Raw genomic sequence first — 144179 nt, forward strand, 5'->3', positions numbered from 1 at the left:
AGGGATTAAACTGATGAGAAGAGAGAACTACAGAAAATACCACTCATATCGGGTGGGACAGTAAATTGCACGGCACAGACGCAGTGACCGTGGCGTAAATTCAAACAAAGGGGAGGGAGCCAGCGTTTTTTTAACCATTTCCCCGTTCGAAAAATCAATTTAATAAATGGACCCCAGATTGGGGACGTAACAGGGATTAAACTGATGAGAATAGTACTACAGAAAATACCACTCATATCGGGTGTGACAGTAAATTGCACGGTGCAGACGCAGTGACCGTGGCGTAAATTTAAACAAAGGGGAGGGAGCCAGCGTTTTTTTAACCATCTCCCCGTTCGAAAAATCTATTTAATAAATGGACCCCAGATTGGGGACGTAACAGGGATTAAACTGATGAGAAGAGAGAACTACAGAAAATACCACTCATATCGGGTGGGGCAGTAAATTGCACGGCACAGACGCAGTGACCGTGGATTCAAACAAAGGGGAGGGAGCCAGCGTTTTTTTAACCATCTCCCCGTTCGAAAAATCAATTCAATTCACCTTTCCGGGACCCTTGGTGTTGTACGTGGCTGGGTGGAGGAAGAAACCTTCAATGACATCAACAGGACATGGCTAGCTTGGTATCCAACCTTGTACAAATGGTGAGTTTGCGGTTGGGCAAATGGACTGTTTGCGGTTGTTTGCGGTGCATTAAAAGGGGAGTTTGGTCTGTCAATGTCTGTGAAGCGGGCGTAACCCTTACACTACCTGATTGATACAACATCATACCTGATCGTATACACACACTGGATGTTTTAAACCACGTTGTTCAAAAAACAAATTGGATTGTTAGGTGATTTATGCCCTTTATGGATTAAAATCCAACTCTGCGTCAACTATGTAATTTTCCATGGGAGTTTTGCCATGAATCCCCCTCCGGCATGCCACAGTCCAGGTGTTAGTCCCCTTGAAACAACTTTTCCATCACTACTGTTGCTAGAAAGAGTCCCTGTGGGTTTTAAAATTCGCCTGCCTATTGAAGTCTATGGCGGTTCGCCCAGTTCGCCCGTTCGCGAACATTTGCAGAAATTCGCGTTCGCCGTTCGCGAACGGAAAATTTTATGTTCGCGACATCTCTAATAGGCAGGCCATGGCCGTCACTCATTGTGGTGGGCAACCATGGTATGTGTCATTAGGTGATTCCATGTACACCTGCGGTATGCATTTATCTACATGTTATTTTGGGTGAATCTACATCTCACCCACTATAGTTCGGCTTAGCACCTTGTGTTTCTGGCACGTTCCCTTGTCAGTACGGTATATGTGAGCGTGGGGATTTATGGCTCCGATACAGGGGGCGTCCCATCCCCCCATTGCCTTGTGCCTTTGTCATTGTATGTTTACTTTAAGTCTTAATAAACTACATATATTTGATATGAGTGTTTTCCTAATTTTTTGTGGGGTTATTGGTTTGGTTCTTTTTGGTTATACTACTCACAGATATGTGCCACCTCACAGTAGATATGCCAAGATATGTGCCCCCTCACAGTAGATATGCCAAGATGTGCGCCCCCTTCACAGTAGATATGCCAAGGTATGTGCCCTCTTACGGTGGATATGCCAAGATATGTGCCCAGTGCCCCCTTCACAGTGGTTATGCCCAGATGTGCCCTCTTCACAGGAAGTGAAAAAAACAAACAATAAATAATCCTCGCCTCAGTCACCTGGCTCCTCCCATGATCTGCGCTCCCCATCAGCAGCAGCAGGATACTGTGACACATTGCGCTGCTGTGTAGGAGGAGCAGAGGCTGATTCCCAGCCTGCCCCGCTCCTCCTCCTACACAGATCAGCAGGACGATATGTGAGGACATTGTGCTGCTGCTGCTGTGGAGCGCTGGCAGCTCAATGGTGGAGCGGGGAGCGAATAGTTCCCTGCTTCAGTGGCATTCCTAGGGTGTTTGGCACCCGGGGTGGGTCCTTTCTCTGGCACTCCCCCCCAATACTTAAAAAAATATTGTACCCCCTCACAGTAGTATTGACCTTATTGTAAAACATTCACAGTAGTTTTGTACAGATGTGTGCTCCCTCACAGTAGTTATGCCCTCTCTGTGCCCCTTTCACAGTTGTAATGCCCTATCTGTGCCCCTTCCCAGTAATAATCCCCATTGTGCCCCCTTCATAGTAATAATCCCCATTGTGTCCTCTTCATAGTAATAATTCCCATTGTGCCCCCTTTATAGTAATAATGCCCACTGTGCCCCCTTCATAGTGATAATGCCCATTGTTCCCCCTTCACAGTAATAATGACCATTGTGCCCTTAATTGTAGTATTGCCCTCTGTGCCCCCTTCACAGTAATAATGCCCATTGTGCCCCTCTCATAGTAGTAGTGCCCATTGTGCCCCCTTAATAGTAGTAATGCCCTCTGTGCCCCCTTAATAGTAGTAATGCCCTCTGTGCCCCCTCCATAGTAGAAATCCCCATTGTGCCCCCTTCACAGTAATAATGCCCACTGTGCCCCCTTCATAGTAATAATGCACACTGTGCCCCCTTCATTGTAGTAATGCCCTCTGGCTCTCTGCCCCCTCCATAGTAGAAATGTCCTCTGTGCCCCTCCATAGTAATAAAGTCCTTTGTGCCCCATCCACTGTAATAAAGCCCTCTGTGCCCCTGCCATAGTAATAAAGTCCTCTGTGCCCCCTCTGTATTAAAAAAAAAAAACACGGGCGGAGCTTATGCCCCCAGCCTGAAGGGGGGAGGAGCGCGGGGAGCTGAGTGGTGTGACAGGACCCAGCTCCCTGCGTTCCAGCAATGAGCGCTTCCATCTGTATTGATGGAAGCGCTCATTGCTATTGGCAGCTGTGCAGTGGGCCCCCGCAGGAGCTGTGGGCCCCAGCACATGCCCGGGTATGCCCAGTGCTGACGCCGGCCTTGCCAATATCAGATCTCAAATTAGACCCCCATATCAGATCTTTAGATCAGACCTCCATATAAGATCAGACCCCCATATCAGACCTCAAATCATAACCACATATTAGACTTTAAATCAGACTCTTTACAGCAGATCCTCAGATCAGACCCCCATATCACACCTCAGACCAGACCCCATATCAGATCCTCAAATCAGAGCTCCATATCAGACCTCAAATCGGACCCCAATATTAGATCCTCACATTAGACCCCATATCAGATCCTCAGACCATTATATCAGATCCTCAGACCCCCTGTGTTGCTGCTTTCTGGAAAGGATGTTAAGGCGTGGTGCACCCCAAGGGGAAATAAGTCCAGAGAGTCAGTGTCTGCAGTAAACCATTGTGCTTCTGTCGACAGGACTTTTTTTTTCCATCAACCATTATTTGTCCCCCTAGACATGTACTAGGACTGTCACGAGGGTGTCAAGAGCCACGCCTGACTCCGTTATACCCGGGGTCAGGAAGTCGCAGCGGGTGGCTGCGCGCTCTATGTATAAAGATAGTGCTGTTTCTTAATGGTAGCTTTCTGGGTTTGCCTTGCAACCCTTTTTGGCTCACTCAGGGATCCGTAGCTTCTTCTCCTCAGCTGTTTCTTGTCCAGCACTCCCAACCTCCTTATATTCCCCTCTCCCACTTCTCTGGTTGCCAGATATAGAGCTTCCTGCCTGGACTTCTATACTGACTCACCGGAGCTGAGTAGCTGAGATTCCTGGTTGTTGTTCCAGAGCGTTACCCTCCGGATCCCTGTTGGGCTATTGTCGCCCACCTGGGATTATATGTTTGTCTGTATTGTCTGTCTTCTCCTTAGTGTTTTCCTTTAGTGTTAGTGGTGCGGACTAGTGTTCCCACCGCCCTGTTCACTACGTAGGGCTCATCTTAGGGAAAGTCAGGGTTTAGGCACGTGATCGGCGTACGGGTGAGGAACCCGTCTAGGGACGTCAGGGCAGTCAGGTGCCAGCCTCAAGGTGAGTTAGGGGTCACCACCTTTCCCTCTCCCTTGGACAGGGCCTTCCCTTTTCCCTCCCCTTGCGTCACGTATGTGATCGGCACGCCGGTCATGACAAGGACAGAGCAAAACGGAATGCCTCTTAAAGGGTTCAGTTTTGCATTCCTTCCTCAAATTCCGTTCCATTCCATTATAACTCTGTTATAACAGAACCCTATAACCGAATTTATAACGCAAATGTAAACCTGCCCTAAGTCACACAGTTATATTTTGCCTCCATTTCACAGCAATTTTGTGGTAAATCCACAGCAAATATCAATTCAGGCAATAGTTAAAGGGGCATTCCCATCTCTGGACTGTAGAAACAGACATTTATGATATAATCATAGGATAATAATGGGAATAACACGTTAGGATAACCTATAATGATGTTACCGTTTGCGAATCCGCCTGTGTGTAAATGCCTGGAGGCATTTGCTGCCAAAAAGTGAAAATGTTTGGATTAATAAAAATAAAAACTGCAATGCAGTTTATTTTCAAAGAGCCTCTTAGCTACCGCCAGCTTCCGTGGGGGTCATTGACGATCAGACATAAGCCTATATTAGGCTACTTTCACACTTGCGGTAGGACGGATCCGACAGGCTGTTCACCCTGTCGGATCCATCCTTCCGCTATTTCGCCGTGCCACCGGACCGCCGCTCCGTCCCCATTGACTATAATGGGGACGGGGGCGGAGCTCCGGCACAGCACGGCAGTGCACGGCGAAAGGCCGCCGGACTAAAAGTCCTGCATGTCCGACTTTTTAGTCCGCGAACTGCCGTACTGCGTCGGAGCTCCACCCCGTCCCCATAATAGTCAATGGGGACGGAGCGACGGTCCGGTGGCACGGAGAAATAGCGGAAGGACGGATCCGACAGGGTGAACAGCCTGTCAGATCCGTCCTGCCGCAAGTGTGAAAGTAGCCTTAGGCAGAATGTATCACAAAGGTTATTTGCGCTGCAATCTGCTACTTTCCCCCCCTCACACCAGGTCTAAAAAAGTGGGCGGGGAAGGGGGCAGGCTGTCTCATTTATCATTTTCTACTCCTGTTTTAGGCGTAGAAAATGGTCTAAATGTAAGATAGCTAGGAAGCTGTCTTACATTTAGATCGGCACTGGATAAACTGAAGTTATGTAGCGGCTGGTGCCAGGCGCTTATTATATTATAATAAATGACCCCCATGTGTTTACCCATAGTAATATATGTCGCTGTCATTTTTGCATTACTAATGACATCTTGGCGTTAAGGAGCTTGAAAGGTGTTGGGTATAGTCCTAGGACACCCGAGAATGTCAAAAAACAACCCAAATTCAGCTCACCCTTGTATCCAATCCACTCCTTTTGTGCCGCGGAATCTCACAGAGTTCCGGTCCAATTCCACACGAATAGATGATCCAGTGCGGAGACTTTTGAAATAAAATCCATGGCTTTATTATATCATATTGTTTAAAACATGCCAACATGGAGCACAGCAAAATTATCCTGTACATTTCAGCACACCATCTTAATCACAGTTCGAAACGTGTAGGCAATTTTGCTGTGCTCCATGTTGGCATTTTTTTAAACATGATTAGAGATAAGCATATCTTCCAAGATTTGATTACTTTCAGATTCGACAAATTTTTCTAAAAGTTTGGTTCGGGTCCAAATCTATTCATTCCAAACCAAAGTTGCTCCAATTGCCCTGGAAATTAGTACATAACCCCCTCTAGTCTTCTAAAACACTTTTTTTTTTTCATGAAAAGCTCCTATGCCGTTTCGTAAAATTTTTCATTTTCCCTCACCCGTCCCCTCGGTCTAATAGAGCGTCAGGTGTAACTATCTACTTTTATCGTTGCCGCCGCAACTGACTGCAATTACCTCCTGCCTGGCTGGACGCTATTTTAGATTTAGAAAAGATTCGGGTTCGATTCGGTGCCTAAAAAAAAATCAGATAGTCGTAACGAATCTCCAAATCTGCGAGTAGATTCACTCATCTCTAAACATGATATAATACATCTATGGATTTTATTTGAAAAGTTTTAGTGCCGTATCATCTATTTATTTGTGTGGAATTGGACCTCAGAATGTCATCCACAACTCATCTGGGCACTTTTGATTCAGGTAGAATTTATTCAGACCCGAATTGAATTTCAGGAAATTTGCTCACTAATCACTAATAACAAACAGCAAATTTTACTTTGCAGTACTTAATATCTATACAAGCTCTTCGCTATAACCGACTTCTTCATATCTTCATCCAGAGATGGTCGTCCCACAAATGACATTTATTGCCTTCACATAGTTGGTCAGATTCTGGCAGCCGGGTGTCTAGTGTCCGTCATTGCTTATTAGAAGCCAGCGGAGAAGGGGGAGGAGAAGGCAGGAGGCACATGCATATGACTTTCTCTATTTTATTCTGTAGGAAGGAATGGAAACAGCTCAGGAAGTATTCTTGGCTGTTTCGACATATCCCATCAATTTGGAAATGAAATACAGAAACAACCTAAAGCTCGATTAACGTTTTTTTATTTAATTGGAAAAATGTAGAAACAATTCTGCCCTGCCTTTTTTCTATATGACGCCATCCCCAATTTTTATTTTTGGCGACCAGTAATTGGTAAACATATGACGCTACATGAATCACTCAACAATATTTCCTGATCATCTGATGTCTGACAGAAGATCTCAAAGGTATTCTTATCGTTCACAGAAACACGAGGCTGCAAAAACTCATCGGGTGCAAAGAAGACCAGCCGTCTATGGCAAATATCGGAAGGAATAAAATTTGGGAAGTCGGATGTGAACTGCCTCACCCTTTTGTTCTTGGGGTGATAACTCTAAGCTGCTGAGAAGAATGCATCTATTTTCACACCCTCTTCCTACTAAGACCTCTTGCACACCAACGTGTGTCCCCCATGGCCGTATTGCGGCCCGCAAACGGCGGGTCCGCAATACCCGGGCACTGGCCGTGTGCATTCTGCATCACGGATTCGGACCCATTCACTCGAATGGGTCCGCAAATCCGGAGATGCGGTGCGGAACAGAATGTAACCACGGAACAGAAGCACTACCCAGTGCTTTCGTGGGGTTCCGTTCCATGCTTCCGTAGAAGATAGAACTTGTCCTATCTTTTTGCGGAATGGACGGATCGTGGACCCTATTCAATTGAATGGGGTCACGATCCGCATGCGGCTGGCCCACGGTCGGTGCCCGTGCATTGCAGATATCAATTTGCATTACACAGCACAGGCAGCACACGTTCATGTGCTAGAGGCCTAAGACACATGCTTGTTCGGCTGACCTGAGTGTGTATGTGTACAAGGCGATCAGTGATATTATGTGTGCAGCCAGTCTAAGGCCTCTTTCACACGGGCGTCGCGTGTGAGGGCCGTATAAGATGCGGGTGCGTCGCGGGAAAATGCGTGATTTTCCAGCGCGAGTGCAAAGTGTTTTAATGCGTTTTGCACGCGCGTGAGAAAAATCGGCATGTTTGGTACCCAGACCCGAACTTCTTCACAGAAGTTGGGGTTTGGGTTAAGTGTGTAAATTTTATTATTTTCCCTTATAACATGGTTATAAGGGAAAATAATAGCATTCTTAATACAGAATGCTTAGTAAAATAGGGATGGAGGGGTTAATTTTTTTTTAAAATAATTCAACTCACCTCATCCACTTGTTCGTGCAGCCCGACTTCTCTTCTGTTTTTTTCTTTGATGCCCAGGAGGAAAAAGACCTGTGGTGACGTCACTGCGCTCATCACATGGTCCATCACATGATCCATCACCATAGTGATGGATCATGTGACGGACCATGTGATGAGCACAGTGACATCACCACAGGTCCTTTTCCTCCTGGGCATCAAAGAAGAAGACAGAAGAGAAGCTGGGCTGCGCGAACAATTGGATGAGGTGAGTTTAAAAAAAAAAGCTTATTTTTAACTCCTCCATCCCTATTTTACTAAGCATTCTGTATTAAGAATTCTATTATTTTCCCTTATAACCATGTATTGTATGTCTTTTCTTTTTTTTTTTCCGCAACTTTCCTTTACATAGGAAACCTATGGAGACCCTTCATTGCTAAAGGGTTAATATACCAAGTTTACTACTAAAAGATTCAATGCTGTGTTTCACACTATAAAAGCTGTTGAAATGTTTACTGTGATGATCTGTGCATTATGTTTAGAGCCTAACCCGGATATATCCCAATTTTCACCCAGGCAGGCCCTGTTGATATGAGCATGAAATGCTCCGATGCTCTCCTTTGCCATGCGCTGAATTGCGCATGGCAAAGGCTTTTTTAGGAGACCCAGTGAAGTACCGGGTTCTCCATAGGGACTGCTAGGTGGAGGCTTCCACCCAGAAGTGAGCCCGAAGATGTCACCGGCACTGATGGGCAGGCTTTAGCGCTGCCCTAGCTTGTGAAATGGCTAGGGCAGCACTAAAGTCTGCCCATCAGTGCTGGTGACATCAACGAATACACTGCTTGGCGGAAGCCTCCGCCATGCAGTGTAAAAACATAAACAAAAAAGCCCTTGCCCTGCGGGAGAGCATCGTAGCATGGCATGCAATAAAGCTAATATCAGGTGGCTGGCTGGGTGAAAATGTGAGTATGTCCGGTTCAGCTCTGAACCCGGACAACCCCTTTAAGGCTGTGCTGGACTGAGTCAGTAAGGTAAATGCATGTTTATGGCAATAGACTTTACTGCCCGTAGCCTAGGTTTATTGCTTCTTAGACAGGCTGGCCATCAGATTTAGGACAGCACCCTCCAACTGGGCATTGCAGAAAGTACATTGAGAGTGATTGTAGGCCTGTTATTATTTAAGTAAACTGCAAAGTGTATCTAGAGAGAGGTTCAGGGAGTATTACTACTATCACTGTCACCTTCTATATACAGCCTTTTGGGAAAAACCTACTCTGTGAAATACTTCAAGACTGCACCTGCTGCATGTATTTACCGTATACTGTGACTCCTATTATCTACTCAGTAAAAGAAAGACTCTATTTATTCCAACCAAGCAGGCCTGGTCATTTGCTGCCACCATCTGCTCACCCAGCACTGGTTCTCACGCCTTACACCCCGCTGCTCATTCTGACATCAAGGACGCCCCAGCCACCACCAGGGAGGAGGCCCCAAAATTCAGACGATGAAGGGTTGTGCCCCTCAACTAACTGCCCACACAGACTAGAGATTATTGGAGCCGGATTACTAACTGTGAGGATTATGACAACCCTCATTTTTGCAGCTACCATTCCTATCCTTTCCTCTCTGAAGGCACCAGCAGTCACAGCAATGCTGTGATTTTACTGCAAACCTTTGATCGAACCATGTGTTGCTGTAAAGCCCTAGCCTAGGTATTGCTTTTCTAAAGTATTGTCACAAGTAAAGTTAATCAGGATATTAGAGGCAGAAGCTCTTTAACATGTCAGTATTGGTGTCAAATGATCCAGATATTTCCCCTAACAAGTTCATTATGTTACGAGGGGCATTTTATTCTGACCGCAGAAGAACTCTTGGCCATGCTTTGCTTTCAATGCTGGTTTTATCTTTCAGAAAGTTCACGCTATCAACACTCTGTTCTGTATCATTTCAGTTATCTTGTAAGTTGCTGTTATCATTCACGCTGTTCATTTTCCATGGGTCACTTAGATATTTTTGGACTTCAATCGCAGGGCTTCGCGTCATAGCGTTTATTGTTAACATCTTCTGAAACATGTCTAGCGCACGCCATGTAAATTGCTTCCATTGAGAAGGGATTTTCTGGTAATTTCCTGTAGTTTGCCAGAGAACAAATTTTTCGTACTGCTCATCTTGACATAATGCGGTATCCCAAGGGAAGTATCCGGTGGAAATGCAAAACAGAACAATACCAAAGGCCCACACATCGAGGCTGGAGTCAAGTTCAAGAGTTTCATTTTCTCCTAAGTTACATAGTTCAGGAGCCGAATAAGGAACGGTTCCTTTCAATGGAGAGATGTGGAAACCTTCAAGCCTTGTTAATCCAAAATCAGCAAGTTTGATGTAGTGACAGTCGCTGTCAAAAAGCAGAACATTATCCAGTTTGACATCTCTGTGAACAAGGGCTTTGCTGTGCATAAAGTCCAGAGCTTCCGCTAACTGCATGGCACATCGCTTCACCATTATATCAGGTAGACCAACCTAAAAAGATAAAAACACAGATGGTGGTTGGTGCTATCAACTGTTTAAGAGAGTACTCAGATCAAATGTTCTGATTATTTATTAAAGGGGTATACCAATCTGTTGTATTTATAGCATATCGATAGGATATGCTATAAACGCCAGATAGCTCTGGGAAGAGTCCCTATCTAAAGAACATAGTAGAGAACACTGAACAGCTAGACCATAAAAGGCAGATGCAGATAAGACATCTATTGTCACAATGATCCAATCATTGGGTGGGTGAAGAACTTTCTTTATTGGTAAAACTTCAGTTAGACAATGCATTTTGAAGCTCTAGGGCTCCTCTTTCAAGCCTGGTTCACGATGAACATGCAAGTTCTATCCATCTGTGGACCATCTCTGCACACCATTAGAGTAGTCCTTCCCAATGGACTGTGGCTGGATAGAACTTGCATCTTCATTGCAAACCAGAATTGAAAAAGGAGCCCTAGAGCTTCGAAACGCATTGTCTAACTGAATTTTTAACAATAAAGAAATTTCTTCACCCACGTGAGGGGATTTTTTGAAGACACCAGCTGCACTGACCAACCAACTGTAGGCACTGTGGTGCCTACTTGCACAACTCAAACAGGTGAACAGCTTTTATCCCACGGGGGATCAATACACTTGAGGCACTTACCCTATCAGCTCCTCTCTTTCCTTTGCCACTTTTGCTATCTAAAGAACAAGACTTGGAAGTGAAAGGGGAACACCTGCACATGCATGTCCACCTCTCGATTCACCGCTATAGGACTTCTGAAAATAGGCTAATAGCAGTGAATGGAGAGGATGTGTAGGATGCTTTTCATTCATGTCAGGGCCCCTTTCTTAGACAGGATTGGGTTCTAGTGGTGGGACCCACGCCTATTGGAAATTTATGGAATATCCTGTCAATATGCCATAAATGCCCTAGATTGGAATTCCCGTTGAATGGGCATCTGTCAGCAGTTTTGTACCTATGAAACTGGCTGACCTGTTACATGTGATCTTGGCAGATGAAGACATCTGTGTTGGTCCCATGTTCATATGTGTCCGCATTGCTGAGAAAAATGATGTTTCACTATATGAAAATGAGTCTTAGGAGCAACGAGGGTGTTGTCATTACACCTAGAGGCTCTGCTCTCTCCGCAACTGCTGCATCTGCTACACTTTGATTGGCAGGACAAGGCATGTGTGATGATGTTTACACTGTCTGGTCCTGTCAATCAAAGTGGAGAGGATGTGGCAGTTGAAGAAAGAGCAGAGCCTCTAGGTGTAAAGGCAACACCCCCGTTGCACCTAGAGGCTCATTTGCATATAATAAAACATAATTTTTCCCAGCAATGAGGACACATATGAACATGGGACCAACACAGATGCCTTCAGCTGCCAACATCACATGTAACAGGTCAGACAGTGCCATAGGTACAAAACTGTTTACTGATGTCCTTTAAGATGCATGGCACAATTATTTGCATACTATAGACAAAAAAGACCAACATTTCTGGGGAAATGTATTTAAGACCACCGTTTCATACTTCAGTCTTAGTACAAAGTCTGCTGATGTATGATGCGTCCAATTTATAAAGAGGAGCATTCCTCTTAACCGTTTTGGTGCATCTTGGGATGCCCATGTACCAGAAATAGGCTTAGAGTTTAGGTTTAATTCTGACCAGTTTTCTGGAGTAAGTGATATTTACGTTGTCAGGTTGTGTAGGTCCCATTTCCTCAAACCCACAACATGGACACTTTTAGAAGCATAATTAAGTCGCAAATGGGGTCTTGTGCAAAAATTTGCAACTATTCTGTGTTCTGACATAGAAATCTTCATAAATTCCCCTCATAAGCAAAACGCCCACCATCCCCTTAGGCTACATTCACACCCGGTTTGACATTGTTTCAAGCAGTCCTGTCAACTGTATGGACCAGGCACTTATAATTCTGTTCTTTTTGAAAGATTATGAATGACCTTGTAGAGGGATGATGTTGGAAAATCTCATTATTTGCAGACGATACAAAACTGTGTAATGAATACAGAAGAGGGGACAGTTTTTTGTTTTTTTTACAGAAGGAGTTGGAGAAATTGGACTTGGAAATAGAAACGGCAAACGAAGATTAACACTTCATTACATTTAAGGTTATGAACTCTGGACAGGAAAACAAAAGTCTTTATTACATGCTAAAGGGTAAAACGATAAGAGAAAACTGATATAGAAAAGGACTTTAGGGATATTAGTGGATATTAACCTGAACCGTAGCAGGCCCGTGCCAGGCAGCTGCCACCAAAGCAAGTAATAAGGGACAGGGTGGGTCATAAGGAACACAGATGCACAAGATGAAAAACTTTTTTTCAATGTAAGTTTTTCTTCACAACTATTTTTTATATTTTTTTATGCTTGCAAAAACAATTTCATTTTTCATTTTGTGGGGTTTTAAATTTTTTTTTCTATTACCTAGCATTTTTCTAACAGTTAAAAGTATATAGCGACAAATATCCTTTTTTATAATTTATTTTTATTTTTTGATGACTCTGTTTCCTGAACATAATTATACATTATATTAGTTATATGCTTATAGCAGCCATTATGGACCATAGACGCATTAGTCTGGAAAGGACTTATTCTGCGGGAGAGTTTTCTAGGCATGCTGTGTGACCTGGTCACTGTACAAGGGAGGAGTACATAAGCTTTGCCAACCATGTACTGTGAATAATGGACGCTGCACTATCTATATGTAGGTAATATCTGTCATTGCAATCCTGCCTTTGATGATAATTAGATGACTGCTGAAAAGTTATTCGTGACCCTACGAAGTGGTGCCTATTATTAGGCTTAGTGGCCAGAGTGAAAACTGCAGGATTTAAAGTTTTTTCTTCTTCTAAATATAGGTTGTGACATGGAAAATTAAATGTATAGCATCACCAAAAATTCTGTAAAATTCTGTAAAACATAAAAACTTTAAACAATAGGTCATTTTCTGATGACATATTCCATTTTTTTCAAGTCCTGTAGCTAAGTCTATAAGAAAAAAGACGCCATATCTGCATTTTAGAAAAAGAAGGGGGTCACTTATCAATAAATTTACACCACTTTGTGGCGTATTAAAGGGGAATATTTTGTTGCAAAGTGGTTTTGCGGCAAAATGTGTGACTTTTACCCACTCATGTCACTTTTCCAAGGTGGTGGAAAAAGGAAGGGGGGCCTTGGGCGGGGAAGATGGTGGGCTTGCAGGCCCATCTTATTTATAAGCAAGGGAGCTGGCCATGCCGCATAGCCGTCGGCACCAAGCGCCAAAGTTATGTAGAGGCCTGCGCATCTGCTGACAGAGAATGGGGATTAAGACAGGCGTATAGATTGCCGGTCTTAATAAATGACCCCGGAAATGTCTAAAGTGTTAAAATGCAATGCAGAATGCCTCCAAAGTTGCTTTTCATGTAGTATGTTTTACAATGCACTATGGACTTTAAAGTGGCATCATAAAAAAGGCTTTGAAAACAACAAAATGCTCATTAAAAAAATGTAATACCGCCCTAGAAATCACCAGTTGGATCGTAAATGGGGCATGGCGTTCAGTTGTGGGGGCCATTCTACTAAGAACAATGCACTGTAGTGGAGCTGCAGAAGAAAACCAAAGAAATTAAAAGAAGTGGTAGACTACAGTGCTATGATTAAAACTCGGTAGCGAGTCGAAACGCGTCAGTGCGGTGCATTCTTTTCACTGTGTTCTATTTTGGCATTTATCCATTTTCCAAATAAAATGTGTGTGTTTTTTTTTTTAATTAAGACCTTAGATCATCTCTTCCTGCAAGGTAGACTACAATATCCAGAAACATTATGAAGGCCAGGAATATTTAGTTTCCAGATAACTATGTATAAATATATCAGAGGTCATTGGGTCAGTACAGAAGTGTTTCTACTGATGTTTTCACACCAGCTTGTAACTATAGCAGGAGGCCACCAGCTACGGGTATTTGCAGTGGAATGAAGTTTTACCATCTGCATGCAGTATATCCCTAAGACTGCATGCCTGTATAGATCTGCGGACAGCTGCCATTGTCTTCTATGTACTGTATACTTTAAAGCAAAAGTTCAATATTGTAGCATTCATTTGTCTAAAAAAGTCTTTAAGTGTGTAGCAAAAACATTTTTAATGTCGGAATACGTGATGTGAACAGCACTTTAGGTTACATTCCCCCTTCCACATGAAAATACGTGTGCATTTTATCGGTTTTTGTTCTGTTCTGTATTGTGTTTTGAGTTATCCATCTTTGTAGCCATAATTTTTCCTTTTGTTTAGGGATGAGCATCTCTGTACAGCATTAAAATGTATGGCCTCCGACGAGGCGAAGATCGCCGCTAGCATGTTAACAATATACCTGTCACATATCTCTGAGTGGTAAAAAATTATTTTATATATATGTAAATCAGCCTGGTAAGGAGCCCAAGGGGCTGTACTAACCGTTCTGGAGCCCAGCCGCGCCCCCCTGTGAAGGAGCCCAGCACCGCCTGTATCCACGAATCTTCTCCTTGCTCACAAAGTCAGATCGCCATAATCTCGCGGTGCGTGAGCTTGCGCATGCGCAGTTGCTTCCCTGAGGCTGATGCCAGCACAGGGAAGGAACACAATGCCGGCACTGCGCATGCGCAAGCTCGCGCATCGCGAGATTACGGCGTTCTGACTTTGTGAGCAAGGAGGAGATTCGTGGATACAGGCGGTGCTCTTTAATAACAATCTGTAATGCACAAGTGTGAATGAGCCCTTGGAGTAATGTTTTAACTTGGAGAAGGATGGAACAAGTAGTGTTGAGTGCGAATATTTGAATTACGAATATTTATCTCGAATATCACAACTTCGAGAATTCGCGAATATTTCGAATATAGTGCTATATATTCTCTATATCGAATATTCGTCATTTTTTTCCATCTGAACACATGATTCCTCCCTGCTTCTTGCTTGTGGGCCAATGAGTCATTGGCCCACAAGCAAGAAGCAGGGAGGAATCATGACTTTAGATGGGAAAAATGACGAATATTCTAAAAAACTAATATATAGCATTATATTGAATATATTAGTTTTTTAGAATATTCTTCTTTTTTTTTTTTAAATCTGTACAGTTGTTCCACTTTGGCATACTCCTCCCCGACAAGCGTCCCCATCACCATGGGAACGCCTGGGGGGTTAGAATATACCATCGGATCTGAGTTTTCACGATCTCAGTGAGATCGTGAAAACTCAGATCCGATGGTATATTCAAACCCCCAGGCATTCCCATGGTGACGGGAACGCTTGTCGGGGAGGAGTATGCCAAAGTGGATCAACTGTACAGATTTTTTTTAAAAATGCAGAATATTTAAAAAAAAAATAATATATTTGTTTTTTAGAATATTCGTAATATTCTAAAACAAGAATATATAGCAATATATAGCAATATAGCGAATATTCGGGGGGAAAAACGAATATAGAGCAATTTAGCTAATATAGTGCTATAATCTTTTTTTTTATAGTTGTAATTTTTTTCTCATCTGTAGTTCAGATTGGAAAAAAATTACAACTATAAAAAAAAAGATTATAGCACTATATTAGCTAAATTGCTCTATATTCGTTTTATTTCGAATATTCGCTATATTGCTATATATTGCTATATATTCTTGTTTTAGAATATTACGAATATTCTAAAAAACAAATATATATATATATTTTTTTAAATATTCTGCATTTTTAAAAAAAATCTGTACAGTTGATCCACTTTGGCATACTCCTCCCCGACAAGCGTTCCCGTCACCATGGGAATGCCTGGGGGTTTGAATATACCATCGGATCTGAGTTTTCATGATCTCACTGAGAAAAAAATTACAACTATTAAAAAAAAAGATTAAAGCACTATATTAGCTGAATTGCTCTATATTAGTTTTTTTTTCTCGAATATTCGCTATATTGCTAAATATTCTTGCTTTAGAATATTACGAATATTCTAAAAACAAATATATATTTGTTTTTTTGCATATTTGTAATATTTAAAAACAAGAATGTATAGCAATATAGCGAATATTCAAAAAAAAAAGAATGTAGAGCAATTTAGCTAATATTGTAAAAAAAATTACAACTATTAAAAAAAAAGATTATAGCACTATATTAGCTAAATTACTCTATATTGTTTTTTTTTCAAATATTCGCTATATTGCTATATATTCTTGTTTTAGAATATTACGAATATTCTAAAAACGCAACCATTAGGAACGTTGCCTATACACAGAACTAAGTTGGATTTGCAATGCGAGAATATTACTTTGCCTATTTTTTGCAATAAATTGAATAATGACTCAGTATTCTATTTATTGCAACAAATAGGCAAAGTAATATTCTCGCATTGCGAATCCAACTTAGAGCTGTCCATAGGCAACTTTCCTATTAGCTTGCTAGAATTAATGAATATAGAGAATATAGCGCTATATTCGTTATCTTCGTTAATTCTAGATAGCCAACCAATAGGAAAGTTGGCTTATACAGTTAAACTCGCAATACGCAAATAAATTAAATTAATATTATTCGCGATAAATAGAATAATCACGAATATTTGATTTTGGCGAATATAAGACGAATATTCAATCGAATATTCGTGAAATATTGCGAAATCGAATATGGCACCTCCCGCTCATCACTACTCATAAGCAATTTTTTTTTAATGCTTTCTAAATGCTGTTAAAAGGGGTTGTCCGGGTTCAGAGTTGAACCCGGACATCCCTCCATTTTCACCCCGGCAACCTCCCCTGACATGAGCATCGGAGCAGTTCATGCTCCGATGCTCTCCTTTGCCCTGCGCTAAATTGCGCAGGGCAAAGGCATTTTTAGGAGTTCCGGTGACGTACCGGGGCTCTCCATGGGGCTGACAGGAACCCCGGTGACGTCACCGGCACTGATGGGCGGGATTTAGCTCTGCCCTAGCCAGTAAAACGGCTAGGGCAGAGCTAAAGCCCGACCCTCTGGTGACGTCACCGAACACACTGCCGGGCGGAAGTTACCGCCCGGCAGTGTGTTATTGTAAACAAAAGAGCCCGTGGCCTGTGCGATTTAGCGCAGGGCACGGGAGCGCATCGGAGCATGAGATGCTCCGATGCTAGCCTCAGGGATGCTGCCGGGGTGAAAATAAGGGTATGTCCGGGTTCAGCTCTGAACCCAGACAACCCCTTTAAGAACAGCTCAGGCAAGATGGCTGCCCCCATAATATTCAGAAAATGGAATAAAAAAGAATCTGTAATCAAAAAATAAAAACAGATTAGGAAAAAAAAGTATATGTGTCACTATCTGGTATTAACTAGCAGAAAAAAATATGTCAATGACTTTATATATTATGTTCTCTCTTTCTTATTAATGTTAGGCATGCTATATGTTAATGATATAAACCTAAAGTCTATATCCCCAACACCTACAGGTGGAGCATATAAGTAAAGCTGGGAGCATGACTCAGCTTCCCCAAATGTAGAGCAGAATAAAACTATTTTGATATCTTAATACAATGCCCAAGAAGGCAGGAAAGGATCGTTTTGTCACTTGCTGGTACATGCATGAGAATAATCTACCTGCCACCTGATTTTTACTAATTTTGGATAGATATGAATTCCTTGGTAAAGTCAAGATTTTTTTCTCCATGCCCTTTTCTAGCAAACTCCATTACCCAGTACCCTCCTTGTCTATGATGGTGGAATTTGTGGTATAGTGTTGTCTTGGTTAACTTTCTGTTGCTTCTTTTGTTTTTTGTGATCTTCATGATTTTACTTTTAAATAAATCTACATAACTTAAGGCCCCTTGCAGACGAGCGTGTCCGGATTAGGTCTGGATGCATCCCGGTGCATTGCGGCAAACCCGCGCGAGTAGGTACGCAATTGCAGTCAGTTTTGATGTTCAGTTTTTATCGCGCGGGTGCAATGTGTTTTGCACGCGCGTGATAAAAAACCGACTGTGGTACCCAGACCCGAACTTCTTCACAGAAGTTCAGGTTTGGGTTAGTTGTAGTGTAGATTGTATTATTTCCCCTTATAACATGGTTATAAGGGAAAATAATAGCATTCTGAATACAGAATGTATAGTACAATAGCGCTGGAGGGGTTAAAAAAATAAAATAAAATTTAACTCACCTTAATCCACTTGTTCGCGCAGCCGGCATCTCTTCTGTCTTCATCTGTGAGCAATAGGACCTTTAATGACGTCACTGCGTTCATCACATGGCCCATCACATGATCCATCACCATGGTGATGGATCATGTGATGAGGGTAGTGAAAACATCAACCAGAAGAGAAGCCGGGCTGCGCGAACAAGTGGATTAAGGTGAGTTAAATTATTTTTCTTTTTTTTTTAACCCCTCCAGCCCTATTTTACTATGCATTCTGTATTCAGAATGCTATTATTTTCCCTTATAACCATGTTATAAGGGGAAATAATAATGATCAGGTCCCCATCCCGATCATCACCTAGCAACCGTGCGTGAAAATCGCACCGCATCCGCACTTGCTTGCGGATGCTTGCGATTTTCACGCAACCCCATTCATTTCTATGGGGCCTGCGTTTATGTGAAAATGCACCAAGAGGAACATGCTGCGATTTTCACGCAACCCACAAGTGATGCGTGAAAATCACCGCTCGTGTGCACAGCCCCATAGAAATGAATGGGTCAGGATTCAGTGCGGGTGCAATGCGTTCAACTCACGCATTGCACCCGCGCGGAATACTCGCCCGTGTGAAAGGGGCCTTAAGGTTATGAACACTTTCGACTTGACAAAAATTACATTTGTTAGTAAGTACCTTGATTGAGACGGTTGCACTAAGTTTCAGTCTGCAATCTTCATTCGCGTCTCTCCCAGTAATGCTTAATGGATCTGTTTGTCCAGGATGCTGCTGCCAACCTCTGCAAACTGTCTTAAGATACCGATGTAGTAGAGTTAACACTCATGCTTTCTGAGATTTCTGAGTTGTGTTACCTAATCTAAGCAAACACCTTCAATTGCTTCTGTTTCAAGATAACACGATGATTTAAGAAATTTGAGTTAAAAGTTTGAGTGCTAACCCTGCTACATCTGTACATGCACACGACCGCACCGTGTTTTGCAGTCTGCAAATTGTGGATCTGAAAAACACAGATGCCACCCATGTGCGTTCCACAATCTGTGGAACGGAACAGGCCATCCATAATACAAAACGGACAAGAATAGGACGTATTCAATTTTTTTTTTTTTTTGTGGGGCCACAGAACGGAGCAATGGATGCGGACAGCACACGGAGTGCTGTCCGCATCTTTTGCGGCACCATTGAAGTGAATGGGTCCGCATCAGAGCCGCAGTTTCTACATTTGTGAGGCCTAATGTGTACTTTCCTCCCTATCTATAGTCTAGGTGAGCTGCCATCCTTCCTAGATTCTTTCCCCCCTTTCCAGACACATCTGCTATGTACAGCATCCTCTCCCTCACTGCTGCTATCTATAACACTGAGAGAAGGGAGAGGTGCAGCGTCCCACTGCTATGGCAGTGGTCCACTGGTAAAAGAGTTAAAAATGTGTATTATGCAGTATCTGTATGCAGTTAACAGGCCTTAGTAACTGTAGCTAATTGAAGCCGTTCAACCCTGTGGCTTAGATTGGCTGATGCAGAAGCAGAGAATGTCCCTGTCAGAGAAGCAAAGGAGTAGAGCAAAATATAGATTTGTGCAGCATACCAGAGGGAAGAGGAGGTGCGTGCAAGACAGCCTGTGGAGATAGCTTGTGTAACAGACTTATTGACTCTGCACCTAACTAATCCAAGAGATGAAAGACTTTGGGATCCTGGACATATTTTGGAGGCAGATTGTGGATCTGCTAGGGACTACATGCTGAAGAGGAAACCTGTAGTACTTTTTATTGTGAGTACAGCAACTTGAAAAAGGGACAGAGCTTAGTCTGTCAGAAAGGGCGAGCCACCCCCCATGGTTGTACAGAACAAGAGTGTTCCGGCAGAAAACTTCAAGAGATATTGCACCCCTAATTTCTCGATGCTAAAGCTAGAAAATAAAGTGCAGTGTGAGGGAGATTTCTTCAGAGAAAGTCCTTTGCAGCTGTAAGGTTCCTTAAGGGGCAGCTGTCTGCAGGATGAACTCTATTAAAGCAGTCAAAATGCCTAATAGGTCTAACCCTGTGGAACAAATTGCTTCTTTCTCCTAATCTGTTGCTTCATGTAACAGAAATAAGTGGGGGGGGGGGGGGGGGTTAATATTCAAATTAGGGCTTAACTGCACTGAGTGTGGGCCTTAACCACTTTGTGCACCTCATCTCCTTCACTTTGCTTCCCTGGACACTACCCCTCCACTTTATTGACAGGTTCAGGCATCCAGGTGGAGATGGGAGTGTCCAGGGAAGGAGAGCCGTGCAGCTAAGGTGCCTAGTGCCTGCCTTTGGTGCACTTAAGCCCTAATTTGCATTTTTATGAATTCGAAACGAAGCAATGGGCCAGGTGAAGAAAGGTATATTTTTAATCTAGCAAGGTCAGCCCTACCAGTCGTTATGGCTTCTTTGATAGAGTTGATGCTGCTCATAGATGACTGTTAAATTTGCATATAGGCAGAAAATAAATAATACTAATAAAATCAATTCAAAGGTGTCCATAGTTGTAACCTTACACTACTTCTAGAACTGCTTTTTTTTTTTTAGGCCAATAGGTGACATATTTAAAAATATTACTGTATTTCCCCCCCAAAAAGCATGGGGGGGGGGTTAAATGGCAGTGTGTCTTATGGAATGACTACTAGTGACTACTTCTATTATAGAAGTATACACGAGACGACGAGTGCAGTAAGTGTAGCGCTGCGCTGGATGTCCTCACAGCTCCCTAGTCTTCTTCCTCTTTTTCCAGACACTGCACTGCATGTGTCCTGACTGTGTATAGCATCAGGATGTATTACACGTAGACACACAATATAACCTGATGCTACATCATCTCACAGTGGAGCACTAGACCGGCAGAAGACCAGGCAGCGGTGATTGTCAGTGCAGTCTGGAGCAGGAGAGGTAAGTTCCTTTTTTTTGGTCTGGTGAAGCTTGTGGTCTTATCTGAGGAGGAATGGGGTATGATGCGGGTCTGATCTAGAGATCTGATGTAGTTCGGGGGTCTGATCTGAAGCCTGAGGAGGAATGGGGGTATGATGGGGTCAGATTGAGGTCTGAGGAGGAATGATGGTCTGATACAGAAGTCTGATGGAGCTTAGGGGTCTGAGGGGCTCTGATCTGAGGTCTGAGGAGGAATGGGGGTCTGATCTAGAGTTTGAGGAGGAATGGGGGTTTGATCTGAGGTCTAAGGAGGAATAGGAGTCTGATGCAGATGTCTGATGGAGCTTGGGGGTCCGATCTAAGGTCTGAGGAAAAATATTTTTTTCTTATTTTCCTCCTCTATATCCAAGATGCAGCTTATGGTCCATTGTGTCTTATGGAGTGAAAAAATATGGTAAATATCACTTAAGTTTGAATCTGGCTACCACGTATTATACATTTATGGTGCTGGCAGCTAAACCTGTCACGGTCATATTGGTGTTTGACCGTGACGCGGTTGCCATGCAGACTGGTTGCCGGTGGCAACATGGTGTTGGCAGTTTGCATGTGCACTTCCCCTTTAAGGTTTGCCTTCCTGCTGTTTGGTGAGCAAGGGATTAATCTTCTTGCTAGTGGGGATTTAGGTGTGTCCTGGGTGTGGCCACTAGATTGACTTTATCTGTGGCTTCCTGGCCGGGGGCAGTTGTACTACAGCCTTGCTTGGTGTTGGAGCTTTGCTCCTTGCCTGGGTGTTTCTGCCCAGTCCTTGAGGGCCACCTTATGGAATATACTGTCACAATGTTAAAGGGATAAGGGGTAGCAGCTAGACCAGGCTGCCAAAAAAAGGGAGTTGGTCACCTCCTATTGCATCCCTAAATCTGGACCTGTTCTCAGAACTGTATGAGCCAACCCTTAAGGTAGGAGGGCCCATACACTGGAACCTCAGAACCCTGAAATCCCTGAATATTCCTGAGGTTAGGAGACACGGACAAGTGCTGCCAACAATAATGAAAGTATATGTGCCTGAACATGGCACTTATGATCATTCATGCACATACAGTGCCGATGATTACTTTATGTAAATGGAGTTAAACAAGTGCCGACCAACCTGCTAAATGGTTGATCAGTGATCATTTTGGGCAAAAGATCTGCCTTTATAAAAGAACCCTTGAAATTGCTGGGACTGATGGATTTTGTTGAACAAGCATACACAGTTGGTCAAACGATCTTTTGACCAATGGGTATCTCTACCAATTCCCCCATACATATTTGGCTCTGCCGAGTGTATTTGAGTTGTCATTGAGCCGAGAGCCTGTGTTTATTTTTAGTGGTTATTTCCCTTTAATTATTACCTTTAAATATTACCTTTATTTACTACCCTTTTAATGTAGTGATATTCATTGTAATGTAGTTAGTGAGGATATACAGGCCCTTATTGTTCTACAGTTATGAGGACTAGTACCTGGTACCAGGCCACATTTCTAAGGGCTGAGGTAACTGTGCTTGCGTACTGCACACTAAAGACCTTTAGGAGGGACCTTGAAGCTAGAAGTATAAACTTCCATGTAACAAAGTAACAAAGAGCTCAGTTCATCTGATGACATTGATAGGGTAAGATGTCTTGTAACTATCTCTCTTTGTATCATTTATTACTTATTTATTTTATGCTATATTCCACAGCGCTTTACAGACATTAGCATCAAGCTGTCCCCAATGGGGCTCACAATCTAAGGTTCTATCATGGGCGTCGGCTAGATTCCATGTTGGGAATTGTTTGATGGGGTTTGTGTAGTAATTTGCTTGAACGCTAGGTGATTTGTTACTTTACTTTACTCTGTTTGTATATGTATCTTTTATTTATTTATAACTGTCTGGTAAACTTTTTATGCACCTATGCCTTGTTAAGCCAACTTTATTTCTAGATCTCAGAATTCACAGGAAAACAGAGCTGCTACCAGAACAAAAGGATTGGGTGGAAAATTCAGTTTCACTGATCCTTCTACCCCCTGTATCATCTGTTGGGGAAGTCGTAGACTTCCCATAAACATTAGATTGTTGGAAGTCCATAGGGCTCTTATGTGATTAGATTGCCTATGTAGTAACTTACGTGAGGCACAATGATGGAGTGCAGATCACCAGCGGTGGCCAGCTCCTGAGCAAATGAAAAATATTTGCTGGTTTCAAAGGCTACTGCAAAAGTTTTAATAATATTAGGATGTGATGCCAGGCACAAGGACACACAGTACTCCATGAGAAAATTCTCCTTCTTTGTTGACTTTTTCTTCATTAACTTTAGAGCCATAACAGTACCTATAAATTATTAAATAAAAAAGAACTTTACTATACAGGGAAAATAGGCAATGTGACTTGAAATATAATTTATGTAGTTACTGTATGTATGTATATGCAATAAAAATTCATATGAAGCCACCATACCCATATTTTTTTTTTTTTTTACTTAGACCCTTAGCACATTGTTGAAATGCCACCTTTGTGAAATTCTTTTGTTTCATTTAGTTTAGTTTTGCATAAAAATGCCTAAAAATTCTTATTTGTGGCTCAAGGTATGACCTAAGAAGAAATTACACACATCTACTAAAAATAAAAGTTCACGATGTGCAAATATCCATTTATGCCTATGTCTGCATGCATACATCTTCAAAAATTCAACTTTGCAACAAAAAATTTACACAAGGCCTTATGCTAGCAAAATGTGTATGGCAAAAACGAAGATGTGAGGAGTTAATGAATATAAAGTGCCCCAAAGGAAACTGCAAAGGGCTAATTATTGCTAAAAGGGTTTATTTAAAGCTGCTGAGTTAAATGTTGTGATTTCCTTTTAAACTACTTATTTCTTTCTGCACTATGCATACCTACCCCTGAAGGAAAGAGACCAGCCATCTTAGAATGTCTAGAACCACTATCAAGGTTCTTCAAGTTAACGTCAGTAAGGTAATGCTCGTTTATGGCAAAAGACTTTCTTGCTGTGTAAAGGGTTAATTGCCTCCAGCACCCACCACACTTTGAGATGGATAGGTCATCTGGATTTTAATTTTGCACCCCTTAGGTTGGGAACTCCAGAAGGAGTTAGCAAGTACAGAATAGCCAACTGTGGTTATTTTGGAAAGTTTAAAATTGTATTTATTTTGAAACTCAGGGACTACTACTACCATCATCACAGCTGCCCATACACAGCCATTGGGGAGAAGCACGCTTTGTGATATACCTCAGGGATGGAACCAATTGCTGCTATCTGAAATGCAACTCTCATCCTCCTCAGTAAAAAGACTGGCCTGGTTTTTCTCATTCACCGGTGCTCACTCTACCTGACCTCCTGCCTCCTTGCACCCTGCCACCCTTTCACTAACAAGGCACCCCAACTAACACCAGGAAGGAGCCTCAGAAATGTAGAGAGTGCTCTAAGGGGAAGAAAGGGTGTGCCCTCTATTCACTGTGCACGGCCCAGGGTGAGGACTGCTACCATGAAATGTGAGTACTACTACCACCATCATAGCCATTACCACTCATCCCATCCTCCTCTCCAGGTCACTTCACATACAACATGTCTACATTCACTTTTGAGTGCGTTAAAGAAATTCCAAAACTGTTATACAGGGCAGTGGCCATTCTATATACTCCCTTACTTGCACATCAGAGCGCAGGAATGCATTAAAGAGGTTGTCTGGCCTTTTATATTTATTTTAAAAAGGCTCCGCATGCTGTAAAGTAATGAAATAAATCAATATTAACTTTTCCATTCCCATACTACCTGCTTTCTGAGGTTTCATAGTCCCCCATCTGCCTCTTCTTCCTATTCCCTCTATACAATCAGAAAAAGTATTGACTTATTTTATTATTTTAGACCATGCTGAACCTTTTGCCTGGAAAACCACTCTAAGATAAATGACCCTCCTAGGTTCTGTGGCTTCTGTCTTTTAAGAATCTGTCTGCAGTTTCAGTAGCCATATTTTAACAGGCGAAGTGGATTTGGCATAGGACTAAACTAGGGTGTGGAGTCTAAAGGATTGGGAGATCTTAATCCTTCCCTTTGGGAATCCTTAAACTGGTACTCCCCAGCACAGTAGTCTCCTGTGGAAGTGGTTGCAACATAGAAAGACAGAAGTCACCAACTTAAGGTGCCAAGGCAGTGAGCAGAGATCATAGACAGTGTATGGGTCAAGGCAGGAGACAATGCAGTCATTAGAGGCAGACAGACAGAGGCAAAGACGGGATGTTCCAAATGTTTTCTTGGGTTTATACAATATTAGAAGAATGTCCACACACAAAGGGGAAATTAATTATGAGGGGAATTTTTTAACGTCTATTTTTCTTGAGTCTGCATTGTTGTCATTTCAGCCAAATTTATGAACTTTGTACATTGCTCCATAAATCTGGAGCATCTTTCCATAACATAACACCTTTATCCAGAGATGTTATTCCAGTTGCTCCAGTTATATTATGCCACCCCCATCCCCACTGGAGTAAGTTTGTACTTTTGTTTGCACCTAAAATCACAGTTAACAAATCTAGCATACACCTGATGAATAAACCTAAGCGTGCCCACTTTCCCATCCACTTTTTAAAAGTGCAGAAGTTGCACAAAATGGCTTGAGCAAATTTTTCCTTCAGAATTCTGGCACAAAGGGACATTTTCCCCCAAAATGTTTAGAGATTTTGTTCAAAACACAGCGTACTGAAAGTATTTTGAACATGGTATTCTAAATTATCCATAAAGATCATCTTGTTAAGATTTTTACCCAAGTAGGAGACCCATATACTGAGACCATGATCAAAATCAGTTCACAATATTTTTCAAAATTGCACCATTTTTTTTTCTGGTATTGATTGTGTGATAACATTCCTTACAATTAAATCTCCAAACATTACTACTGCCACAAGAAATAACAGATCTGTTGACACCCTAGGATCCAGAAAGAGCTTCCATCCCAGACACATAGGGAATTATATCTGTCATACAAACAAAAGCTGTGTCCCAGCAACAGCCAAAAGAAAAAGCACAGAAGCATTTATTATGACTAAGATGAAACTTACACCATCAAATTAAAACAGATCTTTCGACAGATGCCACATATGCCTCTAATGAGCTAAGTCACGTCCTAATGTATTGAGTCATTGACCTACAGAGTGGACTTGGAAGTTTAGAGAAAGTTTTTCCCAGGAAGCCATACCCAGTGTAGGTATATTCATGTTAGTTCCTACCGGTATTAGGTATAAATAATCCAAATGTCTATTGAATGTGATCTGATTGTTAGCTAAACTAATAATACATAAACACTTGTACCATTCCTGTTCTTTATTGAATATATTGAGTAAATATCCACAGTTCAGGGAAATACGTAAGAGAATCCTTGAATTTAATAACCTGTACATCCCCCTATAGCAACAGTCTAGCAGCAAAATAAGGATTTTTCACAACGTTGAGGAGGATTTTTGGCCCATTGCTCCTAGTAAACGTGTTTCAGTTCATCAATATTTAGGGATGCCTTTCTTGCACAGCCCTCTTCAGGTCTTGTCACAGCATCTCAATAGTGTTAAGATCACGATCCCGGCCTTTCGAAAACACAACGTTTTTTCAACCATTCTTTAGTGTGTTTACAGTACTTTCTTGCTTTGGGTCATTGTCTTGTTGCATCTCCCAATGTCTCTGCAGCTTCAGGTCATGGACTGCTCACCTTACATTCTTTTGTAAATGTTTTCATAAACCTTAAAATTTACTGTTACTCCAATGATCGCAAGGCGTTCAGGTCCTGTGGCAGCAAAACAGCTCCAACCATGCTTTACAGTTCAGATGAGGTTTTGGTGCAGTGTTCTTTTTCATTGAAACTTAGCAATGTGCATTTCTGCTAAAAAGTTCCACTTTTGTCTCATATGTCCATAGAACATTTTCCCAGAAGCATTTTTTTTTTTTTTGGACAGCAGCAACCTTCATGGTTTCCTTCCATGAACACCATTCTTATCACTATTAGAGAACACATAAACAGACATGTTTGCAATATACACCCATGCCTTCAGCAATGCTTTTGCAGCCTTTTCCATAATCATGTGTCTCCACAACACGTCTCCTGCCGTGTTCTGAAAGACATGGCTCACACTAACTGATATTTTTTGAGTAAAAAGATTTGTCAGTAACCAGGCTTTGTGTGCCTTTATTTAATGAGAAAGAATAAACCCACACTTCCAATCTCATCTTCTTAAATGAAACACATGTTGCTAATTAGCTCTTGGAGAAGACATTCACTCAGAGATTCCCTTTTTTCCATTTACTGTGGATGTTTTACTCAATGTGTTCATTAAAAGACATGGACGCCACAGCTGTTTGTGTGCCATTAGTTTAGTTAAATTGTGATAACAATCAGATCACATTTTATTAATAATCAGTGCTGAAACCCTGGTAATTCCAAAGCACTTACTTACATTTTCTTGTAACAGTATGCTACAACCCTTTAAAACAATTTGCAAAGCAGAATTTTTTTATTGGGGTGCTATCTCTCCTTATGTGATACTCTGGATGTTTGGAATGAAGGTATGCAAATGAGTCTTTAGCAAGCTCTGCCTCTTATTCCAGCAGATTTAAGGTAGTTGTCATATAAGTCAAATTTTAAATAGGCCCTGAGACATGACATGGATAATAAATAAGCCAGCACCTCATCTGCAGAGAGTTGTTTCGGAGTGATTGCCCCTCATCAGTGCAGAGCAGAGAATACTGGCTTAACTGGGTGAGAAGCCAAGTCGGATTTGGGGGTTCATATATGGCCTATAAGTCTCCTCACACAATTAAGGCGCTCTCCATAAGAAGAGATAGTACCCCCCAAATCCTGACATAGGCCTCTTACCCAGTTAAACCAGTATTCTCTGCTCTGCAATGAAGAGGGGCAATTACCCCAAAACAGCTGTCTGCAGATGAGATGCTGGCTTAGTTATTATCTAAGTCATGTCTCAGGGCCTATTTAAAGGGCCGAACATTGACTTATAGCATAGCTGCCTTACATCTGGTGGCATTAGAAGCCACGCTTGTTAAGAGCTCATTTACATCCCTTCTTCCAAGGCTGAACATGTAAGTATATAGATTTTTTTATGTATTGCAAAAAAAGAATGTTCGATTTGGGCTATTGTTTCAGATGTTTGCTTTTGACTTACAGTATAAGGGTTAGGATTGATTATCCTCCATACACCTCATGGATAATTGTGTTGTACTTATCTATAGTATGTCATTTCTAATAACTACCATTCATGGTTTTTTTTTTAGATTGAGTAGGATTTTTTAACTGATATTGAATCAATCTGATACTTTTTACAATCAGTGAAGATTGACTTTGTTGATATTTTCAGTATCTTGCGTTGGTTTATTAAGAGGTTGTAGGTTTATTATATAAACATTTAGTCAACATTAATTGTGTATGTACAAATCTCTTTGTGGTTGCAACGATGACTTGAACAACCTTTTCTTAATTTCTAAGTATATCTTACCTTGTAATTTATGTTCAGCAAGTAGAACAGATCCATAAGTACCAGCACCCAGTCTCTTGATAATATTGTATTGGTCTTTTAGTTTTATATGTGGCATCCTTTTAGAAGTTAGATTCATCATTTCTTTCAGGATCTCCTCATTTTCGTTTTCATCCATTTCATCTATGTTATGGTCTCGGGACTGAGTCTTGTGTGTTGACACGTTGGTTTTGTCTATTAAAAAAGGTTGAGATTTCAGTGAGTAATAGTTTTATAAGTTTGATAGATTTCTAATTCCAAAGTGACATTTTATGATTGTAGCATACGGTAATTGTATGGCAGACATAAAGAGTGTTTAATACTGATGACCTGTCCTCAGGATACGTCATCAGTATATAATCGGTGGGAGTCCAACTTCCGACACCCCTGCCAATCAGCTGTTTGAAGAGGCAGCGGCACTCCGATGAGCTCCACCGCCTCCTCGTGAGTAACCAGACACAGCACCGTCCAGTTGGTATTGCAGGTCAGTCCCATTCACTTGAATGGGACTGAGCTGTGCCTAGGCCATGTGACTGATTACTATGGCATCACTGGCCTAGGAAGAGGCCACGACCACAAATCTTTAAACAGTTGATTGTTGGGGTCCCGAGAGATAGACTCCCATTGATAATTGAAGATAGGTTCACCATCAATAGAAATGGCTATGGACCAGAATAGGACATGTTCTTTAATTTGTGGAACGGCCACACGGATCCGCAAAAAAATTTGAGGTGTGCATTGCTCCATAGAAATTAATGGATCAGTGTGCTAACCGCAAACAGATAGCACATGGTTGTGTGCATACACTTCTAAAGCCAGTGATTGGCTGCAGCAGTCATGTGGGTAAATGGGCACGTCAAGGCTGGCTGAGTAAACAAATGCCAATGGGGAGCTGCGGCATTTTATTTCACTTCCTCTACCTAACACTGAAAATCTCATTAATGTTAAGTAAAGAATAAGATGTTGCAATCTGGAGAGGACTTGGGAGCATGTGTTAATTTGATAATAAGACCTCATCCAAAATGACCTTTAATCCTTTTCTGAACTCCTCTGTGGAATCAATGAGATTGTATGATGACATCTCTCATTATTATAGTGCTGAAGCGGTATGAGACCTGATTGTAGGGGCATCCTTAATCTGTAAGTTACCTATGTTTTGTTGGAGCAAGACCTAATCAAAGTTAAACAATTTATAAGAAGAAATTGAATTTACACAATGGAGATCAGAACAGGGAGGTGTATCACAGACTGTTAAATGAGAAACCAATGTGGTCTATAAAGGTGAGCAGTATCTCATATCACGTTTTAGACCAGGTATAGCAATATTCTGTACATTAGGACATCCTTAAGAAAGCTGTCCTTAGCACAATATCTGTGTGAAAACCATGAATCCTCAGCCTAAGGAGAGCCAGTGCCCCCAGTACAGATGGCACTAGAGAGACAGTTCTCCGTTACTCTGTTCTCTGTATCACTTTGCATATTATTTTCCCATAGAGCATTTTCACGAAGTCTCCATACACAGCTGTTTTCCTCAAGGAGAGCCAGTGCCCCCCCCCCCCCTCCAAGCTGCATCCAAGGCATCTCAGCCAACATCCTACTCTGTACTAATGAAGGTCCCCCGTAACAGCTGTCTGTGGATGGATACTTGGCCATTTTCCCTTGTCTTGTCCCAAGGCTTGTTAAAAAGTCGGGCAAGCCACTTCCAAAAGATGGCCTTAGCGAGACAGTTCTCTTCTCCTTGGAGATACCTCTTTGCACAATATCAGCTTATAAACACAAGATTTTAGTGAGGATAAATATACAATAGTTAACAAGATTTCTATTGGGCTGCTATACATATCCTCGCTTCCATGCAAATGAGGTAGGAGGTAGGCTGTTGAATTATTTTGGAAGAAACTGGCTGAAATAACTTGAGACCACGTGAGACCAGAACAAGATCACACAAGGCCATGTCTGTCAGATATTGTGGGTCATGCCATTGACTGCACAACCATGGAAATATATGGGGAAACATTAGGATATATTATATGTGATAAAATCAAGTAGAAATCTGGTATTTTAACAGATTTTTCTGCAAGGGTAACCAGGTGACTCCCTCCCTCTTATAGTAGTACAGAAATACTTATATTACATAGGGATAGTTTGATATTCAGACCCTGCTTACAGTTGGCCATAAAGGGAAGTTTATGTTGGGAGGGAAAGATCCCTTGTCTGTAAGAAAATGTAAGCATGGAGAGGAAGAGAGACACACAGAGATGTTGCTTCATTCTGGATTCACAGCTACACTGCTCAGTACTACTGTATAATGTCCTCCTTGCTGCTGTTGTTGTTTCCAAGGTTATACCACAGAGAGATAAGGCAGCAGAACCTTGTGTTCTCTGTGTGCTGTGTATGGTAGACATCATAGCAGCTAGTTTCTGCCAATTAGCTCAATAATAACTGACAACTAGAGGGAGAGCCTGCAGAAGAGAAAACTGGTGAAAAATGCAGGATACAAGTCATATAATGGGAAGATATAGTGTTATTCCTCATGCATTCACATGCAGATATGTCTACCTTTACCTTAGCTCTAACTTGGATAAGAAATCCAATTTCTCATGAAACCAACTCTAAACAATCTTGCGACTATATACAATATTGTGACGCAAGTGAACGCTAAAATGGCTGCAATTCACATCACAACCACTGAGTGGCCTCATATAGACACCTACAGTGCCTTGCAAAAGTATTCACCCCCCCTTGACTTTTTTCGTATTTTGTTACATTACAGCCTTAAGTTCAATGATTTGTTAATCTGAATTTTATGTGATGGATCAGAACACAATAGTCTAAGTTGGTGAAGTGAAATGAGAAAAATATATAAATAAAACTATTGTTTAGAAATAGAAAACAGAAAATTGGCATGTGTTTACGGAAAGGCCTGTGGGAGACTCCCAAAATGTATGGAGGAAGGTGCTCTGGTCTGATGAGACTAAAATTGAATTTTCGGCCATCAAAGAAAACGCTATGCCTGGCACAAACCCAACACATCACATCACCCAAAGAACACCATCCCGGGACTGGGAAACTGGTCAGAGTTGAGGGAAAGATGGATTGTTCTAAATACAGGGATATTCTTGAGCAAAACCTGTACCACTCTGTGTGCGATCTGAGGCCAGGACAGAGGTTCACCTTCTAGCAGGACAATGACTCCAAACACTCTGCTAAAGCAACACTTGAGTGGTTTAAGGGGAAACATGTAAATGTGTTGGAATGGCCTAGTCAAAGCCCAGATCTCAATCCAATAGAAAATCTGTGAGCAGATTGCTGTTCACAAGTGCAAACCATCCAACTTGAAGGAGCTGGAGCAGTTTTCCAAGGAGGAATGAGCAAAAATCCCAGTGGTAAGATGTAGCAAGCTCATAAAGACTGATCCAAAGTGACTTGGAGCTGTGATTGCCGCAAAAGGTGGCTCTACAAAGTATTGACTTTAGGGGGGTGAATAGTTATGCCCATTGACTTTTTCTGTTATTTTGTCCTATTTGTTGTTTGCTTCACAATTACTAAAAAAAAACTTTTTCAAAGTCAATGGGGATGAATACTTTTGCAAGGCATTGTATCAGACAGAGATCTCGTGACACAATATCTCAAACATGTTTTGAAAAATTGGACATCTAGTGACATGGGATATGTTCAGCCACGAGTAAAGTTAAGGATAGACAGATCTGTGGGTGTATGAGGATGTTTGATGCCTATGACCCTGACTCAGTACCCCACTCAAGGATAGTGTAGCCATTGAGACAAATACAGTAGAGTTCAAAGTAACAGAACTTTTTTCTCCTGTTGGGGACAAAAAGTATAGCTTGGAGGTTACTGTCACAATTGCGCACAGATCTTGGTGTTTGCAAGTAATGGCATACAACTTAACAGTCCTGTTTGGTGGTTACAAGTAATGGCACACAACTGATGGCTACAGTCTCGAATGGGAAAACAATCTGTCAGTACCTCTCTGTTACACTCCCACAGCAACTCATGGTACAAGTTTATGCAGGAACTCCTTGGCCTGGCAGTGCCTCAGTCTCTGGTCATAGTGTTACTCTGGGGTGCATGGTTACCTCCCTGCCTTGATTCAGGAACACCCGGGAAGTTTTCTGCAACCACTTGCAGGGACTTCTTCTCGTTGCTTTTGTAGCAACAAATGCTAGCAGGCAAAACTGTTCAGAGGTCTCCTCTGGTTTATGGCAGTAGGATCAGTCCCAATGCTCATGCACCTGATGGGATCTCCCCATGCACACATCACTACACTTAGCTCCACTTAGGTACAAATCCAAAGTGGGGCAACACATCTGTGAAGACCCACATGACCAGAGGCCATTTCCAGGCCACCATGCCCACAATTAGAGTGTGAAACATAAAATATTTAACAGCCACATTAACAACAAGGAACAGAACATAACTTTGGAACACAACTTAAGTGTCAAGTTAATTTCACTGGCATTTCAAAAGTTCAATTGCAAACACAAAGGGTCAGTTCAAGTGCACTATTTTATAAGAGGTGCTACTCAGAATCACTCCTCTTACAGTAGGAATGCACCAAAACCACAAGAGAGCTAGGCAGCTGAGCTAGCTAGATCCCCAGAGATAGCTTGGCAGACTTCAGAAATAACTCTACTCTGGTTGCTGCCACTTCCCCTCACCACCTTTCCATACATGAAATTTTGCTGCAATACTATGTTGCTCCTTATCAGCTAGGAGGAGACAAGTGGCCCACTGACTCTTCACTTCCTTCTTTAACGATATCAAGAGAGACAACTATGGGTGTACATACAAATCTTTTTAAAGTCACAGAAAAGGCCATACTTATTTTAACATTTATCAGTAGGTCAGACTCTTTTCTGTGATTTTAAGGGTGTACCATGTACTGTAAACAGAGGCCGTGTTTTTACTTGTTTTATTTTTTTTGCTATATATATCATGGTATGTTGAAACCATTGAAACTTGAGTAATTGGTTCCAAAGTCACCAAAATGTCATCCAAGGTAAAAGAAAATGAAAATTTAAGAAAAATAAGCGGATAACTAAGACAGATAAAACAAGTCCGATGGCTGCTAACTAATACAGCTATTTTATGATGGGTCAGAAAAGACCATCGTATGTTGAAAATATTATATCTGGAGGCCATTGTATCTTGAGGGACCATATATATATATTTTAAAAAAAAATTCATTTATATGATTTTTTTTTCATGCTGAAATGTATGTAAAAGCATTTCGAGCGCAGTGGTTTTTTTTTTTTTTTTTTTTTTTGCACCATTTACCTTAAAGAGCTTTTCCTGGATTACAGTACTAAGGTTTTAACAGATCTGCTCATGTAGTTGCTTACCTCATGTACGTCTTCCCCCTTTTTCTTCAATTTGGACCCTTCTGACTTATTTTTCCCATGTAAACCAGTCCCTCCGGTTTCTTTCCATCCTGTATGTAGCACTTCCTGTTCCTGTATCCAGCCAAACCCATGATGCACTTCTCCCTTCTCTGCCACACCTTCAGCCCCTAACAACTCCTAGCTAGTTTATAGCTCCTCCCACCCAGTTAGTTACATAGACACTCCCCTATCACTCCCCCTAACAACACCCAGCTAGTTTATAGCTCCTCCCACCAGCTAGTTACATAGACACTCCCCTATCACTGCCCTGCCCATGGGCATAAAATCACAGGAAATAAGAGAGAGCTGCATAGACATGGTCATGTGACCACAGACCAGAACAGAAGATAGGAGCAATAAAGGTAAAAGATATACATAACAGACAAAATACATATAAAATTACAGCTTACTTCATAAAGGATTATTTTAAAGGTTGTAGATGCCAACTGGAAAACCCCTTTAAACAACTTGATCATTATGTTTTTTGTGCAGGTATTTTTCTTGCATGAAGGTACCAAATGTGTTTAAACTGTCTATTAATTTTGAGGACTTTTAATTAATAGAAATTATTTACAAATTGTTTGTTTATTTTTTGTTATTGTTTATTATTGTTTATCTACATACATTTTATTTATGTGCTTTAATTTCTTAATGTAGCAATTACATTTTTTCTATAGTCTTATTACGGGATTTGGATTTGTTGCACCATGATATAATGTCATACTGCTGCACGATGTTACATTACTGCCTGTCCATAGACAATGGGAATTCCTAGGTATGCTCTACCATAAGGCTTCTAAAATTTCTTTTTACCCGGTCTCATCCTTGAAGATGTTGAAGCCTCTCCAGCAAACAACCACTACCAAGCAACAGCCATATTACCTCCATATCACAGTGTAGTGCCCATATTGCCCCAGCAGCACTAACCAGATACCACCATGCGGTACCTCTTTCTCCTACCAGCACCAAATACCACTGTGCAGCACAACATATCTCCACCACTGCAGCCACCCACAACATTTTAAGAATTATATATACTCCTCATATGGACGGCTGCTTTGTAATACTATATTTCCCTGTAGGGGAATCTCTGTGTTGATGTAGCTTGCTGAGCACAATCAGCTGCTCCAGTTTGCATTGTCTATGGCTAGACATCCCCTTTCATTTACGTATCATTTCTCCCAGCTGGAGGATGTAAGCATAAGGATATACCGGCAAGTGTTGCTAGAATACATAATACTAGCACCCTACACGTATAACGCCGTCGTTCTACCAGGTGGCCAATATACAACTCCAATGGAGTGTGAATTGAGTCTAATGTGTAACAGCACTCTCCATGAGACTCAATTCATGTATAAGTCAGAGAACGCAGAGGGTTTATTGTAATAGAAACACTATATAGCATAGCGATTCAACATGTGGGTTTACTCACGGTCCTTGCTCACTGATCTGCGCTGCATGGTAAGCTCCACACGTCTCTTATTATTAGCTTATCACGCCGAAGCCCTCATTTTAATAAGTCTGTCATAGTGTCAGGTTCTCTTTAAGCAGATATCAGTGCCCTGAGTTCTACCCAAATCCATTACTTAACTAATTAGCCAGCCTCCCTCTCAAACCTGGCTCCCGAGCACATACGGCTGTGATCGGCTCAGTATGTGGAGATAGTGTCAACTCTATTTTTAACGTTGCATTATCTTCATTTAAAATTGGAAGATCACCATGACTTCTCAGATCTTCTTGCAATAATGAAGATTTGTCATCATTTCGGCCCCAAAAACCTAAAAGTGAAAATATTATATAGAGTAAAGAAGTGACTAAAATCTCTACATATTTAATACTCCATGACTTTTTTCATTAGAACTGGGATTCATGATGTAGGGAGAGTTTTGTTAACTAGGTCACTAAATTGCTCAACCAATATTTCAATACTATATCTGTTTATGCTTAATACAGCAGTTTTTGATTTAAAAAAAAAAAAATCATTATAATTGTGTAGAGCGTGAAGAGGTTTGCATAGTTGGGAATGTTATTACTAGTGGTCATTTCTAGAGGCTAACTAGAGTGGATTGGGGAGGTTGACAATGATTAAGTTAAAATCCTGGGCACCATTCTTGCTGTTTTTGGGTTATGTTCAACTCAGTTATCCTTTCCTGTCTATATTCAGTTATTTGCATGCTCATACCACTTGCACTGCAACATTTCCATAAACCATCTTTTATACTGTAGAAAAAACTCCTATTGTTGCTCTGATTCAACCTTTTTATTAATCAGTTTCTCCAAACTATTGCGACTGCAAACATTACTGTCCCATTGCTACTCTGATGCCACCAGGGCCATTTTAAAACATTGGTAGGCCCAGTGCAGTACCTACTCACAGTAGTTATGCTCTCTTAGTGCCCCCAAACATTAGCTATGCCCCCTCACAGTAGTTATGCTCGTTTCGTGCCCCTTACAGTAAATTTGCTCTCTTAGTGCCTCCTCACTGTAGATATGCTCCCTTAGTGTCCCTTCATCATAGATATGTCAACTTATATGCCCCCTTAATGCTCCCTCACAGTAGTTATGCCCTCTTACAGTAGGTATGCCCCCTAATTGCCCCTTCACAGCAGATATGCCCCCTCCAAGTAGAAATGACCCCTTAGTGCCCCTCAGTTTTCCATGTGGAAGACAATCAGTTTTCCATGTGGAAGGTTGGGATTGCTTTTTAAAAGCAAGACATAGAAAATTGATCCTTTAGGTTCACACCGATGAATCTGTCATTTGTAAAAAGAAGCTAACATTTTTACACATATATTACACCCCATAGTATTTGGGCTTAGATTATGCTGTATCTGAGGGATCTCCATCTTCATTTAAAAAAAACTGAAGCAGAAATTGAAAATTCCCTTAAAAATATTAAGAGCAGAAATGATTCACTTATTACCTCTGTGGATATAATTGTTTCCGATGACAAAGAATAGGTACAGGAAGAAGTTGATTCTGAGGAGGATTTGATCACTGATTAAGATATGATAGGTAAGAAGAAAGAAGAGGAAATGAACAATCAAAGATGTGGGACAGCCCTTGTACAAGCCCTCATACTACATAGTTACATAGATGATCAGGTTAAAAAACACACAGGTCCATCAAGTCTCCTTGCTGTTAGAGGAAAAAAAATTATGATCGTGAAATTCCAGAAATAAGGGACCTCAAAAAATGACATTACCCCCAGGTGGATTGTTGACTAACCAGGTTCCTTCAAACTTGATAAAACTTTGAAAAACATATGTGAATTCTTAGAATTATAAGTTGGGGTATCATCTGGAGTTTAGTTCTTCTCCTCCAAACAGGTTTCTTGCAGAAAGAATTCAACTAAATCTTTTGAAACAACAGGCTCAGAAATAACACAATTTTTACAGAGTTTTAATTTACATTCTTAACTGTAAATTATCATGCAGCCATGTGTCTGTCTTCCCAACAGTTCTTTAGGGTAGCAATTCATTCAGCTCAGACGGCTACCATTTGGTGTTGACAAGCTGCATAAGTCTCCCCCAAATTAATCTCAGCAAATGGTCATTAATATACAGTTGGTTGCTTATTTGGATGGCTTTCTGGAGTAATCAGAATTTCTAATTTCTATCTGAGGGTGTCCTTTTTAATTCTCCCTACTCTATGCTGGAATATAAATTGAAAGCAACAGATAGAAGCAGCAATACGTCTGGAGATTTACTGTGCTCTCGGTCAGTGGACAGGCCTGTCTTAATTTGTCATTCATGGTTATTTATGTCTATATTTTTTCTTTTAGGCTTCATGCACACAGACATATCCACATTTTGGTCTGCAGACAACGAATCTGCATAATATAGATGTCTTCCATGTGAATTTTTCTCACTCCCATAAATAGAAAGGGCTATTCTTGTCAATATGTACAAGCATAGTTACATTGGCGGTCTGTAACTGCCTTCATCTCACTTCCCAGCAGGTACGGCTGCCAGAACTCTTGCCTATCCTGTTGTTCCAGTCCCCTGGTAGGCCAATGTCCCTCTGCTTCCTACCTGCAGACACAGCCACTGGGAAGTTCCACATCAGCTAGTCAATGCAGGCTAAGGCCTGTGTCTCATCTGCCTCTAACTCTCTCTGCCCATAAGGGAGTTTCTACGGCTCTTAGAGAGGCAGTGCATGCCCACCTAAGTCTTTCCCAGCCTATTAGAGGATCCTGAGCAATAGGTTCTCTAGTTTCCTGCATAAGTGCCCCTACTTGTCTTGCTTGACTCTCCAGTGTACTGACTACTGCCTGACACTGGATTTGATCCTTCATTGCCTGGCCTGACCTCTGCCTGATCTCTGTACTGACTCTGAGCTGAGCTGACCCTCGGACTGATTTTGGATTGCAGAAACTTTGCATGCCTGACCTCGGCTTACTACGGTTCACCACCCATTCACTTCAGTGGGGCTGAGTTGCACCTAGGCCACTTGACCTATGATCATGACATGCCTGGCTAACAGGCAGTGAGAAGACTGTGGCACTACTGCGAGCGCCGCTGCCTTCTCAAACAGCTGATTATCAGTGATTCCAGGTGTCGGACCCCCACAGATAATGATGACCTATCCAAATGATAGATCATCAGTCTGAAAAAGGCAGATAACCCCTTTAAGCAAGCATATTAAGCGGATATCCTGAAAAGGAATATTAAGAACAGCAGGGGGAACTATATGATGTTTTTAACAGCAGTACAGAGATGCAGCAGCATTTATTTTAATGATTACAATTGAAAAATTGTGATGTTTGATGTGATCTAACAAAAATGTAGTAATTCCTTGTGGGACAACCCCTTCAACTTTCTGTGGGACCTTCTGTGGAGTGAAGACAGGCTAGTCTTCTCTCCACATGTGTATCATTGAGCCTCAGGAGCCCATAACCTTGTTGCCAGTCCACCAGTGGTCCTTCCTTGTACAACATTTGATAGGCACTAACAATTGCATGTTAGGAATACCTTTTGACTCATCTAGCCATCACAATTTTTGCCCTTGTTCGGATTCTCACGCGTGCCCATATTTCTTGCTTCCAACAAATCAAGAACTGATTGTTCACCTTTTGCCTAAGACACGGATAAAGCTGAAAACAGGTGCACTAGGGAAATAGCTTAAACTGCCGTGGTGCACTGCTCTATTGACTGTCAGGTTTGCAGCTTCTACATCTGTATACAGTATTACCAACTGAGAGGTGTGATGGTAATGAGATAATCAGTATTACTCTTTACACCTGTCACTGGCTGATCTGTGCATAGTTTATGTATTTTTTTGGTTTTATGACTTTAGGACTCCAAAGTCAACTCACGTGTCAATTGCCACATTACATCAGGGGAATGTGAATATTAAGAGCAATTGTTACAATTTCCCCAAAAGGGTAAAGACCACAGATAACTACCGGTAACATCTATTTCACACGAGCGATACGGAATGAGTCAGGGTCTGTTTAGGGAAAAAAAATGATGGTTTTGCATGCAGGTTTAATCAGTTTTGTCTGAAACTGCATTCAGTGTTTAAAGGCTATGTAAACCTTTGGAGGATTTTTTTTTTTATGATTGCATTGTACTTATTTTGAGCTAAAAATAATTTTTTCAATTGGTCTTTATTAATAATATGGAAAAAAAAATACAGAGCTGAGATGCTCTACTAGCTGCCTGTGGATGTTCTGTCCTTTCCGTCATCTGGAGAGCAGACTGACTCCTTATCTCTGCTCTCTAACATTATAAACCCTCATTATCGCACAGTTCTTATCTTACTGATACAAATGTGGCTTAAATAAGTGTTTATGACCTCTCAGTAGTTTAGAGATCAGGTTTATTAGATGACTGGCACAAAGTAGAAGTGAAAATACCAGTCACACAGCAAATCACTGAAATGTATTAATTTCCCCTTAACCTTTATTTGTTCTATTAAAAATCTCCCACATACAAATATATCAGATTACAACAAAGATTATTCCACCTTGGGACTTCCTAAACATAGAAATGTAAATATTGATGCTTTGCCACCATGTGGCTACTCACGGTACAGTTGACCACGGAACAATTGATGATTGATCATGAAGAGTTGGACCAAATGAATGGCTTGCAGCAGTTTTATATCTGTCAAGGCTGGGTTTAAATACTCCTCCTTACCTCCAAAGCACCAATCAGAGTCGGCGTCTACCAAACATCAATGCGCCTGCGCCCATGTAATTTGGCAGGCATCACAGTGTATGACGTCACTGCACCTCACACATAACCCAGAGGCGCCGGCCACGTCATTCCCCTAATGCGTGCACGCGCCCAATGTTGTGGGCGATTCCAGTAGTAATTCACAGGATTTGACGTCAATGCACGCCGCATGTACTACGCAGGCACTGGTGATGTCAGTACTTAAATGCGCGCATGCGCCCAGGGAATATAGGCTTTATAAAAAGAAAGATGAAAAGGATTAGGTTCTGTATATAACATGAAGGAATAATAAATATCTCCACTGTAGTTGTCTCTGATTGTCTTTAACTTCAAGACTAATGTCAAAGATTTTTGGTAAGCTAGTGTATATTATATCTGCCCATCAAAAACTTAACTTGTATAGCAGTGTCAACTGACTAATGACTCAAAACTGCAGATATGTCCCACCTAGATAATGGATTTAGTGTTAAACTAATTATGGTCAAATACACAGCTCTCAAAAAGACTGACCAAATTATGATCTAAACTAAGGTTAGAAGAGTCCCTAGTAATTATTCATAAAAAAATGACAAAAGGCAAGGTCTCATTTAAGCCCAATTTTAGTCTGTAAATCCAGTCTGTAAAGCACTGGGATCGCCTGAATGTTTCTCTTGAACATGTCGTGCAATGGGGGTGTCCCTCTTATGTCTTATGTCACCTAAGTGGTCCCCTATGCATCTCCGTATTTCCCTAATAGTTTTCCCCACATATTGTAGTGGGCAGGTACAGGTGCATAGGTAAACTACCCCCATGCTTTTACAATTGGCATATTCCCGGATGTCATATGTTTTTTTGTGTAACTGTGCTCATAAAGCTCTTCGTGGGTTGAATATATGGGCAAGCAATACAGCCCCCACATCTGTACATACCACAGGGTTTACTCGATAGCCACGTACCCTGTTTGGTGGCAGGTTCATAATGACTGCGTACGAAACGATCTTTAAGGGATCTCCCCCTTCTAAAAGTAGTTGCCGGGTGATCTGCTATAACATCTCTTATATCTGGGTCCATTTTTGAAAGATCCCAGTATCTAGATAAGATACTCTTACTTTTTTGTGTCAATTATTAAAAGTACCTACAATCCGAGCAAATTGATTTGACTCTTTATGTGCAGATATACCATCTCTCTGCATGTTAGGTTGGGGGTCCAGTATATCTGACCCAACCCTAGTGATGGCATTTTTAAAGGCATCCTGAAGTTTTTTCGGTGGATACCCCCTTCTCAAAAATCTACCCTGTAACTGCCTGGCCTGACGGTGGAAGTCATTCACATTAGAGCAATTCCTGCGAATGTGCAAATATTGTCCTTTGGTTATACCACATCTGAGATTTGGTGGGTGGTGAGACCTTTAAATGAGACCTTGCCTTTTGTCAGTTTTTTATGAATAATTACTAGGGACTCTTCTAACCTTGGTTTAGATCATAATTTGGTCAGTCTTTTTGAGAGCTGTGTATTTGACCATGATTGGTTTAACACTAAATCCATTATCTAGGTGGGACATATCTGGGGTTTTGAGTCATTAGTCAGTTGACACTGCTCCCCCCTCCCCCTTTCGTTCCCCCAATTAATTAAACCCACAATCTTTGGTGCCAGTTTTGGGGATGGTAGGTGAGATATATTCTTTTTAATTCCACCTACTATTACATATACCCCTAGTCACCTCCAAATATTATACAAGTTTAGCTTTTGATGGGCAGATATAATATACACTAGTTTACCAAAATTCTTTGACATTAGTCTTGAAGTTAAAGACAATCAGAGACAACTACAGTGGAGATATTTATTATTCCTTCATATTATATACAGAACCTAATCCTTTTCATCTTGGGAATTTGGTTCTAATTCATAATAGCGGCACTGATGTCATCTACTCAAATGCAGCAATGGCACAAGCGCACTGGTATATATATATATCTCTTTTTTTAAAGGGCTTCTGTCACCCCACTAAAGTCTTCTTTTTTTTTTTGGGCTAGTTAAATTACTTATATTGCGATATATGAAAATATAATGGTCTTACTTACTTTGATTCAGCAGTTTCTTCTAAAAACGAAGTTTTATAATATGTAAATTAGGTCTCTACCAGCAAGTAGGGCGGCTACTTGCTGGTAGCAGCTGCAGAAAACCGCCCCCTCGTCGTGTTGATTGACAGGGCCAGCCGGGATCTCCTCCTCCGGCCAGCCCTGTCGGCATTTCAAAAATAGCGCGCCTGTGTTCATTCGGCGCAGGCGCTCTGAGATGAGGAGGCTCGCCTCCTCAGCACTCCCTCAGTGCGCCTGCGGCGATGATGTCTTCTATTTCGGTGATGTCATCGGCGCAGGCGCACTGAGGGAGTTCTGAGGAGGCGAGCCTCCTCCTCTCAGAGCGCATGCGCCGAATGAACACAGGCGCGCGATTTTTGAAATGCCGACAGGGCGGGCCGGAAGAGGAGATCCCGGCTGGCCCTGTCAATCAACACGACGAGGGGGCGGTTTTCTGCAGCTGCTACCAGCAAGTAGCCGCCCTACTTGCTGGTAGAGACCTAATTTACATATTATAAAACTTCGTTTTTAGAAGAAACTGCTGAATCAAAGTAAGTAAGACCATTATATTTTCATATATCGCAATAAAAGTAATTTAACTAGCCCAAAAAAAATAAATGACTTTAGTGGGGTGACAGAAGCCCTTTAAAGCCTATACTCCCTGGACACATGAGCGCGTGTAAGTACTGATATCACCAGCGCTTGCTTAGTACATGCGGGGTACATTGACGTCAAAACCTGTAAATTACTACCTGAACTGCCCACAACATTGGGCGCGTGCGCGCATTAGGGGAATGACGTGGCCGGCGCCTCCGGGTTATATGTGAGGCGCGGTGACGTCATACACTGTGACGCCCGCCAAATTACATAGGCGCAGGCGCATTGCTGTTTGGTAGACGCCGACTCTGATTGGTGCTTTGGAGATAAGGAGGGATATTTAAACCCAGCCTTGACAGATATAAAACTGCCGCAAGCCATTCATCCCCTGGCACCACATTATTTGAATGCCATTGTGCATATGTGAATTGGTTCCATGATGAACCTATTTCATACCACTGGGGAAACGCGTCGGGTTGACGGGAAACGCGTCACCTGGGACTTCTTTTTCTTCCATTACTTTCACCTTTGGAGAAGTATCCATTTTCCATATGATCCGATTTTTTGACTTCCTATTTGAACTTTTTAATTATACATCTAAGACATGTATGCAGCAGTTCTCTGTTTAAGAATCAATTAGGAAGGGAATTACAGATTAGGGTACAGCCACCGATAAGTGGGGCTGCCCCTTTCGGGGCAACTACTCCGCTTTTAGGCAGGGTAAGCATAGATTGATAGGGACAGCTCCCCAACTGCCTAAAAGCGGAATTACTGCATCTTTCTCCTGGATATAAGGCAACAGAGTTCTTTATTGGCTCACCACCAAGGAGAGATCCTGATATCATTTTGGTCCCACTCTTCATGATCAATCCTCAATTGTTCCGTGGTCAACTGTACCGTGAGTAGCCACATGGTGGCAAAGCATCAATATTTACATTTCAATGTTTAAGAAGTCCCAAGGTGGAATCATCTTTGTTGTAATTTGATATATTTGTATGTGGGAGATTTTTAATAGAACAAATAAAGGTAAAGTTTTAAGGGGAAATTAATACATTTCAGTGATTTGTTGTTTAGTCATCCCCAGGGACATATTGTTTATTTCAGTGATTTTTACCAGTTACACAGCCAGAAAAACAGATAACCCTTTGTGACAGAATGGCTCAATATTTTTAATAAAGGCCAAAAGGAGTAAAATACAATCATAAACAAAAATTTCCTCCAAAGGCGTACATAGCCTTTAAGTTTTTTCCATCCATATTGCATCCTGTGATACCTCTCATTCTAATCCTACCAGTATTAATAAGCAGGTAACTGCAGTAATGTGATCTGTAGTGAGAAAGAAGTGGCACCTATTAGGCTTAATGGCCAGTACAAAAACTGCTTTTCTTTGCCTTTTTTTTTTTTAGATAGACATTGACATGGAAAATTCAAAATAATATCACCAAAAATTCTTTAACAATTTATTTAACATAAAAAAAATGATTTAAACAATAGGTCATTTTCTGATGACACATTCCCTTTAAAAATGCAAATTAGAGTTAAAGGGACTGTGTCATCAGAAAATAACCTATTGCTTAAATCACATTTTTAAGTTAAACATTTTTTTTTTGAATTTTTGGTGATGTTTTAAAATTTTCTGTCACTATCTACATAAAAAAAAATATTCTAAAGTTGTACAGTTTTCACACTGGCTAATAGACCTAATAATATTTTCAGTTGCCATTGCATTATCTTTACAGGCAAGATTACAATGAAATATATCACCTCTTTTGACATAACACAGGTGATATCACAGCTTATCTACTACCTCCTGACCTCTGCACAGGTCTCAGAGCATGCCTAGAACACTCTCCCAAAGAATTAATTAAAGGGGTTTTCCCATCTCAGACAATGGGGGCATAACGCTAGGATATTCCGACGCCCCCATAGAAATGAATGGGAGTGGTTGCCGCGCAAACGCTGTGCGTTCCTATTCACTTGTATAGGGAGAGCGCTTGCCGGTGGCCGGATCCTGGGAAACCTAGGTTCCTCCAGCCACCACTCTTCCCGCTTCGTTCTTGGCGTTCTTGGCGTAGGTGCGTGTCCCAAAGGTGGAAACCGCACCTATCAGACAATGGGGGCATATCCTAGCCATATGCCCCCATTGTCTGTAATGGGAAAACCCCTTTAATGTCTGTTGTGTCTATGGCCCATGTGGCTGATATAAAAGAGCAGGAATTGCTCATACATTTTAGGCCTAGTGACCAGGGGCATAACAATCGCGGTCGCATGTAATGGGAGCGCTCTGACAGGGCCCAGCATGAAGTACAATGAGAATGCCGGGCCCTGTCAGAGCGCTCTACAAACATGAGGGAGCGCAGAGGCAAGGAAGGGGGGGCGCACTCACCCGGCAGTTCTTGTCACTGCCGGGTTGTCTCCAGAGTGAAGCAGGGAGCCATCTCTGCTCCCTGCTTCACTGTTCTTCTGAGCTCAAGCGCTCCCCCTGCTGGCTGCACATCGCACTGCTGGCTGTGGGAGGAGCGCTGAAAGCCCAGGAATCGGCCTCCAGCACAGCAAGCAGCACGATGTGAGTATGGGAGAGTGTCATCAGGGAAGAGGGTAAGTATGTGTTTTTTTTTTTCTATAAAGCTGCAGACCGGAGGCAAAAGGGGGGCAACAACTAGAGTGAGGGGGCAAAAAAAGGGCATCTTTACTGAGGGGGTAGCCTAATCTAGAATAACTACTGTGAGGGGGCACCTAATCTGGAATAAGTACTGTGAGGGGGCACATATGTGGGCATAACTACTGTGAGGGGACACATATCTGGCATAACTACTGTGAGGGAGGCATATATCTGCCCATAACCACTGTGAGGGGGCACATATCTGGAATAACCACTGTGATGGGGCACATATCTGGCATAACCACTGTGAGGGGGCACATATCTGGCATAACCACTGTGAGGGGAACATATCTGGCATAACTACTGTGAGGGGGAACATAATCTGGCATAACTACTGTGAGGAGGCGCATATCTGGGCATAACTACTGTGAGGGAGGCACATATCTGGCATAACTACTGTGAGGGGCACATATCTGGCATAACCACTGTGAGGGAGCACATATCTGGCAAAACCACTGTGAGTGGAACATATCTGGCATAACTACTGTGAGGGGGCACATCATCTTGCATAACTACTGTGAAGAGGCACATATCTGGGCATAACTACTGTGAGGGGGCACATTTCTGGGCATAACTACTGTGAGGGATGGACTTATCTGGGCATAACTACAGTGAGGGGGCACAAGGAGGACATAACTATTTTGAAGGGACCACAATGTGGGCTTAATTACTGTGAGGGGCCACAATGTGGGCATTAGTACTGTGAGGGCCACAATGTGGGCATTAGTACTGCGTGGTAGCATTTAGGGGAAATGTCCTAGATTATTACCCTGCTATACATTGGCATGGCTCAGTCTTACAGCCAGCCAAGCGCCCCCTGCTGGTGATTTCACAGGGGCAGTCACCATCCCTTCCTTATGTGATTATTCTTTTTTTTTCTATGACCACAGAGACCTTGTTCTGGATCCAGTGAACATCACGCCAGCAACACCCTGGACCAGATTTTATTAGGACTGGGTGAGTGTAGCCATGCATTAGGCTTAGGGCTCTTTAACACGAGCGGATCCAGTGCGGGTAATCCGCTGCGTGAAAGAGAGCCAAACACCGTTCCGGACAGCAGAGACACGGAGCAGTAACATGATTGATAATGCTCTTTGCCTCTCTGTGATCTTTTTACTACAAAATCACGGTGACAGTTTTATCTCACTGTGATTTTGTAGTAAAAAGATCACAGAGAGGCAAAGAGTATTATCAATCATGTTAATGCTCCGTTTCTCTGCTGTCCGGAACTGTGCTTGGCTCTCTTTCATGCAGCAGATTAACCGCACGGCATCCGCTCGTGTGAAAGAGCCCTTAGTATAAAGAAAATCTGCCGCCTCTTTGTAAAAATGGGAGGGGGGGCCCTATCCAAAGTTTGCACTGGGGCCCATAACACTCTATTTACGCCACTAATAGTGACCAGTGTGAAAATGCATGAAAATTTGTTTTTTTTTATTTTTGTAGATAGGACATGGAAAATAAAAATAAAAATCATAAAAAATCTGTTTAGCATAAAACATTGATTTAAACAATATGCTGTTTTCTAATGGGACGTTCCCTTTAACATTTCTGATGCCTCTAATTTAGATTTTGAGAAATACAACAGCATACAGGGAATACCAGTTCAAGGAATTGTATATGTAAGTCTTTACCAGGAGAAGGATTCCACCATCATAAGCTTCTAAAAAGGTTATATATATATGAGCGAATTGATTCTAAATCAATCAGATTCATTACGAATTTCACAAAAATTTTGCAATGGAAATGTTAGCCCAGCGGTCCGTGCCGGGCTCCCTCTTTCCCTCCTGATGCCATGCGCCGTGCTGACAAGCGCGGGCAGCAGGTAACTTAAAGGGAACCTGTCACCAGTTTTATGGTGTCCTAACTAAGGGCAACATAAATAAGTGACTGATTCTTCTAGCAAAATGCTGGGTCACTTTCTTTAATTGACCTAGTCAATCTGCCAACATCTTGTATTGAAAAGCTCCAGCTGATAATGATGAGTCATGAATATTCATGAGCTCCTGACTCTCCCCGCCCACCTGCTGCTGAATGACAGTTTGTTTCCATATGAACCAGCAGCAGGTGGGCAGGGGAGTGGCTATAGCTCTGAATTAAATATACGCTGGACTCAATGACATCACGCTGGACTCGAATCAGCTCATTAGCATGCGGCATGCGGCATCTTTGTGTGTATATTATGAGGTAACCATCTGTCACACCAGTAAGTGAATACATCTAAGGCACTTTTTAGTAGTTAATGATTGTATATAATTAGTTAGATTATAATCAAATATCCATATGACAGGTTCCCTGTAACTGTTGCTTCTGTGCTCCATGCCAGAGTTTACTTCCTGCTGGAGACCTATACTGTTGTTAGGGTTTGCTTGGGTGTGTCTTTCACTTGTGAGGCAGCTCGTACATGCCCTCTATCCCTCCAGCCTATAGCAGTACTGCGGGAAGTATTTAAAGGAGCTTCCTACCACAGGAAGATGCCTGAGCAACTCATGGTCACTAGCTTGCCTAGTTCCAAGTGTGAAGGTGTTTTTCAAGTTCTGCTTTGCTGTGTACTGGACCCTACTTTTGGAATTATCAGATTTTGCCTGTTTGCTGCCTGCTCTGACCTCAGACTTCGTTTACAGACCTTGTTTGCCGCCTGCCTCTGACCTCGGACTTCGTTTACAGACCTTGCTTGATCTCTGCCTGCCCTGACCACGTACTTCCCCTTGGTGCTTCACTGGTATCTCTGACCCCCTGGTCAGCTGCCACTGACTCAGGGACTGCTCTGGAGTGGCACCTGGCAACTACCCAACGGCCCAAGCCAATCCTTACCATCAGAGGCTCTGGTGAAGACCAGGTAGTTGCTTAGTCATGCCCCTCCAGAGTACAGCCAGTCAGTGGTGAGGTGGGTCCACACCCGCTTGCATAACATTAAATTGATGCAGAAAACAGGAAGATAAAGGATCAAAGGATCGCATGACACTGGGGGAGGGGTATCTTGCAATGATTGGCTCAGAGGTTGACAGACAGCCTGATTAGCCAATCAGGGGGCAAGATTCTGTCAGGTCCTTCTTCTCAGAACACCATACATGCAAAAAGCAATTACAGATGCGAAGTAGCAATCTAGATATCATAGGAAGAGTATAGGGAGAGTATGGTGATATAATTAGAAAGCATAGAGTGTGAGGAATGAGTTTCATAAAGCTTGCTGACAAGTTCTGCATCACAAAATCAAGCATTTATTTCTGTATATGAACAGCCAGCCGCCTTTTTTTGGACATGGGTGAGAATTCCGTGCTGGGGCAATGCGTGAGATGAACGCATTGACCCGCACTGAATCCGGACCCATTCACTTCAAAGGGGCTGTTCACTTGTGCATTTTTCACGCAACGCAGGCCCCATAGAAATAAATGGGTCTGCGTGAAAATCACAATTATCCGCAAGCAAGTGCGGATGCGGTGCGATCTTCACGCATGGTTGCTAGGAGATGATGTAAGTAAATTGATAAAAGTCAATTTACTGTATTATTTTCCCTTATAACATGGTTATAAGGGAAAATAATAGCATTCTTAATACACAATGCTTACTAAAATGTGGCTTTAAGGGTTAAAAAATAAATAAATAAATTTACTCACCTCATCCTGTTGCTCGCGCAGCCGGCATCATCTTCTATCTTCTTCAGCAGGACCTGTGCTGACGTCACCACGCTCACCATGTTGTGAGCACAATTACGTCATCCACGGTCCTTTGGCAGGTCCTGAAAGAAGAAGAAAGAAGACGATGCTGGCTGCGCGAACAACAGGATGAGGTGAGTTAATTTTTATTTTATTTTTTTAACCCCTAAAGCCACATTTTAGTAAGCATTCTGTATTAAGAATGCTATTATTTATTTATTTTTTTCCCTTATTTGATTGAGGGAGGTTCGGCTGAGGGAGTGGGGGAGGGATGGTCCTAGTTGAGGTCTGTTACTTTTTGTTACGGATCAAGGGGGATTTGGGGTTTGCGGCTGGGGGGAGGGGGAGGGGGGAGTAATAGGGGAGGGTGGGCTATGGTGTGTCCTTTTTCTTTAGAGGTGGGGAGCGGAGAGACGCCAGGGACTCTACTAACTGGAAGTTTTATTATTAAATAATGACTACAAGAATACTAACATGGAATGTTCGCGGTCTTGGGGAGAGGAAAAAAAGGCAGGTGGTTCTAGATTTGATACGGAGACATTTGCCAGCTATAGTTAGCTTAGTAGAAACCCACTTCACACAGGACACAATCTTTTGTCTAGGGGGGAGGTGGGCCACCCAGGTCTATAACTCTACATATACCAGCTATTCCAGAGGAGTTACTGTTTTAATCCATAAACAGATTAACTTTATATGTTTGGCATCTTCTGTTGATAGACAGGGGAGATATGTCTTTCTCTATGGTAGGTTAGATGGGAAGTTATGTATTTTGGCCTTTATTTATATCCCTTCTCCCTTCTCTATGCAAATATTTACCTCTTTGATGGCGTTTGTGGATCAGTGGCCCCAATGTATGGTAGTGGTCAATGGGGATTTCAATTGTGTTATGAACCTTGAGGTTAATAGGATCTCTAGGGGGGGAACGGTTATTCCCCATCCAAGGGGTCCCCCTTGGCTCGGTTTTGCCAAGAGGTGGGCCTCGTGGATGTTTGGGAATACCTATCCAAAGGAAAAAGAGCTTACTCCTGTATTAGTAAATCGGGAACCTCTATGTCTAGAACTTATCTGGCCTTGATAAACAAGGGATATTTAAATTGTATTAAACGGATGAAATACGAGACCAGATCCGTATCTGACCATGTTCCCTTTTTTATAGAGCTATGTATGGTCAGGAATAATTTTAGACTGAAACCCCCATTTAGATTGAATCCCCATTGGATATTATTAATTGACAATCATAACCAGATAAAAAAGGAGATTATTTCCTTTTGGGATAAAAATATTTTTTCAGCTAAATCCCAATTTGCTTGGGACGCTTTTAAAGCGGTTATGAGAGAGATTTTTATTAGTACAATTGCTGATCTAACTAAGCGCTATTCAAGGAGGGAGAAAGAACTGGAGGAAGCATCGGCGGATGGAATGGCTGGCTTTATAAGGTTAAAAACAGAGGAAGCTAGAGAGATTATGCAGAGGACTAGACAGGCCTTCTCTGATTTCCTTCTGGATAAAGCGCAACAGAGGTTATTCTTTAGAGGACAAAAATATTTTTCTGAGGCAGGACGTCCTGGGAAGATGCTGGCCAGGGTAATAGCTAGTCAGGATCCAAAAAAAGAGATTTGCAGTATTCGTGCCTCGGATGGGACAATTATTGAAGATCAGGAGGGAATAATATAAATATTTGTAAATCACTTTTGTGAATTATATAAATCAGAGAGTGTTCTCTCAGAGGAAATGATGGATGCATATTTGGATTCTATTTCCCTTCCAGCGCTTACAGATGGTCAAAAATAATGTCTGGAGATGGATTTGTCTCTTCAGGAGATAGAGGAAGCAATTGACTCCTGTTCAGGTAATTCCTCCCCTGGACTGGATGGACTCCCGTATGAGTTTTATCGTAAATATAGGGAGATTATTCTTCCCCATCTGTGGAGAACACTCTCTGATTCAATAAAGGAGGGAACTCTTCTAGAAACAATGACAGAGGTGATCACAGTGATATTAAAGAAGGGTAAAGACCCCAATGATTTGGGGTCATATAGACCTAACTCTCTCCTTAATACAGATGTTAAACTTCTGTCTAAAATTTTGGCGCGGAGGCTATCCAGTGTTATGACATCAATTATACATCCAGACCAAAATGGTTTCATGCCTAATAAGGGGACCCATTATAATCTCCACCGTCTTTTTTCCAATTTGCAGACCTCCGGAGGGGCTTCTCGTTCCATTTTGTCTATTGACGCTTCCAAGGTCTTTGATAGGGTTGAGTGGGGGTTCCTTTGGAGAGTGCTTCAGAAGATGGGCTTTGGCCCTAGATTTAGCAACATGATTAAACTTCTGTATAGATCTCCTACTGCAAGACTGAATATAAATGGCAATCTTACAAGAAGTTTTTGTATGACTAGAGGCACTCGCCAGTGATGTCCACTATCTCCTCTTCTATTTGACATCTACATTGAGCCCCTGGCTGCTAGGGTCAGACAAGACCCCAGGATTCTAGGATTTGAGGTATCAGGAACGGAAGATTACATTTCACTATATGCAGATCATATGTTATTTTATATTCAACAGACCTAAGCTACTTTGTTACATATTATTCAAATGATCAATTAGTTTGGAGAAGTTTCAGGTCTGGATGTAAATTGGGAAAAAAACTACTCTTATGCCATTGGATAATATGTCCTTAGATAAATCTGCACTCCCCACGTTAAAAATCTCTGAGTCCTTTCAGTATTTAGGTATTACAATCTCTCCAAGGGTGGAAGATTTTATCCCGCTTAATCTAATGCCATTGATAAATAAGTTGGTCTAAAATAACAACATGGCTTCGCTTACCTTTATCAAAGGCCAATAGAATATCTTTAGTTAAGATGGTGATTCTCCCCTAGTTACTATATCTCTTCAGGAATTCTCCAGTTTGGATCGGGGACAGGTTCTTTAAATTAATAGAAATAATTATAATAAGAATTATTAATGATCTACTCTGGGGGAGGAAACGCATAAGACTTAAACTAGAGCATTGGTATAAACACTTGGAGAGGGGAGGACTTAATTTCCCCTGCTTCAAAGGATATTTTTTAGCTATTCAGCTTTGCTTTTTCCGGGAATGGAATGACAGCCCGCTATGTAGGTATTTACTAAATAAATCTCCATATGATAATTTTTTTTTCGTTTTTGGAGTCAGATCAATTGACCTACTCCGATAAGGAATTTAAATCCGCCAGGAATCTTTTTATGAAGTCATGGTATTCTATTCGATTTCGGTTTGGATTGAAGGGTTCAATGGGATGCACTCCTCTGTGGTATAATAGGCACTTTCAAACTTTGATTGAATTAGGTAGAGATTCATATTGGCAAAAAAGTTATATATTATACGTGACACAGGTAGTAGGTAATGGGGACATAGTCTCATTTACGGTATTATCACAAAAAGAAAGAACACAGAAATTAACATGGTTTTGCTACTTACAGTTAAGATCGGCACTTTTAAGTATTAAAAAAAATAATAGGCTTGAAATACACACTTCTACACAACTTAATGATTTGATAGGGAATTTGGAGCATGGTATGAAGATTTCCCAACTTTACATATAATATAATTAGAGCACGATTTGTAGATACCTGTTCTACAGGACAGAGGGCTTGGCAAAATGAATGTGCAATGACTTTTCTGGACGACAGGGAAGAGGTATTTCAGGATTTAAAAGTGGTTTCATATAATTTCAATCACGTTGTGGTGCAGTTTAATATTTTGCATAGACTCAATGTTACACCTCTTTGGCTTAAGAGATGTGGTATTAGGAGTGATTCCAACTGCACGAGGTGTGATATTCCTGATGCGGATTACTTGCATATCTTCTGGTTCTGTTCAGAGCTGAAACAGTTTTGGGGGACTATTCATGAATACATAGAGGGAAAGCTGAATGTACGGATACCTTTTACTGCTGAATGTTGGGTATTGGGTAATCTTGCCAAGGTGGGGTGTCAGCAGGATAAAAAAAACTTCTGTACAAGATAATGTTTCTGGCCAGATTGTTAATATCTCGTTCTTGGTTTGCGCGGGATGCTCCTAGTATGAATACATGGCTAAACCTGATAAATACTAATAGGAGATATGCATATATTTTATATAAGCAAAGAAATATCGAGATAAAATGGCTTAGAATTTGGGGAGATTGGAGCCCTTAGAGCTTCCTCCGCTCTCTCCAGTCCTCTCCATCTCTCCCCCGTCTTGTTACGGAGCGGAGGTGGTGAGGGAGGACGCAAAAAAAAATGCCAGTGCCAGATATGCTTCTCTTGTGGTCCGTTCGGGAACTGGTGAAACTGCTGATACTGTAGGCACAGGCTCAAAGCGTGCCAGACCTGCTCATGCTGATGTAACAAGGGATGGTGGAAGAAGAACAGCTTCCACATCTTGTTGGCTGCCCTATAGCTGACCCACATAGAGAAAGTCCCGTGGAGGAGGATAATGAGGATAAGAAGCTTCCACTAGAGGAGGAGGAGATGGTGGAGGAGCAGGAAGCTACTGGATGACAATATCGGTCATGATAACCAATCATTACAGTGGTGGGCAGTAGGGGTGAACGAATTGCACTTCGGATCCAAGATTTATTCCCCAACTTCGTTTTAATGTTGTACGGAGACCTTTCTCTGTACAGCATTAAAATGTATGGGCTTTGCGGAGGCAAAATTCGTTAAGTCCAAAGTCACATGAGACCTCAGTGGAGAACTTTGACCTTCGATTCTAAAACTTTAAAAACATTTTAAAACAGGAATCTGAAGCAGAGACAGATCTCCGTACAGCATTAAAACAAAGTTGGGGAAAAAATTAATTTCAAATCTTGGATCCGAAGCGCAATTTGCTCACCCCTAGTGGGCAGACTCATAAGGAACTGGGTCCTTGGGCACACTGGCAAGCAGGGCCAGTTGTATGCTTGCTTGTTTATGTATTGACAGGCATATCATTAGCATAGCATAGATAGCCGAGCCTCTAGACCCTCACTATCAAAGGAAAATGGGGGAATGTTTTCCTGTTCCTGAAAGGGAGGCCAGGATACACTGTGTACACAATTTGCCGCATCTTTTGGCGCAGCTGCCTGCATGTCTGATGAGGAGGCCATTCTCTGCCCCCCACCAAACAACCAGGTTCAGTCCTACCTGAACTGTGGCCCTTCTCCAGCACATACCGTGTTTATTGACCGCATGGACTACTGGGCAGGCATATTAGATCTGTGGCCATACTGGCCCAGTATTGTTTTGCCCAGCCTCCAGCATCATCTCAGAAAGGATTTTAAGCACAGCAGGTGGCGTTATCACACCCAAATGTACAAAGTTGTCGTCTTGTAGTGTACTAAACATCACCGAGGATGTTCACACACCTCCGTCTGAGTCCGACGAATAGATCTCCCATTGCTGATGGTGACTCTTTATCGCTGATCCCATCATGCCACTGTTGCTGTCTGCCTGCCTACCATCATGTTCTGTACCATATGGCTGCGGCTGCTGCTACCCCATTACAGCCAAGCACACATCTACTGCCTGTCTGTTGTCTGTTCCACACTTTTGTTATTGACTCTTGCCACTATTACCTTACCCTTTCCACATCCACATTGTTCTGCTGCTGCTCCCAATTAAAAGAAAGAATTCACAGCAAAAATAAATCACAGCCGGCACTACTTAATGTGGTCCGATGTCAGTAACACTTCTCTCAGCAACCATGCAGTGAAATAGGTGGTGCTCAGCCAGAACAAGCAGACCAATAATCGCATAAAAAATAGAGGAAAAAAGCGGCACTCACCAAATCTTCACAAATCGTAGCTTTATTTCGGGTTAAAACATAGCGGATGCGGGTCAGAATTGCAGCAAAGTAAGGCTTACTTTGCTGCAATTGTGACCCGCATCCACTATGTTTTAACCCGAAATAAAGCTACTATTTGTGAAGATTCGGTGAGTGCCGCTTTTCTCCTCTATTTTTTATGAAAAAGAAAGAATTGTTTCAGGCTGGCACAGTAACACTTTTGTATGTATAAACAGGGACAGGTATCTGCCCCCTTAAGGCATCATTTTTGGATGCTTGCTCTCAACAAGCCACAGTTTTTTTTACAATTAGACCATGTATGTTTAAACACCATCTGCCCCCAATAAGAGACAATTTTTGGAACATTTCTAATATGAAAAAGCATAATAACTGCAATGGCGCAGTGTGTTTTTAAATAGGCTGTTTGTTAACACCGTCAACCATGCGTTTACCCATAGCTATATACACGGTCGAGTCACATTGTGTAGCTCATGAAGAAAGTCATGTGTCATGAGCTGGCTATGTGGGTGCATAAGGTGTGCGATAGGCTGTCTGCACACATGTCCCTTGCTGCTGTCATGGGTAAAAGTGATGATTTATCAGAGTTGTAAATGGTTTTAGGATTATTAGCTTTTGGGACAAAGGTGGCAGTATGTCTGAAACTGCATGGTTTGTGAACTGTTCATATGCTGCTGTGGTGAAAGTGTATTGTGAGTGAACAAATGGCACCGTTGCCATTGGTAGAGTCTGAATATTTTGGGAAATTTTTAATAATTTAGATTAATTTAGAATCATTTCACTTATCTCTAGTTACGGTTGATCAGAAACCAGTTAATCATGAAAGAAATTGACCCATATAAACATGCCTTTTATTAACCAGAAGTTGAAAACTTTTTTGAGTGATGAAAAGGGTCAGCAAACTAACCCGCTGGTCAAGTACTGTAAGGCTGGATGAAATGCACTGGAGATTTTGCCATTAAAAGGAACCTCACAATTTGGACATGGGATCTACAAGCAGCATGTTAGAGCACGAGGAGCTGAGCAGATTGATTTTTTATGGGAAAAAAATCTATATAACGTGTATCTTTAAATATTAATTTAAATCCTTTCTGAGCTTAGAAATCCAGTGGATTGTCCTAACAGTGATTGACAGCCTTCCTAGAATATATGTGCAGGCGGAGATAGCTGTCCATCACAGATTAGGACCGCCCTCTGGACTGCTATGAGAAAGACCAGGTGTTTCAATGAGTAATATACAAGTTATACTAAATATTTTCTCAGAAAACTATGCAACATTCTGCTCAGCTACTTTGCTTTATACCATACTGCCTACATATAGGACTGCATGTTCTATAAAGAACTAGGCACAAAATACTCCATGGTAGATAGACAATATGGCTATACCATAAAATAGCTGTTCATCTCTGACCATTGATATTTCTCACAATAATTCCAATGATTCAGCATTTATCAATTGTTCATTCAGTCAGGAAAAATTTTACCACTATGTTTTGTCACCTCAGTGTTATAGAGCAATATACCTTTCCAAAAGACTACCTCCTTGAGAAGACCACCCTTTTAATCCCGATCAAATCTCCTATGACAGATTTTCTGCGGGCTAGCCGTCTTATTTGAAAAGAACACCCTTGTAGAAGACCATTTCTGGAGGGAATTTTCAGTGGTCATCTCAAAGAGGTTTCACTGTACAGTATCTATTTTCAAATTTCCTTACACATAGTAACTTATGTGATTCAATGTACTTATTCTGCAAGTAGACCATTAAAAATTTACCATTAAGGGATCAATCCAATTGAAATTGGTGGGTCATGATCACTAACCTTACAAAACAAAACCTAATGATGATGTCCACAATATTTCTTGTAGCCATGGACAACACCATGAGAGTTGAAGACAAGATCTAACATAATGACTTGATAATATCTTTAGTAGACAAGGTCCCCGGTGACTTATGAGAACAGAGACCACAGGTAAGTTCACAATAGTTGCCATTAGAACTGATGGAAAATATGAAAGAGTGTAACAAATCTGTTATCGAAGAAACATTCTTTCTTGGCCAACAATTATTTGCCAAAAAAGAACTTTCCTTCTATAACTTATTTTGTACATCTTTTCATGTTCTCCCAAATTGCCGGGAAAGAATACATCTTCAATGACAGGTTTGTTACAATGGGAAAGGAAAAAGTAAATTTACTGATAGCCTTAAATATCTGTGTATATTGAAATATTTCAGCATTTGTCAGACCACTGTTTATTGCAGTGCAGAGGTAAAGTCAACTTCGTTGTAGCAACCCCCCCAAGCCGTGATACCCACTTGGTGGCAGGCTTTCTATACCTGCTCCTGGGCCCCTGGATATGTCACCTTCCATCCTGGGAAGTGTCCAGTAGCTTCTGTCCTCCTTGACTGCTGCTGCTGTAAATCTGTGATTAGCACGTATCTCTTCAACAAATATAAAGAGGGAGTGCTCAGGAAACCTTGATGTGCTGGCCAATGGGTTCTTATGGCTATTACTGTATCTTCTGGCACAGTGCACCACTTAATAAATGTTCATTGCATTCCCATTTAGCTTTTTTAAATTTTGCTATCTGACCTAATTTCTGATCTACAGTATTTAGAAACTTCTCTCATTATTTGTCCTTTGAGCTTAGTTGTCCATCTGACTTGACCTGTTTCTCATACAAGCCTATGAGCAAATGACAACCACCCATTTTCAATTGCTTTTAATCAAAGTTATGTCATTTCCATACAGTGTAGTCATATCCAGAACAATTTTAGTTAAATAAGCCACTCATAATTTCCGGACGTTTCAGTTAAGAAATTACATTTCTTAATGGAATCTGTGGCTGTAAGAAAGAACGCTATGGCTCTGGATAGCGTTCTTCCTTATCAGTGGCGTATTCGACTAAAATTGTTCTGGATATGACTACACTGTATGGAAATTACATAACTTTGATTTAAAGCAATAAAAAAATATGTCTGGAGTGCCATAGAACTTTTTATACTTTATGATTGGCACTTGTCCTCTTTGTGCACCAAGACTTAACTTATTTTGGAGTGCAGATCTCATATTATCCTTTGGTCTACCATGTCTAACCCAGTGGTCCTAACACCAACCTTCTTCTCATGACTCTACTGAATTCTACTGAACAGAATGTTAAGAATAACGTCAAATTTTAAATCAATTCAGTAGGGTCATTAAGTGTTTGAGACATAAGATGGGCTTTATGGAAAAATAAACCTCTGAAAGATACAAGTCTCACTAGCTATTTCTCCCCTTTCCCCATTCAGCTTGGGTCTGTTAAAAAATTGCTAAACACCAAGCAGTTTTCAGTAGGTTTTTTGCAATGGGAACCTCCAGTTTTGATCTGAAATGTACGGTATATTCCGGGCCTAAAACATCCCCTATCCAATGCAAGATCAGTGAGAGTCAAACTAGTGAGACCTTCATTGATCATTAGGAGTGACCCCAATCCCTCACCACCTTACTGTCACGCTTCAGTGTGGTAGGGAAACACCACACCGAGCATAGGAGGGAAGGAGGGAACAGGGAATCAGGCCTGAGAACTAGGGAAGGAAGATGGACACCTCCTAGTGAAAACCCTAACCAAAATTCTGACTACCAGTATGAACAGACCCCAAAAGGTAGGTGAGTTCATATGCAGGAATACCTAGAGTCCTATCTAGACCTATAGGACCCTGGTACCAATGGCAGGACTACCTGTTCCTTCAAAAGGAAGGACGAACAGGAGTGTACTTCAGGCCTAATACAAACAGTAGGGAAATGCAACATACAGAACCCAAACAAAATACAAAAGGGAAAGGAAAGACAACTTCAACGAGGCTATGGAAGCACCAGGAACTCAGCAGAGATTCAACCACAAACAATCAACAGGCACAGAAGTTATAAACCGCACAGCATAGTGGGAGAAGCAACTATAAATAAGGAAGGTTAACTGACCACATAAGCAACACCTGGAGGCAAGGGGTGTGGCCATTACCAGAAACAACACAGACGCCTATTGATCCACAAGGAAAACCTGTCAGATCAAACCATGTGTTGCCAGTCTCACAGATCACCTGCCACTTACTGTCGTCGGGATGTCCGTATGTCTCGGTACGTCCGTGACACAGCTGCAGGACCATAGTTGAGAATGCATGTTGGCCCTCATTTCAAACTATTGGTGTAAGAAAAACAGCCAAGAACAGCTAACACAAATCTACCATTTATTGGTTTTAGTTTTTGTTAGAATACCCCTTTAAAGGCTGTTTCTCCACAATCTTTAGCAATTCATTCTCAATTAAAAAAATTGTAAAAAAAAAAATTATTGAGACAATAATATTCTCTGTGTGCTCCGATCTAGTTTCCATTTAGGGCGGGTTCTCACCAGCGCTAAGAATTCCGTTATAGTTTTCCGTTATAACAGAGTTGGGCACATATAACGGTTCCGTTTTTTTCCGTTATTCATGACAGAGAAAAAAACTGTCGGGAGGACGTTTTTTTCCATCATAAACAATGGGAAAAAAACAGAACCGTTACATGTGCCCATAGACATGTATAAGGACGGAGCAAAATGGAATGCCTCTTAAAGGCTTCCATTTTGCATTCTGTCCTAGAATTCCGTTATATTCCATTATAACTCTGTTTTAACTAAACACTAAGATGGAATTCCTAGCGCTGGTGAAAACCCGCCCTTAATCTTAGGCCCTACTGGAGGTAAGGTGGGTTGGGAGTTGTCCACACTGCACAAGCCCTACCATCTTGTGTTTCTACTGATGTACAGTAGTGTCAACCTGTTAGGTGGGTTGCATGCAGTGGAAACAAGGAAACAATTGACATGAAGTACAGTCCTATGTAAAGGTAGAGAGATAGATAGATAGATCTATTTTTTTTTTTTTTACTATAAAACAATATGGAAGGTTTTAAAAAGCAATTGTAAACACATCTAAGGTCACCTACAACATGTGGACACCTACAGCATGACTGATCAGTATCACAAAGAGTTTACACTCCACTAAAAATAATCACTTTCGAATATGAAATACTTTAACATGTTCCACTTTAATATATAGTTTTGTACAGTTTTATGCCTTTCTACCTAGTTATTCGGTCAAAGCTGAAGTCAGCTTAAAACTTTCACCATAACACGGAGGAGCACATTGAATATTCAGACGCATACATTGGATGCACAAGTTGCCCCAAACATGCATGCACTTAGAAGAAAATTCGGCATAACGATCGGTCAGAATACTTTGATGTAAAACAATTTCCTTGTAAGGTTTCACATGCAATCACCGCTTACCTTCGTAGATGAGTGTCTCCTGTACGTTTGCTTGCAGGTCTTAGCTGGAGCAAGATTCCAAATGTTTAACTGTTCAAGTGGCAAGAGTTATAAAAAGTCACTGAAGAAATGCAGAGTACTGTATAAGTGTCTTGCTGATTTAAGCAATATCATGGGTGGTGCTGACTTTGCTATTGTATGAAAACCTCTCTCTCTCTCTCTCCCAGCTAGATCTATCACTCAGAAGTGTTGTTGATGAATGCTTTGAACTACCTGCCTTTCCTACAGCAGCTCAGACTAACAGGGTTAATGTATAGCCGGAGTGCAGGGCATTAGACGTGTAGCTGTACAGTATGTTGTTAGTGTGTGTGGTTTGTTTCTTTTTGTTTTGTTTTTTTGTCTCCTCGTTTATTTCTTTGCTTTCTCTCGTTATCTCTTCTTCGTGAAATGTGAGTGAGTTGCTTGAGTTTTTTTGTCTATTTGTGTTCTGTGAGTACATACATAAGTCATTCTGGCAAGTTGTTCTCTTCTGTTTCAGTCACACACTCTTTTCCTTGGGTCATGTCATTCACACATCAATTCTAGTTGATTTCTAAAATTAGACAGAGGAACAGTACATCAACTCCGTTGTGCCGTGTCAGCTGACAACAAAGAAAAAATGTGCAATGTCTTTTATGTTTATTTGCAGCCATACAAAGGAACTGTACTTGACTTTGAACAAATGAGCGATAAAGTGCTTGTAGTGGGTACATCTTGTACTAGCAGTTCGAGAAGGATGATTTGAGAGCGGTAATTGGAATGGAATATTTTCATGTTAAACCTAAAACCAGTGCATTTCCTTTATAATACACAATTTACAAATCTTAATATACACTGCTCAAAAAAATAAAGGGAACACTTAACCACCTCCGGACCGCCTAACGCAGGATCGCGTTCCGGAGGTGGCAGCCCTGCGCAGAGTCACGCATATATGCGTCATCTCGCGATGGGCGAGATTTCCTGTGAACGCGCGCACACAGGCGCGCGCGCTCACAGGAACGGAAGGTAAGAGAGTTGATCTCCAGCCTGCCAGCGGCGATCGTTCGCTGGCAGGCTGGAGATGTGTTTTTTTTAACCCCTAACAGGTATATTAGACGCTGTTTTGATAACAGCGTCTAATATACCTGCTACCTGGTCCTCTGGTGGTCCCATTTGTTTGGATCGACCACCAGAGGACACAGGTAGCTCAGTAAAGTCCCACCAAGCACCACTACACTACACTACACCCCCCCCCGTCACTTATTAACCCCTTATTAGCCCCTGATCACCCCTGATCACCCCATATAGACTCCCTGATCACCCCCCTGTCATTGATCACCCCCCTGTCATTGATTACCCCCCTGTAAAGCTCCATTCAGATGTCCGCATGATTTTTACGGATCTACTGATAGATGGATCAGATCCGCAAAACGCATCCGGACGTCTGAATGAAGCCTTACAGGGGCGTGATCAATGACTGTGGTTATCACCCCATATAGACTCCCTGATCACCCCCCCTGTCATTGATTACACCCCTGTCATTGATCAACCCCCTGTAAAGCTCCATTCAGACGTCCGCATGATTTTTACGGATGCACTGATAGATGGATCCGATCCTCAAAACGCATCCGGACGTCTGAATGAAGCCTTACAGGGGCATGATCAATGACTGTGGTGATCACCCCATATAGACTCCCTGATCACCCCCCTGTAAAGCTCCATTCAGATGTCCTCATGATTTTTACGGATGCACTGATAGATGGATCCGATCCGCAAAACGCATCCGGACGTCTGAATGAAGCCTTACAGGGGCATGATCAATGACTGTGGTGATCACCCCATATAGACTCCCTGATCACCCCCCTGTAAAGCTCCATTCAGATGTCCGCATGATTTTTACGGATGCACTGATAGATGGATCGGATCCTCAAAACGCATCCGGACGTCTGAATGAAGCCTTACAGGGGCATGATCAATGACTGTGGTGATCACCCCATATAGACTCCCTGATCACCCCCCTGTAAAGCTCCATTCAGATGTCCGCATGATTTTTACGGATGCACTGATAGATGGATCCGATCCGCAAAACGCATCCGGACGTCTGAATGAAGCCTTACAGGGGCATGATCAATGACTGTGGTGATCACCCCATATAGACTCCCTGATCACCCCCCTGTCATTGATCACCCCCCTGTAAAGCTCCATTCAGATGTCCGCATGATTTTTACGGATGCACTGATAGATGGATCCGATCCGCAAAACGCATCCGGACGTCTGAATGAAGCCTTACAGGGGCATGATCAATGACTGTGGTGATCACCCCATATAGACTCCCTGATCACCCCCCTGTCATTGATCACCCCCCTGTAAAGCTCCATTCAGATGTCCGCATGATTTTTCCGGATGCACTGATAGATGGATCCGATCCGCAAAACGCATCCGGACGTCTGAATGAAGCCTTACAGGGGCATGATCAATGACTGTGGTGATCACCCCATATAGACTCCCTGATCACCCCCCTGTCATTGATCACCCCCCTGTAAAGCTCCATTCAGATGTCCGCATGATTTTTACGGATGCACTGATAGATGGATCCGATCCGCAAAACGCATCCGGACGTCTGAATGAAGCCTTACAGGGGCATGATCAATGACTGTGGTGATCACCCCATATAGACTCCCTGATCACCCCCCTGTCATTGATTACCCCCCTGTAAAGCTCCATTCAGATGTCCGCATGATTTTTACGGATGCACTGATAGATGGATCGGATCCGCAAAACGCATCCGGACGTCTGAATGAAGCCTTACAGGGGCGTGATCAATGACTGTGGTGATCACCCCATATAGACTCCCTGATCACCCCCCTGTCATTGATCAACCCCCCTGTCATTGATCACCCCCCCTGTCATTGATCCCCCCCCCCCCCCCCCCCTCTGTAAGGCTCCATTCAGATATTTTTTTGGCCCAAGTTAGCAGAATTTTTTTTTTTTTTTCTTACAAAGTCTCATATTCCACTAACTTGTGTCAAAAAATAAAATCTCACATGAACTCACCATACCCCTCACGGAATCCAAATGCGTAAAATTTTTTAGACATTTATATTCCAGACTTCTTCTCACGCTTTAGGGCCCCTAGAATGCCAGGGCAGTATAAATACCCCACATGTGACCCCATTTCGGAAAGAAGACACCCCCAGGTATTCCGTGAGGGGCATATTGAGTCCATGAAAGATTGAATTTTTTGTCCCAAGTTAGCGGAACGGGAGACTTTGTGAGAAAAAAATTAAAAATATCAATTTCCGCTAACTTGTGCCAAAAAAAAAAATTTCTATGAACTCGCCATGCCCCTCATTGAATACCTTGGGGTGTCTTCTTTCCAAAATGGGGTCACATGTGGGGTATTTATACTGCTCTGGCATTCTAGGGGCCCCAAAGCGTGAGAAGAAGTCTGGTATCCAAATGTCTAAAAATGCCCTCCTAAAAGGAATTTGGGCACCTTTGCGCATCTAGGCTGCAAAAAAGTGTCACACATCTGGTATCGCCGTACTCAGGAGAAGTTGGGGAATGTGTTTTGGGGTGTCATTTTACATATACCCATGCTGGGTGAGAGAAATATCTTGGTCAAATGCCAACTTTGTATAAAAAAATGGGAAAAGTTGTCTTTTGCCAAGATATTTCTCTCACCCAGCATGGGTATATGTAAAATGACACCCCAAAACACATTCCCCAACTTCTCCTGAATACGGCGATACCACATGTGTGACACTTTTTTGCAGCCTAGGTGGGCAAAGGGGCCCATATTCCAAAGAGCACCTTTAGGATTTCACAGGTCATTTACCTACTTACCACACATTAGGGCCCCTGGAAAATGCCAGGGCAGTATAACTACCCCACAAGTGACCCCATTTTGGAAAGAAGACACCCCAAGGTATTCCGTGAGGGGCATGGCGAGTTCCTAGAATTTTTTATTTTTTGTCACAAGTTAGTGGAAAATGCTTATTTTTTTTTTTATTTTTTTTTTCATACAAAGTCTCATATTCCACTAACTTGTGACAAAAAATAAAAAGTTCCATGAACTCACTATGCCCATCAGCGAATACCTTGGGGTCTCTTCTTTCCAAAATGGGGTCACTTGTGGGGTAGTTATACTGCCCTGGCATTCTAGGGGCCCAAATGTGTGGTAAGGAGTTTGAAATCAAATTCTGTAAAAAATGACCTGTGAAATCCGAAAGGTGCTCTTTTGAATATGGGCCCCTTTGCCCACCTAGGCTGCAAAAAAGTGTCACACATCTGGTATCTCCGTAATCGGGAGAAGTTGGGGAATGTGTTTTGGGGTGTCATTTTACATATACCCATGCTGGGTGAGAGAAATATCTTGGCAAAAGACAACTTTTCCCATTTTTTTATACAAAGTTGGCATTTGACCAAGATATTTATCTCACCCAGCATGGGTATATGTAAAAAGACACCCCAAAACACATTCCTCAACTTCTCCTGAATACAGAGATACCAGATGTGTGACACTTTTTTGCAGCCTAGGTGGGCAAAGGGGCCCACATTCCAAAGAGCACCTTTCGGATTTCACAGGTCATTTACCTACTTACCACACATTTGGGCCCCTAGAATGCCAGGGCAGTATAACTACCCCACAAGTGACCCCATTTTGGAAAGAAGAGACCCCAAGGTATTCGCTGATGGGCATAGTGAGTTCATGGAAGTTTTTATTTTTTGTCACAAGTTTGTGGAATATGAGACTTTGTATGAAAAAAAAAAAAAAAAAAAAAATCATCATTTTCCACTAACTTGTGACAAAAAATAAAAAATTCTAGGAACTCGCCATGCCCCTCACGGAATACCTTGGGGTGTCTTCTTTCCAAAATGGGGTCACTTGTGGGGTAGTTATACTGCCCTGGTATTCTAGGGGCCCAAATGTGTGGTAAGGAGTTTGAAATCAAATTCAGGAAAAAATGAGGAGTGAAATCCGAAAGGTGCTCTTTGGAATATGGGCCCCTTTGCCCACCTAGGCTGCAAAAAAGTGTCACACATCTGGTATCCCCGTACTCAGGAGAAGTTGAGGAATGTGTTTTGGGGTGTCTTTTTACATATACCCATGCTGGGTGAGATAAATATCTTGGTCAAATGACAACTTTGTATAAAAAAATGGGAAAAGTTGTCTTTTGCCAAGATATTTCTCTCACCCAGCATGGGTATATATAAAATGACACCCCAAAACACATTCCCCACCTTCTCCTGAGTACGGAGATACCAGATGTGTGACACTTTTTTGCAGCCTAGGTGGGCAAAGGGGCCCATATTCCAAAGAGCACCTTTCGGATTTCACAGGTCATTTTTTACAGAATTTGATTTCAAACTCCTTACCACACATTTGGGCCCCTAGAATGCCAGGGCAGTATAACTACCCCACAAGTGACCCCATTTTGGAAAGAAGAGACCCCAAGGTATTCGCTGATGGGCATAGTGAGTTCATAGAACTTTTTATTTTTTGTCACAAGTTAGTGGAATATGAGACTTTGTAAGAAAAAAAAAAAAAAAAAAAAAAAAAAAAATTTTCCGCTAACTTGTGACAAAAAATAAAAAGTTCTATGAACTCACTATGCCCATCAGCGAACACCTTAGGGTGTGTACTTTCAGAAATGGGGTCATTTGTGGGGTGTTTGTACTGTCTGGGCATTGTAGAACCTCAGGAAACATGACAGGTGCTCAGAAAGTCAGAGCTGCTTCAAAAAGCGGAAATTCACATTTTTGTACCATAGTTTGTAAACGCTATAACTTTTACCCAAACCATTTTTTTTTTACCCAAACATTTTTTTTTTATCAAAGACATGTAGAACTATAAATTTAGAGCAAAATTTCTATATGGATGTCGTTTTTTTTGCAAAATTTTACTACTGAAAGTGAAAAATGTCATTTTTTTGCAAAAAAATCGTTAAATTTCGATTAATAACAAAAAAAGTAAAAATGTCAGCAGCAATGAAATACCACCAAATGAAAGCTCTATTAGTGAGAAGAAAAGGAGGTAAAATTCATTTGGGTGGTAAGTTGCATGACCGAGCAATAAACGGTGAAAGTAGTGTAGGTCAGAAGTGTAAAAAGTGGCCTGGTCTTTCAGGGTGTTTAAGCACTGGGGGCTGAGGTGGTTAAACAACACAATGTAACTCCAAGTCAATCACACTTCTTTGAAATCAAACTGTCCACTTAGGAAGCAACACTGAGTGACAATCAATTTCACATGCTGTTGTGCAAATGGGATAGACAACAGGTGGAAATTATAGGCAATTAGCAAGACACCCCCAGTAAAGGAGTGGTTCTGCAGGTGGTGACCACAGAACACTTCTCAGTTCCTATGCTTCCTGGCTGATGTTTTGGTCACTTTTGAATGCTGGCGGTGCTTTCACTCTAGTGGTAGCATGAGACGGAGTCTACAACCCACACAAGTGGCTCAGGTAGTGCAGCTTATCCAGGATGGCACATCAATGCGAGCTGTGGCAAGAAGGTTTGCTGTGTCTGTCAGCGTAGTGTCCAGAGCATGGAGGCGCTACCAGGAGACAGGCCAGTACATCAGAAGACGTGGAGGAGGCCGTAGGAGGGCAACAATCCAGCAGCAGGACCGCTACCTCTGCCTTTGTGCAAGGAGGAACATGAGGAGCACTGCCAGAGCCCTGCAAAATGACCTCCAGCAGGCCACAATCGTGCATGTGTCTGCTCAAACGGTCAGAAACACACTCCATGAGGGTGATATGAGGGCCCGACGTCCACAGGTGGGGGTTGTGCTTACAGCCCAACACCGTGCAGAACGTTTGTCATTTGCCAGAGAACACCAAGATTGGCAAATTCGCCACTGGTGCCCTGTGCTCTTCACAGATGAAAGCAGGTTCACACTGAGCACATGTGACAGACGTGACAGAGTCTTGAGACGCCGTGGAGAACGTTCTGCTGCCTGCAACATGCTCCAGCATGACCGGTTTGGCATTGGGTCAGTAATGGTGTGGGGTGGCATTTCTTTGGAGGGCCGCACAGCCCTCCATGTGCTCGTCAGAGGTAGCCTGACTGCCATTAGGTACCGAGATGAGATCCTCAGACCCCTTGTGAGACCATATGCTGGTGCAGTTGGCCCTGGGTTCCTCCTAATGCAAGACAATGCTAGACCTCATGTGGCTGGAGCGTGTCAGCAGTTCCTGCAAGACGAAGGCATTGATGCTATGGACTGGCCCGCCCGTTCCCCAGACATGAATCCAATTGAGCACATGTGGGACATCATGTCTCGCTCTATCCACCAATGTCACGTTGCACCACAGACTGTCCAGGAGTTGGCAGATGCTTTAGTCCAGGTCTGGGAGGATATCCCTCAGGAGACCGTCCGCCACCTCATCAGGAGCATGCACAGGCGTTGTAGGGAGGTCATACAGGCATGTGGAGGCCACACACACTACTGAGCCTCATTTTGACTTGTTTTAAGGACATTACATCAAAGTTGGATCAGCCTGTAGTGTGTTTTTCCACTTTAATTTTGAGTGTGACTCCAAATCCAGACCTCCATGGGTTGAAAAATTTGATTTCCATTTTTTTATTTTTGTGTGATTTTGTTGTCAGCACATTCAACTATGTAAAGAACAAAGTATTTCAGAAGAATATTTAATTAATTCAGATCTAGGATGTGTTATTTTTGTGTTCCCTTTATTTTTTTGAGCAGTGTATATAGATGTATACGGCCAGAGGCCACTGCAGCTTCACTTACTGGTCCCAGGTCTCAGGCATCCTGGCTCCACCCTTCTCGGCAGGTCCAGCCGCCAGGCTCGTTCTATTCCTCCTTGCAAGCTGTGGTCTGCTTGCTTGCTGGCTTGGCCTCTCTCCCTGTGCCTATAGGGCACACACATGCCATCCCTCCAGCTCTTAAAGTGCCGGTGTGCACACACACTAATCTTCACTAGCCAATAGCTGGCAATCCTGGCGTAGTTGAAGGGTTTTTTCCATCATAGACAATGGGGGCATATCACTAGGATATGCCACCATTGTCTTATAGGTGTGGGTCTCACCTCTGGGATCCACACCTACACGGAGTACAGAGCAGAGAAAATAGTGGAGGGTGCACTGCGCATGTACAGCCGCCCTCCATTCATTTCTATGGGGCTGTCGAAAATAGCCGAGCGATGGCTCGGCTTTTTCCATTGGCCCCATAGAAATGAATGGGAGTGGGGTCGCGCATGCGCAGTGCGCTCCCATTAACTTGTATGGGAGCAGCGGGGAGCAGCAATTCCCCGCTCCGTTTTCATTGTAGGTGCAGGTCAGAGAGGTGGGACCTGCACCTATCAGACAATAAGGGCATATCCTAGCGATATGCCCCCATTGTATGTGATGGGAATTCCCCTTTAAGACACCTTCCCATAGCTTGCTAGTTCCTGCAAAGGTGTGCTATTTCTAGTGTCTGCCAATGTACTGACCCCTGCTTGTTTACTGGATTCTGACCCTTATCTGCTGATCTGACAGGTGCCTGATCTCCCTGTTGACCCTTCTCTGCCCTGACTTCAGATCATTTACTGTTTAGCACATACTTTGCGGCCCTGACCTTGGCCTGTCCCTGACTACAATTTTGCATGGCACCTCGGTTCACAGCACTGGTGTCTCTGACTCCCACGGGTCAACTGTCAATCATACAAAGAATACTCCACGAGTCAGTGGCCTGGTGGTTTCCCTACAGTACATTCCAGATCCCTGTACAGGGGTTAAAGTGTGAATACTAGAGGACATTAAGGATAATCCCTTTAGGATTAGCCCTAAATATAATCTGTCAGGATAATGCCTTTAGGATTAGCCCAAACTCTAATCTGTACTGCCAATGTAGTGACCTATGCTTGTTTACTGGATTCTGACCCTCATCTGCTGATCTGACATGTGCCTGACCCCCGTGTTGACCCTTCTCTGCCCTGACTTCAAACCATTTACTGTTTAGCACATACCCTGCCTGCCCTGATCTCGGCCTGTCCCTGACTACAATTTGCATGACCCCTCGATGCCCAGCACTGGTGTCTCTGACCTCCATGGGTCAACTGTCAATCACACAAAGAATACTTTACAGGAGTTATTGGCCTGGTGGTTCCCCTGCAGTGAACTCGAGTTCCTTGTACAGGGGTTAAATTGTGGATACCAGGGGACAGTCAGGATAACGCCTTTACGATTAGCTAAAAGTCAAATCTGTTGGTTGACACAGCGGTTCTACACCCACTGCCGTAACACTAGTACAAACATATTATGCAACGTTTTATATTTGGGAAGGAAAGTAAAATTCTATTTAATGAAAATAAGTTAACAATGTAGCAAAAGGAGAAATATCTATACCCATAGGAGCTCACATTGTAAATGGAATGGGAGTAGTGACACAATAGGTACATGGTAAAATAATCCAATATATAGTCCAAGGGCACAGCCTGGCATGGGGATCACTGTATAAATAAGGCTGCATAAACCTGTCACCACCCAGTATCTCAGCCAACATGGATATAAAGTGCAGAGTGATATGACAGATGTAGCTACAGTTGCAAGAAAAAGTAAGTGAACCCTTTGAAGGTACCTGGATTTCTACATTGATTACTATTAAAATGTGGTATGATTGTTATTTGTTGCAATTATAGACAAACACAATGTAACTAAACAAAAAATACACAAAGAGCCTTATTCAGCTCTTTTATTAGGCGCACTGAGTAAATATCCCCAGTGCAGGGAGAAAAAGTAATTGAACCTCTCTTTTAGTAACTTTTCCAAGAGCTAATTGACAAAAAGTAATTTCCATCAAGGAGGTAGGATTTGATGTGTGAGTTTCACACTGCCATTACATAAAGGCACACAAAGCCTAGTTGCTGACAAGTCTGTTCTTCTCAATGAAGATTGATTAGTGTGATCCATGCCTTTCAGAAGAACAGAGAAGATGTGTTATAGAGAGATTCGTTATAGTGGAAAAGGCTCTGGTTAGAAAAAAGGTTATCTACAGTATGGTTAGACAAATTATCTGCAAATTGAGAAAATTTAGGACTATTGCTACTCACCCCAGTAGTGGGTGTCCTGTTAAGATCACTCCAAGAGCTCAAAGGGCAATCCTGAATGAGAAAGAAACCAGGTTTAGCAGCAAAAGACCAATATAAGACTGTACAAACTACAAAAAACTCTTTTCATGTCTACTATTAGAAAAACACTAAACAAGAATGGTGCTTATGAAAGGACACAGCCAAGGAAGTCATGTGTCAATAACTTGATGTTCCATAATGAAAAGTTTCTGTGGACAGATGAGAGAAAATTGGAAGTTATGTTTTTAGCACAAATTCACAACACTACAGATGTCTAGAAAAAAAAGAAAATCTAAGGATCTGGACTCTGGATGCCTTGTGATTATTGATTAAACAAATAATTCTAAGGTGTTTCAAAGAATTTTACAGGAGAATGTCCATGATCTCAAACTCAAAAGAACACATTGGTCGATGCAACAAGACAATGACCAAAAGCACACGTTAGGCTAGTTAAGAGATCTGGCAGGTTGTTCTCTGCTGGAAGTCTGCACACTCTGACATTGCTAGAGGTTTGTAAGGCTCCGTCCAGCCCCATTCACTGTAATGGGGATCGGCGGAGATCCATTTGCACTCAGGCAAATATGCAGAGAATCGGCAGCAGTTTTCTTCTGGCAAATTCGCCAGAATGCGGACGGATCTCCGTCGGTCCCCATTAGAGTAAGTGAAGACGGATGGAGCCTTACAAACCTCCAGCAGTGCCAGAATGCGCAGAGATCTAGGAGGCTGTTCCCTGCCAGAACAGCCTGCCGGATCTCTGACGCTAGTGTGCAACTAGCTTTAATCAACTACAAAATGGTTAAAAAAGAATGACCAAGTCAGAATCCTAGCCTTTAAGATGCTGTGGAATGACCCAAAGAGGGCTACGTATGCAAGGCATCTCAGAAATATTCGAGAACATAAACCTATTTGCATGGTCCAAAATTTCTACTAAACAGTCTGATCATCCTGGCTGCTGTGCTCATGTTGTCGAGAAATGATGGTAAGGATGGATACAAGAAATGTTTTTTTTTAGGTGAAGGTAGTAGGATATTTAGCAATGGATTGAATGTGAGGAAGAAAGGAAAGACCTGAGTCAAGCATAACTCGAAACATTAGGCCTGATGTGTAGCGAGGATAGCAGGGTTTTGTTTCAGTTTTAGGTGAAAAAGTTTATAGAGCCAAAGGAAGGGGCTGCATTTTAGAAACATTTAGTTTGACATTTATAGAGGACATGAAGGAAGAGACAGCTGACAGACATTCATAAGTGTTTTGGGATTGCTGAAGAAATGTTCCAGGAGGATGAATATAGTTGGTATCATCAGCATAAAATAGGTAGTGACAACCAAAAATACTGATAGTCTGTCCAACTGGAATTCTTTATAGAGAAAAAAGAAGGCGGTGCAACAATAAACATAGGAGAACGCTATCAGAGAGAGGATGGGTAGAGAAAGCAGACCAGCAGAAGCAGAAGACACATAGAAAGCATGGTCAAAGAAACATGAGAAAAACCAGGATAGGACAGTATCCTTAAAGCTAAAGGGGCAGAATGTGTAAAGCAGTATTAATTGATGTCCTTTATTGAAATAAGGCATATATCTAGAAAAGAGAGTTAGTAGAGGTAATTGACCAGACGAGTATAGACCAAATTTTGTAGAACAGGCATGCTCAACCTGCGGCCCTGCATCTGTTGCAAAACTACAACTCCCAGCATGCCCAAACAGCCTACAGCAGGGCATTTTGGGAGTTGTAGTTTTACAACAGCTGGAGGGCCGTAGGTTGAGCATGCCTGTTCCAGAAGTTTAGAAGCAAAGTAAAGGTTGGAAACAGGGCATTATAAAAGATGAAGAGCAAGCACCATATGAGAAAGAGAGGATGAAAAATTGGTGGGTGACAGGTGGTGACAGCATGGACAAGATGTTTGGGTATAGGATTAAAAGGACAGGTGGTTAGATGTTATAAAGAGAAAAAAGTCATAGGTCACTCAACTTACTGAGCTGTGCAAAATGTAGTAAAGGAAAATAGATTTTGCACTTTGAATAGCACTGGTAGAAACTTCAGGCAAATGAGCTACTTACTGGTAAATGCATGGCTATATTGTCAAAAGGACATTGCTTTCATTTTTTTACAGCACAGAAACCTGACATTGTAGACTTTTTATATCCACTGTAGTATATATGCTACAGATGATTTGCACCTGAATGGAGGGCGAACTGATGTGCTGGAGAAGACAATTCTAGCCAGGGTTGCAAAATGTTTAAACTAGAGTTAAAGAGACAGAACATAGAGATGGACTGGTTAGCTAGGGATCATACTTAAATATACACTCACCTAAAGAATTATTAGGAACACCTGTTCTATTTCTCATTAATGCAATTATCTAGTCAACCAATCACATGGCAGTTGCTTCAATGCATTTAGGGGGGTGGTCCTGGTCAAGACAATCTCCTGAACTCCAAACTGAATGTCAGAATGGGAAAGAAAGGTGATTTAAGCAATTTTGAGCGTGGCATGGTTGTTGGTGCCAGACGGGCCGGTCTGAGTATTTCACAATCTGCTCAGTTACTGGGATTTTCACGCACAACCATTTCTAGGGTTTACAAAGAATGGTGTGAAAAGGGAAAAACATCCAGTATGCAGCAGTCCTGTGGGCAAAAAAAGCCTTGTGGATGCTAGAGGTCAGAGGAGAATGGGCCGACTGATTCAAGCTGATAGAAGAGCAACGTTGACTGAAATAACCACTCGTTACAACCGAGGTATGCAGCAAAGCATTTGTGAAGCCACAACACGCACAACCTTGGGGCGGATGGGCTACAACAGCAGAAGACCCCACCGGGTACCACTCATCTCCACTACAAATAGGAAAAAGAGGCTACAATTTGCACGAGCTCACCAAAATTGGACTGTTGAAGACTGGAAAAATGTTGCCTGGTCTGATGAGTCTCGATTTCTGTTGAGACATTCAAATGGTAGAGTCCGAATTTGGCGTAAACAGAATGAGAACATGTATCCATCCTCTGATGGCTACTTCCAGCAGGATAATGCACCATGTCACAAAGCTCGAATCATTTCAAATTGGTTTCTTGAACATGACAATGAGTTTACTGTACTAAAATGGCCCCACAGTCACCAGATCTCAACCCAATAGAGCATCTTTGGGATGTGGTGGAACGGGAGCTTCGTGCCCTGGATGTGCATCCCTCAAATCTCCATCAACTGCAAGATGCTATCCTATCAATATGGGCCAACATTTCTAAAGAATGCAATCAGCACCTTGTGGAATTAATGCCACGTAGAATTAAGGCAGTTCTGAAGGCAAAAGGGGGTCCAACACCGTATTAGTATGGTGTTCCTAATAATTCTTTAGGTGAGTGTATAAGTGGTGCAGTGCCTTGTGGTTGGAAAATTAGGAGATAAGGAGATCATCATAGACACATGCACCCACAAAAATCCAAACTATATATGAAAAATGGCAACTTTAAATGGTCACTGCGGTTTAAACAAACTTTACATGATTAAACTGTACATGGGAATTTAACAAACTCTGTAATATACCTTATCAGAGAAAATCATCTTTCTCCACTTAACAGGCTCCCTTCCTTCTGTTCTCCTGTACTCCTAAATTGTACACTCACTATGAATTTACTGCTAAATTTCTGTTGTGAGATTAACCCCTTAAGGACACGGCCATATTTCACCTTAAGGACCAGGCCATTTTTTGCAAATCTGACCAGTGTCACTTTATGTGTGAATAACTTTAAAACGCTTTTACTTATCCAGGCCATTCTGAGATTGTTTTTTGGTCACATATTGTATTTCTCTACTTCTATAATACATAGTAATACCTCCAAAAATAGTTATTATTTTACATTCCCCTAATGTCTACTTCATGTTTGGATCATTTTGGGAATGCCATTTTTATTTTTTGGGGAAGTTACAAGGCTTAAAAGTTTAGAAGCAAATCTTGAAAATTTCTAAAAACCCACTTTTTCAGGACCAGTTCAGGTCTGAAGTCACTTTGTGAGGCTTACATAATATAAACCACCCAAAAATGACCCCATTTTACAAACTACACCCCTCAAGGTATTGAAAACTGATTTTACAAACTTTGTTAACCCTTTAGGTGTTCCATAAAAATTAATGGAAAATAGAGATAACATTTAAAAATTTCACTTTTTTGGCAGATTTTCCATTTGAATCCATTTTTTCCAGTTACAAAGCAAGGGTTAACAGCCTAACAAAACTCGATATTTATGGCCCTGCTTCTGTAGTTTACAGAAACACCCCATATGTGGTCGTAAACTGCTGTACGGGCACACGGCAGGGCACAGAAGGAAAGGAATGCCATACGGTTTTTGGAAGGCAAATTTTGCTGGACTGGTTTTTTGACACCATGTCCCATTTGAAGCCCCCCTGATGCACCCCTAGAGTAGAAACTCCATAAAAGTGACCCCATTTTGGAAACTACGGGATAGGGGGGGCAGTTTTGTTGGTACTATTTTAGGGTACATGTGATTTTTGGTTGCTCTATATTACACTTTTTGTGAAGCAAGGTAACAAAAAATAGCTTTTTTGGCACCGTTTTTATTTTTTGTTATTTACAACATTCATGTGACAGGTTAGATCATGAGGTATTTTTATAGAGCAGGTTGTCACGGACGCGACAATACCAAATATGACAAAGCATTTTTTCTTTAGTGTCTCCACATTCTGAAAGCCATAGTTTTATTTATTTTTTGGACGACTGTCTGGTGTAGGTGCTCATTTTTTGGGGATGAGATGACGGTTTGATTGGCACTATTTTGGGGTGCGTATGACTTTTTGCTTTTACACTTTTTGTGGTGTAAGGTGACAAAAAATTGTTTTTTTTACACCGTTTTTATTTTATTTTTTATGGTATTTACCTGAGGGGTTAGGTCATGTGATATTTTTATAGAGCAGGTTATTATAGACACAGCGATACCTAATATGTAAACTTTTTTTTTAATGTAAGTTTTACACAATGATTTCATTTTTGTTTCAGTTTTAGTGTCTCCATAGTCTGAGAGCTATAATTTTTTCATTTGGGCAATTATCTTAGGTAGGGTCTCATTTTTTGTGGGATGAGATGACGGTTTGATTGGCACTATTTTAGGGTGCGTATGACTTTTGATCACTTGCTATTACACTTTTTGTGATGTAAGGTTTGCTTTCTTTTTTTACACAGTTTTTATTTAAAAATTTTTACGGTGTTCACCTGAGGGGTTAGGTCGTGTGATATTTTTATAGAGCAGGTTCTTACGGACGCGGCGATACCTAATATGTATACTTATTTACTTAAGTTTTACACAATACCAGCATTTTTTTCAACCAGAAAAATGATGTTTTAGTGTCTCCATATTCTGAGCCATAGTTTTTTTATTTTTTGGACAGTTAGATTGGTACTATTTTGGGGGGCATACTCCTTTTTGATCACTTGGTGTAGCACTTTTTGTTATGTAAGGTGACAAAAATGGCTTTTTTTTTACACTGTTTTTATTTTATTTTTTTATGGTATTTATCGGACAGGGTGGATCATGTGATATATTTATAGAGCCGGTTTTTTATTATAAAATAAGGGGAAAGGGGCTTTTTTTAATCTTTTTTTACTTTATTAATTTTATTTCTTTATTAATTTTATTAAAACTTTTTTTTTCTTTACTTTATTTCTGATGTTCACTTTTGGGGTCTGATGCCCTCTGCAATGGGGTCTGATGCCCTCTGCTGATTTCAGCAGGCACCCAGTTCCGATCACCGCCTGCCACGAGGCGGTGATCAGAAATACACAGGGCGTACAGGTACGCCCTGTGTCCTTAAGTACCGGGACATCAGGGTGTACCTGTACACACTATGTCCCCAAGAGGTTAAGCTTAGGCTGGGTTCACATCACAATTTAGCTCTCCATTCTTCTGATCTGACAGAAGAAGAGAGAGAGGGAAAAAAACACGATACTGTAAAAAAACGGATCCCATTGAATCAGTTGTCATCCGTTTGAGCCATTTCTGTCTGAGATCCATTTTTTAAGATTTCAGGGTTTTCAGTGTTTTACAGACTTTCAGAAAGACAATGCACATAGACAGGTGGTGGAGTATATCTGTATGCAGTGTCTTGCAGAATGTCGGCATTCATGCCAGAAACCCAGTGTCCAACTATGCCCAATGCAATTCTGGTATTCTGTTCTTTTGTCAGATGTGCATGCAGCCATAGCAGAAGAGGGCTGTGACATAGAAACATAGAAACATAGAATGTGTCGGCAGATAAGAACCATTTGGCCCATCTAGTCTGCCCAATATACTGAATACTATGGATAGCCCCCGGCCCTATCTTATATGAAGGATGGCCTTATGCCTATCCCATGCATGCTTAAACTCCTTCACTGTATTTGCAGCTACCACTTCTGCAGGAAGGCTATTCCATGCATCCACTACTCTCTCAGTAAAGTAATACTTCCTTATATTACTTTTAAACCTTTGCCCCTCTAATTTAAAACTGTGTCCTCTTGTGGTAGTTTTTCTTCTTTTAAATATGCTCTCTTCCTTTCCCGAGTTGATTCCCTTTATGTATTTAAAAATTTCTATCATATCCCCTCTGTCTCTTCTTTCTTCCAAGCTATACATATTAAGGTCCTTTAACCTTTCCTGGTAAGTTTTATCCTGCAATCCATGTACTAGTTTAGTAGCTCTTCTCTGAACTCTCTCTAGAGTATCTATATCCTTCTGGAGATATGGCCTCCAGTACTGCGCACAATACTCCAAGTGAGGTCTCACCAGTGTTCTGTACAGCGGCATAAGCACTTCACTCTTTCTACTGCTTATACCTCTCCCTATACATCCAAGCATTCTGCTGGCATTTCGTGCTGCTCTATTACATTGTCTTCCCACCTTTAAGTCTTCTGAAATAATTACTCCTAAATCCCTTTCCTCAGATACTGAGGTCAGGACTGTGTCAAATATTCTATATTCTGCCCTTGGGTTTTTACGCCCCAGGTGCATTATCTTGCACTTATCCACATTAAATTTAGGACTTAGGACTTGTTATGACTTGATATTGTGCACCAAAATTGCACCAGAATTTTAACACAAAATGTTGGCTTAAAGTAAGCCACATAATGGATTGTGTAAACTTAAGGTGGGTTTACACGTCCCGATACCTGGGCCGATCATCAGGAACAAATGTTTATACTAACGTTCGTTCCATATAATCAGCCCGTGTAAAGGTGCTGCAGTTCACCCAAAGAACGAGTAAAATGCTTGTTCATCGGGTGAAATGATCTTTCATGCAAACACCTCAATCATCATTTCTGTATGGGGGACGAGCGATAGCAGTAGCCATCGCTTGTCCTCATACAGTGGAGGTGATCACTGCATGCAAATTGTGACACGACCGTTCCTTGTGGTCGTATCCTAAGAGAAGCAGAATAATAGTCTTGTTTGGCTTCGTTCACATCACCGCTAGGCTCTCCGTTATATTTGTAATTTGTTCAAAATAACGGAAAGTAAATAAATAACGAAAAGCCAACGGACACTAACGGAAAGCATATTTTCTGTCTTTTTAACGGACTGACGAAACGGACACAATGCATCCGTCCGCTTTCCGTTATGTTCCGTTATTCATTGTTTTTAAACGGATCATTTTTTTTATTTTTTTTATTTTTTATTTCATTTGAACATGCTCAGAAAAAAAACATAACAGAAAAACGGATTGCATAATGGATCACATACAAAGCAATCCGTTACAATCCGGCACTCATTGACTTTAATGCAAAGCAAAACGGATCTGTCACAAATCCGTTAGACAGGAGCAAAAGTCCTGCATGTAGGATTTTTTTCCCCGTCTACAACAACGTGAAGCTGACAGAGAGGAGCCAAACGGAGTGTAACTGACACTTTACCACCTCCATAGAAGTGAATGGGGTTTGCAACGGATCCGTTTATTTGCGTTCTATTCATCCTCTGAACGGATTAATGGAACGGAAATCCAGACAGTGATGTGAACGAGCCCATGATATATTTTAAGGGCTATGGCTTCTTTCACACGTCAGTAAATTGTGGAGATGAGATATCTTTGTTCTTCGTGGACACCACACGTATCCATTGATTTTAATGTGTCTACTGTATGCACACATTCTTGATTTTTCTGACTGTGGGTCAGTGGAAAAACTGTGGAGATATGCACTACTTTAGTCCATTAAAGTCTATAGGTCCATGAGAAACACTGAGTACACAGACAACATCCGTGTTCTGCCAGTAGTTTTCACTGGTCATTGGCAGGATATGCTCTAGAAACTGTTTTTAACCTAGCAGTGCATGTGGTATGACACGGGTGACAGGGAGGGCAAAAAATGGAGACATGGACCAACGTGACCTTTCGCAGAAAACTCCATACTGTAGATGAATCACTGTCCGTCTTGTCACGGATGTCATCACTGACACAGACGTGTGAAATAGGTCTGAAGATATGATGTTAAGGAGCTGTCCAGGATTAGTAATACAAGGTTGCATTCTTCTAAAAACTGTGCCACACCTGTCCATGGGTTGCTCCTGGTATTGTAGCTAAGCTTCAATGAAGCCAATGGGGCTGAGCTGTAATACCACAACACAACTTGTGGACAGTCCTGGACAACCCCTTTGAACATCTAGCTTTCAAGACTGTATAGATGTATATATCTGTATCATGGCATAGCAAAGGGTCAAAAAGAAATAATATGCAAAAAACAGAGGAGTAGTATAATAAGTAACTGACCTGAAAAAACAAACAGAATGAGCTTGTAAATGCTTAATTAGTTCAGCGACCTGATGCCCCCTCTGTCTCTAAAGTGGTACACACACAGTACACTCACCTAAGGGTACTTTCACACTAGCGTTTTTGTTTTCCAGCATTGAGTTCCGTCCTAGGGGCTCAATACCGGAAGAAAACTGATCAGTTTTATCCTAATGCATTCTGAATGGAGAGCATTCCGTTCAGCATGCAGTATGCATTCAGTCCCTCTTACGTTTTTTGGCCAGAGAAAATACTGCAGCATGCTGCAGTTTTCTCTCCGGACAAAAATCCTGAACACTTGCCGGAATGCGGGATCCGGCATTAATTTCCATTGAAATGCATTAATGCCGGATCTGGCGGCAAAACGGATCTGTTCTTTCCGCCCGCGCATGCGCAGACCATTAAATCAGTGAAAAAAATAAATACCAGATCCCCGGGAGGCAGTTACGGCGGCGGAACTGTCTGCCGGAATCCTCTGCCGCAAGTGTGAAAGTACCCTTAGTCTGGATGTAATGTCTACTGAGGGTAGGAAGATGTATAGAGGTGCCCCCGTCACAGCTCAGCAGGAGGCTGTGACGGAATATGATTAAGTGACAGGACCAGAAAACCTTCTGTTCACATCACAGTATGAAGCAATGGGCTGATGAAGCCATACATTGAGAAACGGAGAGTGACTGGGAAGTGTGCTGAGCATATGGTAGGCAAAGGTAGGTGCCTGCTTATTGCACCACCTCGCTACCCGTTGGGGGGAACACTTTGTAGTAAATAATTTTGTCTAATTGTAACTAATGTCCTAGGTTTTGCTTGCTTGGTATGTTAGATTCGGATAACCTGTCACCAAATGTTACAATCGGAATCAACAGAATCTTATATCAGGCACGCAAAACCCTTAAGGACACGGCCATATTTCACCTTAAGGATCAGGCCATTTTTTTCAAATCTGACCAGTGTGACTTTATGTGTGAATAACTTTAAAACGCTTTTACTTATCCAGGGCATTCTGAGATTGTTTTTTCGTCACATATTGTACTTCATGACACTGGTAAAATGGAGTAAAAAATAATAATTTTTATTTATAAAAAAAATACCAAATTTACCAAAATTAGCAAATTTCAATTTCTCTACTTTTATAATAGATAGTAATACCTCCAAAAATAGTTATTATTTTACATTCCCCTAATGTCTACTTCATGTTTGGATCATTTTGGGAATGCCATTTATATTTTTTGGGGATGTTACAAGGCTTAGAAGTTTAGAAGTTTTTCTGAAAATTTCAAAAAACCGACTCTTTTAGGACCAGTTCAGGTCTAAAGTCACTTTGTGAGGCTTACATATTGGAAACCTCCCAAAAATGACCCCATTTTACAAACTACACCCCTCAAGGTATTGAAAACTGATTTTAAAAACTTGGTTAACCCTTTAGGTGTTCCATAAAAATTAATGGAAAATAGAGATAACATTTCAAAATTTCACTTTTTTAGCAGATTTTCCATTTGAATCCATTTTTTCCAGTTACAAAGCAAGGGTTAACAGCCTAACAAAACTCAATATTTATGGCCCTGATTCTGTAGTTTACAAAAACACCCCATATGTGGTTGTAAACTTCTGTACGGGCACACGGCAGGGCGCAGAAGGAAAGGAATGCCATACGGTTTTTGGAAGGCAAATTTTGCTGGACTGGTTTTTTTACACCATGTCCCATTTGAAGCCCCCCTGATGCTCCCCTAGAGTAGAAACTCCATAAAAGTGACCCCATTTTGGAAACTACGGGATAGGGTGGCAGTTTTGTTGGTACTATTTTAGGGTAAATGTGATTTTTGGTTGCTCTATATTACACTTTTTGTGAGGCAAGGTAACAAGAAATAGCTTTTTTGGCACCGTTTATATTTTTTGTTATTTACAACATTCATGTGACAGGTTAGATCATGAGGTATTTTTATAGAGCAGGTTGTCACGGACGCGACGATACCAAATATGACAAAGCATTATTTTTTTTTTAAACGATTCTTTAGTGTCTCCACATTCTGAAAGCCATATTTCTATTTATTTTTTGGGCGACTGTCTGGTGTAGGGGCTCATTTTTTGGGGGATAAGATGACGGTTTGATTGGCACTATTTTGGGGTGCGTATGACTTTTTGCTATTACACTTTTTGTGATGTAAGGTGACAAAAAATTGCTTTTTTTTACACCATTTTTTTATATTTTTTTTATGGTATTTACCTGAGGGGTTAGGTCATGTGATATTTTTATAGAGCAGGTTATGGTAGGCAAAGGTAGGTGCCTGCTTAGGGCACAACCTCGCTACCCGTTGGGGGGAACACTTTGTAGTAAATAATTTTGTCTAATAATAACTAATGTCCTAGGTTTTGCTTGCTTGGTATGTTAGATTCGGATAACTTGCCACCAAATGTTATAATCGGAATCAACAGAATCTTATATCAGGCACGCAAAACCCTAGCTGCTAAATGGATACAGCCGCTTCCCCCAAGCATATCGGAATTCATTACCAGAATGAATACAGTCATAAGATTTGAAAGAGGAGTATACATGAAGTGTAATAGCATGTCAAAATCTGATACCGTTTGGGGCCCCTGGATTGACAGATCTGGAGTTTGTAGTACATGGCTATCTAGTCTGAGGATCTTCTCGGGCTAGCCCGGGAGGGGAGAGATGGGGCTGATTGTGTATGATAAGCCTAGTGTGCTGAAGCTTTATAGTGCATAGGTGATGTCATGGTCTGTTACTAAAACAAATATGTCTTACACATGTTTATGCTTATCTACTCATAACAAGGTCTCACAGTGGGTGGGGGGGGGGGTTTGGTTGTTGGATCTTTATGTTAAGGATCCTGTTTATTGACTATCCTGTTTTGTACAATGAGTATTTTTGCACTGTGTTGAACATAATATATGACACAAGAATTTTGTAAAATGATATTGTTTATTTTTACAAAATAATACAAATTTTTTTTTGTAACTAATGAGTTTCCAGGAGGCCCAGGGAGCGGTGGGTGTCAAGCTCCTAGCGATGGCTTTACTCACCGCTCCCTGGTCTTCTTCTCCGGGGTGCCAGAGCTGTGCTGTGTCCTGAAAGCTTACAGCTTCAGGATGTAGTGTGCATCGGTGTGTAGTATGACCTAGTGCTGTGCAGTAAAAGCGCGCTGGATGTCCAGAGTGGTGGTGACGGCATCCGAAGCAGGAGAGGTGACTGATCCTGCGGTCTATGTAAATTTGCAGTCTCATCTAGAGTCTGTATGAATATAGGGTCGGGTCTGTATGGATTTGGGGTTTGTATAAATTTGGGGGCTGATCTTAGGTCTGTATTACATTTTTGGATTTGTTTGGAGGTATGTATTAATTTTGGGGTCTAGTCTGGGAGCCTATTAATTTTGTGGTCTGTCAGGAGGTCTGTATTAATTTTGGGATCTGGAGGTCTTTCTAAATATTGGGGTCTGTCTAGCAGTTTGTATTAATTTAGGGGTTTGGGTGTCTGTATTACGGTAATTTTGGGGTCTGTACTAGGAGTCTATTAATTTGGGGGTCTGATCTGGGATTCTTTTAATTTTGGGGTCTCATCTGGGGTCTGTATTAAGAAGGGGTTGTCCAGCCACGTAAAATTTATTTTTGAAAACTGAAAACATGTCATAAAATCATAAAAGTGGTGATACCTTCTGATCCATCGCTGCTCTCATTCTTCTGCTTCCCATGTCAGGATAGGTCCTTCCTCAGGATGTGTCAGCTGTTTCAGGAGACCGCGGCCTCCATGAAGTTTACCAAGCACAGCTCTGTCCATTGAATAAAAACTGTGCTTGGTAGTATAGCTCAGTCAATTTACTTGAATGGAACTGAGCTGTGACTAGGCCATAGGACTCTGACATCATGTTCGTCAGTAAGATGTCTCCAGAGAGCACCATAGTCTCTTCATACAGCTGATCGGCGGAGTTACTAGGAGTCAGACCCGCCCCCAATCAGATATTTATTACCTATCCTGAGGATAGGTCATCAGTATTAAACACCTGGACAACCCCTTTAAAATGCTATAGCTCTCAAAGTAGGGAGACAAAAAAAACAATAATAAAATACCTTCTAAAGGGGTCTACCATCACAAGTGTGAATTACATAACACTTCTGTATAAATTGAAGGAGTCATTGAAGTCAAAAACATGTGGAAAGTTCCCCCAAGGTGTTATATACTTGCATAACTGTTACGGACAATGGTTGTAGAACTACTATGCCAACTAACCGGTTTGACGTTAGGCTAGACCTGAGGGCATTAGCCTGGTGGTCTCTTGGTATTCACCCTTTAACTCCTATACAGAGATCTGGTCTTCACTGTAGGGGAAGGCCACTACTTATTGTAACTGTCCCTGTGTAGTTGGCAGCTGACACACTGGGTCAGAACCACCAATGCAAAGTACAAGAAGCACAGGCAAGATCAAAAATAGATCCAGGCAAGAACTGACAGACAGAATCCAAGGCAAAACACAACAGAACCAGACTGCAGACAGACAGGGAACATGCAAAATACATGGGAAAAAATTCTGGATACAGTTCAGACATAGCAGATACATGTGCAGGAACTTAGCAAGTCAGAACAGGCACAGAACTCTAGGAAACAGTTTAGACAGAACATTCATTGGCAAACATAAATAGGACAGAATTCAGTCCACATACGGAACAGACTCAAAAACATGACTTCAAAGAATCCAGACAAAGACAGAGCATACAAAGACTCAACAGAATCTGAGATTGCACCGCCAGGGACAGAACAACCAACTCGGGAACTCCATAGCAAGGTAACAGCTCAGGAAATATATTTAGCAGACTTAGCAAATTCATTAGTCAAACAGATGCACACACAAGACCAAGGAACATTATATCACACAATACTGAACTGAGGTGAGATACAAAGCACATTGGTACTAATTCACACCATATTTAACCAAGGCCAGAACAGTGGCACAGTGGCAACAAGAACCACCATTGAATATAACAGCAAAAATTCAAAACCACAAGAAGCTGGTGCCTGAGCACAGTGTACAGTGGCACAAGTCAACTCAATTGTAACATCGGCAATTCCTCATCCCACACAGCAGCCACCACCCAGAGCATGTGGCTGACCTGGGTTTCCATGTGTTGGATCATCTGCTGTAACTTATAGGAACACGGGTAAAAGCGCATCGAGGCCCGAAGGATAAGACTGCGTGTACACAAGACTATACATCATCATCATCATCAAAAGAGAGAAGGGGAGTAGGGATAAGCGAACTTCTAAGTTCGGGTTCGCCGGGTTCGGACGAACTTCAGGTCAAGGTTCGGGACCCGTACTTGACCCGAAGTTGACCCCGAACCCGAACACCATTGTAGTCAATGGGGACCCGAACTTCACTATTATTTTCCATTATAACATGGTTATAATGGAAAATAATAGCATTCTTAAGACAGAATGCAAAAGAATATGGCAATTTAGGGGTTTAAAAAAAATGGCACCTCATCCACTTGATCGTGCTGCTGCAGTGTCTTCTATCTTCTTTCAGCAGGACGTGCAAAAGGACCTGTGATGATTACAGATGTGCGAATTTCTCAAAAAAATCGATTCGGCCGGTACGCCGAATTTTGTGAAAAAATTCAGTTCGATCCGAATTTATTTGTGATGAATCACATTAAAAAATGGCTATTTCCTGGCTGCAGAGAGCCTTTGTAGTGGTGTAGAACACTGTACCCTGCAGTAACACGTCTATGGGGTCTGCTGTGGTAGTGAAACAATACTGTGAGTCAGTATGACAGGTGTAGCTCTTAGAATCACTGCACACTTCACTTATTTGGGCAGTTACGGGGCCAAAATTGACCAAATGACTCAAGTGTGAACTTAGCCTTACAGGTCAATGTTAGCGTCAAGAAGAAGCGCACTCCTTTTACACCGTCGGCAGCTGATTCCACATAGATGTCTACAGAACCTGTTCTATTAAACGCTTATACAAGTAGACCCCCCCCCCGAGTGGAGAGGGTGTCAGCAGTAGGTTTGTCTTGACGTCACTGATTATTTTTGCCCTTCCTCTGATCCGTCAGAACAATAACCCCCAAAAAACGGATCCTGTCTTTGGAGCATCCGCCTTTACTCGGTCAGCATTTGGTCAGTAATCCATCAGTATTGCTCAAGCCCAAAAAACAGGAGTGGATCCAAAACAGAGATGACACGTGAATAGAATATTTGCATGTCTTATGTGGTTTGTACCCACTCCTGCTTTTGGCTACCAAATCATAAGCCAATTCTGATGTAAAATAGGGACCATGCCATGCAGGCCTTACAGCTGTTACATAGACAGGATCTATTGTGCATCTCATTTTTCCTTCCTTCTGACAGATCAGAAGAAGGGTCAAATAAATGATGATGTCAGCCAGGCCGAAAGGCAAAAAAGTGGACAAGTCATGAAGTGGGGAGGGTGGGAACAGCATGAGAAGTCCACAGAGTGGCCCTATGACATAGTGGTGAGGTGGAAGCAGCATGAGAAGATCACAGAGTGGTACAATGACAGTGTAGAGGTGGCAGCAGCATCAGGAGGCCACAGAGTGGCACAATGACAGAACTATGAAGTGCCATTTGCGCTGTGGCATTAGAAGAATTTTGATATCTCTGACTTTTAGTCTAACCAGACTGTCTATTACTCTGTAATTCCTCTAGCGCTGTTCTATGGAAACAGTAGGTTTAAAGAGCACATCAAATGCTTGAAATAACTTCTTTAATCACTTGAACTTTTCCTCATATAAAACTGCCGCCTCCGCAGCAGATAGTCCATGTACAAAACACGTGTTGAATAAAGTATCATAAAATGGCGGTATGCATAAGATGGTGGTTCAACTGTTCAATCTTGTCATTCAACATAAAATGGTGGATATATTTCTCTCTTCAGTATCTGTACTTTCACTTTAAGTTATTTAAGCACTTTATAATCTCTCTGTGAGGTATATCTGAGGTTAACCAATAGTTCACGTGCTGAATTTGGTCTCAATTTGCAGTATGCAGTTAGCAGTAACTATTTTCAGATTGGTTGAGTATGATCTGGTATGGTTGTATGCAATTTGGATTGCAATATGGAATTTGAATTTGGATTATGAACTTTGTAGTTTGCAATTGGTGGAACTGTAAGTAAACACATATATAGCTGGTTCAGTATACAGTTCTAATCACTATATTAACAGTAGGAACATTATTTAACTGTTTTAAATACCTATTTTGGCCTCTCTGCTTCCATAAAGCACAGTTCTTAGTGGAGTGTGTGTCTGTTCAGCTTCTCTCCTCTGGTGTAAATATTCTAGCAGCTCCTGCTAGGGGAATTTCCCACACAGGCTGTGTGTGAGGCTAGCTGTGATTGGTCAAGACTCCTGCCCAGCAACAACAGTTTAACTCTATGCTTTCTGTTGTTTCTGCTGTGTCATTGAGCTTACCTTACATTATATAATGAATCTTGAAGGCATATTATCTTTTCTGCTTCTGTAAACACAGTATATAACTGTTATATGACATCCAAACATGAAGTCACTGTGAATAAATCTGATTTTGTCTTTAACACACAAACATAGGAACTGTATTAGGTTATTGGCAGGTCTAGCTGTATAAACATATAAGCTATATTAGCAACCTAGGACAGGTCTTAGCTGGCCAGCTACAGGTGGCGGTAGCAGCAGCAGAGTGGCACAATGACAGTATGGAGGTGCTGTGGCAATCTGTGGTCTCCTGATGCTGCTGCCACCTCCACACTATCTCACCTTGCCACCTCTGTGGTCTCCTGGAGTGGCACAATGACAGAGTGTGGAGGTGGCAGCATCAGGAGGAGGCCACAGGGTGGCACAATGACAGTGTGGAGGTGGAATCAGCATTAGGAGACCACAGAGTGGCAAGGCGACATAGTGTTGAGGTAGCAGCTGCATCAAGAAACCACAGAGTGGCAAAGTGACATAGTGTGGAGGTGGCAGCAGCATCAGGAGACCACAGAGTGGCAAGGTGACATAGTGTGGAGGTGGAAGCAGCATCAGTAGACCACAGAGTGGCAAGTTGACATAGTGTGGAGGTGGCAGCAGCATAAGGAGACCACAGAGTGGCAAGGTGACATAGTGTGGAGGTGGCAGCAGCATCAGGAGACCACAGATTGACCCAGTGACAGAGTGGAGAGGTGGGTGGCAATACCAGTACCAGATGAAGATGGTGGGCGAAAGAAGCAACACTTGGCATCAGATGTGTAGCATCAGGCGGGTGGCAGAATAAGAATAGTAGCGGAGGCAGGTAGCCAGAAGAAACCGGTCTCTTTTGTCAAAGTGTTGGTGTGGCACCATGGATGATCTAGTCTGATGCATCAGGCATTTGTGGGTGGAAATCCTGGCTGATCCACGCCTGATTTATCTTGACAAAGGTCAGTCTCTCCACATTTTGGGTGGACAGGCAAGTTCTTCTTGGGGTAACTATGTCCCCCGCTGCACTAAACACCAGCTCTGATGCCACACTACTGGCTGGGCAAGACAGATTTTCCAGGGCAAACTCTGCTAGTTGCGGCCACAAATCCAGTTTGGCTGCCCAGTAGTCCAGTGGATCTCCAATGTGGGGTGGCAGGGTGCTGTCCAAGTATGCCACAACCTCCTGGTTCAGGTCCTGCTCCAGGTCTAGCTGCTGCTGCTGGTGAGTAGTTTCTTCACTAGGCAGGTGAAGAAAGCTGCTCATCAGCAACTCTAGACTCATGTTGCTGTTGATAGGGATGGAACTGCTCCTACCCCCCCCCCCCCCGCACCCTGCCACAGCAGCTACGGCAGAGGAACGTGAGCGCAGAGGGGCCCCCCGGTCAGACCTGCGAGAGGATGGACGATGGGACAGATAGGCAGCAGCCAACTGACTACATAGGATGTCTCTATAGTAGTTCAGTTTGTCCTCCCTCTCAGCAGGTGTAAAAAAGGCCCCCATTTTGGACCGATAGAGAGGATCCAACAAGGTGGAGAACCAGAAGTCATCCCTTTGCCGAATGGTGACAATTTGTCTGTCACTACGCAAACAACAGGCCATTTGTGCAAGTGACTCGGAGGGACTCCCTGCCTGGGTCCTCTGCATCATCTTCCTCATTGCCCTGTAGCTCCTCCGGCTGCTCCTGCTTCTCCTCTCCTGTCACCTGTGTAGAAAAACCACCTATTTCGCTACACATTGCTTATGCTCCAATGTACTCCTCCTCCTCCAGTTCAGCCCTCACAGGGCTTATGTGGCCGTGAGATCTAGGCGCCATGTCTCCAGTCCACTGATCAGCCAGATTTACCAGCATCTGTTCCAGGATATGAAGCAGTGGAATGACGTTGTTCATCCCATAGTCCTGGCGACTGACAAATAACGTGGCCTCCTCAAAGGGCCTTAGCAAACGGCAGGTGTCACGCATGAGATGCCACTGGCTGACATCAAAGTTACACAGGGGAGTACTCCTGTCCGCTTGGATCATCAAGAAATCGTTTATGACCTTTCTCTGTTCGTATAGTCGGTCCAACATATGGAGGGTGGAATTCCAACGGGTGGAAATGTCGCATATCAGCCTATGTTGGGGGATGCCGTTCTGCAGCTGCAGCCCCAAGAGGGTGTGCTTCGCGGTGTACGAGTGGCTGAAGTGCATGCAAAGTTTCCTGGCCATTTTTAGGATGTCTTGCAGATGGGTGGTAGACTTCAGGAACCTCTTGACAACCAGATTGAACACGTGTGCCATGCAGGGCGCATGGCTCAGCCCTCCTTGACGCAGCGCCGACACCATGTTCTTCCCGTTGTCGGTAACCATGGTTCCGATTTTGAGTTGTCGCGGAAAAAGCCAGGATTTGATTTCTTGATGAAGGACACAAAGCAGTTCCTCCCCTGTTTGACTCCATTCGCCCAGGCAAACAAGGTGCAGAACAGCGTGACACCGCTGTGCCCTGCACATGTGGGATGCAGGAGGGGCACTGTGAATTGTCCCTGCAGTGGAGGCTGAGGACATAGTGGAAGATGAGGAGGCAGAGGCAGACATTGTCACAGGACCAACTGCGTGAGAACGTGGAGGCGGAAGCGGCGTCACCTGGCTAAGTTGCTGGTTTGGCTGTGCAGTAACCACATTCACCTAGTGGGCTGTAAAGGACATGTATTGTGCCTGACCGTAGTTATAGCTCCACACTTCGGCGCTGTTGTGCACTTTGGCAGACACTGATAGGTTCAAGGACTGTCCCACCTTCTGTTCTACATGTGTGTGCAGGGCTGGTACTGCCTTTTTGGCAAATAAATGATGGCTTGGAACTCTCCACCTCGGCTTGGCACAAGCCAACGGTTCTCTGAAAGGTTCATTGTCCACCACTTGGAATAGCAGCACCAGAACTTGGCCAGGAGCACATTCAGCTTCTGCGCCATTGGATGAGTGCGTACATACTGTTGTCTCTTGCCAATCGCTTCGGTGATCAATTGCTGACGGAATGACTGACGAGGAGGAGTAGCAGGAGCATCAGGACCGGCAGATGATGGGAAGGACAGACAGCTCCCTTCGGCTGAGGTGGTGGCGTCTTGACTGCCTGAAATCTGCTGCGTGCCACTAGGTGATGTAGCGGTTGCTGCGGCAGGCTGGACCACCACATCAGAGCCACGGTTCTCCCAGGCCACTTTATGGTGACACTGCATATGTTGATGCAGGGCCAGGGTGCCAACATTGGCACCCTGGCCACGCTTCACCTTCTGCCCACAGATTCTACAAATGGCTATGTTCACCTCCTCTGGCAGCTTAACAAAAAACTGCCACACCGCCAAGTAGGTGATTTTACCCCCAACACTCCGCACTGACTGACTGCTACCGCCTCTGCTTCCGTGAACCCCTGCACCACTACTTTCCGGGCAGGTAGGCTCCTGCAAAGCGGGTGGTCTACCCCTGGAACGTTTGGCTCCCGACCTCCCACTGCTGCCACCCTGCTGAGTCCCGGCCACGCAATCGACTTGCTGGCTCTGCCGCTGCCTCACGGGCAAGCTGCCACCCTCTTCTCCCTATGATGATGAAGCCCCTAATTCACCCTGCTCCCAAGTGCGATCTGCTACGCCATCATCATCGAGTACTGTCTGCACGTCACTGATGTCCTCCTCAACAGTCTCTGGGTCAGGAGCCTGACCGCTCACAACACCAGCTCCCACGCCACTCCCCTCATCGTTACTTGCCCGCCTAGTAGAGAAAGCGGCGGATTTCTCCTCCACATCTTGGCTGGCCAGTAGCTGCTGACTGTCCTCTAGTAGCTCGTCCTTGCTGTATAGTGGGGCTGAGCCCACAGCATATAATACTTCTCTAATGATGAGTATGAAGAAGCCAGCACTCGCTCAGGTGCACGCTGCCCGGGAGAAGAGCCCACTCCACAATAATCAATTAAGAAAGACTCCCAGCAGCTGTGTCCTGATGCAGATAAACTGTTTATTCCATAAATAGAAATGGTCCTACAACCATTTTTTTTTTTTTATGCAGATAAACTGTTTATTCCATAAATAGAAATGGTCCTACAACCAGGACGGGTTTCGGCAATGTGCCTTCATCAACAGGTATATCCAAGTGTGATAAGAGCAAGATATACACTCACCTAAAGAATTATTAGGAACACCTGTTCTATTTCTCATTAATGCAATTATCTAGTCAACCAATCACATGGCAGTTGCTTCAATGCATTTAGGGATGTGGTCCTGGTCAAGACAATCTCCTGAACTCCAAACTGAATGTCAGAATGGGAAAGAAAGGTGATTTAAGCAATTTTGAGCGTGGCATGGTTGTTGGTGCCAGACGGGCCGGTCTGAATATTTCACAATCTGCTCAGTTACTGGGATTTTCACGCACAACCATTTCTAGGGTTTACAAAGAATGGTGTGAAAAGGCAAAAATGCGTTGTGGATGCTAGAGGTCAGAGGAGAATGGGCCGACTGATTCAAGCTGATAGAAGAGCAACGTTGACTGAAATAACCACTCGTTACAACCGAGGTATGCAGCAAAGCATTTGTGAAGCCACAACACGCACAACCTTGAGGCAGATGGGCTACAACAGCAGAAGACCCCATCGGGTACCACTCATCTCCACTACAAATAGGAAAAAGAGGCTACAATTTGCACGAGCTCACCAAAATTGGACTGTTGAAGACTGGAAAATGTTGCCTGGTCTGATGAGTCTCGATTTCTGTTGAGACATTCAAATGGTAGAGTCCGAATTTGGCGTAAACAGAATGAGAACATGTATCCATCCTCTGATTGCTACTTCCAGCAGGATAATGCACCATGTCACAAAGCTCGAATCATTTCAAATTGGTTTCTTGAACATGACAATGAGTTCACTGTACTAAAATGGCCCCCACAGTCACCAGATCTCAACCCAATAGAGCATCTTTGGGATGTGGTGGAACGGGAGCTTCGTGCCCTGGATGTGCATCCCTCAAATCTCCATCAACTGCAAGATGCTATCCTATCAATATGGGCCAACATTTCTAAAGAATGCTATCAGCACCTTGTTGAATCAATGCCACCTAGAATTAAGGCAGTTCTGAAGGCAAAAGGGGGTCCAACACCGTATTAGTATGGTGTTCCTAATAATTCTTTAGGTGAGTGTATATACAAAAGGTACCGCCCACAGGGACGGAAGGCCCATCCCACAAGGGGAGTGGCCACAAAGGGATACAAAACATCAATATGAATCAGCATACTACACTAGCAAACAAACAAAAAGCACTATGATAGAAAAACTATCTTACATGTTGTAGTCTAATCCCATGGTAGATAATTAAATAGTTGACGCCTGAAAAAAATATAAATAATAAATCAATTATAATCAATAAAAAATAATACATGTTACAAATGCATAACCTCATATTCCCTATTCAGGCCTCTTGGGTGCAATGTATCCAACGTATGGATCCAGAAGGCTTCTCTCCGTAGGAGGATTTTCTTGATATCACCCCCCCCCCCCCCCCCCTACGTGGTCTAATCACCTGTTCCAAAACCTGGAACTTCAGCTGGGCTATGGAATGTCTACATTTATCAAAGTGACTTGGTATAGGTAATTATATTTATTAATATGTTTATTAATTGTCCTGATGGTTGACTTATGTTTATTAATTCTATCTCTTACTGCCTGCATTGTCTCTCCAATGTATAGCAGACCACAAGGGCATTTAATGAGATAGATAACATTGGAAGATTCGCAAGTAAAGAAACCCTTTAATTCAAATGAACGTCCAGTATGTTGATGATAGAATGTAGGGCCCTTTATGATGTGCGAACATTGGAGACAATGCAGGCAGGGAAACGTGCCTTTACTTGGTGTTGACAGTACACTCTGGTGTGATATACATTTGGTGCCTCCTATATATGCATGGACTAGCATGTCCCTATAACTAGGGTTCTTTCTATTGCAGATCAAAGGTGGACTTTTAAACTCCATAACCTCTGGATAGGCCTTACCCAACAGGTGCCAATGTTTCCTGACAATATTGTCAATCTGTGTGTTAAAAGGATGAAATTTGTGTATAAACGCTACCCTGGCGGTGTCCCTTTTATTAGGGTTGATTGTCACAACAGATTGGTCAACACCACTACTAGCTAGTATGTTTAAGGGATATCCTCATTCCTTAAATCTAGTAGTCATTTCCTCAAGCCTCTGGTTCTGTATGGATGGATCCGAAACAATCAGTTTCACCAGCTGATATTGAGATTCAGGTATAGATTTCTTTAAAGAGGGGGGGATGTGCACTCGTATAGTGTGGAATGCTATTTCTATCTGTCTCCTTCCTGTAAAGGTCAGTGGATAGCTGACCCTCTTGGTTTTTTATAACCATCGTATCCAAAAAGCTGACCATGTCCCTGTCACATGACATGGTGAACTGTAGACCGTCACAACCTGTGTTTAAATTATCAATGAACATCAGCAGGGTCTCACGTGGCCCCGCCCATATGCAAAAAATATCATCAATAAATCTTTTCCAAATGAGGACATTGTTTCTGTATAAGTCATTGGTGTAAACACATGTTTCTTCAAGCCCTATATTTGCATAGGGCGGGGCCACGTTCGACCCCATCGCGGTCCCACATTTCTGGAGATAATAATTATTCCCAAACAAAAAATAATTCTCCATAAGAACAATCTCTAACAGCTGTACAAAGAAATCACGTATAGATGGCGAGTATTCACTGGTTTCTAAGATCATGGAGACTGCCTGAATGCCCTCCCTGTGGCCAATCGACGTGCATAAACTAACAACTTCGATAGTCACTAGGAGGCTATCTCCAGGGACATAACCCAAATCATTAATCATCCTCAGAAAATGGGGTGTGTCCAATAAGAACGACTTTGTATTTTGGCGTCAAGGCCTTCTCTAGGACCATAGCTAATGGACTAAAAATAGAATCCACTGAGGACACAATTGGGCATCCTGGGGGGTCTACAAGAGTCTTATGCACCTTTGGTAGCATATATAGCACCGGGGTGATTGGAGACTGTTTTATCAGAAATCTACTCATATTTTGGTCAATCGTCCTAGCTGTCTCATTCAGGCAGTCTCCATGATCTTAGAAACCAGTGAATACTCGCCATCTATACGTGATTTCTTTGTACAGCTGTTAGAGATTGTTCTTATGGAGAACTATTTTTTGTTTTGGGATAATTATTATCTCCAGAAACGTGGGACCGCGATCGGATCCAACGTGGCCCCGCCCTATGCAAATATATTCATGGCTGCATTTGAAGAAACATGTGTTTACACCAATGACTTATACAGAAACAATGTCCTCATTTGGAAAAGATTTATCGATGATATTTTTTGCATATGGGCGGGGCCACGTGAGACCCTGCTGATGTTCATTGATAATTTAAACACAGGTTGTGACGGTCTACAGTTCACCATGTCATGTGACAGGGACATGGTCAGCTTTTTGGATACGATGGTTATAAAAAACCAAGAGGGTCAGCTATCCACTGACCTTTACAGGAAGGAGACAGATAAAAATAGCATTCTACACTATACGAGTGCACATCCCCACTCTTTAAAGAAATCTATACCTAAATCTCAATATCAGCGGGTGAAACGGATTGTTTCGGATCCATCTATACAGAACCAGAGGCTTGAGGAAATGACTACTAGATTTAAGGAACGAGGATATCCCTTAAACATACTAGCTAGTAGTGGTGTTGACCAATCTGTTGTGACAATCAACCCTAATAAAAGGGACACCGCCAGGGTAGCATTTATACACAAATTTCATCCTTTTAACACACAGATTGACAATATTGTCAGGAAACATTGGCACCTGTTGGGTAAGGCCTATCCAGAGGTTATGGAGTTTAAAAGTCCACCTTTGATCTGCAATAGAAAGAACCCTAGTTATAGGGACATGCTAGTCCATGCATATATAGGAGGCACCAAATGTATATCACACCAGAGTGTACTGTCAACACCACGTAAAGGCACGTTTCCCTGCCTGCATTGTCTCCAATGTTCGCACATCATAAAGGGCCCTACATTCTATCATCAACATACTGGACGTTCATTTGAATTAAAGGGTTTCTTTACTTGCGAATCTTCCAATGTTATCTATCTCATTAAATGCCCTTGTGGTCTGCTATACATTGGAGAGACAATGCAGGCAGTAAGAGATAGAATTAATAAACATAAGTCAACCATCAGGACAAAAAACTTGTTGTTACCTACACCAAGTCACTTTGATAAATGTAGACATTCCATAGCCCAGCTGAAGTTCCAGGTTTTGGAACAGGTGATTAGACCACGTAGGGGGGGGGGGGGGGGGGTGATATCAAGAAAATCCTCCTACGGAGAGAAGCCTTCTGGATCCATACGTTGGATACATTGCACCCAAGAGGCCTGAATAGGGAATATGAGGTTATGCATTTGTAACATTGTTTTTATTTTTTTGATTATAATTGATTTATTGTTTATATTTTTTTCAGGCGTCAACTATTTAATTATCTACCATGGGATTAGACTACAACATGTAAGATAGTTTTTCTATCATAGTGCTTTTTGTTTGTTTGCTATTGTAGTATGCTGATTCATATTGATGTTTTGTATCCCTTTGTGGCCACTCCCCTTGTGGGATGGGCATTCCGTCCCTGTGGGCGGTACCTTTTGTATATTTATCTTGCTCTTATCACACTTGGATATACCTGTTGATGAAGGCACATTGCCGAAACGCGTCCTGGTTCTAGGACCATTTCTATTTATGGAATAAACTGTTTATCTGCATCAAGACACAGCTGCTGGGAGTCTTTCTTAATTGATTTATAATACTTCTCTGGCTGAGGGAACAGAAAAGGTCATACGGAGGTTGAGGACAAGTGAGGGCACAGGGCCTGCTCAAGGGCCATGCCAACTAAGCGTTGTGTCTGACGAACCCACCTACTCTTGGTTGGGGGTGTCTGATGTCACTTGGGACGAAGTGGATGACCAAGTCAACCATTCAAAAACCACTGAGTTGCTGGTCAAGACACAACCACTAGATGACACCGGGAGCTCAGGCCTCTCTCTGCGGCTCTTGTTGCCACGCCCCCTTACTCTGCTGCAACCTGTGCCTGCGCCAGAATTATTTAGGCCTCTGCCACTCCCCTGTGCAGGGCCTGGCATGTCTCTGTCTTTATCACGGTCGGCGTGGCTATCACATACGTGACACAGAGGGAGGGAACGAGGAAGGCCCTGCCCAAGTGAGAGGGAAGATGGTGACCCCTGACTCACCTGGCGGCTGGCACCTGGCTGCCCTGACGTCCCTAGACGGGTTCCTCACCCGTACGCCGATCACGTGCCTAAAGCCCTGGCTTTCCCTGAGCTGAGCCCTAGGTAGTGAACAGGGCGATGGGAACACTAGTCCGCACCACTAACTCTAAGGGAAAACACCAAGGGAAGGACAGACAACACAGACTCAACATATATTCCCAGATGGGCGACAACAGGAGACAACAATAAGCCAAACAGGGATCCGGAGGGTAGCACACAGGAACAACAACCAGGATTAACCACTCCAGTGGGTCAGTATAGATGTCCAGGCAGGAAGCTCTATAACTGGCAACTAGAGAAGTGTGAGGGGAGAATATAAGGAGGTAGGGAGTGGCAGACACGAAACAGCTGAGGAGGAGAAGCTACGGATCCCTGAGAGAGACAAAAAGGATAGCAAGGCAAACACAGAAAACAATAACTAAGAAACACCATGATCTTTAGATATAGAGCGCGCAGCCACCCGCTGCGACTTCCTGACCCCGGGTATAACGGAGTCAGACGTGGCTCTTGATACCCTCGTGACAGTACCCCCCCTTTCACGAGGGGCCTCCGGACACTCAGGACCAGGTCTCTCCGGATGAGAGGCATGGAAAGTCTGAATTAACCTGTTGGCGTTTACCTCTGACGCTGGAACCCACATTCTTTCCTCGGGACCGTAACCCCTCCAATGCACAAGATACTGAAGAGAGCGGCGGACCCGACGAGAATCAACAATTCTGGCTATTTGAAACTCCAGATTACCATCCACAATAACAGGAGGAGGTGGCAGCGGCGATGGTTCTAGAGGTGGAACATACTTCTTGAGTAACGATTTATGGAAGACGTTATGGATCTTAAAAGTCTGAGGTAGCTCCAGGCGAAAAGCCACAGGGTTAATGACGGCTACTATTTTATAGGGACCAATGAACCTAGGACCCAGTTTCCAAGAAGGAACCTTCAACTTAATATTCCTAGTAGACAACCACACATAGTCATTCACTCCTAGGTCCGGACCTGGCGACCGTTTCTTATCGGCCATGCATTTATATTTACCACTCATCTTTTTCAAGTTAACTTGCACCTTCTGCCATACCGATGAAAGAGATGAAGAAAACCTTTCCTCTTCGGGAACCCCAGAAGACCCCCCCTCTTTGAAAGTACAAAATTGGGGATGAAAACCGTATGCACCAAGGAATGGTGACTTGCCAGTGGACTCCTGATAATGATTATTTATGGCAAACTCAGCTAACGGTAAGTATGATGACCACAACTCTTGGTTTTCAGACACAAAACACCTTAAATATGTTTCTAGGTTTTGGTTGGTACGCTCAGTCTGTCCATTCGACTGAGGATGGAAAGCTGAGGAAAAGGACAAGTGAACCCCCAAACGGGAACAAAAAGCTTTCCAAAACTTAGAAATAAACTGGGTTCCCCGATCCGAAACCACATCGGAAGGGACCCCGTGAAGCTTCACGATTTCACTGATAAACACCTGAGCGAGAGTTTTAGCATTAGGAAGTGCGGGTAGCGCAATAAAGTGTACCATTTTGCTAAACCTGTCTACTACTACCAAGATAACTGTTTTACCCGCCGACAACGGTAGGTCAGTGATGAAATCCATAGACAGATGTGTCCATGGCCTATTGGGAATGAAAAGTGGCAATAAAGACCCTGCTGGACGTGTATGAGAGACTTTCGCGCGTGCACAAGTAGAACAAGTAGACACGAAATCCATTACATACTGACGCAACCTTGGCCACCAAAAACGACGAGATAAAAGCTCCAAGGTTGCTTTACTACCCGGGTGTCCAGCAAGTGCCGAATTATGATGTTCTTTTAATAATTCAAGACGCAGGTTTAACGGTACAAACAATTTCTCTGAGGGGCAAGAGGCCGGGGCGTCCACCTGAGCCTCTAACACCCTTCCCTCTAGAGCAGAGTGTACAGCAGAGACAACCACTCCTCTTTGTAAAATAGGTACCGGATCACAAACATTACCCCCTCCAGGGAAACTACGAGATAATGCGTCTGCCTTGGTATTTTTTGCCCCAGGACGATAGGTGATTACAAAGTTAAATCTGGTAAAGAATAGCGACCACCTAGCTTGTCTAGGGGTGAGACGTTTAGCCGATTCTAGGTACAGAAGGTTCTTGTGATCCGTAATCACTGTGACGGGGTGGATTGCTCCCTCTAAGAAGTGACGCCACTCTTCAAGCGCCAGTTTAATCGCCAACAATTCCCTATTTCCAATATCATAATTCTTCTCTGCAGAAGATAATTTTTTGGAAAAGAAAGCGCAAGGACGCCATTTGCCAGGAGACGGACCCTGAGACAATACAGCTCCCACTCCCACCTCTGACGCATCCACCTCGACAATAAAAGGCTGGGAGACATCAGGTTGAATTAGAACAGGTGCCGAGGTAAACCTCTCCTTTAGAGAGGAAAATGTATCTTTAGCGGCGTCAGACCATTTGGAAAAATCCGTCCCCTTCCTAGTCATGTCGGTAAGGGGTTTAACGATCACTGAATAATTTTTAATGAACTTTCTATAGAAATTAGCGAAACCCAAAAAACGTTGTAGGGCTTTAAGGTTCTCAGGAAGATCCCAATCTAAAATTGCCTGGACCTTCCCAGGATCCATGCGGAAACCTGAAGCAGATAATAGATATCCCAGGAACTGTAATTCCTGAACAGCGAAGACACATTTTTCAATTTTCGCATATAATTTATTCGTCCGTAGGACCTGCAGTACTTGCCTGACATGCACCTCATGTGTTTTCAGATCAGCCGAATAAATTAAGATATCATCTAGGTATATGACTACAAACCTGCCGATGAGATGACTAAAAATATCATTAACGAAATGTTGGAAGACAGCAGGGGCATTGGTCAGACCGAAAGGCATAACAAGATTTTCATAATGCCCCTCAGGGGTGTTAAAAGCTGTCTTCCACTCATCCCCTTCCCTGATACGAATCAGATTGTAGGCCCCCCTAAGATCAAGTTTGGAGAACCACTTAGCACCCGCAATCTGATTAAAAAGGTCAGGAATGAGAGGAAGAGGGTATGGGTCACGGATGGTTATCTGGTTTAACTCACGGAAATCTAAGCAAGTACGCAGGCCCCCATCTTTCTTTTTAACAAAGAAAAACCCTGCAGCCACGGGTGAAGAAGAGGGTCTGATGTGTCCCTTAGCCAGACTCTCGGAGATATAATCTTTCATGGCTTGTCTCTCGGGACCCGAAAGATTATACAACCTGGACTTGGGTAATTTTGCCCCGGGAATCAGGTTAACCGGGCAATCATAAGGACGATGAGGTGGTAGTTTCTGACAACCCTTTTCAGAAAAAACGTCCTCAAAGTCCGAAATAAATGTAGGTAGGGAAGCTATGGAGGCGATTAAGCAATTGTTATTTAAGCAATTCTCTCTGCAATGCTCACTCCACTCCAATATCTCCCTGGCCTGCCAATCCACCACTGGATTGTGCGCTACCAACCAGGGAAGACCCAATACCACCGGAGAGGGAAGGCCCTCCAGAACGTAACATGAAAGACACTCATTATGGTGGTCCCCTACCCGAAGGTGTAAATTACGAACAATGTGGGTGAGGTTTCTCTGAGACAGAGGAGCAGAATCTATAGCGAATACGGGAATAGGTCTCTGCAGCGTACAGAGAGACAAACCCATAGTGCGGGCAAAATGGGCATTAATCAAGTTTACCCCTGCTCCACTGTCTATAAAAACAGAAATAGACTCCGTCTTAACACCAAAAACAATGACCGCTGGTAACACAAATTGAGATGTTCGTATGGAGGAAACGTATACCCCCCGGCTGACATCCTCCGCACAGCCCGGGGTTAGTAGTTTTCCGACGGTCTTTTGTTTTTGAGAAAGGAGGGACAGACATTAATGAAATGACCCCTCCCCCCACAGAAAAAACAAGCCCCCCCCCTACGGCGAATCTCGGGAGGACGGACCTGACGAGAAGTTCCGCCTAGCTGCATAGGCTCATCTAAGTCAGTACAGGCTGACTGTTGCTTGGGAGAGGTAACCAATTGCTCAGGAATTTTCGATCTCTCCCTAAGACGTCTATCTATTCTGATAGAGAGGGACATAACAGCATCAAGGGAAAGGGGGGTCTCATACAGCGCCAGTGCATCCTTAACCCTTTCAGATAACCCAGAGCAGAACTGACTCCTGAGAGCCGGGTCGTTCCACTGAGTATCCGTAGCCCACCTACGGAACTCTGAGCAATATTCCTCTGCTGACCGATCTCCCTGTAGGAGTCTCCGTAACTTCGACTCAGCCAGGGCGACTCGGTCAGGGTCATCATATATGAGACCCAAAGCCCCAAAAAATCCCTCCACTGACCGAAAAGCCTGAGAACCAGGGGGTAACGAGAACGCCCAGGATTGCGGATCCCCCTGAAGCAGGGAAATGACAATCCCAACCCGCTGTTCTTCATGACCTGAGGAGTAAGGGCGCAACTTAAAATATAATTTGCAGGCCTCACGGAACGTTGAAAACTTGTCCCTTCTCCCAGAAAATCTGTCGGGAAGAGCAACCTTGGGTTCAGTGACAACCTGGTTACCCATAGCAACCGCTGGGGGTGCGGTCTGCTGCATTTGCTGCTGTTGTTGGAGAACAGACGCCTTCAATCCTGCCACCTCCAAAGACAGGCTTTGAAGCTGTTCTGCAAAGGCATCAATAGGATCCATATTGGATTCTAAGTAGAGAGAGAAAAAAAACAACAAACAAAAAATTAAAAAAAAAAAAAATTTTTTTTTTTTCCTCAAAAAGTAAGGGCCAGTTATAATATCACGGTCGGCGTGGCTATCACATACGTGACACAGAGGGAGGGAACGAGGAAGGCCCTGCCCAAGTGAGAGGGAAGATGGTGACCCCTGACTCACCTGGCGGCTGGCACCTGGCTGCCCTGACGTCCCTAGACGGGTTCCTCACCCGTACGCCGATCACGTGCCTAAAGCCCTGGCTTTCCCTGAGCTGAGCCCTAGGTAGTGAACAGGGCGATGGGAACACTAGTCCGCACCACTAACTCTAAGGGAAAACACCAAGGGGAGGACAGACAACACAGACCTAACATATATTCCCAGGTGGGCGACAACAGGAGACAACAATAAGCCAAACAGGGATCCGGAGGGTAGCACACAGGAACAACAACCAGGATTAACCACTCCAGTGGGTCAGTATAGATGTCCAGGCAGGAAGCTCTATAACTGGCAACTAGAGAAGTGTGAGGGGAGAATATAAGGAGGTAGGGAGTGGCAGATACGAAACAGCTGAGGAGGAGAAGCTACGGATCCCTGAGAGAGACAAAAAGGATAGCAAGGCAAACACAGAAAACAATAACTAAGAAACACCATGATCTTTAGATATAGAGCGCGCAGCCACCCGCTGCGACTTCCTGACCCCGGGTATAACGGAGTCAGACGTGGCTCTTGATACCCTCGTGACAGTCTGACATACTGTTAGATAAATTAATAAATAAAATGGAAATTAAAGCACCCCAAAAAGTCTATAATTTTCTCACTTCACCACACAACGGCTAATAAGCTCTTTTTTTTCTGTGTTTCTCCGAAAGTAAGACAGGGTCTTATATTATTTTTTTCTCCGAAAAAAGGGTTAGGGCTTATTATCAAGGTAGGGCTTATTTTGGCTCCATGAACAACAATCACACATTAATGCTTGAACAAAAATCATTTTTTAGTGATAACGGCGTCAGGCAAGAACATATGCGGTAGGCAAGACATGCAGTTATGTAGTGCTGACATTACCAGTAGCACATTGCTAATGTCAGCAGGCTACATAACGATTTTTTTACTGACAGAAACCCTGGGTTACCATTGTAATCATAACCCTACAGTAACTTACACTGGGTGGTGTACCGTAGTGTCAGTGGGTAGCACAGTACTACGGTATGATACCGGTACAGTACTCTGGCAGGCAATGCCACACTTCTTTCTGGTACCATACGTACACTGCCCCTGAGCCCCTAGGCAGCAATGTGTACGTTACCAGGGAGATACGGCGCGAGAGATGACAGGGTGCAGATTGGTGGAGGCCTGGGAGAGAGCAGGATGCGCTCACCACCAATCAGCACCTCCAGCTCCAGGCAGCAGAGAGGAGAAGGACATCCTCCTGCTTCCTCATTCATCTACGGTAGGGGGAAGTTACGGTAGAACGTGCGGGCTGGCGGCAGTACAGTGTAGAGAAGATGCCAGCCCGCCCAGCGATATACCCATATGGTACTGCATCATTTTGCATTTAGTGAAGCCGCCAGCCGCGATGTATGCACCGGCTAGCAGCTTCACTGAAGGCTAAGTGTTGGCAGTCTGCGCTGCTGTAACTCCTGCCCACCTCAGATCAACTGGGAGAGCGCCGAGGTCCTGCCCGCCCACCCTGGCAGCTCAGAAGCCATTAGTGAGTGCCACAAAAGACTTTAGAACATGTAACTGCACCGCTGAATGGCAAATAATATATTTTTTTTGCCACTAATACACGCCAAAAAAGGCTTTGGAATATATAACTGCACTGCTGAATGGCAAATATATATTTTTCTGCCACTAATACACGCCAAAAAGGGCTGTCATTTTCTCACTTCACCACACAAGGGCAAATACTTTTTTGTGCCACTAATGCACACAAAAAAGGGCTTTAGAACATGTAACTGCACCGCTGAACGGCAAAAATATATTTTTTTGCCACTAATACACGCCAAAAAGGGCTTTAATTTTCTTACTTCACCACACAACGGCAAATACTTTTTCTTGTGCCACTAATGCACACAAAAAAGGGCTTTAGAACATATAACTGCACCGCTGAACGACAAATATTATATATTTTTTTGCCACTAATACACGGCAAAAAGGGCTTTAGAGCATAAAACTGCACTGCTGAACAGCAAATATATATTTTTTTGCCACTAATACACGCCAAAAAGGGCTTTAGAACATATAACTGCACCGGTGAATGGCAAATAGGCCCTTATTTTATTCCACTTATACACGCCACAAAAGGCTTTAGAACATATACCTGCACCGCTGAAGGCAAATAATATATATATTTTTTGCCATTAATACACGCCAAAAAGGGCTTTAGAACATATCACTGCACCGCTGAACCGCGAATAATATATATTTTTTGCCACTGATACACGCCAAAAAGGGCTTTAGAACATATAACTGCACCGCTGAACGCCAAATAATATATATATTTTTTCCACTAATACATGCCAAAAAGGGCTTTAGAACATATAACTGCTCCGCTGAACGGCAAATAGGCCCTTATTTTATTCCACTTATACACGCCACAAAAGGCTTTAGAACATATAACTACACCGCTGAACGGCAAATAATATATATATTTTTTTGCAATTAATACACTCCAAAAAGGCTTTAGAACATATCACTGCACCGCTGAACGACAAATAATATATATTTTTTGCCACTAGTAAACGCTAAAAAGGGCTTTAGAACATGTAACTGCTCCTCTGAACGGCATATAGGCCCCTATTTTTTTTCCACTTATACACACCACAAAAGACTGTAGAACATATAACTGCACTGCTGAACGGCAAATAATATTTTTTTTTCCCACTAATACACGCCAAAAAGGGCTTTAGAACATATAACTGCACAGCAGAAGGGCAAATAATATATATTTTATTGCCACTAATACATGCCAAAAAGGGTTTTAATTTTCTCACTTAACCACACAACAGCTAGTAAGCCCTTTTTTTCCCACTAATACAAGCCAAAAAATGCTTTGGAACTCATAACCGCACCGCACAAGGACATATGCGACGTAGAAATATTTCCTTGTAATTAACCCTGTTAATGGCTGTATCAAACAGCACTTGCACTCCAATAACAAGAACGGTTTGCTGGAATTATAGAGCTGTATAATGGCAATTTGGATCTGCAGTCAGTGCAGCAAGGTGTAATAGGATTGTTTCTATTACCCAGGCTGTAACCTCCTCTACTGAACCCTGTTCTGCTTCAATACTGTAGAATGATTCCTCCCTATTATTTCCCTGAACTTTTATACAGCAAAATAAAAGTTTTAAAGTCTTTTTTACCACTGTCCCTAGCGCCTGCTGACGTCTCTCCCTGCACTAAGTACACTGGAAATTGGCTGAATCCAAGATGGCTGAGGCTATTTATAGGGCTGTGACATCACAGGGCTGGCTGGTTGCTGATTAGCTGCATGCATGGCATTGTGGTTGATCCCTCGTTCCCAGAGTTCCTTGCTCTATGTCCTAACACGTGTAGCAGCCATTTTAGGAAAAAATATGATTCGTTACCACGAAGCGTGAGGAAATTCTGATTTGGTGCAAATCAAATTTTTCCTGAAATTTGGATGGAATTCCACTTCGTCAACTTCGATTCGCTCATCTCTAGTGATGATTTCACGGTGCACACCGTGTGGCAGGTCCTGCTGAAATAATATGAAAAAGTGAAAAAGTCCAGGTTTAGGTCCGGGTACCCGAACTCTCAAAGTTCGCTCATCCCTAAAGGGGTTCGCTCATCCCTAAAGGGGAGACAAGGTCTTCAGTGATCCTCATCTGTCCTCCCCACTCCATCTTCCTACCTAAATGCTTCATGTGAAAGTGCCCCACCTGTCCCTCTCACCCTCCATCCCTTCGCTACAGTATGTCCCTAGTTGAAGACTGTCATAAATTTGTATTCCCAGACTCTCATGTCTCTTTCAGAGGAGCTCAGGACACAAAGCATATGAATTGAGAGCTCTTATATTAAAAGGCAATTTCTAATCCCTAAGACACAGGAGAGTCTGGGAATACAAATTTATGACAGCTGTTGACACACTAAACACAAGACTAAATTTAAGACTAAAGATTTATGTGATGTTACAACATCTACGGAATCTGCTTCAGAGAAAGTGGAGGCATAAGGATTTAGGATTTACTCTCCATGCTCATTCTAATGTTCTGTTGTTTGTTCTTTTTTTATGTTTATTTATCATACCACACCACTATATATACACATATATATTTTTTTTACTTCTACAGTATCTCTTTGATTGGAATTCAGTGTCTTTCACTCCAACTCAATCTCTTCCTCATGATAGCACAAGGCTCAGGAGCTCCTTATCTCATCTACAGCTTTGGCCAATTTATCCACTTCTTTAATTTCAATCATCACACCCAAATCTGTCACTCTGCTTCCCTACTTTTTGTGTCCCTAACTTCTAGTCAATATCTCAATCATGACTTTAAACAAGACAGAACTTGACATCACATAAGCTTGCACATCCGAAATATCTAAATAAGACATGAGCAAATTGATTTGGTTTGAATCGAATTTGACACAATTTTTAAAAAAGTTTGAGTTGAAATAGAAACAGATTTTTCTGGTGATTCGATTTGGCCAAATTTCTCAAAATAGCATTAGCCCTTTTTTAGATCAGAAGACAGGAAAGATGAACTAGGAGGATTACACGACCCTGGGAGGTGTCTGTATATACACCGCCAAAATGTATATTTGCCGCCAAAATGCCAACATTGTTTAGACTATTTTTATAAAAAAGTAAAAAATTGACAGTGCAGTGCATTTTATAGAAGTTGTTTACCCATAGTCATATATTCCACTGTCGATTTGATATTACTAATGACGTCTTAGCATTAAAGAACTTGAAATGAGTTGCATAGAGTCCTAGGAGACCACAGAATGTTATCCATAACTTTTCAGGGCAATTGGTGCACTTTCAATTCAGGTGGAATTGATTCAGAACCAAATCAGATTGGCCGACCGTTACGGCAAAATTGAATCCAAATCGAATTTCTGAAAATACGCTCATCAATAATCGGAATCTTTTTCTACATAAACACATTGCCTAGTTTACTCATATTTTTTCTCTCATGAACCAGAGAAAAATAGAAGTTCTAAAATATGAGAGGAAGAGGCCCATGTGTAATACTCCTCTTAAAATAAAATATGCAAGCCAGTTCTGAAGGACAAGAGTATTGAATGTCCCTATATTACTATCCTCTGAATAATATGTACAAGCCAGGTCTTCCAAAAGGGCAAGACTATTAAGAGTCTCAAGAGAAAATTGTCCTGATTAGCTGAGAGGCATTGGGGTGCTCTTATTTATTTGGGAGACCACCTAGTAATCTGAGGAGTACTGTAGTCCAGCCAACACTACTTTGCATTTCTGGAAAACATATATGCAAATTAGCATATCTTACTTCTGCTGGCTTAGTTTACTTTTGTTTTTGTATGGAAAGTGAATTTGAATATCTTTACTTCCAAAAGAAAACCAACACTAAGCCTATCTAATGTCAGGAGATGTAGATATGCTAATTTGCATATATGTTCCCCAGAAATGCAGAGCAGTTGGCGGACTACAATATTTTTCATGAATAGTAGGTGGACTCTGTAATAGAAAGGCCGCTAATGTGGCTTGTACATCTCAATTCAAGTGGGGTATTATGCATTGGTCTCACTCGCTCATTCGTGCAAAACGTATTACTGAATTGGTATACGGTAATCAATTCACTCATCTCTAGGGTTGAGCGAACCCAAACTGCAAAGTTCGGGTTCCTACCAAACTTTGCGAGTTCGGGTACCCGGACACGAACCCAGACTTTTTTCACTGAAGTTCGAGTTCGGTGTTCGGGTGATATTCTTATTTTCCATTATAACATGGTTATAACAGAAAATAATAACATTCTTAAGACAGAATGCTAAATAAAATGGCCATTGAGGGGTTAAAAAAACACAAAAAAAACTCACCTCACCCACTTGATCGTGCAGCCGGTATCCTCTTCTTTCTGCAGGACCTGCAAAAGGACCTGCCACGTGGTGAGCGCGGTGACGTTAACACAGGTCCTGCTGAATGAAGATAGAAGGACCTGCGGTGACATCATCGCATGTCCTTTTGCAGCTCCTGCAGAAAGAAGAAAGAAGAGGATCCCGGCTGCGCGATCAAGTGGATGAGTAAGTTTTTTTTTATTATTTTTAACCCCTCAATGGCCATTTTATTTAGCATTCTGTCTTAAGAATGCTATTATTTTCCATTATAACCACGTTATAACGGAAAATAATAAAGTGAAGTTCGGGTCCCCATTGACTTTAATAAGGTCCAGGTTTGGGGTCAAGTTTGGGTCCCGAACCCGAACTTTGACCTGAAGATCGGCCGAACCCGAACTTCCACGGGTTTGCTCATCCCTACTCATCTCTATAATATATATATATAGCAAAAATTATTACTGGCAGGTGTAATCATAAGAGGGTTATATACTGTACCCCTGTATATGATTACTTGGTCACAGACCACAGGGGAAAAAAACAAAGTCCTTGGCTCAGAAGGCCCCCTTTATTACACAGACTGCTTCCCATGCTCTTGATGTTACACAGGCTACCCACAATTCCCTCTCTGTTAGAAAGCCTGCTATTATGGTCCTCTCTCAGTTACACAGACTGCTTCCCAAGCCCTGTCTCATATACTGCTCCCATGGTTCTTCCCTCTATTTCTCAGACCAATCTTCATGCTCCCTCTCACAGAATGGTTCCTATGACTGTTCAATGTTCTGCTCCTCTAAAGCCCATTTGATGAAACAATTGTTGCTGTATACGATTAATATATCACTGCTTCTCATGGTCCTCCCTCTGTTACACAGACTGGCCCCTTCATTGTTCACATGAAGTAAGAAACTGCTGATCGGCAGGGGTGCCAGATGTCGAACCCCACTAATTAATTAGAGATTGATGACCTATCCTGAGGATAGTTCATCACCATTAAACACCTGGAAAACCAATTTAATGTTATATTCACATGGTTTAAAAGTATAAAATAACATATCAAAACATTTGGCACACCAATTTTTTCACCACACCAGCTTCTTCCAGGGAAGTGGACAGGGTTGGGCCAAATGTTTAGTGTACTTCATGTTTTTTGTGTGATTTTAATCTTTTTTAACCCAAGAGACCATAGAAGGTCTAACAGCATTGAATAAAGGCTGGACAGAATGTGGAACCAGAGAACCAATGAACAATATCAGTATCAGGATTCACAGTTTCACATATAGTGGAGCATTGAAGGGTTGCCTCCACTGAAAAGTTGATCAGAGTATACAAATCTTTTTTCCAGGCTGAGCCAAAACATTAACTTAGTAAAAATGTGTTTTACTTTTGCTGATGTCCACACCCAAAAAGATCACTGCAAAAAAGCAACACCTAGGCAAGTAAAGAGTGCAACATACCTCTACCCAATGGTAAAGAGTTCCTCTAATGCAAGGATTGTCAACTGGAGAACCCTTCAAATAACCCTCACCACCAGCTTCTACCAGGGATGTATTGTAGAGGTAAAGAACTTTGTTTGCTTCTCCACACAAGAGATGAAGGATGAATTTAGAGCTTCTGTGGATCAGATGTCACATGGGATTAGAGTTCAGAAGCATTCACCCAACAGAAATTTGTCAACAAATGACCTACACATGTTTAATGAGATGCATTCCTCCTCTTCAGAAGAAGAAGAGTAATAAAAAATTAAATATACTCAACGCAGAAAATATCCTAAGCTCATTCTGGCTATTTGGTCTTTAGATGAAGAGACTAATTAGAGGTAAGAAGTCAACTACTCCACCTCTAGGGGCCCAATGGCCTTCAAAATGGATGAATCCCTCTGAACTCTGATGTTCTGGGACTCAAAAATCTTGACAATGCTCCAAATTTGAGATTTGAAGATGTAAAGACTGTGGGCCAGATTTATCATTACTCTGACAGCTCACTCCACTTTAACATATGGCTAAAGTCAGTTTTAGCCAAGTCAGATTTATGATTGGCCCTTTAAGACTGTAATAAATGTGGTTTGATGGTAGCAGTTTATCCGTCAGTAAGCAGCTTTACAAAAGTCGCACATCTTTACGAAAAAGTCACACGTTTTTATGAAAAAGTCGCATGTTCTATTAAAAATTCTCATAAGATAAGCATGGTCCTCACTGGAGTGAAATTGCGACTTTTTTGCGACTTTTTAAATAGTCCCAATAGTAAATCTGTCTAGAGATTCATTTACATAAGAAAACACGCCCACTTTCAGAAAACTGGCGAGCATAGTGCAGAGCAGAAAAAAGTCGCAAATTTGTGCGCAGTTTTAGCGTTTGGGACTTTTTTTGGGACTTTTTTACTCCATTATTCTGACCTGAGCTAATGATAAATCTGGCCCTGTGTGTTCTTCATTTCCAGGGCCACCAGTGGGCCTTGTTTGTAAGTTGGTAAGCCTGTAAAGTAATGTCAGTTCGGTATGTTCTTCCTCATTTATTTATACAGTACTTGTTGGTTTCAGTTTAATCTCCATTTTGTTTACCAGTAAGAAGACATACCACTGTTTTCTAACTGTTCCAAGTATGCTCCAGGTATGCTCAGAAGAGCTCCTTTACAGGGAATTGACGACTATATATAAGAAGACGACTGTATATAAGAAGATTCCATCAAGAAAAAAATAGACGGTACCACCACAGTACTGTAGATACACTGTGCATATATTGTATAAATTGCCAGGATGGTACCAGATCTAATTTCCTTCGTACACATTTTTCTAATGGTTAAAGAGCACCTTCATTATCTGACAGCTGTTTTATCTCATACATTGGACTTGCAACTACTGTATTTAGCATATGATTAGTTATGCAGATTCTTCTCATGTAACTGCATTGTTACTGGTTTGCTCCTAAAATTCTAAATTTTTATTATTTTGTTAGCATTTTGTAAATCCACCTTTGGCTTTCAAAAATGCCTGAATACTCAATCAGATTTAAGCATGTCTCAATCGAAATCTGTTCCCAGGTGTCTTCTACGCGTTCCCAATGTTGGTGCATACTGGTCGACTCATTCGGGTACGAATACAGATTTTTCTTTAATTCTACCCACAAGTGTTCGATTGGGTTGAGGTCTGGGGACTGTGGGGGCCAATCCTGCACCTCTACTTCATTGTCACTGAACCATTTCTTTGCCAATCTCAACGTATGCTTCGGGTCGTTGTCCTGCAGGAACACTATTTTGTCCTTTTCGTACCCATAGTACTCGAGTGTATGGAGTAACTCGTCTTGTAGGATACTCACATATAGGTTAGTATTGAGACCACTATTGATCCTGGTCAAGAATGCAATGCCTTTGGCTGTAAAACAACCCCATATCATCAGGCTTCTTCCACCAAACCTGACAGTTTCTTTAATTTCTCAATCCATTAGCCCCCTTTCCCCTTGTTTCTTCCAGACCCATTTGCACCCATCAGAGCCCAGTATATTGACTTTCGTCTCATCATTCCAAATCACCCATTTTCAATCTTCTACTGTCCACTTTACGTACTTTTTTGCAAACTCAAGGCGACGCTTCTAATGGCAATATTGAAGTCGAGGCTTCTTCACCTTTTTTTGGGCCACCATTCCAGACTTGTGTAATGCGTGTTGCACGTCTGTGATCTTACTATTACAAAGCATACAAGCCACCTCCACAGACCTTGTGATGAGCCGACTTGTTGACTCCGATATTTTCGCATTCTTCCAACTGTTATGGCACTCACATGATGCAGTATGGCAATTTTCTTGGCCAAGATACACCTATCAATGAGCTGGATGATTATGTTTCTCTTTTCTTGGGAAATCTTCATGGCTGCTCAAAGATTCAAAACATTGTTACCCTTTTGCTCGTCAGTGTATGTCTCTACCAGCTTTTCACATCTAGGGGCTGAAATTTTTGCCCATCCCTCTTTGCAAAACAGCTCGCGCTCAGTCAAATTGGATGGAGAGCATCTGTGAACAGCAATTTACAAGTCTTGCCACAGATTCTCAATGGTTTAGATCTGGACTTTGACTGGGCCATTCTAACATATCAATATGCTTTGATTTAGCCATTCCATTGTAGCTGTGGCTGTATGTTTAGGGACTTCTTATGGCTTGCTTCCAAAAATGGTTTTCTTCTCATCACTCTTCCATAAAGGTCAGATTTGTGGAATACAAAAACTATAGAACTATAAAACTAATATTTGTCCTGTGGACAGATTCTCCCACCTGAGCTGTGGATCTCTGCAGCTCCTGCAGAATGACCATGGGCTTCTTTGCTGCTTTTCTAATTAGTGCGTCTCCTTGCCCGGGCTGTCAGTTTAAGTAGACGGCCACGTCTTGGTAGGTTTGCACTTGTGCCATACGCCTTCCATTTTCAGATGAGGTTTTGAACAGTGCTCCATGATATGTTCAGAGCTTTGGATTTTTTTTACATAACTTAACTGTGCTTTACACTTCTCCACAACTTTATCCCTGACCTGTGTGGCGTGTTCCTTGGTTTTCATGATGCTGTTTGATCATTGATGTTCTCTAACAAACCTCTGAGGCCTTTACATAACAGCTGTAGTTATACTGAGAATAAATCACAAACAGGTGGACTCTATTTACGAATTAGGTGACTTCTGAAGGCAGTTGGTCACAATTAATTTTATTTAGGGGTATCAGAGTACAGGGGGCTGAATACAAATGCACGCCACGCTTTTCAGATTTTTATTTATTATTATTTCTTTTCACTTCACACATACAGTACCTGCTACTTTGTGTTGGTCTATCATATAAATTCCCAATAAAATACATTTTGTGGGTGCAATGTGAAAAAAGGTGGGACAATTCAATACTTTTTCAAGGCACTGTAGGCAAGGTATTTAAGTTTTGCTATTCGGCCATTGCATTGCTGGTTATTGCTAGTACTGACTGCTGGCATGTTTCTAGATTAACCCTGTCTCCTCTGTTCCTGCTTTTGTTGTACTTTCATTTGAATTGACTACTGATTGCATTAACCCCTTATTTACTGCATAAACTGTGTCTGTCACTCCTAGTTTTGACCCTTCTTGTCGATTTCTCTTTGTACTTTCATGGTCAATCTGGTAGGTCTGCCACTAGTGTGCTCGCACCAATTTTCTGTTACCAACTCCACAGTTGTAACTTGAGTCACTAGCAGCAAAGTCCATCCAACCTTGTGGTGGAACCTGAGTGGTTTTTGGGTTCATTGCTAAATACACCAATACTCCACATACATGTGCACACTAACTTTATATACTGTATACACACTCGCACATACTTGCTGACTTGCAAGATGCATAAATGCAGATGCTATGTTTACATGCTTCCTACCTAACAACACGCACTCACTACCGGCACACATATGCTCAGTAGCTACATACAGAGATGCTGCATATTTGTTATTTACTTATCAGCCTTTTGAAGGAGTTGTTCACCCCCTTGGGAACTTTTCTTCAGGTCACCCAGCGTAGCAAGAACCACGGTGGTAATCATACTTGCCTGATCACCACCATTGTGTTCAGACTTCATCAGTGTCCTGTTAGCTCTGCTTAAAGGCACATCTACATGGACTGACAATCAGTTGAACAAGCACTTATATCACTCACCCCAGATCACTGTCCCGTGTAAACACAATGAGCTGATCACATCTTTTAGTCGGTACAAAATGGGGGGGTGCTGCCAACAATATGTGAACTGTATGGGGACCTAATGATCGTACTGAAGATTATTCATCTCCTATACTGTATGCACCAGCTTGTGTAAAAGACTTGTGTAAAATGAGCACTGATTGACTTTTTATTGGTGATCGTTCCAGGATACAATTGGCAGGTGTAAAATGACCATAAGTGTCCTAAATGTGACCAGAGCCTTAGATGAACCCCAGGCCTGGGCATGCAATTTCGCATAGGGCCATTTGTACTGTCATGATTGTGCCTTATAGGTATTTATTACTTCTGGGGTCTCTAAAGGGGTGGCTTATACAGGGTCCTTGTTATAGGCCCTATGGGGGCATTATTAATATTAGGGATACTGTGGGGGCATCATTATTGGGCACAATATAGAGGACATCAATACTAGTTGGGTTGATTTTGGGGGTACTGTAGGGAACACTATTACTATTGAGAGTGCTAGGAGTGCTATTACTATGGGGGACTATCTGTATGGCATTGTTATTTTTGCAGTATTTGGGGGCATTGCGGAGCACAGCAAGCACAGTATTGGGGGTAGCAGCAGGATGACAATGTTGGGGCACCAGGAGGGGGGGGGATGATCAAAAAGTGAGAAATCTAAGATGTCTGCCTGTCAATCTCTGCAGAGATGAGACACGGCTGAAAGAAGTCATCAAGGTGGTCTGGTCCAAATGGAAAAGATGAGGATAGAGAACCTTCACATCAGAGGAGAAGTATGTTTTGCTGTATTGTCCTTTATGTTTTGTAGCACTGTATGTAATGTCCATCATCATATGTCTTTAACAGTAGGCCTGGGGGGAAGGGGTTCGATTGAGAATTTGGAATGGCAGGGGGTGCCATTAAAATTTTTGCTTTAGAATCGGCCCCCCCGTCATCAACTACTAGCAGAAAATGATTTATTGTAAGTACATATCTGATTCCCATATGAAAAAATTAGGCAATCGCTGACACAGAAGTGATATACAGACCAAAACCATACTGTACCTTGGAAATCTTGTCACTTATGTTATGCTGATCTGAGTGAGAGTGGGAGCCATAAATCCATTACCCAGCTGTCTCCCTTTCATCGCAGCTCACAGTCTCATCACTACATGAATGCCGTGCTATTAGAGGACAAGCAGCACCCTGAGCTCAGATCTTGTATGCAGGAGGAGCCGACATAAAACTGTCATCTGTCACTCTCGGGCAACCAGGTAAGTGCAGTAGAAGCAAGGTAGCATGGTGTGCTTAGAATCTGTCCTGCGTCCTAGGTAGTGACAGCACTGAGACTGCTTGCCGCCAGCAGTAACACACGTCACCTACACAGCACAGCCAGCCTATTGCTGCTGCAAAGTATTCTGACTTGCTTGCTCTGGCTTGATAAGCTGTAGGATGCAGAAAAGATGTGGGGCTTTTGCACGAGGGATACTGGACACAGAATGGTACAAATTATATCGGGGGCATGTTTCCATGGGCCCCCAGGGAGCCTCATGCCGCAGGCAGCCACCCAGATTGTCTCATAATCTTCCCCTAATTTTACTGTGTTGATCTAATGCAGGGATGGCCAACCTGAGGCTCTCCAGATGTTGCAAAACTACAACTCCCAGCATGCCCGGACTACCAACAACTATCAGCCTACAGCAGGGCATGGTGGGAATTGTAGTTTTACAACAGCTGGAGAGCCACAGGTTGTCCATGCCTGAGAAGGCAAAACCCACCATGGGGCAGGTGGCAATTGGCCAAAATTAGGGGGGAAATTCCTTACCGACTCCAATGATGACAATTAGTATTAACCCATGGATCAACATCCACTCTCCAGAAATCTGGTACATGTAACTTGTAATAAAAACAGAAGAAGGCAGCTCTCACCTGTGTCTCCTTGCCATGAGCCCAGATATAGCGCCTGGATTACGCTATTAATGAAACCTCGAAAAAACCTTGCATCATGATAATGCAAACGGATCCGTTTTGACTTACACTGAAAGTCAATGGGAGGCGGATCCGTTTCCAATTGCACCATATTGTGTCAGTGAAAACGGATCCGTCCCCGTTGACTTACATTGTAAGTCAGGACGGATCCGTTTGGCTCAGTTTCGTCAGACGGACATCAAAACAAACAAAACATCAAGCAGCGTTTTGGTGTCCGCCTCCAGAGCGGAATGGAGGCTGAACGGAGGCAAACTGATGCATTCTGAGCGGATCCTTATCCATTCAGAATGCATTGGGGCTGAACTGATCCGTTTTGGGCCGCTTGTGAAAGGCCTGAAACAGATCTCACAAGCGGACCCAGAAACTCCAGTGTGAAAGTAGCCTATACTGTATATGCACTTTATGTATTTTTCTGTATCAATTTTCCTCTTATTTCTAACATAGAAGGTGTCCATCCTTATTCTTTGGTTAATAACTCCAATAACATATTCAGTAAAGTATCACGACGTGTTAGCAACTCTTGACAAGCTGCAATTCACAGCACAACCACCAGGTGGTCGCACATAGACACATACAGAATAGAAACCTCATGGCATAGTATCACAAATTTTTATTTAATTTTTTATAAAAGCTGGTCATCTCATACCACACATGTTGGAATATGTTGAGTCAAGAGTAATGGTGAGGAAGGAGACATCTGCATCTATTCTGAACTTTTCCTCCATTCCATCTAGTTTCATGATATGTGACCAAAATGAGCTAAAAGGCAGGACACATGCCTCGGTCTATGGTGCTCACTGTGCATGCGCTGCTCACGACTGGGTACACCCAGACTAGTACCTCGGAACCAAAGCCGAGTTCGGTTACAAGTTTTAAAGTGGTTTTCCACTTTAAAAATGAACTACTGAAGTTATTTAACAAAGTCACACGCGGCTCATCGTAGCCCATACATTCTAATACTGTACGGAGACGAATCTCTGCTCAGTATTATTCCTAAGTTTTGAAAGAGGCGCCTTCGTATTAAGCATCCGAAGCTCGCTTCGTTCAACTCTAAAAGGGAGAGCAATCAGAGTGTTCTGCAGCTGGAGATCAGTGCTTAGAAGAAGAGACTCTGCCAGACTATTGAGTGACCAGAAGAAGACATTGGTCAGACAAAATGTGGCCCAGGGCAAAAATAAAAGCGGGGCTCCAAATCTGGTAATAATGTTCTAACACACAGTTACATTCTGTCAATTCCGGCACTCCCTCACAGATTTACACCCCATAAAGCTCCTCACTTAGATCTGCACCCTCAGAATATGCCACATGCCACACACACACACAATGAGTTCCCCTCATCACGGCATTTGAGAGTGTTAAAAAACAGAAGCGCGGGATTCCTCTTCAGGCATGATTTCCCCCAGCAGAGATCGGGGAAAGCACCCTGTTCTAAAGAGGAGCCGCAGCCTGTACTAGGCTTCCAGGCTCATTGTTAGTATATCCCAGTTCAGGCCACTAGATGGCAGCACTGAACTGTGATATAGTGATTTCTATACAGAATAATGGAGAAATTTACATTTGATAATTGTAAGTTGTGGTCCACTTGGGGGACTTAAAAAGAAAAAAAAGTTTGGAAAATATAAAAAAACCTTAAAAATTAAAATCACCCCCATTCCCCAAAATAAAAAGAAACAAAAAAAAATTGCATTATGGGCATTGCCACATGCGAAAACTCCCATACTATTAAAATATTTAAAAATGTTAGCCTGATATAGTGAATGGCGTAACATAAATAAAAATATAAAAAAAGCAGATTCGCAGTTTTTTCATCACTTTATCTCCCAAGAAAATGGAATAAAAAGTGATCAAGTCATACAGACCCCAAAATGGTATTGTTAAAAACTACCGATTATCCTGCAAAAAATGAGCCCCCACACATCTCCGTAGACAAAACGATAAAAAAGGGTTAAAATATCGCGATGAAAAGAATTTTTTTTTAAAAAAAGAGTCCTGATGAGGCTTAGCTTTCTGCAGTAAGTGGGCCTATAGACGCACTGAGCAGGGGTGCTGTTAGGGTTGCCACTTTTCCCAACAAAAAATACTGGTTACACAAGTTAAAAAGGTTGGTGTGGGTTAATACGGGTGTTATTTGATGACTTTTTTTACGTTTTGGTCAATTTTTTTTCCTCAATAAAATCAAACTTTTCACTGTTGGGGACACCCTGTGTATTTAAGTTTTATTTAGCCTCTATTTTAAAAAATATTTCTGTGGGGATTCAAACTCACAACCTTTTACATTAAAGGCAAGATCCTTAACTACTGAGCTATAGAGCTCCATGTTAAGCAATTGCAAATATATTATGGCTAAAAACCAGTAGTAGTTTCCCCTGAATTATCCATTTATATATATCAGAGGTATCATTTTCTATATTTTTTTTAGTAATTACATATTTATTTTGTGCCATTTACTTTTTTACAATTACTAAAATATATATAAAATTATACTTCTGTCGTATATGTATACCTAATACAAGATAAACTTCTATGAGGTTTTTCAACACTGTCTTAGCATTGAGCTCTGTAGTTCAGTAGTTAAGGTTCTTGCCTTTAATGTAAATGATTGTGAGTTCAAATCCCCACGGAAACATTTAAAAAATAGAGTCTAAATTAGAGTTATATACACAGGGTGTGACTATGCTTGTGAATACCCCTTTCATGTTCATAACACTGGACTTCATATATGGAAAATTCCCCACTCTTCAATAACACTGGAGGCCCACTCTTCAATAACACTGGAGTCCTGACTGCTGGGAATAAAGCAGGGGGCCCCTTAGTGGATTGGGCAATTGCCCAGTTTGTTGGCCCTGCCTGTATTGTTCTGCACCTGAATAGACTTCCATGCAACATCTGGAGCTGGCAAGAAATGTATACAATATAAGAGAGAATAGCTGAATGTAGAAATAGGTTGAGCTAAGGTTTAGAAAGTCAATGTCAACAAGACTCTGAGCCCAAAAAATTCTCAAAGAATGCAACTTAGTTATGCAACTGTAGCCGTCTTGATAATATTTAGAAATTCTCTAATGACGACATGTGGTGCCTATTTAAAAAAAAAATTGTTCTAGGTCTAAGAAACGGGTAACTATAGATTAGTAAGCTTAAAGGGTTATTTCCAGCTAGACATTTATGTCATATCGATTCAAATAGGCACATCTCTCTGGGACCTGTACCTTTCTTGAGACAGGGGCCTGTCTCCTGGACACCATCCAAGGAGATAAGAAGGTAGAAAGGCTATTTCAAAGGATTAATTACTACTATAAGAGTTAAAGCAATGTCTTTGAGTTAAATGCTGTGATTTGTTATGTATATGCACCTAATAACACTGTATGGACAACTAAACAGTTAACAAATTGGTAGACTGTTTCGGTTGCCAGGAGATGGATTGTGTCTGCCCCCTGATTAGTTGGTAAGTCTAGTCTAGCAAAGCAAGAGACAAGATCTAGAAGTGCTAGCTCCTGAGAGCTAGGCCCAAGTTCAGAGAATCTCCATCTCTGAGACTTCAGTTGCCAAGGAGGAAGCAACACTACTATTAGAGTACTCCTGAAGGAAAGAGGCCAGACATCCTTGAAGGTCTTGAACCCACAAGCTCATGCATTGGATTCAGACAGCAAGGTATTGTGCATGTGTATAGCAGAAAGACTATGCTACTGTGGAAGAGAAAATTGAAAAAAGCATCCTACCAAAGTTTGAAACGGATTGGCCACCCGTTTCTTAGTTCTGCATGCCTCAGCTCAGGAACTGCAGAAGGGGTTACAATGGAAACTCATTGCATGCCTTTGGTTCTGTTCAGAGACTAAAAAAAGTGTCTTGAGAGGGAGGGAGGGGGCACCACAACAGCCATCATTTGTTGCTGTCTATATGCTGCTATTGGGAGAGGATTGCACTGTGACATACCTTGGATCCATGCCTTTTGCTGCTATTTTTACTTCAGTACTTTTCATTACAATTCAGTAAAGAGAAGCTGTATTTATTGCAATCATGGGCCTGGTTATCATTTTAGCATTTGCTGGTCTCTGCACCCTACCAAATCATCTACCATCAAGGGCACCCCAACTACCACTAGGTAGGAGTCCTAATGACAGGGTGTGCCCTGAGGGAAAAAAGGGTTCGCACTCCAGTCACTGCACGTCCCTAAGGAGCTCCAGAGTGGAGATCGCCATTGTGAATGTTGAGCACTACTCCCACAAGTATGTCCACCACCACCACTCCCATCCTTCATTCCCCTCCTAGAGGTCGCTGCAGTGGCCACACATGAATCCAGTCACTTCTGTGGGAGTCCCAAAAATAGCCAAGTAAGTTGGCTCCTATATTCAGGACTCCTGTACAGCCTTTCCCTTACCATGGTTGAAATCAATGGATATGGACTATGTAAAGTAAATATGATCCAGAAGAAACAAGGCAAGTGCTTGGCCATAACACATTGAAACAAGACCAGGTGTGGGCTGACCCTGACCACTCAGGAAGCCATTGTAGGGAGTGCACAAATTATGGTTTTAAAAAGAAGACATTCTGACTTAAAATTTCTTTGTAAATCCAGGCAATGGAGATAATGTATGAGATGTTTTGCCATAAAAAAAGACCCTGTTTTATGACTTTTTAAACAAAATTTTGTTGCAGGGCCATTTTTACTTTGCCCTAGACACTGCGGAGTGGCGGCGGCCGGGTCATTGGCCCCGTCAAATGTACTAATATTTACGCCTATTTCCAGGCGTAAATGACATTTGATATAGACATTGATATAGAATTAAATTTAGGTGCACGGACAGTGGGGAAGATGCTCCTAATTTATAATGAGGGGCATCCTCTGGCAGCGCAGGAGCTATCAAAGACTGGTGTAAAATGCCAGTCTTTCATAAATGACCCCCAATGTGACTTAATATTGGTAATATTTTACTAATTAAATAGATGGTGGTCCAAAAAACCCCACAATTTAGTTAAACTTTACTACAGATGTTTTCTTCTTTTCAAGGGTTTGGCTAGCACATCACAATTTTGTTTTGATTTGTTTTAATGAGAAATTGGAGTCTTTAACCAAAATCAAGCTAAGGTAAGGGAGGACACCATACAAGCTTGTTGGTTGAAGTTAATGTATTATGTAATAACAGTTATGCAGACTACTGAGTGTACATAACCCAGCAACTGCCTGTTCAGTGTCTTTACGGAGATTCCTTTGTTTATCTGCATTCTTTGAAGTCTTTCAACGCTGTCAAGAAAACTAGAAAGGCGGTAGAGTACAGCGGGGTGCACTGGAGATGAACTAAGCTCTTAGGGCTCTGTCTAATATCAAGTTTTCATCCGGGCTATAGCAGTATTAGACAAGCAAGCAATGTATTTGAAAAGTTACATTTGATTTTAGTTTATGTGATCATCTTTACTAGAGATGAGCAAATTTCTTAAAAGTTTGATTCGGCTGATTCACCAAATTTCACAAAAAAATTCGCTTTGTGACGAATTACTTCATCACGAAGCGCATTTTTTGTAAGTAGCAGGTGTAATGACAGGGACCTGCGATAGCACCGCCCCCGTCATTGTACCCCTCAGATGCCGCGTTCATACATGATCGCGGCATTTGAGTGTAAAATTAATTTAAAAAAATTAAATCAAACTTACCGCCTCCATTTGCTCGCGAAAGGCCGGCCGCCGCCATCTTGCTTGAAGATCTCAACCGAAATCCTGTGCGGCTCGAGATTACGTCATCACACAGGCTGGCGTGGTGACGTATGATATCACACTGGCCAGCTTGATGATGTAATCTCGCGCCGCACGGCATTTCGGCCGAGATCTTCAAGCAAGATTGAGGCTGGCGGCCCGTCGCGAGCAAATGGAGGAGGTAAGTTTGAATTTTTTCATTTTTTATACTATTTCAGGTTAAATCGATTCGCTGACACGAAGCAGGAGGAAATTCGGCTTCTAGGCGAATCTAATTTATTCTGAAATTCTGATCGAATTCCACTTCGTGGGATTCGATACGCTCATCTCTAATCTCTACATAGATTGTAGAAAATGTTGGTCAGTGGTGAATTTACACTAACCAGTTGTTTGCATAGCCCCATAGCTGTGCATCCCCTGATTAAAACACTGTTCCCGAGTTATGATCATTTTTCTTAATATGCAAGTTAGACGTTTGGTGCAATGAGAGTGTCACTGTTGCTTCTCTTGCACCCAAGCTCCACTCCTTTCTGTAGCCAGTGCCTCCCTGGCTGCTTTGCCAATGCCTGGCTCTGTCAATCAAAGCAACAAGGCAGAGACTGGCCACAGAAAGAAGTGGAGCTTGGCTGCAACAAAAGCAATGGTGATGACTTTGTTGCACTAAAGGAATAATTTGCAAAAAAAAAGTATTATAGCTGTAGCCTGGGATCAACTAAATGAAATCAGAGTAATAATCAACATAGAACCACAGCTATGTGTCTATGCAAACAGTTGGATAGGGAAATAGCTGGTGGCAGATTCCCTTTAAGGCAGGATGAATGCAGAATATTTTGCCAAGTACACTGATGAAATACCTGAACATAAATATGAGAAATGTCAAACCATAGTTCACTTTCACTTTGTGGGTTCCCTGCTTGAGCGTTCTAGTTTTTCTTCCAGCTTTATCAGAATTAAAGTGAGTAAAATAAGTATTTTGATACACTGGCAATTTTGCAAGCTTTACCACCTACAAAGAATTGAGAGACATGTAATTTTTATTGTAGGTATCCATCAACTGTGAGAGACAGAATCTAAAAAAAAAATCCAGAAAATCACATTGTATGATTTTTAATTAATTGATTTGCATTTTATTGCATGAAATAAGTATTTGATCACCTACCAACTAGCAGGAATTCTGGCTCTCACAGACCTCTTAGTTTTTCTTTAAGATGCCCTCCTACTCTGCACTCAATTACCTGTATTAATTGCACCTGTTTGAACTTGTTACCTGTATAAAGGCATCTGTCCACATACTCAATCAATCACACTCCAACCTTTCCACCATGGCTAAGACCAAAGAGCTGTCTAAGGACACCAGGGACAAAATTGTAGACCTGCACAAGGCTGGGATGGGTTACAGGACAATAGGCAAGCAGCTTGGTGATAAGGCAACAACTGTTGGCGCAATTATTAGAAAATGGGAGAAACACAAGATGACTGTCAATCTTCCTCGGTCTGGGGCTTCATGCAAGATCTCCCCTCGTGGGGTAAGGATGATTCTGAGAAAGGTCAGGAATCAGCCCAGAACTACACAGAAGGACCTGGTCAAAGACCTGAAGAGAACTGGAACCATGGTTTAAAGGATTACCGTTAGTAACACACTACGCCGTCATGGATTGAAATCCTGCAGGGCACGCAAGGTCCCCCTACTCACGCCAGCACATGTCCAGGCCTGTTTGAAGTTCACCAATGACCATCTGGATGATCCAGAGGAGGCATGGGAGAAGGTCACGTGGTCAGATTAGACCAAAATAGAACTTTTTGGTATCAACTCCACTCGCAGTGTTTAAGAGAAGAAGAAGGATGAGAACACCATCCCAATTGTAAAGCATGTTGGTGGAAACATCATACTTTGGGGGTGTTTTTCTGCAAAGGGCACAGGGGCTGCACCATATCGAAGGGAGGATGGATGGGGCCATGTATTGTAAAATTTTGGCCAGCAACCTCCTTGCCTCAGTAAGAGCATTGAAGATGGGTAGCGGCTGGGTCTTCCATCATGACAATGATCCGAAGCACACAGCCAGGGCAACTAAGGAGTGGCTCCGTAAAAAGCATTTCAAGGTCCTGGAGTGGGCTAGCAAGTCTCCAGACCTGAACCCAATTGAAAATCTTTGGAGGGAGCTGAAACTCAATGTAGCCCAGCGACAGCCCCAAAACCTGAAAGATCTGGAGAAGATATGTATGGAGGAGTGGGCCACAATCCCTGCTGCAGTGTGTGCAAACTTTGTCAAGAACTACAGGAAACATCTGACCTCTGTAATAGCCAAATATTAAGTTCTGTTTTTCTATAGTATCAAATACATATTTCATGCAATAAAATGCTAATTATTTATTTTCCCCACTGTAGTTGCATGAATATGGGTGCTTTGGCTGCCGGTTCTGGCTGAGGCTGTTAAAGGGGCATTAAACATAGAATATTCATAAAACATAAAACAATATCCCAGCAATTCCTCCCTTACTCACATTCACTACCGTCACCCAATTTGTCTTATATTCAAATTAATACTAAGAAATATATATAGAATATATATAGCTCTTTGAAGTGTGAAGATGAAGTTTCTGATCATTTGAATTCCATTTTGTATCTATTCATTTAAATTTCATTTTAAGACCTGTGAATGCAGGTGCAAGGGAGTAAGGCTATGTCTACATACAGTTGCAAGAAAAAGTATGTGAACCCTTTGGAATGATATGGATTTCTGCAAAAATTGGTCATAAAATGTGATCTGATCTTCATCTAAGCCACAACAATAGACAATCACAGTCTGCTTAAACTAATAACACACAAAGAATTAAATGTTACCATGTTTTTATTGAACACACCATGTAAACAATCACAGTGCAGGTGGAAAAAGTATGTGAACCCTTGGATTTAATAACTGGTTAAACCTCCTTTGGCAGCAATAACTTCAACCAAACGTTTCCTGTAGTTGCAGATCAGACGTGCACAACGGTCAGGAGTAATTCTTGACCATTCCTCTTTACAGAACTGTTTCCGTTCAGGAATATTCTTGGGATGTCTGGTGTGAATCGCTTTCTTGAGGTCATGCCACAGCATCTCAATCGGGTTGAGGTCAGGACTCTGACTGGGCCACTCCAGACGGCGTATTTTCTTCTGGTTAAGCCATTCTGTTGTTGATTTACTTCTATGCTTTGAGCCGTTGTCCTGTTGCAACACCCATCTTCTGTTGAGCTTCAGCTGGTGGACAGATGGCCTTAAGTTCTCCTGCAAAATGTCTTGATAAACTTGGGAATTCATTTTTCCTTCGATGATAGCAATTCGTCCAGGCCCTGATGCAGCAAAGCAGCCCCAAACCATCATGCCCCCACCACCATACTTCACAGTTGTGATGAGGTTTAGATGTTGGTGTGCTGTGCCTCTTTTTGTGTTGTGTGTTTCTTCCAGACAACTCAACCTTGGTTTCATCTGTCCAAAGAATATTTTACCAGTACTGCTGTGGAACATCCAGGTGCTCTTGTGCAAACTGTACACGTGCAGCAATGTTTTTTTTTGGAAAGCAGTGGCTTCCTCTGTGGTATCCTCCCATGAAATCCATTCTTGTTTAGTGTTTTACGTATCGTAGATTCGCTAACAGGGATTTTAGCATATGCCAGAGACTTTTGTAAGTCTTTAGCTGACACTCTAGGATTCTTCTTCACCTCATTGAGCAGTCTGCGCTGTGCTCTTGCAGTCATCTTTACAGGACGGCCACTCCTAGGGAGAGTAGCAGCAGTGTTGAACTTTCTCCATTTATAGACAATTTGTCTTACCGTGGACTGATGAACAGCAAGGCTTTTGGGGATACTTTTATAACCCTTTCCAGCTTTATGCAAGTCAACAATTCTTAATCATTCACATCAGGCAATGCTTCTTGTGAAAAGCAAACCCAGAACTGGTGTGTGTTTTTTATAGGGCAGGGCAGCTGTAACCAACACCTCCAATCTCATCTCATTGATTGGACTCCAGTTGGCTGACACCTCACTCCAATTAGCTCTTGGAGATGTCATTAGTCTAGGGGTTCACATACTTTTTCCACCTGCACTGTGAATGTTAACATGGTGTGTTCAATAAAAACATGGTAACATTTAATTCTTTGTATGTTATTAGTTTAAGCAGACTGTGATTGTCTATTGTTGTGACTTAGATGAAGATCAGATCACATTTTATGACTAATTTGTGCAGAAATCCATATCATTCCAAAGGGTTCACATACTTTTTCTTGCAACTGTATTTTCTCAAGGTTGTTTTGGGATTCTGGCTCGTTTTGGGATTCTGGCTCGCTGCAGACCTGGGAACTGGCTGCTCCAACGTCTGGGGTGATAGCAGATAAACAACACATACACAGTGACAATTATGGAGCACATGCACTGGCTACGTTCCACAAGGGAATGGAGCTTTTTGTTTAATTGGTATAACGCTCTAACCCGTCAGTAAGAACCCCTCACCAAATCAAGCAGACCACACTTGAAGTACAAATACATTCTTTATTGCCTAATATAAAATTGGACAAACAATAAATTAATAAGACAAATTACGGCTTGCAGAACAGTTAAACGCTATGGATTATAATAGCCCTACCAGACTCGGGGTCTGTACTCTCACCTCAACACAATTCTCCCACATCCATATGTGGGGTGGTAATGCGATGAGATAATGTTTATCCAAATAATAATCTCATTTAAAACTCCACCTGACACCATATCTTTTATACCTCTTTGTAGTGGCCAGATCTCGAACCGTTGCCTAATCTAAGGTACAAATGCCCTTTACAAAGTATTCAAAATCGAAATGTGGCCAAACAGAGGAAAAACTGATAACTAAACAAAATATCAGTAAGGTACAAGGGGAGAATCAAGTAAACAAATAGAAGATGGACATATGCAATACAGACCCAGAGCCTGGGAGAGCTGGCAACCCTGACGTACGTTTCGCCTCGCTTCTTCTTGGGGGCGTGTCAGTTTGAACTCCTCTCATCCGTTATATACCCTACAACATATGGGTTGTGCCTCCCTCCTCATAATCACCATATTATGCAATAAAGAATGTATTTGTACTTCAAGTGTGGTCTGCTTGATTTGGTGAGATATACATGGTTGTCACACATCCTTCAGGAAAGAAGTCAGAAGCTCATCCTACGGGAGGGGGGGGACCTTATCAGTGTTTTCCCGATCGAGACTCTGACTGCTTTCGCTGAGGGCTTCCCAACTGATGTCACTGTCAGATGATGTGAACTCCATCCGTGATGTATGTACCTTCATTCTGGATGTAGTCAGGACTCCAGATGAAATGTTGATGTAATTGTGTATTACGTTCCTTATTCCTTTTTATATAAATAAGTGCAAAAAAATGACATTATATCGCTAAATATATATACTATTTATTATATTTAATAAAATCATATTATAAACCTTTGTTTGAAGTGAAGTTGTAGTTCAGTTAAGTGTATCTTTTTAAAGAGTATCCCGACTAGAGGGACGGCCATACTGGACTTAGTATTAACCAATAGTCCTGACAGAACAACAGATGTGTGCAGGTCGGGGGACACCTGGGAAATAGTGACCATAAAGTAAGGGTACTTTAACACTAGCGTTTTTCTTATCCGGTATTGAGTTCCGTCCTAGGGGTCAGTTTTATCCTAATGCATTCTGGATGTCTTCAGTTCAGTCACTGTACGGTTTTTAGACAACATGCTGCGGTATTTTCTCCATCCATAATTCCGGAACACTTGCCGGAATGCCGGATCAGGCATTATTTTACATTTAAATGCATTAATGCCTAAGTGTTACAGAAAAACGGATCCGGTTTTGCGGTCTGCGCATGCGCAGACCTTTAAAAATGTGAAAAAGATAAATACCCGATCCGTTTTTTCCAGATGACAACCGGAGAGACGGATCCAGTATTGCATCTGGATCCGTCTACAAATGGTATCCGTTTGCATACAGATTGCGACGGAACTAACTGCCGGAATCCAGCGAGGCTAGTGTGAAAGTACCCTAATTACCTTCCAATTATCATTCAAAAGAGTTTTTCTTCAGGGAGGAACAAAAATACCAAACTTCAAAAAAGCTAAATTTAGCCAACTAAGAGAGGCCATAGGCCTAACTAACTGGGACAAAATCCTCAAAAATAAAAATACAGCCACAAAGTGGGATATTTTTAAAAGCATCCTAAAATCTAATTGTGAGAGGTACATAACTTATGGGAATAAAAGGTTAAGCAACAAGAAAAAAACTATGTGGATAAATAGAGCTGTAAAGAAAGCAATATATGACAAAAAGAAAGCATTTAAATCACTAAAATAGTAGGGTAGCGAGGAAGCAATGAAAAACTATAAGGGAAAAAAAAAATATGTAAAAAAACAAATAAAAACAGCCAAACTAGAGACCGAGAGATTAATTGCCAAAGAGAGCAAAACTAACCCTAAAATGTTTTTCAGTTAAATAAATGATAAAAAGTATCAATCTGAAGGTGCCGGCCCTTTACAGAGTAATGAAAGGGGAGTTGCAGAGAGCGATGAGGAGAAAACAAACTTATTAAATATGTTTTTCTCCACTGTATTCACTGTCAGATGAAGTGCAGAATGTAAAAGTTAATTCCCCATTAAAAGTGTCTTGTCTGACCCAGGAATAAGTACAGTGGCGTCTTAAAAAGATTAAAATAGACAAATCGCCAGGACCAGATGGTATACACCCCCGTATCCTAAGAGAATTAAGTAATGTCATAGCTAGACCCTTATTTCTGATATTTAAGGACTGTATACTTACAGGGAGTGTTCCACAGGATTGGCGCATGGCAAATGTGGTGCCAATATTCAAAAAGGGTCCAAAAACAGAGTCCGGAAACTATAGGCCGGTAATTTTAACATCTGTTGTGGGTAAACTGTTTGAAGGTTTTCTAAGAGATGCTATCTTGGAGTACCTCAAGGAAAATAAGCAAATAACGCCACATCAGCATGGCTTCATGAGGGATCGGTCATGTCAAACAAATTTAATCAGTTTCTATGAGGAGGTAAGTTCTAGACTTGACAGCGGCGAATCAATGGATGTCGTATATCTGGACTTCTCCAAAGCATTTGACACTGTACCGCATAAAAGATTAGTATATAAAATGAGAATGCTCGGACTGGGAGAAAATATCTGTATGTGGGAAAGTAACTGGCTCAGTGATAGAAAACAGAGGGTGGTTATTAACGGTACACACTCAGATTGGGTCACTGTCACTAGTGGAGTACCTCAGGGGTCAGTATTGGGCCCTATTCTCTTTAATATATTTATTAATGATCAGGGGCGTACATAGAAATCACTGGGCCCCATAGCAAGACTCTAAATTGGGCCCCCATTCCCCTTTTATAGCCCCTCCTACTACCCATTCCAGGCCTCTCTCTTTGTTCCATGAACTATGTTTGCCACTGCGTTTTATAATTTATGCATCAGGGCCGGATTGGGATTACAAAACAGGCCTGGCAGACAAAAGAGGTATAATAGATGCAGTGTGTACAGATGTATAGTGTATACAGCAGTGTACTGATATGTGAGGAACATGGTATAATATATGCAGTGTGTACAGGTATATAGTATATACAGCAGTGTATTGATATGTGCAGTTCAGGGTATATTATATGCAGTCTGTACAGCTATATAGTATATACAGTAGTGTAATGTGAGGTACGAGGTATAATAGATGCAGTGTGTACAGATATATTGTATATACAGCAGTGTACTGATATGTGAGGTACGAGGTATAATAGATGCAGCGTGTACAGGTATATAGTAAATATAGCAGTGTACTGATATGTGAGGTATAAATTACAGCTCGTACCTCACATATCAAACCAATACTGTATATACAATATACCTGTACACACTTCATCTATTATACCTCGTACCTAACATATCAGTACACTGCTGTATATACAATATATCTATACACACTGCATATATTATACCTCGTACCTCACATATCAGTACACTGCAATATATATTATATATCTGCTATATATTGCATCTATAATACTGTTTAATATATGCAGTGTGTGTGTGTATGTGTATATATATATATATATATATATATAGATGTGAGGCATACAAGGTATAATACTGTAGATGCATTGTTTATAGAAATATGTGGTCAGTTATGCATTATGGTCACTGTGTGGGAGGTACATGAGGTAGTGGTCACTGTACCTGTCTGAAGTATTATACACGAGTGTGCAATCAGTAAAAACAGGGCATGGGGGGGGGGTAAATGACAAGAAGTGGAGGACCTCCTCTTACCACTCCATTCCAGTCTGTATGGATCAATGCAGAGCTGATTGTGAACTTCTAATACTTGCTGTTAGGGGTTGAAGGACCTGTGATGATGTCATCACAGGTCCTGGCAGATGTACCTTTCAAACCTAGGAACTACACCATTTTTGGTGCAGTTCCTTTGCTAGATTCTGCAGGACCTGTGATGCTGAAGATGATGTCATCACAGGTCCTGGCAGATGCACTGTTCTAACCTGGGAACTACACTTTACACTGTGCAGTTCCCTTACAGGACCTGTGATGACATCATCAAAGGTCATTTAGCTTTAGAAAGATAGACCGGAGCAATTAGGGGGCGGGGCCTCTCCTCCACTGCGGGCCCCTCTTCCTCACGGGCCCCATAGCAGCTGCGTGGTCTGCCTATATGGTAGGTACGCCACTGTTAATGATCTTGTAGAAGGCTTGCACAGTAAAATATAAATTTTTGCAGATGACACTAAACTGTGTAAAGTAATTGACACGGAAGAGGACAGTATACTACTACAGAGGGATCTGGATAGACTGGAGGCTTGGGCCCATGTGGCAGATGAGGTTTAACACTGACAAATGTAAGGTTATGCACATGGGAAGGAATAATGCAAGTCACCCGTACATACTAAATGGTAAAACACTGGGTAACACTGACATGGAAAAGGATCTAGGAATTTTAGTGAACAGCAAACTAAGGGTACTTTCACACTTGCGGCAGAGAGATCCGGCAAGCAGTTCCGTCACCTGAACTGCCTGCCGGATAAGGCAAAACGTAACTGATGGCATTAGTAAGACTGATCAGGATCCTGATCAGTCTTAAAAATGCCTGATCAGTCGAAAAAATGCATTGAAATGCCGGATCCGTCTTTCCGGTGTCATCCGGAACTCTATGCCGGAAAAGAAAAACGCAAGTGTGAAAGTACCCTAAGGCCTCTTTTACACTTGCGTTGTTGGGATCCGGCGTGCACTTCCGTTGCCGGAGGTGCCCACCGGATCCGGAAAAACGCAAGTGTACTGAAAGCATTTGAAGACGGAGTCGTCTTCAAAATGCGTTCAGTGTTACTATGGCACCCAGGACGCTATTAAAGTCCTGGTTGCCATAGTAGGAGTGGGGAGCGGGGGAGCGGTATACTTACAGTCCGTGCGGCTCCCGGGGCGCTCCAGAATGACGTCAGAGCGCCCCATGCGCATGGATGATGTGATCCATGTGATCACGTGATCCATGCGCTTGGGGCGCCCTGACGTCACTCTGGAGCGCCCGGGGAGCTGCACGGATGGTAAGTATGCCGCTCCCCGCTACACTTTACCATGGCTGCCAGGACTTTAGCGTCCCGGCAGCCATGGTAACCACTCTGAAAAAGCTAAATGTCGGGTCTGGCAATGCGCCGAAACGACGTTTAGCTTAAGGCCGGATCCGGATCAATGCCTTTCAATGGGCATTAATCCCGGATCCGGCCTTGCGGCAAGTCTTCAGGATTTTTGGCCGGAGCAAAAAGCGCAGCATGCTGCGGTATTTTCTCCGGCCAAAAAACGTTCCGTTCCGGAACTGAAGACATCCTGATGCATCCTGAACGGATTTCTCTCCATTCAGAATGCATTAGGATAAAACAGATCAGGATTCTTCCGGCATAGAGCCCCGACGACGGAACTCTATGCCGGAAGAAAAGAGCGCAGGTGTGAAAGAGCCCTAAGCTGTAAAAACCAGTGTCAGGCAGCTGCTGTCAAGGCCAATAAGATAATGGGTTGAGTCAAAAGGGGCAAAGATGCCCGTGATGAGAACATAGTCCTACCACTTTACAAATCACTAGTCAGACCACACATGGAGTACTGTGTACAGTTCTGGGCTCCTGTGAACAAAGCAGACATACCGTAGCAGAGCTGGAGAGGGTACAGAACACTGAAAGATGATCAACATTAAGGTTATTCACTTTAGAAAAAAAAAAAAACGACTGAGGGGAGATCTAATAACTATGTATTAATATATCAGGGGTCAGTACAGAGATCTATCCCATCATCAATTTATCCCCAGGACTGTGACTGTGACGAGGGGACATCCTCTGCGTCTGGAGGAAAGAAGGTTTGTACACAAACATAGAAGAGGATTCTTTACGGTAAGAGCAGTGAGACTATGGAACTCTCTGCCTGAGGTGGTGGTGATGGTGAGTACAATAAAGGAATTCAAGAGGGGCCTGGATGTTTTTCTGGAGTGTAATAATATTACAGGCTATAGCTACTAGAGAGGGGTCGTTGATCCAGGGAGTTATTCTGATTGCCTGATTGGAGTCGGGAAGGAACCTCAAAGGTTTTTTTTTTGCCTTCCTCTGGATCAACTTGCAGGATAACAGGTCAAACTGGATGGACAAAGGCATTTTTTCGGCCTTACATACTATGTTACTATCCGAACCTAAAGTCTTGTTCTTATCAGCAAAACCCTCAGCTATGTGCCATATCAGCTATTTCCTCCTCCATTTTTCAGAAATGTATTTTCCCTAACAAAAAAAACAAAACATGTACTGTGCCAACTAACCAGTTTGACTTTGGGCTAGATCTGTGGATGTTATCCTGTTGGTCCCCTGGTTTTCACCCTTTAACCCCTATATAAGGATCTGGTCTTGGCTGCAGAGGAACCACCAGGACACAACCTCTTGGAATGGTTCTGGAATAGCTGATAGCAGACACACTGGATCAAAACCACCAGGGCAATGCAACAGAAGCAGAGGCAAGATCATAGACAGAACCAGACAAGAACTGACAGACAGAACGCTAGCGAATCCAAAGCAAAACACGGAGAGAACCAGACTGCGGACAAACAGGCACAGAACATGCAAAATTCACAGAAAAGAGTTCAGAACACAGTTTATATATAGCAGATCCATGAGCAGAAACTTAGCAAGATGTAACAGGCACAGGACTCTAGGAAACAGTTCAGACATAACAGGTTCAGAATAGGTACTTAGTAAGGAAGATCAAACAAGAACTAGAACTTGGGAATTCTTTGGCAAACAGAACCAGGACCAAATTCAGATGCGCACGGAATGGACACAAGAGCAAGAGCATGGCAAACAGAACTTGGACAGAATTCAGACATAACCAGTAGGGTTAAGCGAACCCGAACTGTAAAGTTCGGGTTCGTACCAAACTTTAGGATTTTTGGACCCCAGACCCGAACATTTCAGTAAAAGTTCGGGTTCAGTGTTCGGCGATTTATTAGCGCTTTTTGATAGGCTGCAGAGCAGCCAATTAACAAGCGTTTTACTCTGTGCCCTTAGAAGCCATCACAGCCAGTGCAGCATGTGACCTAGCCTCTATATAAGCTGGAGTCACGTAGCGCTGCACGTCACTCTGCTGTGCTTAGTGTAGGGATAGGATGCTGCTGCTGTGAGGGAGAGAATAGGAAAGAATCTTTAACCTCTTCAAGGACACAGGGCGTGCCTGTACTTCCTGTGTTTTTTTGATCGCCGCGCGGCGGGCGGTGATCGGAACAAGGTGCCTGCTCAAATAATTGAGCAGGCACCCTGGGACAATGCACGGGGGGGGCTCGCTGCAAACCGCAGGTCAATTCAGTTTGCGCCTTTTACGGGTGGTTGCGGTGGGCGGTCGGCGGTGCCATCGGGTCCCCGTGCGGCTGTAATGGGGACCCGATGGCATGGAAGGCAGCGCGATGCCTTCCTTAGGCATTGGCACTGCCTTCCGGTGAAGAGCCTGTGAGATCCAGCCCCCTGAATCTCACAAGGCAGGAAGCTGCATTACTCATACAGCCAATGCATTCCAATACAGAAGTATTGGAATGCATTGTAAAGGGGATCAGACCCCCAAAAGTTGAAGTCCCAAAATGGGACAAAAAATTTTGTGAAAAAAAGTTTAAAAAAGAAAGTTTCCCCCCAAAAAAATTTAAAGTTTCAAGTAAAAACAAAAAACAAAACGTCATTTCCCCCAAATAAAGTAAAAATAAATTGGTAAAAAATAGGGAAAATAAAAAAAAGTATACATATTATACATATTAGGTATCGCCGCGTTCGTAATAACATGCTCTATAAAAATATTACATGACCTAACCCCTAACACCGTAAAAAAATAGAAATAAAAATGGTGCAAAAAAAGCCATTTTTTGTCACCTTACATCACAAAAAGTGTAATAGCAAGCGATCAAAAAGTCATATGCACCCCAAAATAGAGCCAATCAAACCGTCATCTCATCCCGAAAAAAATGAACACCTACAAAAACAGTCGCCCAAAAAATAAATAAAACTATGGCTTTCAGAATGTGGAGACACTAAAAAATCATTTTAAAAGAAAAATGCTTTGTTATGTAAAACTGAAACAAACAACCAAAAAAAGTAGTCATATTTGGTATTGTCGCGTCCGTGACAATCTGCTCTATAAAAATACCACATGATCTAACCTGTCAGATGAATGTTGTAAATAATAAAAATGGTGCCAAAACAGCTATTTCTTGTTACCTTGCCTCATAAAAAGTGTAATATAGAGCAACCAAAAATCATATGTACCCTAAAATAGTACCAACAAAACTGCCACCCTATCCCATAGTTTCTAAAATGGGGTCACTTTTTTGGAGTTTCTACTCTAGGGGTGCATCAGGGGGGCTTCAAATGGGACATGGTGTCAAAAAACCAGTTCAGCAAAATCTGCCTTCCAAAAACCATATGGCATTCCTTTCCTTCTGTGCCCTGCCGTGTGCCCGTACAGAGGTTTACGACCTTATATGGGGTGTTTCTGTAAACTACAGAATCAGGGCCATAAATAATGAGTTTTGTTTGGCTGTTAACCTTTGCTTTGTAACTGGAAAAAAATTATTAAAATGGAAAATCTGCCAAAAAAGTGAAATTTTGAAATGTTATCTCTATTTTCCATTAATTCTTGTGGAACACCTAAAGGGTTAATAAAGTTTGTAAAATCAGTTTTGAATACCTTGAGATGTGTAGTTTCTAAAATGGGGTCACTTTTTTGGAGTTTCTACTCTAGGGGTGCATCAGGAGGGCTTCAAATGGGACATGGTGTCAAAAAACCAGTCCAGCAAAATCTGCCTTCCAAAAACCGTATGGCATTCCTTTCCTTCTGTGCCCTGCCGTGTGCCCGTACAGCAGTTTACGACCACATATGGGGTGTTTCTGTAAACTACAGAATCAGGGCCATAAATATTGAGTTTTGTTTGGCTATTAACCCTTACTTTGTAACTGGAAAAAAATTATTGCAATGGAAAATCTGCCCAAAAAGTGAAATTTTGAAATTTTAGCTCCATTTTCCATTAATTCTTGTGGAACACCTAAAGGGTTAACAAAGTTTGTAAAATCAGTTTTGAATACCTTGAAGGGTGTAGTTTCTAGAATGGGGTAATTTTTGGGTGGTTTCTATTATGTAAGCCTTATAAACTGACTTCAGACCTGAACTGATCCTTAAAAAGTGGGTTTTTGAAAATGTCTGAAACATTTCAATATTTGCTTCTAAACTTCTAAGCCTTGTAACATCCCCAAAAAATAAAATGTCATTCCTAAAATGATCCAAACATGAAGTAGACATATGGGGAATGTAAAGTAATAACTATTTTTGTAGGTAGTACTATGTATTATAGAAGTAGAGAAATTGAAACTTTAAAATTTGCAATTTTTTGCAAATTGTTTTGTAAATTTGGTATTTTTTTATAAATAAAAATGATTTTTTTTTTTTACTCTATTTTACCAGTGTCATGAAGTACAATATGTGACGAAAAAACAATCTTAGAATGGCCTGGATAAGTAAAAGCGTTTTAAAGTTATTCACACATAAAGTGACACAGGTCAGATTTGCAAAAAATGGCCTGGTCCTTAAGGTGAAATATGGCCGTGTCCTTAAGGGGTTAATCTGAAGTGCTTGTTAACTCAGTGATCTACATAGATTTTGTTTTGTGGGTGCAGTGCGCAATCTTTTTACCCTGCCCTGAGCCCTGTGACAAAGAAAAAGAACTTTTATCTGTCTGTTAGTTAGGTGGGCGGCGACGGCGGCCATTTTATGCAAGCTCAATGCACCAGCACAGCATATGTGCTTTTGTGACATTCAAATCCAAGCTTGAAATACTGCAATAATAATCTGGGTTTAAAAAAACACCAATTTTTGGCAATATCCTACATCTGGTGCCTTTGCTGCATTTGTCACAGTGAAATACAAGCTTAAAACACTGTAATTATATTCTGGGTTTAAAAAAACACCAATTTTTGCAATACCCTTTTGTCAGTGTTAAACACAAGCTTGCAATACTTCAATAATTTTCTGCATTTTAAAAAACACCCTTTTTAGTCAAAATACTCAATTTTACAGCCCTTTCTGCATCTGTCAGTGTGAGATACACGCTTTAGATACTGCTGTCATATTCTGTTAGTAAAAAAAACTAACTAAACTTAATATTGCAGCTTTTGCTGCATCTGTGATTGTTAAAAACAAGCTTGAAATACTTCAATAATTTTCTGGGTTTTAAAAAACACCCATTTTTGGCAATACCCTCCCTCTGCCGCATTAGTCAGTGTGCAATTTAAGCTAGAAATACAGCTATAATTTTCGGGGTTTTAAAAAACACCCTTTTTGGGCAAAATACTCAATTTTACAGCCCTTGCTGCATCTGTACATGTGAAATTCAAGCGTTATATACTGCTGTCATATTCTGTTATAAAAAAAAACACCCTTTTTGGGCAAATTACTTAATATTGCAGTCTTTGCTGCATCCTGTTATTGCTAAAACAAGCTTGAAATACTTCAATACTTTTCTGGGTTTTAAAAAACACCCTTTTTTGGCAATACCCTCCATCTGGGGCCTCTGTCGCATCAGTCAGTGTGCAATTTAAGCTAGAAATACAGCTATAATTATCTGGGTTTTAAAGGGTTTCTATCACTTCGTATGCCATAATTAGCTCTCAGACACTAGCGATCCGCTAGTGTCTGCTCTGGCCAACCATCCTAATATAAGAGCTTTTTGGGCAGCCGTTTTGCTAAAAAAAATAACTTTTAACAATTCTCGCGCATGCGCCGTGCGCAAAATAACAATTCTCGCGCATGCGCCGTGCGCGGCTGTATTCGGCGCATGCGCAGAGAATGTCTGACCGCTTCCCTGCTCAGATATCTCCACTGCGCCTGCGCCGATGACGTCATAGTGCTCCAAGGAACAGGCGCAGTGGAGATGTCTGAGCAGGGAAGTGGTCAGACATTCTCTGCGCATGCGCCGAATACAGCCGCGCACGGCGCATGCGCGAGAATTCGTCCGTTGCGTCACACGGAGGATCGCATTCATCAGGAGATGGGCGGGCTGGAGGGCCGCGCTGGGCGGTGGCTGTGTATGAAGGTAGACGGAGCCTCTAGGTGCTAATGACGCCCACATAGCACCTAGAGGCTCATTAGCATATTTATAAAAGTTATTTTTTTAGCAAAACGGCTGCCCAAAAAGCTCTTATATTAGGATGGTTGGCCAGAGCAGACACTAGCGGATCGCTAGTGTCTGAGAGCTAATTATGGCATACGAAGTGATAGAAACCCTTTAAAAAACACCCATTTAGGGCAAAATACTTAATTTGCGGCCTTGTCTGCATCTGTCAGTGTGGGATACACACTTTAGATACTGCTGTGCTATTCTGGTATTAAAAAAAACACCCATTTAGGGCAAAAATCTTAATTTTGCAGCCTTTGCTACATATGTCATTGTGAGATACACCCTTTAGATACTGTTGTTCTATTCTGCTATTAAAAAAACACCCATTTAGGCCAAAAATCTTAATTTTGCAGCTTTTGCTGCATCTGTCATTGTGAGATACACCCTTTACATACTGCTGTCCTATTCTGGTATTAAATGAACACCCATTTTAGGCAAAAATATTAGTTTGCGGCCTTGTCTGCATCTGTACGTGTGAGATACACTCTTTAGATACTCCTGTGCTATTCTGGTATTAAAAAAAACACCCATTTTGGGCATAAATCATAATTTGCGGCCTTGTCTGCATCTGTACGTGTGAGATACACCCTTTAGACACTGTTGTTCTATTCTGCTATTAAAAATACACCTATTTAGGGCAAAAAAATAAATTTTGAAGCCTTTGCTGCATCTGTCATTGTGAGATACACGCGTTAGATACTGTTGTTCTATTCTGTTATTAAAATAACACCCCTTTTGGTCAAGATCCTAAATTTGAGAAATATAAGGAGAGCGTCAAATAAGGGACGTGGCCCCGGTTGTGGTGCTTCTGGTGGAGCTCCTGTTGCAGGGAGAGGATGTGGCCGATCTGTGCCAGCTACACGCACAAGTGAAACACCTTCCTCAGGTGCGAGTAGGCGACAGAACCTTCAGCGGTATTTGGTCGGGCCTAATGCGGCTCTACGAATGGTGAGGCCAGAACAAGTACAGGCGATAGTAGATTGGGTTGCTGACAGTGCCTCCAGTTCCTTTACATTGTCTCCCACCCAATCTCCTGCTGAAAGAGTTGGCACCTGCAGCCGATGTCCATCAGTCTTTCACCTCACCCCCTTGCAAATCAAGCAGTCTGAGCCCCAAGTCATGCAGCAGTCTCTACTTCTTTTTGATGACTCTGTTAGCAGGGTTTCCCAGGGCCATCCACCTAGCCCTGCCCCAGAAGTAGAAGAGATTGAGTGCACCAATGCCCAACCACTTATGTTTCAAGATGAGTACATGGGAGGACCATCGCAGCACGTCTCGGATGATGACGAAACACAGGTGCCAACTGCTGTGGCTTTCGAAAGTGTGCAGACCGACAAGGAGGGCAGGGGTGAAGACTAGGTGGAAGATGATGTGGAGGACGATGAGGTCCTCGACCTCACATGGAATCAAGGTCATGCGAGTGACCTGTGTAGTTCGGAGGAAGAGGCGGTGGTCGCACAGAGCCACCAGCACAGCAGAAGAGGGAGCAGGGTGCAAAAGCGGAGCGGCCGTCCCCTAGACAGTACGCCTGCTACTGCCCACCACAGCAAGGAACCAAGCACACCAAAGCCAGCTCCAAGGAGTTCCCTGGCGTGGCAGTTCTTCAGACAATGTGCTGACGACAACACAAGTGGTTTGCACGCTGTGCAATCAGAGCCTGAAGCGAGGCATAAACGTTCTCAACCTGAGCACAACCTGCATGACCAGGCATCTAAGTGCAAAGCACGAGCGGCAGTGGAGTAGACACCTCAAAAACCAAGAAAAGTCTCTGGCTCCTCCTGCTTCCTCCTCTGCTGCAGTCTCGACCTCTTCATCCACCTCTGGAGTGACAGTGCCACCTGCCACCCCGCAAACAGAGGATATGCCAGCAACACCACCACCTGGGTCACCAAGCATCTCCACAATGTCCCACGGAAGCGTTCAGCTCTTCATCTCCCAAACACTGGAGCGGAAGAGGAAGTACCCCCCTACCCACCGACGATTTCTGGCCCTGAATGCCAGCATTTCAAAATTACTGTCCTTTGAAATGCTGTCATTCCGTCTGGTGGAGACGGAGAGTTTTAATAGCCTTTTGGCGGTGGCTGTCCCACAGTACGTCGTGCCCAGCCACCACTACTTTTCCAGGCGTGTCATCCCTTCCCTGTGCAAAATCAGGTGTGCACTGCGCAACGCCATCTGTGGCAAGGTGCACCTCACTACGGATACATGGACCAGTAAGCACGGTCAGGGACGTTATATCTCCATAACAGCACACTGGGTAAATGCAGTGGTGGCTGGGCCTGAGGCGGATAGCAGTTTGGCGCATGTGCTTCCACCACCGAGGATTGCAGGGCGCTTCAGTTTGCCTCCAACTTCTGGGTCACCAAATTGGCCTGGCCTGAGCTTGCCCTTTACGCCTTGGAGGTGCTGGCCTGCCAGTGTATTGTCTGAATGTGTGTTTAGCACGGCAGGGGGGCGTTATCCCAGACAAGAGCAGCCGCCTGTCTACAGCCAATGTGGACAAGCTCACATTCATTAAAATGAACCAGGCATGGATCCCATAGGACTTGTCCAGACCTTGTGCAGAATAGACATGTATACTGGTCTTAACCAGCCATTGTTATACTACAGCTCAATTGCTCATTGTTGTATTTTGGATATTTCACACTCTTTTGGAATGTACCCTAATTAAAAAATATAAAAAATTAAAACAAAAAAACAGTGTTGGCAACCTCGTCCTCCTCCACCGCTGCTTCCACCTATACCGCTATGTCCACCGCCTCCTCAAACTCCTACTCCATATGGACCTCCAGCTCATAAATCAAGTTTATTTTTTTTTATTTGTACGTATTTTATTTTATGTAATTTCAGTAATTTGCCTGTTTTCGGGTAAAATTCACCAATTTTTGGGTGTGATATACCACTTCTATACCTAGTAGACAGGTAAAAAAAAATCATTAATTTGTCTGTTACATTTTCGGGTGAAATTCACCAATTTTTGGGTGTGATATACCACTGCTATACCTAGTAGACAGGTAAAAAAAAAATCACTAATTTATCTTACATTTTAGGGTGAAATTCACCACTTTTTGGGTGTGATATACCCCGGCTGTACCTAGTAGACAGGTAAAAACATATCACTAATTTGTCTGTTTCATTTTCTGGTGAAATTCACAAATTTTTGGGTGTGATATACCCCTGTTCTACCTAGTAGACAGGTAACATTTCACTAATTTATCTGTTACATATTCGGGTAAAATTCACCACTTTTTGGGTGTGATATACCCCGGCTGTACCTAGTAGACAGGTAAAAACATTTCACTAATTTGTCTGTTACATTTTCGGGTGAAATTCACCAATTTTTGGGTGTGATATACCCCTGCTCTAACTAGTAGACAGGTAACATTTCACTAATTTGTCTGTTACATATTTGGGTCTAATTCACAAATTTTGGGGTGTGATATACCCCAGCTGTACTTAGTAGACGGGTAAAAACATTTCACTAATTTGTCTGTTACATTTTCGGTTGAAATTCGCCAATTTTTGGCTGTGATATACCACTGCTATACCTAGTAGACAGGTAAAAAATAATTCATTAATTTGTCTGTTACATATTCGGGTGAAATTCACAAATGTTTGGGTGTGATATACCACTGCTATACCTAGTAGACAGGTAAAAAAAAATTCACTAATTTATCTTACATTTTAGGGTGAAATTCACAGACAGGTAACATTTCACTAATTTGTCTGTTACATATTAGGGTAAAATTCACCACTTTTTGGGTGTGATATACCCCGGCTGTACCTAGTAGACAGGTAAAAACATATCACTAATTTGTCTGTTTCATTTTCTGGTAAAACAGTTTCATAAATTTTTCTGTTACATTCTTGGATGACATTTTACTATTTTTGCTGTGAATAAACCCCTGCTCTGCATAGGTGACAGGGACCGAAATTTTAAAAAATAATCTGTTCCATTGGTGGGTGACATTAACCCATTTCTGGCGATGAAAAACACCTGCTCTGCATAGGTGACAGGGAATTAAATTTGTAAAATTTGTCTTTAATTGGCCCTTTCATTCGATCCTTCTGCTTTAATAATTTTTTTTTTTTTATTTGTACGTATTTTATTTTATGTAATTTCAGTAGTTTGCCTGTTTTCGGGTAAAATTCACCAATTTTTGGGTGTGATATACCACTTCTATACCTAGTAGACAGGTAAAAAAAAACATTAATTTGTCTGTTACATTTTCGGGTGAAATTCACCAATTTTTGGGTGTGATATACCACTGCTATACCTAGTAGACAGGTAAAAAAAAAATCACTAATTTATCTTACTATTTAGGGTGAAATTCACCACTTTTTGGGTGTAATATACCCCGGCTGTACCTAGTAGACAGGTAAAAACATATCACTAATTTGTCTGTTTCATTTTCTGGTGAAATTCACAAATTTTTGGGTGTGATATACCCCTGTTCTACCTAGTAGACAGGTAACATTTCACTAATTTATCTGTTACATATTCGGGTAAAATTCACCACTTTTTGGGTGTGATATACCCCTGCTCTAACTAGTAGACAGGTAAAAACATTTCACTAATTTGTCTGTTACATTTTCGGGTGAAATTCACCAATTTTTGGGTGTGATATACCCCTGCTCTAACTAGTAGACAGGTAACATTTCACTAATTTGTCTGTTACATATTTGGGTCTAATTCACAAATTTTTGGGTGTGATATACCCCAGCTGTACTTAGTAGATGGGTAAAAACATTTCACTAATTTGTCTGTTACATTTTCGGTTGAAATTCGCCAATTTTTGGCTGTGATATACCACTGCTATACCTAGTAGACAGGTAAAAAAAAAATCATTAATTTGTCTGTTACATATTCGGGTGAAATTCACAAATGTTTGGGTGTGATATACCACTGCTATACCTAGTAGACAGGTAAAAAAAAATTCACTAATTTATCTTACATTTTAGGGTGAAATTCACAGACAGGTAACATTTCACTAATTTGTCTGTTACATATTAGGGTAAAATTCACCACTTTTTGGGTGTGATATACCCCGGCTGTACCTAGTAGACAGGTAAAAACATATCACTAATTTGTCTGTTTCATTTTCTGGTAAAACAGTTTCATAAATTTTTCTGTTACATTCTTGGATGACATTTTACTATTTTTGCTGTGAATAAACCCCTGCTCTGCATAGGTGACAGGGACCGAAATTTAAAAAAATAATCTGTTCCATTGGTGGGTGACATTAACCCATTTCTGGCGATGAAAAACACCTGCTCTGCATAGGTGACAGGGAATTAAATTTGTAAAATTTGTCTTTAATTGGCCCTTTCATTTGATCCTTCTGCTTTAATAATTTGTCCCACATTTCAGCTCGATCACATTGCAGCCATTGACCTCCCTTGGATGTAGTCTCCCTTTCTCATGCTCCCTCTCCGGCGTGGAACCCTGATTCACTGATAACCATGATCAACATGGTAGGCTCAGAAAAGAACATCGAAAGTTGATAGAGCAGATATCCAATTGGATCGTGAACATCATGGGGACGTGCGACATGGTGGGGCAGTATGTGTGCACACGCCTACACGTACTGACTGATGGGTCTGCCCCCTTCAACTTCTGAGTCTCCAAATTGGGCACATGGCCTGAGCTTGCCCTTTACGCCTTGGAGGTGCTGGCCTGCCCTGCAGCCAGTGTATTGTCTGGACTTGTGTTTAGCACGACTGGAGGGGGTTATCACAGGTTATATTTCCCAATGTTTTGGGGTGTACCCTAATTTAAAAAATAAAAATAAAAAATTAAAACCAAAAAGCAGTGTAGGCTACCTCCTCCTCCTCCACCGCCGCTTCCACCTACACCGCCACATCCACCGCCTCCTCAACCTGCTACTCCATATGGACCTCGTCCTTCTAGATCAAGATTTTTTTTTTTTTACGTATTTTATGGTATTTAAAGTCGTTTGCCTATCCACATTTGTTTGCAGAGCACTTTCCATGCTCTTAACCACATTTTGATGCCATTTGCAGCCGTCTAGCCCTTTCCATTACATTTTTACAGCCATCTTAGTGCTCAAAAGTTTGGGTCCCCTTTGACTTCAATGGTGTTCGGGTTCAGGGTCAAGTTTGGGTCAAGTTCGGGTCCCGAACTCACACTTTTTTGTGAAGTTCGGCCGAACCCGTCGAACCCGAACATCCAGGTGTCCGCTCAACTCTAATAACCAGGCAAACAAACAGATCAGGAACAGGCTAGGAGGACAAACAGATCAGAAGCTCCTTCACAAAATGCAGACACAGACAGAATGTAGAAAGATCCAACAGAATCAATGCTGCACAGAGAACTCAGGAAATCCATAGCAAGGTATCAATTTTCGCAGATGACACTAAACTGTGTAAAGTAATTAACACTGAAGAGGACAGTATACTACTACAGAGCGATCTGGATAGACTGGAGGCTTGGGCAGATAAGTGGCAGATGAGGTTTAACACTGACAAATGTAAAGTTATGCACATGGGAAGGAATAATGCAAGTCACCCGTACATACTAAATGGTAAAACACTCGGTAACACTGACATGAAAAAGGATCTAGGAATTTTAATAAACAGCAAACTAAGCTGCAAAAACCAGTGTCAGGCAGCTGCTGCCAAGGCCAATAAGATAATGGGTTGCATCAAAAGGGGCATAGATGCCCGTGATGAGAACATAGTCCTACCACTTTACAAATCATTAGTCAGACCACACATGGAGTACTGTGTACAGTTCTGGGCTCCTGTGAACAAGGCAGACATAGCAGAGCTGGAGAGGGTCCAGAGGAGGGCAACTAAAGTAATAACTGGAATGGGGCAACTACAGTACCCTGAAAGATTATCAAAATTAGGGTTATTCACTTTAGAAAAAAGACGACTGAGGGGAGATGTAATTAATATGTATAAATATATCAGGGGTCAGTACAGAGATCTATCCCATCATCTATTTATCCCCAGGACTGTGACTGTGACGAGGGGACATCCTCTGTGTCTGGAGGAAAGAAGGTTTGTACACAAACATAGAAGAGGATTCTTTACGGTAAGAGCAGTGAGACTATGGAACTCTCCGCCTGAGGAGGTGGTGATGGTGAGTACAATAAAGGAATTCAAGAGGGGCCTGGATGTATTTCTGGAGTGTAATAATGTTACAGGTTATAGCTACTAGTGAGGGGTCGTTGATCCAGGGAGTTATTCTGATTGCCTGATTGAGTCGGGAAGGAATTTTTTATTCCCCTAAAGTGGGGAAAATTGGCTTCTACCTCACAGGGTTTTTTTTTTGCCTTCCTCTGGATCAACTTGCAGGATCACAGGCCGAACTGGATGGACAAATGTCTTTTTTCGGCCTTATGTACTATGTTACTATGTTACTAAGGTAACAACAAATATACAGCAGACTTAAAGGGGTTATCCTATTTCTTTACCTATGTTGATGACCTATCCTCAGGGTCTTACATTGCATAGCAGCTGTGATTGGTATCACAGCCCAGGCCCATTCAAGTGAATGTGACTGTGCTACACCTAGGCCAGGTGACCAATAAATGTGACGTCACCGACCTAGAGAGAGTGGCCTACAGCCCCAAGTGCAGCAACCTCTTCAAATAGCTGATGAGCAGGAGTGCCGGGAATCGGAATCCCACTGATAACATATTTATCACTAGAGATGAGTGAATTGTTTCTAAACTAATCAAATTCAGTCAAATCCAAATCTGAATCAGAAGACAGGAATGATGAAAAAGGAGGATTACATGACCCCAGGCGGTGTATGTGTCTACACACCATTAGGCATTTGCCACCACAAAGTTAACATTTTTCGGACCTTTTTAAAAAAAAAAAAAACTTTTTTTAAAAATCCTAAAATACAGTTTGTGTTTAAACAGGCTATGTATTACCAACAGCAGCCATGTGTTTACCCATAGTCATATATGTCATTATCATCCACAACTTTCAAGGTAACTGGAGCACTTTCAATTTGTGTCACATTTTTTTTAGACCAGAATAGAAGCACCTGACTGATTCTGAGAAATTGAATACAAATAGAATTTCAAGAAATTCCCTCATCACTATTTATGGCTTATCCTCAGGATAGGTCATCCATATTTTACGCCCAGAAAGCATCTTTAATACCTTAAGGAAAAAGAGCGTTTTTACCTTCAGGACTAAAGATGAGCAAAGTTTAGAAAAATTTGATTCGGCAGCTTTGCCAAAGTTCGACATGAAATTTGATTTGTTAAGAATTAATTAGTCACACCTCACTATAAATCAGTTATACCCAGGCTAATCTGCCTTAGGCCTCTTTCACACTACCGTATGGCTATTTCAGTGTTTTGCGGTCCGTTTTTCATGGATCCGTTGTTTTGTTTTTTTGTTTTCGTTGTGTTTCCGTTCCGTTTTTCCGTATGGCATATACAGTATACAGTAATTACATTAGAAAAAATTGGGCTGGGCAT

At 42.2% G+C, this 144179-nt stretch overlaps 1 protein-coding gene across 4 annotated transcripts; it reads right to left on the bottom strand.

Moving 5' to 3' along the window:
* Positions 1-8412: 8412 nt before the first annotated feature.
* Positions 8413-113452, bottom strand: LOC120995207 (serine/threonine-protein kinase SBK1-like). 4 transcript variants are annotated; one of them, XM_040424274.1, is made up of 5 exons: positions 113376-113452; positions 70348-70398; positions 28611-28823; positions 23230-23432; positions 8413-10076 (listed from the first exon to the last, which is right to left on the bottom strand). In XM_040424274.1, exons 3-5 carry the CDS (start codon positions 28765-28767, stop codon positions 9507-9509), a joined length of 930 nt encoding a protein of 309 aa, XP_040280208.1. In that variant the 5' UTR covers positions 28768-28823; positions 70348-70398; positions 113376-113452; the 3' UTR covers positions 8413-9506. The 4 variants fall into 4 exon arrangements, with proteins under 4 accessions (XP_040280208.1, XP_040280192.1, XP_040280200.1 ...); XM_040424258.1 differs by lacking the exons at positions 70348-70398; positions 113376-113452 and adding exons at positions 60293-60361; positions 68046-68162; XM_040424266.1 differs by lacking the exons at positions 70348-70398; positions 113376-113452 and adding exons at positions 60293-60361; positions 60773-60800.
* Positions 113453-144179: the final 30727 nt, after the last annotated feature.

This window comes from Bufo bufo, chromosome 1 (genome assembly GCF_905171765.1).
Source record: "Bufo bufo chromosome 1, aBufBuf1.1, whole genome shotgun sequence".
NCBI classification, from domain to species: domain Eukaryota; kingdom Metazoa; phylum Chordata; class Amphibia; order Anura; family Bufonidae; genus Bufo; species Bufo bufo.

What these genes read in the sequence shown, in the direction of transcription:
- LOC120995207 (XM_040424274.1), bottom strand. Translation starts at nt 28,767, where the DNA reads ATGGATGAAAACGAAAATGAGGAGATCCTGAAAGAAATGATGAATCTA. An exon ending in TGCTGAACATAAATTACAAG is followed by an intron (nt 23,433 to 28,610) that starts GTAAGATATACT and finishes AATAATTTATAG; the next exon opens with GTACTGTTATGGCTCTAAAG. An exon ending in ACTCCATCATTGTGCCTCAC is followed by an intron (nt 10,077 to 23,229) that starts GTAAGTTACTAC and finishes TTATCTTTTTAG; the next exon opens with GTTGGTCTACCTGATATAAT.